This window comes from Orbicella franksi, chromosome 12 (genome assembly GCF_964199315.1).
Source record: "Orbicella franksi chromosome 12, jaOrbFran1.1, whole genome shotgun sequence".
In the NCBI taxonomy this organism is placed as follows: Eukaryota; Metazoa; Cnidaria; class Anthozoa; order Scleractinia; family Merulinidae; genus Orbicella; species Orbicella franksi.
The window spans coordinates 17851457-17995255 of NC_138156.1; the positions used below are offsets into that span (position 1 = coordinate 17851457).

Below are 143799 nucleotides of genomic sequence, written 5' to 3' on the forward strand. Positions count from 1 at the left end.
AAAAGATGTTTTTCAATACTTTTGAGGTAAACATGGTGTTACTAATCAATACTAAACCAGCTCCCTTTAGTTGTTTTAGGGAGCTAGCATAGCCCTTTATTTTTCAAAAAAATCATTAGAAATAATTTTAAACTACTAAATCGGGGTAAACATATAAAGTGTGCTGCTGTTGTTGAAATTACAATCATTATTGGGCTAGCAATGTAGAAGTAAGGCCGATGTGTATTAGTAAAGGACTTCAATATTATTTTTTTTGTTCATTTCCCTTACAGCATTATATAAAAGTAATTTTGCAACAAACGTTTCTTTGGTGAAAGCAAGTTTAATCTGAATGTCTACAAGGATTAGAGGGGTCTTATTTCAAACATTAGCGTGAATCATTTTAGATGTCAGAACGTAAAGTGCCAAACTGTCACACGTATGCTGAACCTGGAAGGCATCTGAAGTATCGGAAAACAACGTGCTGGGAGACACCTTGCCCGACCGCTTAAGACGTAAATGGTAAGTTGCATTGTTTTTAAGGGATAAGATAATCAAAGTGTAGATTTTGCTTATAGCGGCAAAAATAACCACATATTGCTAATTTATCTCTAATAATAGTCAACAGACAATAGGCTGTTCAATAAAGGTCCTAAACAGTGCGTTTGTTTTTAATCTAGGTCAAAACGCTGGCCAGAACATTTTTTTTCGCCTATAATTGCCTTGCTGGCATTTCAAATGTTACTCTTTACTGCTGGCTGGCTACTTGGCTAATTGCCATTTTTCTAGCTCGGTATTCAAAATTTTCGTTATGTCTGGCTGGGAGTTTTATGAAATAAAGTCGATCTTGCTAGCAGTGAAGAGCGGATATTTTTTTCCCAGGAAAGTTAATTATTAATGGTAATTGACGTGGGAGCACAGAATCAGTGCTTGGGAAGTCACATCTTAAATTTCCAGTTAAAGTGTCGTTGGGTACTCCTGGGTAGATAGGCTAGGGCATGACAAAAACTACTGGACAGTTTTTTGGCAAAATATCCTTTTATTTCAAAGAAATATGCAAATTACCAAATTCCGTTGAAATCGTCATTTGACGCACCATTTTATTACACAAGTTTGAGAGCCTCGCATGCAAAACCACATCATTCTTCCGTCTTTAAAACACTCAAATATTTTTGTGCAATGTTTAAATGTGTACTGGGTTGATTTTAGGGAATGTTGCGTTGTCTTTTTGGGTGCAAAATAATTAAATTTCGAAGACATGTATTTCATTCACTTAAAAGTACTTCGTGAATATAATTAATTTTCACCATGTGCGAAACCTTCAAATGGATCAAGCTTCTGATGTTTGAATCGCAGAAGGATGGTCTACAGACTCCTGTAAAAATTTCTTTGGGCAAATGATTGTGAACGACGCGAGAGCTTTTCAAAGTACGTCAAAAATGCAAATATGTGACCATCCGTCGTCAAATTTCAATTTACGGGTTAGACGTATATTTTAGCATGCGCCACACGACTTGACCTATAATAAGTTGAAATAGACACATGCACAGAGCTGATAATTTCGAAATGTTCTAACCTTATTTGTTGGTAAAGGCAGGTCCAAAGCCGATTTGACGTGTTTCTAGTCGATCTCTCACCATTCGTCGCACATAAAGCAGAAGTTTGCTATTGTTTACACAAGGTTAACGTCCGATGTACATCGCCTACTGTCAACCTACTATTGGTCGAATACTATGAATCTGTGACCATCTTTCTGCGCTTATGAACATCACTGCATCTAAGTCTAAAACGGCTAAGTCATTTGGAGAACGCACTAACTAATGGAATTGTTAGGCGTTGTATCACAGTAAACTAATGCATTGTAAATCACAGGCGGCCCAAGCTCACAATGCGAGGAGTTTTTTTTTTTTAATCTTTATGGGAACGTTCAGCGCGCGAAACGTGACACGGTTACCGGCGACATCTACTATTACATGGCCCTATTACATAACGACCGAGTTTGGTTACGCGAAACGTGACCTTCGCCTTGCAGTATGTGGTGGTGTTGTGTTACAACGGTTTGAATTTATAAAGGTTTGTATGGGGAAAAACGGTAATCGACATTATAGCTGAAATTTTGGTATTTTTGCAATAAAAATGACTCACCTCAATGCCTTGTTGTCTTTTCTATTGTCATCTCGCTTCTCAGCTCGATCCGAAGCCTTTTAAGCAAGTTGTCGCTTTTTGGTTTTCCTAAACACTCTTTCCTCTCAAGTGAATTGCTTAAAGGACAATTTTTTTTAGATTTTTATCTGAACATAATTAATAAACACCACTTGGCTTTGAATTGAATTTTCTACAGTCATCAGTATCACGATCCTTCAGAATATGTCATTTTTCTGTCAGTGGTATTATTTTCCTATAGATGTGATTTGTGGTTGTACCTGATCACTTTAATATATTTATTAATTAATGAAATGTTGTGCTTATTTAGTGTTGGAGTTAAAAGAAAATATTACTGGCATCATTTTCGGCATATGTCTAACTTACAGAAAAAAAGGACTTAAAACTAACAGCTTTGGGTTACATTGACATGCAATTGGCAGACACTATAGAAAATAGTACAAGTACACTAATTGCAAGACGATAATTATTACTAAAAAACAATAGAAAGCTTTGTTGAGGCACGCTGCCTGGAGTACAGTATAATTATAAATTTTAATATTCAGCATCTGTACTATAATTGTTATTAATAGTGACTAACCTGTAATTTAAGGGTTCTTATTAATCCAAAAGAGATCATGAGTCCAGACTGTCATTACGGTCAATTGCCAGTAGCCTAGCAGCGGCAAAGTAATGCACTCACTCATTCACATTGCATAAGTGAACTTTTGTTTCATTGAGTGGATCACTCCCTTAATGGGGTTCTTCAAGTCAACTGATTGTTGATTGGCCCGAGCAAAAGCTCTAATTTCTCTATTTAATGAATTGCTTTAAAACAGCCAACCTATTAGAATGGTCAGATTTTTGTCACCCATCGATTGCCAAATTAATGTGGTTCCTCTAGGAGGGGGTGAATAGGTTTGCGGATCGACAGATTTGGCCTTCAAAAGCGAATGGATTGCGGAATTTCGCAATAAATTGAGTGGATTCGCAAATTTCTAAAATACGGCGGATCGTGGATCAGCTGTGAGTTTCAGTGCAGATTCCGGACTATACATCTCTTGAAGTTCAGATCATGGATCCTCAACAAAGTTTTGGTCATAGATCTTTGGTCGGTAAGTTCAAGTTTCATCGACTTTATTTCTTTTTTCGGACGAAACTCAGTTATTTAAACTTGGGTTTGACCTTGTTATTGGAATTGTGTGATCCTTATCCAGTATGTTGAATCCTTTACAATTTTTGAAAACTTGACAATGGCATCCACATTAATTTTAGCAGTTTATGTAGCGATGAACTTTTACACTTCTGTTTCTTTCTCGCGCAAAACCAAGTGGCAAATCTGTTACTCAGATCAGTTATCCATTGTCTTAAGATTAGGAATTGAATTATCGTCCCATAATTTCCAAAATACTGCGATGTCCTCCGGTCTAGTTCAGACCAAAAGGCTCAAACACCATGGCCTTTGGTGTCGCATATACTTGTACGCACATACCCCAAAAGGGGGAGGGAAAAGTTGCAGTGAATCTACGCCACAGAAAGTTTTCAAAAAATGCGATTTCGTATTTGAACGAAAATGTTGGCGGATCAGCGGAAATGGCGAAAAAAAAAGCACGGATTGGCAGATTTATGTACCCCAATTTACCCCCCTCCTCCAGAATCCGTTTTAGCCTTCAGCTCTGAGTGCATGTATTGTTAATAATTTACTTTCTCAAACTCATTAATAATTCATCAAGTTTAAACAAAGGAAATCATGACCTTGATGGTGTCTGGATATCTGATCTTAATTGGCAACAATTTTTATGATTTTGTTTCTCCATTTTCTCCTTAGTTTTAGTTTTGATTGAGAAGATATATCAAACACTCAAGACGGTGTTTGACCACATTTCCAAACACCTGAAAGTTTGTGAAAAATACTCCGCTATACGTTGTATTTTCAACTTTTTCTCTGTGTTCCAAAATGTGGTCAAACATGGTCTTTTTCTTGTTTGATACATAACTACAAAATCCCTTCAATTAAACTATTGATTAGTTGTACCTGGTATGTTCTGTGTCTTAGTCCTGGTATGAGAAAAATCTTGACTCTTGTGACACATATTCTCTTCTCCGACGTTAACAAAGTCATCAAAAGCTTACTACCGTAAATTACTAATGGCATGATGGTGTCAGATTCACAGACTGTGATACGGTTATCATGGGAGATGTCACGTATGGTGCATGCTGTGTTGATGACTTCTCCGCTAGGGCACTAGCATGTGACCTCATGGTCCATTATGGTCATAGTTGCTTGGGTGAGGCCTATAGTTGTAGCTGTTCTAATTTATTTGCGTTATTCACCAGGAGTGGCCTAGAAAATCTTGGGTCCCTGAATGTTTTGATTTAATCTTGAGATCTTGGAAGGGGTGGAAAATAATACCTAGGAAATCTTGGGTCTCTAAAACTTTTGATTTGATCTCAAAATTTTGGAAGTATTTATTATTAGTCATGAAGATTTTTTTAATTCTGTGTTTAGTTCATATCACAGTCTAAAATCGCTTGAGCAGTCTCAGATTTTTAAACAAGGGTCTTGGTGTCTCAGTTAGTCTACTCAGATTTTTCCATTCATCACCCTACATGGCAATGACTGGTATGATGATGTAATATGAATTGTATCAACTAACAAGCAGCAAATTCAAGCAGACATCTACCATGGAAGGGATGACTCTGGTCTTTTGCTTCAATACATGTACAAATCGATGATGGAATTAGTAGTGAGTTACAAAGTTATTCTTACAAAGCCTTGGTATGGGTTTGTTGGATAGTATACACAAAATTTAACATTTCTTTTCTGTTAGTGATTAAAAGTTGACATAAATATATAGCAATTTTTCCTGGGCAATTCTGTGCAAGGGGGAAAGGTGCTATGAGATTGACCCTATATGAAGCACCAACCCGTGAGACAAGGCCAGACCACGACACTGAGAACTTCGTGCCCTACTCTTTGCGATAAGTGTGTGGGTTCTTTAACGTCCCCTGCTATTATAAACCATGTAACACTGAAGATGCAGGAAATGGAGCCTTTGATTTATAGTCGTTATCCGACAATACTAGTTAGAACACACAGGTACATGTATGTAGTACCCTTAGTGCTCCTACTAGGGATATAGGACAAGGCTAAAGCTAGCATTAGATAAAAATATAGTAACTAGTAGACATGATGATAGATGCGAATGCAGCTATAACACTACTGGAAAAACACCTGAAAAAATTTTCAGGCTTTGAACAGGATTCAAACCCACGACCTTCTCGATACTGGTGCAATGCTCTCCCAACTAAGCTATCAAAGCCACATGAGAGCGGTTGTGTGTTGGTTGGCCCTTTATGTTCATTGGACGTAATACTTGGCTCAAGTATGTAAATTCCATAGTAATAGATGTCCAACAATAGCAATTAAATGTAGACATGATGATAGATATGATTGCAGCCATAACACTACTGGAAAAAGATCTGAAAAAATTTGAAAAAATTGACCTGTTAAAAATACTGATTACTCTCTTCACAGTTCCAATTGACTCTACAAAAGGAATCAAGATGTTATATGTACTTGTGGACATCAAACTGGACGCCAGCCATTTTAATTTGTAGACACAGTCAGGTACAACTTTGAAGCTGGGACATCATTGGCGATAGTGAGCACGATACAATTTGTGGCAACTCTTCAGGTATGTCAACTGTTAGATTTGATTGTATGAATCGGTTGTTTAACATTTTAGAAAATTGGTGGCCATGAATTCCCTTCTGGCATTTTGGAATAAAAATCAATAAAAATATCTATACCCTACCCATGAAGGGTTATTGAGTTTGAAGCCCCCACCCTCCCCTCCCAGCCCCTTACTCAGAAGATCACTGTCCTCTTGGCCTCCCTCTTCCAATCTCCTGTTAATGGTACTTGTGTGGATATTTTCTAGAGCCACGCATTCAGCACCTTTTAAATTCCATTTTCCCATTTGAGTGCAAAACTACATGCTCCTTCATACAGAATTTAAGTTATGCTTAACTAGGTATAATCTTCCTTTTGTGTTCATCATGCAGGCCGTGTATGAAGATTTGTGTAAAGACTACAAGGTGGAGATTCCACAGTGTAAGCCCTTGTCCCCTGGAGAGATTCTTGACTGTACAGCTCCTAGAATAAAACACAAAGATGCTTCCATGTAAGATAGTGAGGCTCAGAATCTTCATATTTCTGGCTTGAAATTCAAAGGGCTGTGCAAGTTACACTGTAAGCCTTATTAGCATTTATTAACTGAAATACAAATTTTATAGTACAGTTTACAGCTGTACAGTCAAACTCATATCCACTCATTTGCCTAGAATAAGCAACATTCCAAGATTGTCTCAAGTGACTTGCAGGGGTTTCACTTAACGATTTCAGCAGGAAGGCTATTTTATCTGAACTCCTTTATAAAAAAACTTTCCTCTAGATGGTCAAACCAGTTAGAATAGGCAAAATCGTCCTCATAGCCAGTCGATTTTCCCGATCTCTGGCCCTTAATGAAACCCCTGCCCTGTACTCCTAAAGGTGTTTTGCATTCTTCAATGTAATTACACGTAGCAATGATTGTGAGACTCCCCAAATTTCCTTCAAATGCAGTTCTTTACATTTTGTAGTAGTTTTAACATTTATTGCAGATTAAGAATTTTAAGAAAACGACAAAACGTTTGAGTTTATAAAACATGTTTCGACAGAAACTTCTGTCATCCTCAGCTGACCCAAGTGCATGTTCCATTTCCTTGTACCACACTGATGAACGTTTTATGCATGACCCGAGAAACGTTGCCAATTGCTGTCAGTGCTACAAATAGACATACCAAGCAAGTCACGTTCAACCTGTTAAAAATGTGTTAAAAAAAGAAAAAAAGAACTGTACAATGTTCAAACCTTCACTCTAGAAGCAATAATTATTTATCTCCCATGATAGTGAGACAGCTCTCTGGTTTTCCAGTTAGGACAACGTACATTACACTGACAGTACTTGCCAAAAAGTTTAATTTGGAGCAAGGCAAGTGTCCGAAAACTTTCAAGCGTCTGAAATATTAACAGTACAATGTAAAACTTTGAAGTAGTTCCAAAGTGCCAAGTTTCCTTTATGCCGGGATTTATGGAGTGAACTCTAGTTGAGACACGACTTGACATACGCAACGGCTTGATAGAATTTGTTTTATTTTCTTGTTGGTTTATCTGTAAAACCTTGACAGTGCAGTAAAAGTAACATCTTTGATGTTGTTTCAGTCTAATTCGTGTTTTGTATGGCTATCCGTAAATTTACGGTAGCTATGTTTCAGCAAAGTGTCCTAAATTTTTGTCTGAAATTTGTCCGAAATGAGATAAAAAGTGTATGGAAATAAAACGTCCAACACGTTTTGCAAGTAATGTAGATAATACATTTTCCCAAGCTTTGTAAACTGCTAATTTCTATTTTCTGTGGCCTGCTGACCCAGATTTTAGATTATTGAAGTCATTGACCAGTATTCTTCATTGTTTTAGTGATCTTGGAGATGGAAGGTTTCATCTGGAAGCTGTAATGATTGCTAACCCGTCTATACCAGCGTACAGGTACGAAACTTAAAAAGAATCAAGGGGTAGTGTCATGCCACATCTGATTGCTCCAGATGGCAGTTCTTAAAAAAAAAAAAAAGAATTCAAGATAAATTATTCTAACTCATATCTTCAAGTTAAAAGTATAAGAGGCAGAATTTCTTCAATTTGCCATTTCCACATCCCCCATAATACGCCTTGTTTGCCCCCCAAAATTCTCCATAACCTTTGTTTCCCGTTTCTCCTGGGTATTACAGTCATCCCAAGAGAAACTGAAGACAATGCTTATGCAAAATTTTTGGGGGGCAAACTAGGTGTATTATGGGGGATGTGGAATTGGCGAATAAACAAATGAACAAAAATGACTCTTAAAATAGTCAGTAGCTTAGCAGTGTGTGGTTGTTAACAAAGTGATGGCCGCTCCTTTGCGTTTTCGAAGTGTCTGTGAAGAGGATTTAGATAAATTTTTGAACGACTAATATATATTTATACTAAAACAGATTATTCGCTCTCGATTTCTATGCAAGATGGAAATCCCGAGCTCATAATGTAATTGTTAAGTATAGACGTGTACTGTTCAATCGCTAGGGAAGTCTGGCCTGTAATTACTGTATATTGCAAAGAATTGGTTGGGAGGGAGGGGGGATGGGGAGGGGAAGGGGAAGGGTGAGGTGGGAGGGAGGGTTGCGGGACTAGCATCCTATCAAGTAACAATAACAATACTCCTGCAATGGTCTATCCATGCTACAGACTGAAAAAGGAATGACGAAGAGCCCAAGGCTTGTTTGGCTTGTCAACAGAACGTTTTGTTATTTACAGGGTTGCCAGAGGTTAGGAAATGGCCAGGGAAAAATAAAATTCTTCAAGGTCAGGGAAAAATCTGGGAATTTTATTCTGAGTCAGGAAAAAATTGACATTTTGAAGAAAAGTCAGGGGAAATTGAAATATCTTAACACGGCTGATTTAATACCATTAAAGGCTGGAAGGAACATTTGGTATCACTGTGATCTCAATGATATTTTTCCTAAAAGAAGGAAATTTTTTTTTTTCCTAAAAGAAAGAAATTTGTTGAAAACTCATCCGTCTTAATGAACGAGTAGAAATTAGGGCGGCTCTACGTTCATGCTAGAAGCCGCTACTATATCTGACATTTTGTGTTTTGTTGATCAGGGAAATTTTAATATTTTTATCAGGGAAAAGTCAGGGAATTTTGAAAAGTGACGTTTGTGGGAAGCATGCATTCATCATTGCATGATAATATTTATTCCCGTTTCACAGGTACTGTTGCAGCCGCATTTAATTGTTATTTTTTCCGTTTGTGCGTGCATTCTTTCGTGATCATCGCATTCTTTTCGTGTATCTCGCTTTCACGTTATCGATGTTCTGTTAGGTTTTTTCGCTTAATTTTGCTTTGTTTCAGTCCCCTTTTGTATGCGTCTTTCTAGTTTATTTGTGCATTTTCTTCGCGACGCTACCGTCATCTCGTCTCGTTTACCTCCCTGTCGTTGTCCTTTTTTTTTTACGTGTACCTTAGCTTCCTAGTCATACAACGTTTGTAAGTATCGTCTACCTTCGGCTCGTTATTTCTGTTTCTTTTATTGTATTCGTCTATAACTTGTAATTTATTTTGTTTGTAGCAACCGCTCCCTTTTCATCGCTTCTGTTCGCACTCGTTAAATTGTACATTTCGTCTTAACGGTTAAAGGCCAAGTAGCGTGTTGGACGTTGACTACAATATTCGTTTAAACGTTATGGATCCAATCGAAAGCACTGGAAGCCAACAGGAACAAATCGGATTGGAAAGCGACAGTTTAGAATCTGCGGGCGCGGCCCTCGCAACCGGTGTAACAAGGCGAAGGCAGCGCACCGAGAAAGGAAAGGCCTATATCGCTCATCTTCGATGGACAGACTGTCAAACTGTCGATAAAAGAATCCAACGGCAAATTAAGGAAATTGTTTCTTCTGCGAGTATCGAAGAAAACGTGCACGTCATGGAAAAGAATCTGACTGCATTTCGTGTTACCGTGGAAGAATTAACGAGATGCGTCGCTGTATTGTTGGACGACCTCGAGGGTGAAGGTGACCAGCTAACCGTAGCTAACGATTGGTATGCCGAAAAGAGTAAGCAAATAAGCGATTTTATTGAAAAAACCATTCGTTGGATTTCGTCTGCGAAAGAGGTCCTCGAGCAGAATTTGGAGGTTAGATCTCAAGCCAGTTCAAGACGTACGCGAGCATCGCATCGCTCTCACGCAACATCGAGATCCTTAATCATCTCCAGCAGAGCGAAAGAAAAGGCGAAAGCGGCCGAATTAATGGCAAAAGTGGCTATGTTGGAACAAAGGCAAGAGCTAGAGAAAAGGGCCGAGAGGTTACGTTTAGAAGAACAATTAGCAGTCGCCCAAGTTCGTGAACGTGTGTTCGCAGAAATCGAGAATGGCGTCAAGGAAGATTTAAGCCACCAGCCGGAAATGCCTTCAGAAGCCTCTCGTGTACCAGGAATTTCTCTCTCTGGGCCGTCTTTTCTGCCTGTGTCCAGTATTTACACCGTTCCAAGCGCAACGTCGAACACTGTAACGAACGTGAACTTTACTGCGGGTTTCCATGATGACGCTCCTATTACACAAACACCTCCTAAGCCGACGCGATATCCTACGAAGTTAAACCCTCTCGCACCTGAGTTTCTCGTCGCTGACACGCAGCCAAATACGCAGTTTCGTGACGTTCTTCAGAAACAAAACAGATTAACTGAACTGTTGGCGGAACAACAACAACAGAGTTTACTTCCGTCACTCACGCTGACTAAATTTACTGGCGATCCTTTGGAATATTCCACATTTACTAGAAGCTTTGAATCCCAAGTGGAAGCTAGAGTGAGCGCTAACGATGTTCGTTTGCAATACTTGGAGCAATACTTACAAGGAGAACCGAAGGAGCTCATCAAAGGATGTCTTCACTTGGATAGAAACAGCGGCTACATAGAAGCTAAGAAACTCCTAAAGGAGAAGTACGGGGATCCTTACAAGATATCGAACGCGTACATTAAGAAGATTAACGAGTGGCCTCACATACGGTCAGGAGATGAACTGGCATTAGACCGACTTTCCATCTTTCTTGGTCAGTGCCGGAGCGCGATGTCGACCCTAACCTTTCTATCCATCCTCAACCACCCACACAACTTACAAAGTACGGTGTCAAAGCTTCCTTTTCCGCTCCAAGACCGATGGAGGCGAGAAGCCAATAAAAGTAGACTTGCTAGAGGAACGATCCCCACGTTTGATGATTTCGTGACCTTCGTAAACACCGAAGCAGGGATTGCAACAGATCCAATCTTTTCGTGAGAAGCCCTCCGTCGCTTGGATGGCTCATCGGATCGCCCTGATCGCTCCAACAAAGGCAAAGGTTCCGGGGAGCCTAAAACTTTCGGGGACCGTGCTCGCGCCCCGCATCACGTCTCCAATCACGCAACAGATGTAACCGCTGACCAAACGATTGCTTCACGTAACCCTACCATCATTTGTAAGCTTTGCAACAAGGGGCACGACTTAGACGATTGCCAAGCCTACTTGAAGAGATCTTTACCAGATAGGAAGGAGTTCCTCAAAGAAAAGGAGCTCTGTTTCGCATGTTACGATCCTGGCCACAGACCTAACGGGTGCGCCCAGAGGAGAACTTGTAAGAAGTGTTCACGTCGTCATCCCACGGGACTTCATGATGACAACTTCCGCATCAATCAAGTAGCCTCCAAGCAGCAGATCCCCCCGCCTCCGCAGCGTAAGGATCATGTTGCGAATGCTCACACTGAAATGGCCCAAGCAACGTGTAATGCCACTGGCGCTGAGAAATCTGTCTGCGCTGTACCCATCGTTCCTGTCAGGTTGAGATCTGAGAAAGTGAAGTCCTCACTTACGCCATGCTTGATACTTGCAGCACCGGTTCCTTTGTTCTAGAAGATATCGCATCCAGTTTGGGTGTAAACGGCACCGATACACAGCTGATGGTGAAGACCGTCAACGGCACCAAATTACACGACGCCAAGGTTTTGAACGGATTGGTCGTTTCAGATTTAAAGGGTGACAATACCGTGCAATTACCGAAGATCTTCGCCAAAAAGGACCTTTCTACCTGCGATAACATCCCTACGCCTGAACTTGCTCATCGATGGAAACATCTTAAAGGCATAGAAGCAGATCTGCCACTACAGTTACCTAATGCCAAGATCGGTCTTCTGATTGGCTCTAATTGTCCGAAAGCTCTTGAGCCAATGGATGTATTAGCAAGCGAAGATGGTGGTCCATTTGCAATTAAAACGTTTGCTGGATGGGCAATAGTTGGGCCCTTATACATGTGCTATGCAGAGCATCCTACTGTAAATTGCCATAGAGTTGCTGCAATGGAAGTCTGTTCTGGTAGACACCTCGATCACCACTTCATGGTAGAGAACAAAGTCAGAGAAATCGTTACTCCACAAGTGCTGAACAAGATGTTTGAGCTAGACTTCAGCGAGCGAACTGATGATAAGGAACAAGGATACTCACAAGAGGACAAGAAGTTTCTCAAGATAGTTACCCAGGGTATTCGGCATACAGAAGATAGTCATTACGAGATTCCCCTTCCATTCCGCCGTGACGATGTACGCTTTCCTGAGAACAAGGAGCAGGTCCTTCAAAGAGCACACTGGTTAAGAAAGAAGTTTATCAATAATGAGACATTTTACAAGGACTATGTCAATTTCACGAACAGTATTATTGCCAAGGGATTTGCTAGGAAGGTGCCGTCAGATCGTCTATTTGCTAAGACAGGCCAACTTTGGTACATACCCCACCATGGCGTCTACCACGCTAAGAAGCCCAACAAGATCAGGGTCGTATTCGACTGTAGTGCCAGGTTCGGAGGAACATCGCTAAACGACCAATTGTTGCAGGGGCCTGACCTGACGAATCGACTCGTGGGTGTTCTGACAAGATTCCGCCAAGGACCGGTCGCCTTCATGAGTGATATTGATGCCATGTTCCATCAAGTCCGGGTACCAGAAGGCCAGCGAGACTTGTTGCGCTTCCTATGGTGGCCTGATGGAGATTTAACGCAGAATCTTGAGGAGTATCAGATGAACGTCCATTTATTTGGTGCGGTTTCCTCGCCGAGTTGTTCAAACTTCGCGCTACGAAAAGCAGCTGATGACGCCGAGGAGGCCGTTGGTCCAGAAACCGCTAACGTGTTGAGGAAGAATTTCTATGTTGACGACTGCCTTCGCCCAGAAGATACGGAGGAGTCCGCTATTCTAAGAATACGTGGTGTTCGCCATGCCTGTGCACATGGAGGTTTCAATCTGGCCAAGTTCGTTAGCAACCGTAGACCCGTACTAGAAAGTGTCCCAGACGAAGCTCGTGCCCAAGACGTGAGAGCATTAGAGCTGGGCAGTGGTGAACTTCCGTTTGAGAGGGCTCTCGGCGTACAGTGGGCAATCGAGTCGGATACGTTTGGTTTCAGAATCGTCCTTAAAGACCAGCCGCTAACCCGAAGAGGAATATTGTCTACGATATCTTCCGTTTACGACCCTCTGGGAATAGCAGCACCCTTTCTGTTGGTCGGAAAGTCAATACTGCAGGATCTGTGTCGCACCAAGTTAAGCTGGGATGAAGACATTGGCGAAGAGTACCGTGTACGTTGGGAGAATTGGAGAAGCCAGTTGCCTGCCCTGGAACGTTTCTCTATGGAGCGATGTTTCAAACCTGCAAACTTTGGTACAGTCGTCTCCAGACAAATCCACAACTTCTCTGATGCTAGCTCAACGGGTTACGGTCAAGTGACATACCTCAGAATCAAGAATGAGAAAGGAGACATCCATTGTGCGTTCCTTATGGGGAAAGCCCGCGTAGTTCCCGTCAAGACCATGACGATTCCACGCCTCGAGCTTACGGCGGCCACAGTTTCAGTTAGAGTGGGAGAAATGATTGCTAGAGAGTTAGACGAACCTGCCGAGAGTAAGACTTATTGGACAGACAGTACAACTGTTTTGAAGTACATCCGAAATGACAAGAAGCGTTTCCACGTGTTTGTGGCGAATCGCGTGCAAACAATAAGAAATGCAACAAATCCTAACCAGTGGAGGTACGTTGGGACCGACATTAATCCGGCTGATGACTCTCACGTGGTTTGAAAGGCCATGAGTTATCCAAACAGCATCGTTGGATTACAGGTCCAAATTTCCTATGGCTACCCGAGAGCGAATGGCCTCAACTTCCTGGTGACTTGGACGACGTTTCCTACAATGATCCTGAGGTTAAGAAGGTTCTTGTGAACAGCATGGATGTTGAAGAGAACGCAGACCTTTTGAAGAGGCTCACACGCTTTTCCGAGTGGCACCGTATGAAAAAATCCATTGCCTGGATACTCCGTCTAAAACCTAACTCCGATGAGAGGGCATTGCTTCCCAAGGATGGAGCTGACAAAGTGAGACGTACAGCAAACGTGAAACGCAAGCCCTTAAGAGTAGAAGAATTAGACAGAGCGGAGAAGACCATTCTGAAATTGGTACAAAGCGGTACATTTCCCAAAGAAATAGAAGCTCTGCAGAAAGTTCGACGAGTAGATTGTGAGAGTGACCGCCAATTTGCAAAGGCAATAAAGTCCGAAATCAAGAAATCTAGCACGTTGTATCGCCTTGATCCTTTCCTGGACCAGGACGGACTCATACGTGTTGGCGGAAGACTAAGCAAGTCAGAAGAGTTTTCAGAAGGCTTTAAGCATCCTGTGATCCTCCCGAAGAAGAGTTTCATCGTGGACCTCATAATTCGCGACGCCCATACGAAGGTCGCCCATGCTGGTAGGGGCATTACGCTGAGCGAACTAAGAAGTCAATATTGGATACTTAACGCCAATTCTGTTGTGAGACATTTCATCTCCAAGTGCGTGGTTTGTCGTCGTCTTCGTGGAACGACAGGTGAACAAAAGATGGCTGACCTTCCTAAGGAGCGAATAACACCCTCCCCTCCCTTCACATATAGTGGCGTTGATTACTTTGGTCCCTTCTACATCAAACAAGGACGGAGAGATGTTGAACGCTATGGAGTACTATTTACCTGCCTAGCTAGCCGAGTGGTGCACATTGAAACGGCCGACTCATTGGAAACGGATTCCTTCATTAACGCCCTTCGACGATTCATAGCAAGGAGAGGGTCAGTACGTGAGATCAGATCAGACCAAGGCACCAACATCGTAGGAGCAGAGAGAGAACTAAAGAAAGCTTTAGACGAGCTGGACCACAGCGCAATCCAAAGGAATCTTTGCAGAGACTTCAATGCTGACTGGATTATCCAATGGAAACAGAATCCTCCGGCAGCGTCCCACATGGGTGGCGTTTGGGAGCGCCAGATACGATCTGTCAGATCAGTTTTGTCTGCATTGATGCGAGAACACGGCCACACCCTCGACGATGAGTCCTTTAGAACCCTGTTAACCGAGGTAGAATGCATCATCAACAGTCGCCCGCTCACTGTCCCGTCAAGCGATCCCGAGGATCTGGATCCACTCACACCAAATCACATACTGACTATGAAGTCAAGGGTTGTCATGCCTCCGCCAGGAAACTTTCAGAAAGCTGACTTGTACCTCCGCAAAAGATGGAAACGTGTGCAGTATCTTTCCAATGTCTTTTGGTCGAGATGGAGAAAAGAGTACGTCCAAAATCTACAAAAGAGAGTAAAATGGAACCGCCCCCGAAGAAACTTCGAAAAGGGAGACCTGGTACTGATCGTAGATGATCGAGCCTCAAGATACGACTGGAGCATGGCCCGATGTTGTCGACGTACACCCGGATTCAAATGGACAGGTCAGATCGGTCAGAGTTACCACGGCAACAACAACCCTAGATCGCCCAATCGACAAACTCGTGCTGATACTGGAGAATGAAGAATAAAGACCAGGGTAAATCCCAGCCAGAGAAGCCATAAGGAGTAGAGAACTGTGTTATGAACTTTAACGTTAAAAACTGAGAACTTAAGAGTTTTAGTAAACTCTTAGAGGAGCCAGATGTTGCAGCCGCATTTAATTGTTATTTTTTCCGTTTGTGCGTGCATTCTTTCGTGATCATCGCATTCTTTTCGTTTATCTCGCTTTCACGTTATCGATGTTCTGTTAGGTTTTTTCGCTTAATTTTGCTTTGTTTCAGTCCCCTTTTGTATGCGTCTTTCTAGTTTATTTGTGCATTTTCTTCGCGACGCTACCGTCATCTCGTCTCGTTTACTTCCCTGCCGTTGTCCTTTTTTTTTTTACGTGTACCTTAGCTTCCTAGTCATACAACGTTTGTAAGTATCGTCTACCTTCGGCTCGTTATTTCTGTTTCTTTTATTGTATTCGTCTATAACTTGTAATTTATTTTGTTTGTAGCAACCGCTCCCTTTTAATCGCTTCTGTTCACACTCGTTAAATTGTACATTTCGTCTTAACGGTTAAAGGCCAAGTAGCGTGTTGGACGTTGACTACAATAGGTACGATCCATACAGTAAAGTATTTTCCAGGGAATATTACGATATTGAAGCCATGTTTAAAGCTAGAAAAGAAGCCATAAGTACCGCATCAAAGGCCAGGAAATTTGGACTTATTCTCAGCACATTAGGGAGACAAGGGAGTCCAAAGGTGTTAGAGGTACAATAGCGACCAGCAGTTCCTTTATTTCGGCGGCATATCAGGCGAGTATTTTCGAGCCCTGGTTCGTATTTTGGCGACACGCAGTCGAGCCAAAATACTCATGGCGAGACCAAACGAGCCTGAGCGTGCCGAAAAGGTACGATTAGTTATTACCGTACCCAAATTTTCGGTCAAGGGAGCATGATATCGTAGCCGTATCAGGTCAGTGACTTGATATTGCAGGATATCAGGACAGTAGACACGGCTTGTTATTGGGTAATTGCGAATTTGGGTACGGTAAAAAATTAAATTGCATCGTAGTCTAGTAGCTACAACCTCTGGGCGTATTGCTCTCCTACTTCAACTGAACTAAAGTATTTTTAACAGAAAATGTGCGGTTTTGTTTCTAGAAAAGTACGTATTTCAAATGAACGCGCGTATGTTTAATTCGTATTGGATGGGGAAATCTTCAGAAATAAAGCACATTAAGGGGAATGAAATGGCAATGTTTCTCCGTAAAGGAATTTAATGTGAAACTGAATGGCAAAAAGGAAGTGCTTTTTGTGATAAAAACAGAGACAGGGTCAGAGCGCTTGTTGTGGAGGTATTAAGGAGCCTACAAGAATGAAGATTAACTTCTTGACTTTTTAACGTTTGAAACCCTCAAAAAGAGGTTGCATTTTTAACTAAATTCTTTATTATACGATTGTCATTTTCAGAATTTGGAACGGAGGTTTATCAAGGCAGGACTTGAGTATGTGATTGTGTTGATGTCTGAAATTTTCCCGGATAAACTTCGTTTGTTCGAAGATGTTGATGCGTAAGTTTCTTTTAGTGTTGAATTGTCGAATTATTTCTCTACATAGAGGACAGTTGTTATTGATTCTTGCACTAGCCACAGTCGTAACAGAGATGAAGGTAATAGAGGACTATTTTTTTCAGTCAGGAACACAATTGTAGTTTTCGGCGAATCTTCGTCGAGGTAGCCGAAGATTTTCCGATTCTTGTTTTCCATTTGGACAATAGCGCGAGTACTCGAACGATTTTACGTCGACTTAACGTCATAAGGTGAAGTTCGTAACTAGGTAACACTTTGATGCAAACCCCGTCGGGAGTACTCAAGGGAACACAAGACAGAGAGGTGCTAATGTGTGTTTTGAGCCAGACAGCGAAACACTTCATTCGCCTATTCCTTCAGTTACAGTGCAGGTGCATTAGGCAAAGGTAGCTTTTCTGTTACTCTGTCCCACCCCTACTATTTCCTAAATTACACAGCTCCTTCCCTGTGAAGTTACTTCTTTGCCGCTTAAATGTTTGTCGGTAGAATAGCTTTTCACAGAGCTGTTGCGCAATCATTTCGTATCCATTTATCAAAATTTCCTCGTGTTTATCACATTTTTTGTTCAGTTCACACTCTTACGGTTTCCTGACTCTTTGTTGAAACCAACCCGACCAAACTGTAGAACCGAACAGTGCAACCTGTTCTACTCATGAAAATAGTTATGGCTACTTAGCAGCTCAGGCACGGTATCCAGGTTATTTTGGCTATGTACAAAATTACCTTTAAATTGAAGAAAAACTGAAAAAAGTAGTTTACTAAGATAGAAAAACACCAAAGAGATAATAATAAACCATAAAGGAACAAGGATGGTTAAGGATAGAGACGATTAACACGGATTCCAAACGACGAACTTTTCAGGATGTGCAAACCGTGACGTAGCTCCTTAAGATAATCAAGCCATCGTTACTTAATGGAACTAATCTTCCATCTTATCATTTTAACAGATGGGTACAGGTGGCATGTCCACGACTGTCCATCGATTAGGGTTACGCTTTTCCTAAACCTCTCCTGTCACCTTACGAGGTAAATCAACCGTTTGTTTTTTTAATTACTTTGCTCTCCGATTTTATAAGTTCAACTTACGATTAACGTCTCGTTACCAGCAATTACATTTTCGTAGCCCATTACTCACTGCCACTATGGGCACAGCTTGACAGTGAGACCCAAGTAGGTGACTGGACGAGCAGTCGCCATCTTGGATTGCAGTTCATGTCTTAAACTTGTTTCTGAGGCACGCGTGACAGAAGGTGACGTGATGTTAATAGATTTTATTATTGATTTTTCTTACTGACCAATCCAAATTTAAGTAGTAGGAAAAATTGTTATGTCGGCCGCTTGGGAAGATGACGACACTGGCGATCTTAGTGGTTGACTGACATTGGTTCTTGTTCGCAGTCTGTTTCCATCAACAACTAGACAATTTACCTAGATCAAAGCTCACCTTGTGGTACGCATTGTGCTGCTACGAACTAACGAAGGCTCAATGTTGACTTAACTAATCTGATTGGAATTTCACAAGTTGACGGTTTGAGTGTTTCGATGGAAAAAAATTGGGAAAATCAGGCAGAGAATTCCCGCTTTTCAGGCGGTGAAAGTGAAAATAAATTCTGCAGAGAATGAAAATACATTGTGGAAATGCATTGTACGTGTACTAGCAAATTCTCAGAAGGAAATCTCTAGCAATCTGTATTAAGGAGTACCCGCTCTGACTAAGAGTTTTATGTCGACCCAACAGGCGTCAGTTGTACTTGAAGAGATTGAATGGCAACGGGATTATCCAATGGATTTCTACGCAAATGTCAGCTTGGGTCCGTGGACCGTGAATAATGAAAATAACAGACAGGTGTCTATAAGTAGGAGGAGAAAGAACTTACACACTGAAAAACTATCCTCAGAAAATATACACTCAAACATGCATAACAAAGATGGCTGTGGCGGACAAAGCACCGAATGTTGTGGAAAATGCCATCAAGAGAACCTACATAAGTTGAACAAGGTTGGCGTGAGTTAACAAGAACGCACGCAGAATGATTCAAACGACAGAAGACAGCATTCCAAATAGCAGAGATCTAACTCGCGTCCAAGTTGCGACATAAAAGGGCTGTTGAAATATTTAAACGAAATAATATCTCGTCTGTAATTCTACAATTATACAAGCTGCTACCAGCGTATTGTAAAATATACCGTGAAAAAAGAGTCAAAATGGCAATGGCTAAACGAACGTTCACCCACAGCAATTTCCCAGGAACTGCAAATGAAAAATAAAATGTATGCAATCGTAACTGTAGCAGATTCATACTTATTATAATCATATGGTAGAGCGAGGTTGAAAACGAAACCACCTCTTGGGCTTTGATTAAGTGCAAACAAATATGCGACAGCTCAAATTCAGACTTCTTTTCTTCTTACGGGCGTACCCTTAAAAGATCAATTTCCCCTGATATATACATTGCCATTTTCCTCTTTATCCCCTGGTCCATGATTCTCTTCAGTATTCTCGTTATTTTTCTGTTTGACAGTGACTCGATATTGTAAGGAGAAATTAGAATTCGATCGCCCTTGAGACAAAAACAACATTAGGATTGGCTATCATCTTGATTGAGACATTAATTTTGACTGTTGCGCATTTTCTCCCATTATATTTAAGTATTACATAGCTTCAAAAACTTCGTGAGCCTCCAAGGTTTGAATTCTATTAGGTGGTAAAATACATTGGAAATTAAACAGAAAAAAGTCAAAAGGGGGGGGGGGGGGGAGGGTGAATAAACAAAAACGATAAAAAAGAACAAAAAATTGTTGAAAGGAATTTGTATCAGAACATAGTATGTCTTTGGCATGTGTTTGTCCAACTGATATTCCTTGGAAGGCAGATTGCGCATGAGATGGTTTTCGTCAGAGGACTGTAATTTTTAAAGAACTGAACTGGTCGTTACTACTGAGGTTGTCATAAAGCCAGACAGTGACGTTCACATTTGTTTGTTGATTGTCACCGTCATCATAACGATTGTCACTGCATTTCACTGCATTTCAAGTTCTCGTCTGCGAGCCACACAGTTTTAGTGTCGACCGGGTACAGGAGACATCAGAAATTTGAACATAGACCAGCCAACTGAGCCAATAGTTTCTGCGGAGCCCACCCAATCATCACTGTTTCCATGGGTTGGGGGTGATCGCTTGAAAAATTTGTCTTGGCGGACGACGTACAAGTCGTTATCCGGCATGAAGAAGAAAAACTGAAAATCCTCCCAGCCCCCTGTGCCAATTTGTGAAGGGGTTACTAACCAGCAGTTAGCTGGATCCGTGGGAGGAGAACGCCGATACAGGTTTCCTTTAATGACTCCGTACAAGGTGCCTATTGGATCGAAGAAGAGGAATTTGAAGATTGACCACCCGTCGGATCCCACAAGTGATGCTATACCAAGCCATTTAGGGTCAGTCCCTGGGAATCCAGGCGGGAGCCTCTTATAAAACTTACTTTTGTAAACACCATACAGTATACCGTCAGGATCAAAGAAAAGGAACTGGAAGCCCCTCCGTCCCACATTTCCGATAAGGGTGGCTTGGTTGATCCACTCTCTAGCCGAGGAGCCTTGAGGAGACGGCCCCTTGTAGAACTTGTCATTCATAACACATATCAGGTACCGTCTGGATGGAAGAATAGATGTTCGAAGTCGTTCCAGCCATCTGTTCCGATTTCTTTAGCTGTTCCAAGCCAGTCGGGGCTGGCACATTGTGGTGAAGTCCTCACGTAGAATTTGCCATCATGGTTCACGACACCAAAGAGTTCAAGACATGCCATGATACTACAAAAAAATAATAATAAAAATAAAAAAAACCAGACCAGTTCATCATTTTTATTGATTACCTTGTAGGTAATTTAACCTTGGTTTAACGTCTTGGGGCCTGTTTACAAGGAGGGTTACCCTAGCAAGCGGGTTAGCCCTAGCTGGAGGGCAAACGAAATTCGGGTTTACAAGCATAATTTCACAGGTAGGGTAACCCTACAACCCGGGACAACTTAATGCAAGGAGTCTGGAAACAATTAGAAAGTTAACTCGGGTTGGCAGGTTAACCCTACCTGGAGTATTTACAGGGGTAAAAGTTGACGCGCCTGCTAGGGTAACCCTAGCACGCAGATAGGGTAACCCGCCTACCCGGGTAACCCTAGCTGCCTTGTAAACACGATGAAGAAAAAAGAGGGAATGTGTGAGTGCTAGGGTAACCCGCTTGGCAGGGTAACCCTCTTGCTAGGGTAACCCTCTCCTCGTAAACAGTCCCTTACTATCCTTTGCACATTATGCTCGCCAAAAGTCCAGATTTTGTTGTTTTTTAATAGGGAGACTTAGACAGGTGTGACACATTTACCTGCAATCGTTTCAGTTCGTATTATTTTTTCTCTAAATTAATACAAGCCACTTAACTCCAGGTGGTGGGTTTGCATGTTTTACCTTGCTTTGTGTTACACTTGAGTGATGTAGAGCTCTTTTATCTTCTCTTGTGCTGCATGAATTATTAACGTAATTTTGAACATGACTTAGATTTATGAAGACCGAAGTTTGACTTGGCACCAATAACAACTCGAACAGAATTTGCAAGGTGTGACAACCTATACAGAAGTAAACACGACACGAAGGACCGAACCAATATAACTGTACTAGTCACAATTAAGCTCCAAATACAGTGTAACGGTTTTTCCTAATCACTAGGATAAAGATACAGTGGAACCCCGTTATTCCGGTCAACAACGGGCCACAAAAGTCTGGCCGTATTGACGGGGTGGCCATATTAAAGAGTTCTTTAAATAAGAAAATGACTGACTGAGCTTTTTTTCGGGCTTGAATAAAATGGCCGTAATAACGTGACCGTATTCACGGGGTGGTCGTAAGGCGGGGTTCCACTCAACCTCGTTCCCAGGGTCTTTTCCCAAGCCAAGGAAAAGACCCTGGGAACGAGCTGAGGTTGGGTTCCACTGTACAATCCTTTTGTAAGTCTAGGTAATACCGCTGAACCAGTGGTATATAGTCGGCAACTAAGCGTGATCAAGCGAGCGAACGGTTGAGTAATGTTGGTATGAACAGATGAAACACTTTAGAATCAGTGGGTCTTTCTCTCTCATTTCGAATTTCCACCGCCACAATAGTCTGTAGAATTCAGCTCTGTAATCCGACCACTCTGCCTTATAGTACAGTACAAATAGATACAAGGAAAAAGTGGCCTTCTTGCTCGAGATACGATTAAATCTGCTAAAATTGAAAAATGTGAGATATATTGCGTTGGTGAAAAGTGTTAATTCAAGCTTCCAAGGACGATATGTATTCTTGACAACTATGAGGTGTGCTTTTAAATTTCGGTCTAAGCCGAAACAATTCAAGGAGTTGTGGCAAGTCTCTAGTCGAATCTTAACAGTTAAAGGTGTTGTGACATTTGACAATTCTGTGAAGTAATTGTGACAAGCATTATTCGAGTCTTGGCTCTAATGCACAAACCTCTTAAGTCATCGTCTTAATTTTGCATATTCTGTTCTGCGATGAGCATGGCGCTTACACTGATAAACGCGAAATATGGTGACGCTATTTACTTACATCTGTCTAATTCGGCTGAAACCTTGTCATGAAATTTTAATAATGAATGGCTCCATCTTATAACGTAATAGCGAAGCGTTTAGTAAGAATACCTGTGGATAATTAAAAGGTATTTTCGAAGGGAAATAGCAAATTCTGCTGCATCCAAAAATATACCTCTTCAAAACTCATGAGCAAACGCCACTTGCCTCGGGTTATAGTACTTAGGCCGTTCCAAAGCTAGGTAACACGCTCTCCCAAGATAACAAGATGTATCCAATAGCTTCCACTGGAAAACAGCTGTGGGCAAGAGCCTAAGTGGCCGCGCTAAAGCCTACGGGATTATTTTGGGGACCCCAATAATCAATTCAAATAAGATTTTGATCAGACAATTGCTTTTATGAGTGTTGATATTGACAGAGCTGCTTGAAGTCATATAAACTGCAAGTGCTAATTCCTTTTAAACGATATTATTTCTGGCATAGTCTTAATTCTGCTCCCACTACAATTTCTTCAACTGACAAATCTTAATTTAAATTCAGATAATGGTCACATGCTTCATCTGGCATTTCGAGTGTTGGTATTCCTAACTTGCAGAATAGGCCGTGGCTATAGTGAGAGCTAGCGCGGAGTGCAAGAAATGAGGCAACCAAGACTTGGATGGTGCTTAGTAGGGAGGTCATCTACTGGGTACGTTCCAGATCTATGTGTTCATTACAACCTTACTCGAAAGACGAGTATAAAGGAAAGATCTCAAAAGTGTTCGTCATTCCCCTTTTATTTCTTGGTATTAACTCGTACAAAGAAAGAAACCCATAAACCATTTACTGATCTAGTGACCATTACAGTTACGTTTGACAGTCTATATTTTAATCCGATGTGTGTTCCCATCTACTGCCTGCACTGTTGCAGAGGCGACATCAGGTATTTGAACACAGACCAGCCACCTGTGCCAATCATCTTCGCGGAGCGCAACCAGTTATCACCTCTATGGGTTGGGACTGATCGTTTGTAGAACCTGCCACTGTGAACGCCGTACAAGTCACCATCAGCCATGAAGAAAAGGAACTGAAAACGATTCCAGCCGCCAGTGCCAATGAGTGTGGCTGATCGTAGCCAGTTGTCACTCGCAAATTTGGGAGGAGCCCTCTTGAGAAACTTGCCGTTTTCCACGCCGTATAAGATTCCCCGTGGGTCGAAGAAGAGAAACTGAAAGACCGACCATCGACCTGACCCCACCAGTGTGGCGGATCTAATCCAGTTGTCACGACGGGAAGTTGGTGGGAACCTTTTGTACAACTTATTTCCATAAACGCCATACAGCACTCCCTTAGGATCAAAGAAGAGGAACTTGAAGGCGTTCCAACCACTTCCAATCTGGGTGGCTTTTTTGATCCAGTCTGCGGCCCAGGAGCCCTGACGAGGTGGCCCCTTGTAGAACTTGCCATTCCAAACACCATATAAGGTACCATCTGGGTGGAAGAACAGGAATTGGAAGTCATTCCAACCCGCTGTCCCTATTACTCTGGCTGATCCAAGCCAATTGTCTTTGGCATATTGGGGAGGAGTTCTCGCGTAGAGTTTACCATTTGTCACTCCAAACAGCAGATTCTTGCAAGCTGGGGAGCTGGAACAAAGGAGACAAGACGAAATGATTTAATCATTTTAATGCTGCATGTAGATGTGAAAATCTGCTGCTTCATTAAGGAAACACCCACTAATTCCCTAATTTGCTTGCCAACCCTCTCGGCTTAGTGCAATGTATACAGATTTTGATGGTATCCGTTGAAACACTGGAAGTATCATTAACAATATAGGGTTTTTAAGATGCCAAACTTGTTTAAACACTGTAGAGCTTGGTTTGTTTCATGTAAATAGTGTTTTGATAGTTTAATCATGTGGTATTGTACGCATCCAAAACCTTTTGAAACATCGGTTCGAATATAACCCAAGTATTGTTTGAAACGCAAAAAGATGACATTAAATAAGCATGGCCGGGTACGTGTAAAAAAAACTCGATAGCAAAAAGATATGAACTCGGAGATTCAAAAGTTTACCAAAATTTTGACATCCTGTCTCGAAATTAAATTTGAAGAGTTCCTCCAAAATACTTGTTCTATTCTACCCCGTAGAATATTTTAATCCTATATCTTTGGATATTTGGTGGCATCTGGCGATATAATAGAGGAATCTGAAAGAAAACGTTCGATAATCATCCGGACCCTTTTAAGAAACGCGTTTCCTATAACTTTCTTCAGTCCTTTAATTCTGATACCTACCAGCTAATGGCTCCAAAAACACTCAGCAAAAGGCACAGATGCAACTTGACGTCCATGATTAACCTAGAAAATAAATTTATACTTATTTAGTCGAATAAATTACCGGTTGTTGATAATTAAAACATGCATATGCACTATCTTTGTACTTTGTGATCTCTACATCGGGAGTTAATTCCAGGAGATTTATCGGAAATATTTTCTGACGACTCTATAACATTTTAATAATACTTTTGGGTCATATTGTTGAAACTCCAGAATCTTTGAAGTTCCTCTTGCAAACTATGCCGGATATTGTCGGATTATTTTAAGTGACTTGCTAGCAAAAATGCACTTTCTTTAAACTATTTAGACTAGTCAGATTTCGTAGCCATAATGCTGTAAAGAAATCCTAAACAAGATAGAAGATAAATTTGTACCCAAGTCACCTAGTCAGCATTAGAACAACTTGATTTACACAACAAAAGCGGTGAGGTCTGTATGAAAACAAGGTCACCTCCCGCCTCGCTGCCATTCAAAGGCCAGGTCACCGAGCAGACAACTCTAAAATGGTCTATTGGCAGTCAATAACTCAATATTGATATTTTTCATTCCCATTTCGCTTTGTCCACCTCGTTTACCTTGAATACATCAAGTTCCACAGTCTTGGTAACGGCAATTGTTTTCAAAGGAATTCCAAAGGTAGAAAAGGTGTGAAATTTCCATATATGTTCGTTTAGACGCGGTAAAAGGGGACTGATTTTATTTTTACTTTCTGCGTGATTCTTTGAAAATTCCTCGAGAATTGGAAGCGCTTGGTGTTATAATAGTCTATACTGACAAATATTCGCCAAATAAGCGAATCACTTTGTAGGAAAAGACATTTCGTCGCAAGAATGTAACTCTGTAATGTTTAATAACCATTTAAGAGCGTTTCATCAGTTTTGCAAATCACAAGGTGAGGCTCAACGACTTTGAGACTTAAATACTTCCTGCGTTTCCCGAAAAAGCGTGTCCTCAACGGCATTCTATCTGACCAAAAATTTTGAGGACGAAACTCATTTTCGAAAATTGTGAATGGCCTGGAGGCTGTCTTCTTTTTAGGAAATATGAGAAACCGTTTCTAGTTCTGTACATTTAACCAGAAAATGCTGTTTCATTTTCTAATGAGAATGTTTTGAATTTCAAACTAAAATTGTAGGAAAGAGCCTCATGTTAGAGTTGATAACCACTGCACAATTGGACATTATAGCATGCGAGAAAAACATTCAGAAAGTGATACGTATAGGTCTCTTTGTAATTATTAGGAGTTGCCAAGAGATGACTCGATCTTCTCAGTTCCGAACGCTTCGGGAACCCAAGACTCCGAGGAAGAGAAGTTAAAGCGCCTGTAACATATCAAGGCAAAGAAAACCTGGCTAAACTCAGACAACCTATTTATCACCGAAACTGCACCACTCTACCGGTAATTGTTCATTTAAAAAAAAAAGCATTTCCTTGTGAAAACATGTGCCTTGTACTCAGAAAAAAATAGTAAAAAGCCTGCAACATGCCAAGTTCGCCATGAATAGAGAGTTTAAAACTTAGTTCGTGAACGGCGGTGTCAATAACGCAGTAACATTGCAATCCTTGATCTTTCTACCTACCTGTGATATTCGTGAAGAAAATGAGCACTGTACTGTTTGAAAATCTGCAGAAAAGGAATACATGCAAATAAGCAGTCAGTTTTTCGATTGTAGTTTCAATTTTAGTTGAAGGAGAAAATTTGAAACGGGAAAGTTCTTAGCGTATCCCACCTGTTTTACTCTGGAAAACAGACTGTCTAAATTACAGTGAAAACGGCGATTAAAACCAGTTGTGGGTGTGGATGGTCAAAATTGTCGCCTTTCCAGTGGTGCGTTGATGACATTTCTAATTATTATTTAGCTGCATTCAAATGGTGAAATGTGTTCTACTTATTAAACTGCGTGGGATATTGTTATTTCTCAGGTAGACATAGAGCCGGTTTCAAGCTGTTTTAATACTGAAATAAATAACCTGCCTTCAGGCTGTGATCATCGGGGAGGCAAGGTATGATCGCATCTTAGAAAATAGAGGACAAACTAGATTTCCTCAACCAAGTTTTTGCGAAATGACAACTTACGATAATGAGGGTAGTACATCATTGAACAACACAACATGAACCACGGTTACGAAGAAGCATTTGACACGCTAAAATAAAGCGGCGGCTGCACAAATACGGGTCACGTGCTGCAATCTCGCAGTTGTCCACCTGTTTTCGCCCGAAAACATGTACCTTCGTGTGTCGCTTGTATTTTAAAACCAGTTTCAAAACCGTTGGTTTATGCACTGCAAACGGACGACAACGCAAGCAAAGACATAATTCGGCAAAAAAAACTGTGACTCCCGCTGTAACTAATATGTCTAATATTTGGTCATACAGATCTTTTCCTCGCGATCCTTAGGAGGTTGTTTAACTTTACCTTCTTATGTTACGCGAACAATTACTAGTAGATATTTTTTGTGGGTTATTTTATGGACAAAAACCTTGACGCATGCCTATAAAAAAACAAAGCACAATATTTTTTCTGAGAGCAAAATATAGGAAAGGTACGCCGAGATCACACAATAGTAAGCTAGAATTTAACTTCGGAACTGCCTGCGCCTTTCGGAATGATTACGCCCAGCAAATTGTGTACCGTTTTTTAAACAAACTACTTGACGCTCTTTTGCAAACATGTAGGTTTAGTAAAATAGTAGCAGTGGTTAAAAAGTATCGAGTTTGGGAAATATGCTGAGAACTCGATCTTTGTTATAGCAAAAGAAATCGATCTTTGCGTTTTCTTTGTTTTCATGATTGACAGCATTCAAAGGATAGCACTTGTTCTTCAAGATGTTTAGTCTAGGTTTTATAAGCGAAAACTCTTTCACAGCCTTCACAATGGCAACTGGTTTACCGCAGAAATGTAAACCCGTCAAGATCTCTAAAATGTGTTTGTATTGATTTCGTTCTATCAGTGCGTTCTTTCGCAATATCCTACGTTAGTCAGTGTCGCTCTTAATAATTTGTTAACGTTTTGTTTAGTGAGATTGGGTTATTGTAATTTCTCAGCCAATCATGGTGACAATTAAATCCCCAATGTCATCTCAGTTTTTATTTTGTTTTATTTTTGACAAATTTCATTTAATGGCAAAATAATTTATTTCACTGAGATATAATAATAATATTATTATCGAAATAAAGAAAGAAAATAAAGAAATATCCTTTGTTTGCCCTCGTTTTGTGTACAAACGACAAAGACATGTAAAGTAGGGCCAAGCAATTAGATATTGGAAGTAAATAATTTAATGAATCGCAACACGATTAAAAGCCGCAACTGGCAAGAGGCAAACCACTGTACTCGTGTTTTGTTTTGTTTTTAATGTTTTGTTTTTAACAGAAATGCTCAGTAATTCATTTCAATTGTAATAAACTGTTGATAAAAAAAAATGTTGCCAGTCCCAGCCTGTAAACCTATCACAAAAGATAAATAAACCAAGAAATTATTCCTGCTAACGAAGTGCAAATCAGCCGCCCTTCGAGAAGTGACCATATTAGCTAGACGGAGAAGAGAAGGAGGAACAGACGTTTTTCGCGAGTGGAAGTCGTAGGGAATGAGCTAATTTCATGGGATAAAAGAAATGAGAGCTTTTCTTCTTGTACAAGCGCCATTTCCCTCCAACTACTAGGGTCATCTTAATTCATAGAAGGAAGAAACAACTCACCAAACCAGAGAGGATCTAAATGCGCCAATCAACACTGTTAAAAACCAACCAATCACAGCGAAGCATTGAGCTCCAGGTGAGGCGTAACCAGGCGACTTAGTCGAAACTCAAAAGCCTCGGCGCCGCTCTCAACCTAGATGAGACGTCATATTTTATTTCCGCGAGGACTGAAATAAAATTTATTTCCGCGAGGAAATTCTCGAGTGAAATTCAACTCGTTCTAACCAATCCCCGCTGCGCCGGTTGCAGCCGCGGTGGCTTAGTCAGAACCAGCGTATGTAAATTGTTTGTTTTTCTTGCAGCAGGTCAGTCAAATTTTTTTCATTTCCTGGTTGGGGCCAGAGTAGTTTAACAGATAGTACTGGTTCTTTTTTCGGTCTGTGGGTAACGAAAGCTGTTACTGAGTTCTACGGTCTTGAAATTAAACAGCCTTTCAATTAGAGCGGATGGATAAAGATTTCGACGAGCTTGTTTGTCTAGGTTATTGTATTCTTGCTCAGTAAAATAGCGTTCGTTTTGGACTTAGACGGGCTGATATGGAGCTGTGGCGACGTTTACTTTTACGTGCATAGGTTTGTCTCTGAATAACCCAGGGGTTATTTTTGAGTTCTAGAGTCTTGAAACTAAATTGCAAAAAGCTTGCCTTTGCGTTTGAACGGCTCAGTAAAGATTACGATAAGCGTTGGTCCAGGTCATTGTATTCCTACACAGTAAAATTGACGTTGCCGTTTCGTTTTTGTTTTTTCAGTCTAGTGCAAGATCATGGTGTTCGGTCGTTCTATTTTCCTGAACAGGACCGCGATCTTGCTGAAACAATTCCTAGCTGTCATAGCTCTTTAAAAGCGAGGAAACATGTTTCCAGAAACATATTTTTACTTTCTGCGTGATTCTTTGAAAATTCCTCGAGAATTGGAAGCGCTTGGTGTTATAATAGTCTATACTGACAAATATTCGCCAAATAAGCGAATCACTTTGTAGGAAAAGACATTTCGTCGCAAGAATGTAACTCTGTAATGTTTAATAACCATTTAAGAGCGTTTCATCAGTTTTGCAAATCACAAGGTGAGGCTCAACGACTTTGAGACTTAAATACTTCCTGCGTTTCCCGAAAAAGCGTGTCCTCAACGGCATTCTATCTGACCAAAAATTTTGAGGACGAAACTCATTTTCGAAAATTGTGAATGGCCTGGAGGCTGTCTTCTTTTTAGGAAATATGAGAAACCGTTTCTAGTTCTGTACATTTAACCAGAAAATGCTGTTTCATTTTCTAATGAGAATGTTTTGAATTTCAAAATTAAATTGTAGGAAAGAGCCTCATGTTAGAGTTGATAACCACTGCACAATTGGACATTATAGCATGCGAGAAAAACATTCAGAAAGTGATACGTATAGGTCTCTTTGTAATTATTAGGAGTTGCCAAGAGATGACTCGATCTTCTCAGTTCCGAACGCTTCGGGAACCCAAGACTCCGAGGAGGAGAAGTTAAAGCGCCGTGACATATCAAGGCAAAGAAAACCTGGCTAAACTCAGACAACCTATTTATCACCGAAACTGCATGCACTCTCCCGGTAATTGCTCATTTAAAAAAAAAAGCATTTCCTTGTGAAAACATGTGCCTTGTACTCAGAAAAAATTAGTAAAAAGCCTGCAACATGCCAAGTTCGCCATGGATAGAGAGTTTAAAACTTAGTTCGTGAACGGCGGTGTCAATAACGCAGTAACATTGCAATCCTTGATCTTTCTACCTACCCGTGATATTCGTGAAGAAAATGGGCACTGTACTGTTTGAAAATCTGCAGAAAAGGAATACATGCAAATAAGCAGTCAGTTTTTCGATTGTAGTTTCAATTTTAGTTGAAGGAGAAAATTTGAAACGGGAAAGTTCTTAGCGTATCCTACAAGTTTTACTCTGGAAAACAGACTGTCTAAATTACAGTGAAAACGGCGATTAAAACCAGTTGTGGGTGCGGATGGCCAAAATTGTCGTCTTTCCATTGGTTTTTTGATGACATTTCTCGTTATTGTTTGGCTGCATTCAAATGGTGAAATGTGCTCTACTTATTAAACTTTTTGGGGTTTCTATTAGTTGTTGACAGTTCGACCTTTGCTCCCGCAGTGGATAAGCCAAACACTCTTTCATAGCCTTGATAATGACCATTGCTTTGTAAGAATTCAAAAGCCGACACGATCTTCAAAAGGCGCTTACATCTATTTCCTGATAACAGTTCTTTCTTTCCTGATATTCTGCGTTTGTCATAATTAAATTAACATTCGAAGTAACAGTAACAGTGTCGTTCTTTAAAAATTCTTAATGCTGTGATTAAAGAGATTGTTACCCCGGCAACAAATGTTTAGGTATTGTTATTTCTCAGGTAGACATAGGGCCGGTTTCGAGCTGTTTTAATACTAAAATAAATAACCTGCCTTCAAGCTGTGATCATCGGGGAGGCAAGGTATGATCGCATCTTAGAAAATAGAGGACAAACTAGATTTCCTCAACCAAGTTTTTGCGAAATGACAACTTACGATAATGAGGATAGTACATCATTGAACAACGCAACATGAGCCACAGTTACGAAGAAGCATTTGACAATTTTCCCGCTAAAATTTAATTAAAGCGGCGGCTGCACAAATACGGGTCACGTACTGCAATCTCGCGGTTGTCCACTTGTTTGCGCCCGAAAACATGTACCTTCGTGTGTCGCTTGTATTTTAAAACCAGTTTCAAAACCGTTGGCTTATGCACTGCAAACGGACGGCAACGCAAGCAAAGACATAAATCGGCAAAAAAACTGTGACTCCCACTGTAACTAATATGTCTAATATTTGGTCATACAGATCTTTTCCTCGCGATCCTTAGGAGGTTGTTTAACTTTACCTTCGTATGTTACGCGAACAATTACTAGTAGATATTTTTTATGGGTTATTTTATGGACAAAAACCTTGACGCATGCCTATAAAAAAACAAAGCACAATATTTTTTCTGAGAGCAAAATATAGGAAAGGTACGCCGAGATCACACAATAGTAAGCTAGAATTTAACTTCGGAACTGCCTGCGCCTTTCGGAATGATTACGCCCAGCAAATTTTGTGTACCGTTTTTGAACAAACTACCTAACGCTCTTTGGTAAATATGTAGGTTTAGTAAAATAGTAGCAGTGGTTAAAAAGTATCGAGTTTGGTAAATATGCTGAGAACTCGATCTTTGTTATGGCCAAAGAAATCGATCCTTGCCTTTTCTTGTTTTGGGTGATTGATATTATTGATAGGGTAACTCTTGTTCTTTGAGATTTCTAGTCTAGGTTTTATATGCGAAAACATTGTGACGATTAAAATCCCAATGTCATCTCAGTTTTTTGTTGTTTGTTTTTTTGGACAAATTTCATTTAATGGCAAAACAATTTATTTCAGATACTATCTAAATAAAGAAAGAAAATAAAGAAATATCCTTTGTTTGCCCTCGGTTTGTGTACAAACGAAAAAGACATGTAAAGTGGGATCGAGCAATTAGATATCGAGAGCAAATAATTTAATGAATCGTAACACGATTGAAAACACAACTGGCAAGAGGCAAACCACTCGTGTTTTGTTTTGTTTTTAACAGAAATGTTCAGTAATTCATTTCAATTGTAATGAACCGCTGATAAAAAAAAATGTTGCCAGTCCCTGTAAACCTATCACAAAAGATAAACAAACCAAGAAATTATTCCTCCTAGCGAAGTGCAAATCAGTCGCCCTTCGAGAAGTGACCATATTAGTGGGGGGGGGGGGGGGGGGGGGGAGGGACAGGCGGGTGAGAACCTCCCGCCTCCCGTACCCTGCTCTCCCGCTTCCCGTACCTATATCTCCCGCCTCCCGCCCTTTTGCGTGCTGCTCCCGTTCCCTGTAAATTGGCAGTCAAAACACATCCTAGTCATTTAGCTTCGCAATTCTTAAGCATTTCCTTTGTTTTTAAATAATTTAACAAGATTACCACTGCCATATGTTTATATTCAATGAAGTTTTGACCTACTTGTTTATCTTCTTTGAGTTTCACCATTTCAGTCCATTTCCATCGGCTCTTCAGATCTGTTTCTGAAATCCGTTTTCAGTGACGACAGTCTCAAAAGTTAATTCTAAGTTGTCTCGTGTTCTGATAAAGTATACGCATTTCCAGTAACCAGTCCGGCGTTTATTGGGATCAGACAATTAAATCATGGAAGTAGGTAGTCTCACCTTTTTGCAATTTGACAGCTTACGCGACACGTGCACTCATGCCGCTTGATATTTCGTGACTTATGACGTAACCACTGTAAACGGCTTTACTATTTCACCGGACGTAAGCCTGTTTTTCAGCCCAAGCGCAAATTTTCGTTTGCTTTTTTGCTCAGAAGTCTCAGAAGTGACTGAGAAGACGTTTAATGCAAGTCAAATGTATTTTGGGTTCTTGTTTTTGAAAGTATTCTAAGGCATTGTTGAATTAAAAAAATTAGCGTTTCGCATTTCTCTCCCGCTTCCCGCCCTCTTAGAACTCCCGCTTCCCGCCCTTTCCTCTCCCGCCTCCCGTACCCCTCCCGCCCCCTATTCTCCCGGGCTCCCGCCCCCCTGTCCCCCCCCCCGCCCCATATTAGCTAGACGGAGAAAAGAAGGAGGAACAGGCGTTTTTCGCGAGTGGAAGTCGTAGCGAATGAGCTAATTTCATGGGATAAAAGAAATGAGAACTTTTGTTCTTGTACAAGCGCCATTTCCCTCCAACCATTAGGTTCTTCTTAATTCATAGAAGGAAGAAACAACTCACCGAAACAGAGAGGATCCAAATGCGCTAATTACAGCTGTTAAAAACCAACCAATTACAGCGGTGAGGTGAGGTGAGGTGAGGCGTAACCAGGCGACTTCCTCGCCTGGCTGCAGTATGTAGTCGAAACTCAGTAGCCTCGATTTCCGCCGCTCTCAGCCTAGATGAGACGTCATATTTTACTTCCGCGAGAACTGAAATAAAATTTATTTGCGCGAAGAAATTCTCGAGTAAAATTCAACTCGCCCTCACCAATCTGCGCTGCGCCGGTTGCAGCCGCGGTGGCTTGGTCAGAACCAGCGTATCAAAAACAAACAATTTAAAATTGTTTGTTTTTCTTGCCGCAGATCAATAAAATTTTGGTGATTTTCTGGTTGGGGCCCGAGTAGTTTAACAGGCAGTACTGGTCTTTCATTCGGTCTGTGGATAACGAAAGCTGTTACTGAGTACTACGGTCTTGAAATTAAACAACCTTTCAGTTAGAGCGGATCGGTAAAGATTTCGACGAGCTTGTTTGTCTAGGTTATTGTATTCTTGCCTGGTAAAAGAGCGGTCGTTTTGGACTTAGACAGGCTGCTATGGAGCTGTGGCGACGTTGATTTTTACGTACATAGGTTTGACTCTGAATAACGCAGGGGTTATTTTTGAGTTTTAGAGTCTTGAAACTAAAAGAGCTTGCCTTTCTTGCAAAGAGCTTGCCTTTCCGTTTGAACGGCTCAGTAAAGATTACGACAGGCGTGCTGGCCTAAAGGTCATTGTATTCTTACCCAGTAAAATTGAGGTGCCAATTGACGGTGCCGTTTCGTTTTTGTTTTTCCGGTCGATTGCAAGATCATGGTGTTCGGCCGTTCTATTTTCTGTTCCTAAACAGGACCGCGATCGCGCTGAAACAATTCCTGGCTGGCATGGCTCTTTAAAGTGGTATGGTACCCTAAAATGGACGAAAAAGTTTGTTTAAATATGGTGAAGAAAGATCAATTGCGTGCTGTTGCACTCAAGAAGAGAAATTACATTTTGAAAGTTTTACTCAAAATGGTTGCTATGGAAACCAGCCACAGCCTTCTGAGGTAGTGATTTACAGTATTGACGCCAACACTTCCTGCTCTTTTACAAAACAAGATTTGACTGTCAAATAAGCATGTCGTGTAAGTTTCTGTAAACATTGTTTCCAGCGTCAATTTTTGTTTTCAAAAACAAAATATGTTTCTGCTACTCTGCAGAAACATTCTTTGTTCCCGTCCGGCATTGAACGTTTCGCGGTTTTGCCACGACCGGCAACATTCGTTACTTGGCAACCATCGCTCGCTCGTTCCCAGGTAAAAGCTAATCCGCAGTTGGGAACAAATGACTGGAAATAAGGCGTTCAATTTTTTTTTTTTTTTTTTTTTTTTTTCATGCAGTGTACATTTTAATCAGATTTAATTACAGAATAGAGAAGTCGAGTGAAAATAAAACAATATATCTTTAAATTACTGTATAAATCGGAACGTAACGTAATGTGAAAAAGCAGCAGGGAGAAGTCCAAGAACTGTGAACTGTACAGGTTTTTTAAAGAGAACAATGTCGGGCTTCTGGGTTTTACATTTTCAAAGTTCATGCATCAAGTTTAAGTGGAACAATACATTTCTTAATTTCGTATAAACCACACAGCTGCTTCAAAATAAATTTAACGTTTTGGACTACGGTTCACTGTCTGTTTTGGCTTGTCACGTATTGACAGACATGGTTCGAGTTATCGAGGGTAAAATTATAAAGAAAGTCACCTGAAGGGAAACGAAAATTGCTTCGAGTTAGCGGGAGGTTCGAGTTATCGAGGGTTCGAGTTACCTGGGGTAAAATTACAGTAAATATATGACGGAAACCCAGGGAAAATCGATTTTGGTTTCGAGTTAGCGGGAGGTTCGAGTTATCGAGGGTTCGAGTTACCTAGGGTAAAATTACAGTAAATATATGACGGAAATCCAGGGAAAATCGATTTTGGTTTCGAGTTAGCGCGAGGTTCGAGTTAGCGAGGGCTCGAGTTATCGGGTAAAGTCTGCATGCGAGCCAAGTGGCCCATCAGGCCGGAGCTTATCCCGGTTTCCATAGCATGAAGCGACTAGGAGTATTTCTACTCCCCCCTGGATGGGATGCTAGTCCATCGCAGGGTTACCCCCAGCATTAAGTTCGCCAGTAATCATTTATATACCTGGGTGGAGAGGGGCACTGTGAGAGTAAAGTGTCTTGCCCAAGAACACAACACAATGTCCCCGGCCAGGGCTCGAACCCGGACCGCTCGATCCGGAGACGAGCGCACTAACCATGAGGCCACCGCACCACCCACAGGAGTTATCGGGAGTCGACTGTATTTCTACGAGTATTGTGAGTCTGCTGACAAATCTTAAAAAAATTGGGTGTTTGGAAAAAAAAAAGATTACGTTGTGTGATAAGGATCGCTGAAGGTCTGTTGGTAGTTGTTTTACGACAGTTATGAAGATTGGTAGAGTTTGCTTTATTAGTAATCTGTTGTACATATATTTGGGCTTTTATATGAGCACAGCTGTTTGGCTGTTTGTAAATAGTTGCTCAACCTGTGACTTTTCACGTGCTGTTGAAACAACAAATCAAGCCGTTGCAACTAATTCAAAATTGCGACTGAAAAGTTTGATACTATCTGTCCCGTTAGGTTGAGCCAACCACCACTCTACAACAAGAGAAATTCAGTGTGAGTTGTGACTCGGTCAGCCAAAAGATTTTCACAACAAAGGTAAGAATTTTCTTTAGAAATCCTCTTTCAGTGAGAGAGTTTCCAACCTAACCATCCGTTAGGCTATGACTTCTATGGGCTAACGGGCTTAGTTACAAGCTAGAAATCAGCGAATTGACTCTAGTAATTTCAATTGTATTGCAGTACAATCTTGCCCTTGCCACGAATTGCCACATTAATTAAGATTAGCGCTTGTCTGGCTTTGTAGCTCAGTCCCTTGTGCGTTTGAATCCCAACCCTGCCAAAAGAATCAGCTTTCTTTCTTCTTGTGGTCTATTTTTTCTTCGCTGGGGCTAACGCGCAGGAAGACATTTACTGAAGATAATTTCACCTTCTATAGTATTGTTTCTGAGTGTATCAACAACGCGCGACAACTGAAGCCTCAGTTGTGCTGCGCTCGAAGAAATGCCTTACAGAATAAATAACGTTTTCAGGAGTGCTCAACGGGAAAAATTTTAAAATTGACTTGTTGTTGCTCGAAAGTATTAATTGACATCCAATAAGAGATAAATAGTTAATAATTAACAACCGCGGGAAAATAATATCCGCTCCGCACTGCCAGCTAGTAGAAGATAACTAAATGAAGTTGCCAGCCAGGAACCGTTTGGGGGATGCTTTTTCCCAGCCAGCACAACTTAAGAAACGCTGGTTTTCCCAGCAATTTTTACATTACTTTTTGCGCCAGCCAGGAAGAGTATAAATAACTTTTTTAATTCAATTTTAATTTAATTAATTGAGTTAATTAAATTAAAATTCCGTTGAATCTAATTAATTAATCAATTAATTAATTTGACTCAGTTATAATTAATCAATTAATTAATTATAATTACTTAATCAATTATGACTAAATTAACTAGTGAACATGAAAAAACAAAAATTTTACTTACCTCAAAAAGGAAACACTACAATTATCATTGAATGGCAGTAAGATTAGGACAGTTCTCCATCCATGCAATAATTCATCTAGCGGTAATTTATAGCCTTCCGCAAAACAATTGTCGCTGAATGTATCATAATTGAACTGTGTCCAAGGCCACAAAGACTACAAGAACTCATTGCTCCATTCAGCTGTTAATGAAAAATACAAAGTAGATTGCATTTTTTCTTCCAAATGTATACAGGCTTCAATGGAGATGTAGCATGCATAAAAAAAGAGTAAAATCCAATAGAATTAAATGTTTGTTGTAAAAAAATCTATAGAAACCATTTATTTTGCCATAAAATGAGCAATACCTAGAAAATGAAAACTTACGATAAACTAATTGCTTAACTGCCACTGCTGTTTAGGGTTGTCAGCGTTTTTAGGAAACCAATACCGCAACGGACCCAGGTTCAGACTGCCTTAGTTACCTTCTGAAACTGGCAGATAATTTCAAATGTACTATAGTGGATTTCATGCTCGGATCTGTTCAATACCTAGAGTTAGCTCTACTAATTTACAAATTGTAATTGAATTTTTCCTCTCAGTCCATAATGGGAGGAACAAGGGCTGGAAATGAACCTCGAGCTCACACATTCCAGTTTTTAAACTGCTCTGGTGTACCTGCCCCCTTCAAACTTAACGACATAACTTTTTGACAGCCCCCAGTATATCTTTAAGTATTGGTGGCACTTATGAGAAATCGTACCTGTTCCTCAGAATCTATAATCCAGACTGTATTAATAACCCCTTGCTAGCTACAAATACAAAAACTCAACATTGAGAAAAACCAGCAGACATTTTGAACTAGTTTTCATTCTCGGGCCAGAGCAATATTAATAGTTCATTCGTTTGCAAATTTTGAAAGAATTGTGAGAAAACAAAACTGCTCTGGTGCACCTGCCCCTTCAACCATAGTCCCAACTACAAGTGAATATGTGAAAGACCATATATCTTCTTATAATCCCAACTGTAGCTCCGAGTCAAGTGTTGGCGGCAATTGTGAGAAATCGTACCCAGAATCTATAATCCAAAACATCCTAATCCTCGTTAGCAGATGCACTAAAGAAAGTGCATTCTTGCCCAAACAGCGTCCCTCTAGGAAGCTACAACATCATCTAACGATCTATTTTTCTAACTGACCATATGCAAAAATGGCTACCAATGCCTTCTGTTGTCTGGTCACGTTTCTTATAACGTGATCACACTAAAAAACCAAATGGAACAAAATACTAAAAACGCTTTGGCGTTTTTTGGTTTAAAGGTTACAAAGTAGAGACTTATTTAACGGATTATAAGGGAATAAAACGACTCTGGCCTACATAGCCTCGTTTTCACTTTTTTGATAACGTATATGTAATTGTGATCTCCAATTAGAGAAGAAGATAGCCTTAAAACTCGACACAGTGATTTATTTTGTCCTAATCTTCAAGGTAAATAGTTTTAATTCCTTTAGGGAAGTGTTTCTTCTGGGCGACATACATTTAGGCTGCTATTTTTGCATTGGATATTTTCTACTGGAGGCTTTCGAGTTTCTGACAGAAAACTGAATCTTGTTACTGATTAATTATATCTGATTTTAACGCTACTAATTATTTAATATGCTTTACTAAACAAAACGTTTGCCAGGAAGGCACTATCTTGACCTCGAAGCCTGTAAACTGCATAATTCCAGTTTCCATTTGCATAACACTTCTTCTAACTGCTTATGTCAGATGCTCAACAACCATCACCACGTCCGACGCTAGCATTTCTACCAGAAATTAGTAATATGCAGCTGACCATATGTCTACTTATTTTCGTGAAACTGAGCTGTTAAAAAGAGCTTTCCTTAGAATCTTTTTGCGGTCCTTAACGTTATTATATGAGGTGAATTACCTACCTGAATTACCTGAATTGTTGACGCAAAATGGTCTCACAGTCAACTCTCTCTTTCAACCTGTGTAAAAAGGAAAGGAACAACATTTAGCATGCGCGCGTTGATCTTTATCTTGAAAAATGGTATTGACTTTTTTGACCTTCAAAAGGAAAAATTGACAGTTTTGTACCTTTATCTTTGAAATTGCCTAATAAAACTAAAAAAAAAACACTCTTTCCTTCATAAAAAAACTCGTGTCTAACTGTTAAAAAAACACCTCTATATGGACGCGAGTCCCTTCTTTTCCCTTTTCAAATTGCAGGAAAGCCTATATCATACCTGAAATGCAATTTGTTCAGCAAAACACCAACAAAGTACTCCACGTTCCACTCTAGAACCTGCGGAGAAACTTACATCATGTGAACACAATAAAATACAATCACGAAGAACAGTCGTAAATAATAACACTTCACGTAAATGGGTATAATTGTTTAAAATAACCTATATGTAACTGCACTTCTTCTAAGTAAAATCTTTGTAAACCCTTCAATGATTAGGAAACTTTCATAAATTAAAAAACACTCATACAGTTGAATAACAAACTACGATGTTCAAGGAACCTTCAGGAGAACCAAAGAGAGTTTTGAAGTATTTCTCTTAGTATAGGTAGTGAATTTCTTTTTTTTTTTCTGCAGTTTTCGAAAACCTTGTTACAGCATTCATCTAGTTAAATAAACTGTAGGAGTTTTGGAATCCCTTGCGAGATCACAAACACTTCTCTAATATAAGTTAAGATGTTCAAAAGAAGTTTTGGAATCCCTTGCGAGATCACAAACACTTTTCTAAAGTAAGTTAAGATGTTACGAAGTTTTGGAATCCCTTGCGAGATCACAAACACTTCTCTAAAATAAGTTAAGATGTTTAGAAGAAGTTTTGGAATCCCTTGCGAGATCACAAACACTTTTCTAAAGTAAGTAAAGATGTTACGAAGGTTTGGAATCCCTTGCGAGATCACAAACACTTCTCTAAAATAAGTTAAGATGTTTAGAAGAAGTTTTGGAATCCCTTGCGAGATCACAAACACTTTTCTAAAGTAAGTTAAGATGTTACGAAGTTTTGGAATCCCTTGCGAGATCACAAACACTTCTCTAAAATAAGTTAAGATGTTTAGAAGAAGTTTTGGAATCCCTTGCGAGATCACAAACACTTTTCTAAAGTAAGTAAAGATGTTACGAAGGTTTGGAATCCCTTGCGAGATCACAAACACTTCTCTAAAATAAGTTAAGATGTTTAGAAGAAGTTTTGGAATCCCTTGCGAGATCACAAACACTTTTCTAAAGTAAGTTAAGATGTTACGAAGTTTTGGAATCCCTTGCGAGATCACAAACACTTCTCTAAAATAAGTTAAGATGTTTAGAAGAAGTTTTGGAATCCCTTGCGAGATCACAAACACTTCTCTAAAATAAGTTAAGATGTTTAGAAGAAGTTTTGGAATCCCTTGCGAGATCACAAACACTTTTCTAAAGTAAGTTAAGATGTTACGAAGTTTTGGAATCCCTTGCGAGATCACAAACACTTCTCTAAAATAAGTTAAGATGTTTAGAAGAAGTTTTGGAATCCCTTGCGAGATCACAAACACTTTTCTAAAGTAAGTAAAGATGTTACGAAGTTTTGGAATCCCTTGCGAGATCACAAACACTTCTCTAAAATAAGTTAAGATGTTTAGAAGAAGTTTTGGAATCCCTTGCGAGATCACAAACACTTTTCTAAAGTAAGTTAAGATGTTACGAAGTTTTGGAATCCCTTGCGAGATCACAAACACTTCTCTAAAATAAGTTAAGATGTTTAGAAGAAGTTTTGGAATCCCTTGCGAGATCACAAACACTTTTCTAAAGTAAGTAAAGATGTTACGAAGTTTTGGAATCCCTTGTGAGATCACAAACACTTCTCTAAAATAAGTTAAGATGTTTAGAAGAAGTTTTGGAATCCCTTGCGAGATCACAAACACTTTTCTAAAGTAAGTTAAGATGTTACGAAGGTTTGGAATCCCTTGCGAGATCACAAACACTTCTCTAAAATAAGTTAAGATGTTTAGAAGAAGTTTTGGAATCCCTTGCGAGATCACAAACACTTCTCTAAAATAAGTAAAGATGTTACGAAGTTTTGGAATCCCTTGTGAGATCACAAACACTTCTCTAAAATAAGTTAAGATGTTTAGAAGAAGTTTTGGAATCCCTTGCGAGATCACAAACACTTTTCTAAAATAAGTTAAGATGTTACGAAGTTTTGGAATCCCTTGCGAGGTCACAAACACTTCTCTAAAATAAGTTAAGATGTTTAGAAGAAGTTTTGGAATCCCTTGCGAGATCACAAACACTTCTCTAAAATAAGTAAAGATGTTACGAAGTTTTGGAATCCCTTGTGAGATCACAAACACTTCTCTAAAGTAAGTTAAGATGTTTAGAAGAAGTTTTGGAATCCCTTGCGAGATCACAAACACTTTTCTAAAGTAAGTTAAGATGTTACGAAGTTTTGGAATCCCTTGTGAGATCACAAACACTTCTCTAAAGTAAGTTAAGATGTTTAGAAGAAGTTTTGGAATCCCTTGCGAGATCACAAACACTTCTCTAAAATAAGTTAAGATGTTTAGAAGAAGTTTTGGAATCCCTTGCGAGATCACAAACACTTCTCTAAAATAAGTAAAGATGTTACGAAGTTTTGGAATCCCTTGTGAGATCACAAACACTTCTCTAAAATAAGTTAAGATGTTTAGAAGAAGTTTTGGAATCCCTTGCGAGATCACAAACACTTTTCTAAAGTAAGTAAAGATGTTACGAAGGTTTGGAATCCCTTGCGAGATCACAAACACTTCTCTAAAATAAGTTAAGATGTTTAGAAGAAGTTTTGGAATCCCTTGCGAGATCACAAACACTTTTCTAAAGTAAGTTAAGATGTTACGAAGTTTTGGAATCCCTTGTGAGATCACAAACACTTCTCTAAAGTAAGTTAAGATGTTTAGAAGAAGTTTTGGAATCCCTTGCGAGATCACAAACACTTCTCTAAAATAAGTTAAGATGTTTAGAAGAAGTTTTGGAATTCATTGCAAGATCACAAACACTTTTCTAGAGTAGGTTAAGATGTTACGAAGTTTTGGAATCCCTTGTGAGATCACAAACACTTCTCTAAAGTGAGTTAAGATGTTTAGAAGAGGTTTTGGAATCCCTTGCGAGATCACAAACACTTTTCTAAAATATGTAAAGATGTTACGAAGGTTTGGAATCCCTAGCGAGATCACAAACACTTCTCTAAATTAAGGTAAGGTGTTCAGAAGAAGTTTTGGAATCCCTTGCGAGATCACAAACACTTTTCTAAAGTAAGTTAAGATGTTACGAAGTTTTGGAATCCCTTGCGAGATCACAAACACTTCTCTAAAATAAGTTAAGATGTTTAGAAGAAGTTTTGGAATCCCTTGCGAGATCACAAACACTTCTCTAAAATAAGTAAAGATGTTACGAAGTTTTGGAATCCCTTGTGAGATCACAAACACTTCTCTAAAATACGTTAAGATGTTTAGAAGAAGTTTTGGAATCCCTTGCGAGATCACAAACACTTTTCTAAAGTAAGTAAAGATGTTACGAAGTTTTGGAATCCCTTGCGAGATCACAAACACTTCTCTAAAATAAGTTAAGATGTTTAGAAGAAGTTTTGGAATCCCTTGCGAGATCACAAACACTTTTCTAAAGTAAGTTAAGATGTTACGAAGTTTTGGAATCCCTTGTGAGATCACAAACACTTCTCTAAAGTAAGTTAAGATGTTTAGAAGAAGTTTTGGAATCCCTTGCGAGATCACAAACACTTCTCTAAAATAAGTTAAGATGTTTAGAAGAAGTTTTGGAATTCATTGCAAGATCACAAACACTTTTCTAGAGTAGGTTAAGATGTTACGAAGTTTTGGAATCCCTTGTGAGATCACAAACACTTCTCTAAAGTGAGTTAAGATGTTTAGAAGAGGTTTTGGAATCCCTTGCGAGATCACAAACACTTTTCTAAAATATGTAAAGATGTTACGAAGGTTTGGAATCCCTAGCGAGATCACAAACACTTCTCTAAATTAAGGTAAGGTGTTCAGAAGACGTTTTGGAATCCCTTGCGAGATCACAAACACTTTTCTAAATTAAGTTAAGATGTTACGAAGTTTTGGAATCCCTTGTGAGATCACCATCACTTCTCTAAATTAAGTTAAGTTGTTCAGAAGAAGTTTGGACTCCCTTGCGAAATCGCAAACACTTCTCTAAATATTAAGTTAGGTTTACATGTTTCAAGCAAAATTTATCTCCATTAAGCTTACTTTATTGTATTTTGGCAGACAACACTTTTCTCCTAATTAGCTGACGTGTTTTCGCCAGTTTAGGAAAGTCTTTTGAGATCAAACACTTGTTCAAATGCCTCCGAATTTCTCGAAAAGACATCAGGATTCTGGGATAATTTGGGAAAATTACCAGCAGTCGTCTACAAGTAAAATAATCTTTTGGTGTTTCCAAACCTCCCTTCAGAGATAACAAATACTTTCGCGGCACAACCTTCCATGTGTTGGAGCCTCCAACGAGATCACTTAAAATTAGCTTACGATGAGCCGTTAAAGAGGTAACTTCATTTTTGTTGGGAGGCTCTGTCACGGGACACTTTCGGTTAGTGAGAAAGCGGTTAACTCACTTCCTGTATACCATTCAGCATGTGGTCTTTAAGCATTAAACAACCACTAAATAGTTCACAAACGTTTTTTCTCTAACGTTTTTTTCTCTATTAGTTAACAAAGATATGGTTAGAAGTAACTAGCTCATTAATTTTTGCAAACCCTTTTCCTCTTGCTGTGAGCTGTGAGCTCGGTAGCCAATGGTGTGCCTCTCATGTTTCCTTCAACACCGCGATTGTTCGAGGCGGCATCATTTCATGATTCCCTACAGAAACAAAGAATGCTCCAAAGAGGCCAGTTCAAACGGAGTCGCAAAATATGGAAAGCTAGAGTCTCTTTTTCTGTAAAGCCTTTTTTATAGAACATCACATTGAAATTACGTAAACGCATTGAGACTGATATTACGATCAAAACGTCTTTATTTTAAGGGCAATTAATAGCAAGTTTGATACTGATTGTGCTGCCTAACAAGAACAAAATGCTCTGTTATGAGGAGGAATTTTAAGTAGAGTGGAGCCGTCTGACTGTGCTATAGTTATGGGTCGCACTTGGGAAATCTTTGCCAGAATTTGTTTACTTTGCGGTGGAAATCTGTCATCGCGGGCCTTTGCCTAGAGCGACCGCAGGTTTTTCGCTTTGGCAAAAACTTTGCGAATCGGCAAAACATCAAAGACGCCGTAGTGCTTGGGTGGGGCAGGCAGATTTTCGAAAAGTCGAGCCAAACAATGGGAATCACAGCGGTAACTGTGAACGCTTGTCAGCGTAACATGAAAAACGAGGTTTTCAAGCTTTTTACGGCGAGAGCATGGAATACCCGCAGTATGCTCCCGTCTACAATGATATGACTGGAAGGGGAACGTAACCGAGCACTTCACATGCGAGCATTGCGCAGGAAAGCGCTCTACCGACCAGGTCCATGCAAGCAAGCACTTCACAAACGTCGTCATCTTCGCCTTCCCAATCGTCTCCTGATCCTGAACCCGTAGATACTGGAAAACGATCTTATGTAAGATGGTTAGATGACGAAGAAAAAATGCTATTCAACCTGTGAGCCGAGAATTTCGATCGCATCAATAGCAGTCAAGCCCGCAAAGCTTGGGATGACATTGCCAAGCAAATAAATTTGAAATTTGGTACTGACAATTATCTCCCACTAGTGCGACCCTCCGTTTCTGTCTAAAAGTTTTCCTTTCCCGTTGCGGTTTCAAATTTTTGTGGTTTTTTAGCCGGCAAAGATGAAAACTTTTCCCAAGTGGTCAAGGGCGTGGTTTCCGAACTTTCCGCTGTTATCTACATGTCGCTTAGCAGAGTTCGACACCTCTATCATTTGCTAATAATTTCTTTAGGCTCACTTCGGTGTTGCAAAATATGTTTTAAGCTCTCTAAATATTGGCTCTGGAGGGACAAAATTTGAAATGTTCCGTGAACATGTTACTTACGCCGGGCCTGGCTGAATGATTAAGTCGATTAGATCTGTTTGCCAGTACAGAAAATGTAGCTTCTTGACAGGTCTAATTACCTCATTGATTGATTTGTTGCAGGCTTAACACAAACGGCGGATAGGCACATCAAATATATAAGTCTACAGGCTACCCTGTCCCGCCCCGATCGCTTCACTCTCCGAATTATTCTGTTTCGCGCTCGCCAAATTTTTTTCTGTCCTCGCCGGGAGCCTTTTCGAAGGCTAAAAGTATTTTTTTTTCTTCATCTTAACTTCATCTTCATCTCAAGTCGACCCATATGTTTCATAAACATTTGCAAGACCACAGCACCTACCCTAATTCAAAATTTGGGCATTTTTTAGCGCCCTTCGTTCGTACTAGTATGAAAGTTAACCCGGTATTATGTTAATCAAACATGCTTCAGTTATTTCGTATTTAGGAAGGAGTGGCCTGAGAGAGTGTTTTTTCGAGGCAAGGTCATCATATCTGGTCATCGGTGGGCAACCATATTTTCGCGCCAATGTTAAATAAATTAAATTTCAACTCGTGCGTGTTGGCGGAACGAGAAGACTTCTCGCAGTTACACTTGTTCCGCTTCAAGAAAGAGTCGACTTATGGCAAGCCTAAAAAAATGAACTGTTATTCTGGCGTCACGCGCCGCTGAAGAAACTATGGCACACGCGATAAAATTTCGCTGCTTTGCATCGCGATACCGTTCTTTCGGTATTTGCGTCAAAATTGCACGAAAATACAAACGCCAAAAAATTGCATCGTTTGTAACCCTGGAAATCCAAGTTACCTTTTTCTTAAAACAAGCTTTGTGAATGTAGAAACAACGGAATGTTAAGCTACGTATAAAACCTTGTTTGTCTCCTTGCTTGGGACGCGTTCAAGCCGAACTCATACAAATAAAATATACATACGTATATTCGCGCGCGCTATTAAACTAAGAATAACCTGATTGGAAATCATAGAAATGAAGCACGAAAGTCGCTCACAGAATTCCACCCTTGAGACTTCAAGACGTAAATTTCGTAGCAAAACATCAGGGACACCCAAGGGAACGGTGGAATATCTTTTCGGAAGAAGTGTAAAATCAAAGGAAACAACAGCTCATAAGTTCAGATAATAAGATTTCGTTCTCTTAAAGTTTCTGCCACATTACCATTATTCTAAAAATTCCGAGCAAAACGAACTGTTCCATTTTCCATAAATATAGCAGTATCATAAATATAACAGTATCAATAGCCCAAAAACGATATAGCGAAAAACAAAACAACTACAATCCGCGACTTTTGCTTAAATGTCCTGGTCTGTCTGTCTGTCGATGTATGGTAAGCACACACTCGATGAAATGTTCGCGATATGATGAGAATACTTGTGCCTAGAATTTGATTTAAATTTAAATACTAAGTGTATATAAGCTTATTAGCTATACAAGTAAACATGTTACATCTAAAGTAGACGGCGCGCATAAGCATTTGTCAAAGACGATACTATTTCCGGTACTATTGGACGAAAGACATACAACAGCTCACAAGACTGAGATACCTCAGTAAATGGTCTTTAGCTGCGTTACACGAAACGATTCTGACGATTGCTGAAACAAAATTGTCAACATCTGAATAAGTAAATCAAGAATTTTCGACATGTGTTAAACAACAAAGAAGATCTGGTTGTCTAAACGGAAAGCACACCAAGAAGATAATGCTCGGGGATAATGCACATAAAATTAATTGTTATCCAACCTGGTCAGAACAATAACGGCAAATACAGAATAGTAGAGTAGGTCTGAAACTACACAGCTAACAGACAAGAGAAGGTACAGGAAACTTACCTTGTTGAAATAAAATCAACTCTCTTATTAAGAAACCGTTCCCGACTCTGTAGAGCGCTGTAGCCAAAAGCTTTGGCTGGGACGTGACCGCGCCTGCAATAGCAACGTTTACGCTTTCAAAGTCGACAGCTCAGCTGTCACACAGGGGTCATATAATTGCTGTGTAATATGACGCAGCGCATGCCTGGATAGACGAATCCTAAGTGATCATATCACTAGGCGGCACCCTGAGTCCATTCTTCGCGCGAAATGCCTTCGGTTGATGAGTGCATGCTAATTTCCCGGGGCTAATTTTCCAGAGTGGCGGCTGTTAATGGAGCTAGTCTACCAGGGAAAACCTCACATTAAAATTTACCAGCTAGATTCATGCCAAAAATGCGCATTTTCCAGCTAGGATAAGCTTCCGAGTATAAACCAGTAAGCAAGCAATTGTTTTGAAGCGGGCTTCCCAGCAAGTTCCATGCCAAAGCTTAAGAATCCCAGCCAGCGTACTAAGCCCTGCGGAGCGGATATTTTGTATATCGGCTCCGGTGAGCACTCCTGATGGAGCCTTTGATTTATAGTCGTTATCCGACAATACTAGTTAGAACACACAGGTACATGTATGTAGTACCCTTAGTGCTCCTACTAGGGATATAGGACAAGGCTTAAGCTAGCATTAGATAAAAATATAGTAAATAGTAGACATGATGATAGATGCGAATGCAGCTATAACACTACTGGAAAAACACCTGAAAAAATTTTCAGGCTTTGAACAGGATTCAAACCCACGACCCTCTCGATACTGGTGCAATGCTCTCCCAACTAAGCTATCAAAGCCACATGAGAGCGGTTGTGTGTTGGTTGGCCCTTTATGTTCATTGGACGTAATACTTGGCTCAAGTATGTAAATTCCATAGTAATAGATGTCCAACAATAGCAATTAAATGTAGACATGATGATAGATATGATTGCAGCCATAACACTACTGGAAAAAGATCTGAAAAAATTTGAAAAAATTGACCTGTTAAAAATACTGATTACTCTCTTCACAGTTCCAATTGACTCTACAAAAGGAATCAAGATGTTATATGTATTTGTGGACATCAAATTGGACGCCAGCCATTTTAATTTGTAGACACAGTCAGGTACAACTTTGAAGCTGGGACATCATTGGCGATAGTGAGCACGATACAATTTGTGGCAACTCTTCAGGTATGTCAACTGTTAGATTTGATTGTATGAATCGGTTGTTTAACATTTTAGAAAATTGGTGGCCATGAATTCCCTTCTGGCATTTTGGAATAAAAATCAATAAAAATATCTATACCCTACCCATGAAGGGTTATTGAGTTTGAAGCCCCCACCCTCCCCTCCCAGCCCCTTACTCAGAAGATCACTGTCCTCTTGGCCTCCCTCTTCCAATCTCCTGTTAATGGTACTTGTGTGGATATTTTCTAGAGCCACGCATTCAGCACCTTTTAAATTCCATTTTCCCATTTGAGTGCAAAACTACATGCTCCTTCATACAGAATTTAAGTTATGCTTAACTAGGTATAATCTTCCTTTTGTGTTCATCATGCAGGCCGTGTATGAAGATTTGTGTAAAGACTACAAGGTGGAGATTCCACAGTGTAAGCCCTTGTCCCCTGGAGAGATTCTTGACTGTACAGCTCCTAGAATAAAACACAAAGATGCTTCCATGTAAGATAGTGAGGCTCAGAATCTTCATATTTCTGGCTTGAAATTCAAAGGGCTGTGCAAGTTACACTGTAAGCCTTATTAGCATTTATTAACTGAAATACAAATTTTATAGTACAGTTTACAGCTGTACAGTCAAACTCATATCCACTCATTTGCCTAGAATAAGCAACATTCCAAGATTGTCTCAAGTGACTTGCAGGGGTTTCACTTAACGATTTCAGCAGGAAGGCTATTTTATCTGAACTCCTTTATAAAAAAACTTTCCTCTAGATGGTCAAACCAGTTGGAATAGGCAAAATCGTCCTCATAGCCAGTCGATTTTCCCGATGTCCGGCCCTTAATGAAAACCCTGCCCTGTACTCCTAAAGGTGTTTTGCATTCTTCAATGTAATTACACGTAGCAATGATTGTGAGACTCCCCAAATTACCTTCAAATGCAGTTCTTTACATTTTGTAGTAGTTTTAACATTTATTGCAGATTAAGAATTTTAAGAAAACGACAAAACGTTTGAGTTTATATAACATGTTTCGACAGAAACTTCTGTCATCCTCAGCTGACCCAAGTGCATGTTCCATTTCCTTGTACCACACTGATGAACGTTTTATGCATGACCCGAGAAACGTTGCCAATTGCTGTCAGTGCTACAAATAGACATACCAAGCAAGTCACGTTCAACCTGTTAAAAATGTGTTAAAAAAAGAAAAAAAGAACTGTACAATGTTCAAACCTTCACTCTAGAAGCAATAATTATTTACCTCCCATGATAGTGAGACAGCTCTCTGGTTTTCCAGTTAGGACAACGTACATTACACTGACATTACTTGCCAAAAAGTTTAATTTCGAGCAAAGCAAGTGTCCGAAAACTTTCAAGCGTCTGAAATATTAACAGTACAATGTAAAACTTTGAAGTAGTTCCAAAGTGCCAAGTTTCCTTTATGCCGGGATTTATGGAGTGAACTCTAGTTGAGACACGACTTGACATACGCAACGGCTTGATAGAATTTGTTTTATTTTCTTGTTGGTTTATCTGTAAAACCTTGACAGTGCAGTAAAAGTAACATCTTTTGATGTTGTTTCAGTCTAATTCGTGTTTTGTATGGCTATCCGTAAATTTACGGTAGCTATGTTTCAGCAAAGTGTCCTAAATTTTTGTCTGAAATTTGTCCGAAATGAGATAAAAAGTGTATGGAAATAAAACGTCCAACATGTTTTGCAAGTAATGTAGATAATACATTTTCCCAAGCTTTGTAAACTGCTAATTTCTATTTTCTGTGGCCTGCTGACCCAGATTTTAGATTATTGAAGCCATTGACCAGTATTCTTCATTGTTTTAGTTATCTTGGAGATGGAAGGTTTCATCTGGAAGCTGTAATGATTGCTAACCCGTCTATACCAGCGTACAGGTACGAAACTTAAAAAGAATCAAGGGGTAGTGTCATGCCACATCTGATTGCTCCAGATGGCAGTTCTTTAAAAAAAAAAAAAGAATTCAAGATAAATTATTCTAACTCATATCTTCAAGTTAAAAGTACAAGAGGCAGAATTTCTTCAATTTGCCATTTCCACATCCCCCATAATACGCCTTGTTTGCCCCCCAAAATTCTCCATAACCTTTGTTTCCCGTTTCTCCTGGGTATTACAGTCATCCCAAGAGAAACTGAAGACAATGCTTATGCAAAATTTTTGGGGGGCAAACTAGGTGTATTATGGGGGATGTGGAATTGGCGAATAAACAAATGAACAAAAATGACTCTTAAAATAGTCAGTAGCTTAGCAGTGTGTGGTTGTTAACAAAGTGATGGCCGCTCCTTTGCGTTTTCGAAGTGTCTGTGAAGAGGATTTAGATAAATTTTTGAACGACTAATATATATTTATACTAAAACAGATTATTCGCTCTCGATTTCTATGCAAGATGGAAATCCCGAGCTCATAATGTAATTGTTAAGTATAGACGTGTACTGTTCAATCGCTAGGGAAGTCTGGCCTGTAATTACTGTATATTGCAAAGAATTGGTTGGGAGGGAGGGGGGATGGGGAGGGGAAGGGGAAGGGGAAGGGTGAGGTGGGAGGGGGGGTTGCGGGACTAGCATCCTATCAAGTAACAATAACAATACTCCTGCAATGGTCTATCCATGCTACAGACTGAAAAAGGAATGACGAAGAGCCCAAGGCTTGTTTGGCTTGTCAACAGAACGTTTTGTCATTTACAGGGTTGCCAGAGGTTAGGAAATGGCCAGGGAAAAATAAAATTCTTCAAGGTCAGGGAAAAATCTGGGAATTTTATTCTGAGTCAGGAAAAAATTGACATTTTGAAGAAAAGTCAGGGGAAATTGAAATATCTTAACACGGCTGACTTAATACCATTGAAGGCTGGAAGGAACATTTGGTATCACTGTGATCTCAATGATATTTTTCCTAAAAGAAGGAAGAAAATTTGTTGAAAACTCATCCGTCTTAATGAACGAGTAGAAATTAGGGCGGCTCTACGTTCATGCTAGAAGCCGCTACTATATCTGACATTTTGTGTTGATCAGGGAAATTTTAATATTTTTATCAGGGAAAAGTCAGGGAATTTTGAAAAGTGACGTTTGTGGGAAGCATGCATTCATCATTGCATGATAATATTTATTCCCGTTTCACAGGTACTGTTGCAGCCGCATTTAATTGTTATTTTTTCCGTTTGTGCGTGCATTCTTTCGTGATCATCGCATTCTTTTCGTTTATCTCGCTTTCACGTTATCGATGTTCTGTTAGGTTTTTTCGCATAATTTTGCTTTGTTTCAGTCCCCTTTTGTATGCGTCTTTCTAGTTTATTTGTGCATTTTCTTCGCGACGCTACCGTCATCTCGTCTCGTTTACCTCCCTGCCGTTTTCCTTTTTTTTTACGTGTACCTTAGCTTCCTAGTCATACAACGTTTGTAAGTATCGTCTACCTTCGGCTCGTTATTTCTGTTTCTTTTATTGTATTCGTCTATAACTTGTAATTTATTTTGTTTGTAGCAACCGCTCCCTTTTCATCGCTTCTGTTCGCACTCGTTAAATTGTACATTTCGACTTAGCGGTTAAAGGCCAAGTAGCGTGTTGGACGTTGACTACAATAGGTACGATCCATACAGTAAAGTATTTTCCAGAGAATATTACGATATTGAAACCATGTTTAAAGCTAGAAAAGAAGCCATAAGTACCGCATCAAAGGCCAGGAAATTTGGACTTATTCTCAGCACATTAGGGAGACAAGGGAGTCCAAAGGTGTTAGAGGTACAATAGCGACCAGCAGTTTCTTTATTTCGGCGGCATATCAGGCGAGTATTTTCGAGCCCTGGTTCGTATTTTGGCGACACGCAGTCGAGCCAAAATACTCATGGCGAGACCAAACGAGCCTGAGCGTGCCGAAAAGGTACGATTAGTTATTACCGTACCCAAATTTTCGGTCAAGGGAGCATGATATCGTAGCCGTATCAGGTCAGTGACTTGATATTGCAGGATATCAGGACAGTAGACACGGCTTGTTATTGGGTAATTGCGAATTTGGGTACGGTAAAAAATTAAATTGCATCGTAGTCTAGTAGCTACAACCTCTGGGCGTATTGCTCTCCTACTTCAACTGAACTAAAGTATTTTTAACAGAAAATGTGCGGTTTTGTTTCTAGAAAAGTACGTATTTCAAATGAACGCGCGTATGTTTAATTCGTATTGGATGGGGAAATCTTCAGAAATAAAGCACATTAAGGGGAATGAAATGGCAATGTTTCTCCGTAAAGGAATTTAATGTGAAACTGAATGGCAAAAAGGAAGTGCTTTTTGTGATAAAAACAGAGACAGGGTCAGAGCGCTTGTTGTGGAGGTATTAAGGAGCCTACAAGAATGAATATTAACTTCTTGACTTTTTAACGTTTGAAACCCTCAAAAAGAGATTGCATTTTTAACTAAATTCTTTATTATACGATTGTCATTTTCAGAATTTGGAACGGAGGTTTATCAAGGCAGGACTTGAGTATGTGATTGTGTTGATGTCTGAAATTTTCCCGGATAAACTTCGTTTGTTCGAAGATGTTGATGCGTAAGTTTCTTTTAGTGTTGAATTGTCGAATTATTTCTCTACATAGAGGACAGTTGTTATTGATTCTTGCACTAGCCACAGTCGTAACAGAGATGAAGGTAATAGAGGACTATTTTTTTCAGTCAGGAACACAATTGTAGTTTTCGGCGAATCTTCGTCGAGGTAGCCGAAGATTTTCCGATTCTTGTTTTCCATTTGGACAATAGCGCGAGTACTCGAACGATTTTACGTCGACTTAACGTCATAAGGTGAAGTTCGTAACTAGGCAACACTTTGATGCAAACCCCGTCGGGAGTACTCAAGGGAACACAAGATAGAGAGGTGCTAATGTGTGTTTTGAGCCAGACAGCGAAACACTTCATTCGCCTATTCCTTCAGTTACAGTGCAGGTGCATTAGGCAAAGGTAGCTTTTCTGTTACTCTGTCCCACCCCTGCCATTTCCTAAATTACACAGCTCCTTCCCTGTGAAGTTACTTCTTTGCCGCTTAAATGTTTGTCGGTAGAATAGCTTTTCACAGAGCTGTTGCGCAATCATTTCGTATCCATTTATCAAAATTTCCTCGTGTTTATCACATTTTTTGTTCAGTTCACACTCTAACGGTTTCCTGACTCTTTGTTGAAACCAACCCGAGCAAACTGTAGAACCGAACAGTGCAACCTGTTCTACTCATGAAAATAGTTATGGCTACTTAGCAGCTCAGGCACGGTATCCAGGTTATTTTGGCTATGTACAAAATTACCTTTAAATTGAAGAAAAACTGAAAAAAGTAGTTTACTAAGATAGAAAAACACCAAAGAGATAATAATAAACCATAAAGGAACAGGGATGGTTAAGGATGGAGACGATTAACACGGATTGCAAACGACGAACTTTTCAGGATGTGCAAACCGTGACGTAGCTCCTTAAGATAATCAAGCCATCGTTACTTAATGGAACTAATCTTCCATCTTATCATTTTAACAGATGGGTACAGGTGGCATGTCCACGACTGTCCATCGATTGGGGTTACGCTTTTCCTAAACCTCTCCTGTCACCTTACGAGGTAAATCAACCGTTTGTTTTTTTAATTACTTTGCTCTCCGATTTTATAAGTTCAACTTACGATTAACGTCTCGTTACCAGCAATTACATTTTCGTAGCCCATCACTCACTGCCACTATGGGCACACCTTGACAGTAAGACCCAAGTAGGTGACTGGACGAGCAGTCGCCATCTTGGATTGCAGTTCATGTCTTAAGCTTGTTTCTGAGAAGCGCGTGACAGAAGGTGACGTGACGTTAATATGTTTATTGATTTTTCTTACTGACCAATCCAAATGTAAGTAGTAGGAAAAACTGTTATGTCGGCCGCTTGGGAAGATGACGACACTGGCGATCTTAGTGGTTGACTGACAGAGGTTCTTGTTCGCAGTCTGCTTCCATCAACAACTAGACAATTTACCTAGATCAAAGCTCACCTTGTGGTACGCATTGTGCTGCTACGAACTAACGAAGGCTCAATGTTGACTTAACTAATCTGATTGGAATTTCACAAGTTGACGGTTTGAGTGTTTCGATGGAAAAAAATTGGGAAAATCAGGCAGAGAATTCCCGTTTTTCAGGCGATGAAAGTGAAAATAAATTCTGCAGAGAATGAAAATACATTGTGGAAATGCATTGTACGTGTACTCGCAAATTCTCAGAAGGAAATCTCTAGCAATCTGTATTAAGGAGTACCCGCTCTGACTAAGAGTTTTATGTCGACCCAACAGGCGTCAGTTGTACTTGAAGAGATTGAATGGCAACGGGATTATCCAATGGATTTCTACGCAAACGTCAGCTTGGGTCCGTGGACCGTGAATAATGAAAATAACAGACAGGTGTCTATAAGTAGGAGGAGAAAGAACTTACACACTGAAAAACTATCCTCAGAAAATATACACTCAAACATGGATAACAAAGATGGCTGTGGCGGACAAAGCACCGAATGTTGTGGAAAATGCCATCAAGAGAACCTACATAAGTTGAACAAGGTTGATGTGAGTTAACAAGAACGCACGCAGAATGATTCGAACGACAGAAGACAGCATTCCAAATAGCAGAGATCTAACTCGCGTCCAAGTTGCGACATAAAAGGGCTGTTGAAATATTTAAACGGAATAATATCTCGTCCGTAATTCTACAATTATACAAGCTGCTACCAGCGTATTGTAAAATATACCGTGAAAAAAGAGTCAAAATGGCAATGGCTAAACGAACGTTCACCCACAGCAATTTCCCAGGAACTGCAAATGAAAAATAAAATGTATGCAATCGTAACTGTACCAGATTCATACTTATTATAATCATATGGTAGAGCGAGGTTGAAAACGAAACCACCTCTTGGACTTTGATTAAGTGCAAACAAATACGCGACAGCTCGAAATTCAGACTTCTTTTCTTCTTACGGGCGTACCCTTAAAAGATCAATTTCCCCTGATATATACATTGCCATTTTCCTCTTTATCCCCTGGTCCATGAGTCTCTTCAGTATTCTCGTTATTTTTCTGTTTGACAGTGACTCGATATTGTAAGGAGAAATTAGAATTCGATCGCCCTTGAGACAAAAAAACAACATTAGGATTGGCTATCATCTTGATTGAGACACATTAATTTTGACTGTTGCGCATTTTCTCCCATTATATTTAAGTATTACATAGCTTCAAAAACATCGTGAGCCTCCAAGGTTTGAATTCTATTAAGTGGTAAAATACATTGGAAATTAAACAGAAAAAAGTCAAAAGGGGGGGGGGGGGGTGACTAAACAAAAACGATAAAAAAGAACAAAAAATTGTTGAAAGGAATTTGTATCAGAACATAGTATGTCTTTGGCATGTGTTTGTCCAACTGATATTCCTTGGAAGGCAGATTGCGCATGAGATGGTTTTCGTCAGAGGACTGTAATTTTTAAAGAACTGAACTGGTCGTTACTAATGAGGTTGTCATAAAGCCAGACAGTGACGTTCACATTTGTTTGTTGATTGTCACCGTCATCATAACGATTGTCACTGCATTTCACTGCATTTCAAGTTCTCGTCTGCGAGCCACACAGTTTTAGTGTCGACCGGGTACAGGAGACATCAGAAATTTGAACATAGACCAGCCAACTGAGCCAATAGTTTCTGCGGAGCCCACCCAATCATCACTGTTTCCATGGGTTGGGGGTGATCGCTTGAAAAATTTGTCTTGGCGGACGACGTACAAGTCGTTATCCGGCATGAAGAAGAAAAACTGAAAATCCTCCCAGCCCCCTGTGCCAATTTGTGAAGGGGTTACTAACCAGCAGTTAGCTGGATCCGTGGGAGGAGAACGCCGATACAGGTTTCCTTTAATGACTCCGTACAAGGTGCCTATTGGATCGAAGAAGAGGAATTTGAAGATTGACCACCCGTCGGATCCCACAAGTGATGCTATACCAAGCCATTTAGGGTCAGTCCCTGGGAATCCAGGCGGGAGCCTCTTATAAAACTTACTTTTGTAAACACCATACAGTATACCGTCAGGATCAAAGAAAAGGAACTGGAAGCCCCTCCGTCCCACATTTCCGATAAGGGTGGCTTGGTTGATCCACTCTCTAGCCGAGGAGCCTTGAGGAGACGGCCCCTTGTAGAACTTGTCATTCATAACACATATCAGGTACTGTCTGGATGGAAGAATAGATGTTCGAAGTCGTTCCAGCCATCTGTTCCGATTTCTTTAGCTGTTCCAAGCCAGTCGGGGCTGGCACATTGTGGTGAAGTCCTCACGTAGAATTTGCCATCATGGTTCACGACACCAAAGAGTTCAAGACATGCCATGATACTACAAAAAAATAATAATAAAAATAAAAAAAACCAGACCAGTTCATCATTTTTATTGATTACCTTGTAGGTAATTTAACCTTGGTTTAACGTCTTGGGGCCTGTTTACAAGGAGGGTTACCCTAGCAAGCGGGTTAGCCCTAGCTGGAGGGCAAACGAAATTCGGGTTTACAAGCATAATTTCACAGGTAGGGTAACCCTACAACCCGGGACAACTTAATGCAAGGAGTCTGGAAACAATTAGAAAGTTAACTCGGGTTGGCAGGTTAACCCTACCTGGAGTATTTACAGGGGTAAAAGTTGACGCGCCTGCTAGGGTAACCCTAGCATGCAGATAGGGTAACCCGCCTACCCGGGTAACCCTAGCTGCCTTGTAAACACGATGAAGAAAAAAGAGGGAATGTGTGAGTGCTAGGGTAACCCGCTTGGCAGGGTAACCCTCTTGCTAGGGTAACCCTCTCCTCGTAAACAGTCCTTTACTATCCTTTGCACATTATGCTCGCCAAAAGTCCAGATTTTGTTGTTTTTTAATAGGGAGACTTAGACAGGTGTGACACATTTACCTGCAATCGTTTCAGTTCGTATTATTTTTTCTCTAAATTAATACAAGCCACTTAACTCCAGGTGGTGGGTTTGCATGTTTTACCTTGCTTTGTGTTACACTTGAGTGATGTAGAGCTCTTTTATCTTCTCTTGTGCTGCATGAATTATTAACGTAATTTTGAACATGACTTAGATTTATGAAGACCGAAGTTTGACTTGGCACCAATAACAACTCGAACAGAATTTGCAAGGTGTGACAACCTATACAGAAGTAAACACGACACGAAGGACCGAACCAATATAACTGTACTAGTCACAATTAAGCTCCAAATACAGTGTAACGGTTTTTCCTAATCACTAGGATAAAGATACAGTGGAACCCCGTTATTCCGGTCAACAACGGGCCACAAAAGTCTGGCCGTATTGACGGGGTGGCCATATTAAAGAGTTCTTTAAATAAGAAAATGACTGACTGAGCTTTTTTTCGGGCTTGAATAAAATGGCCGTAATAACGTGACCGTATTCACGGGGTGGTCGTAAGGCGGGGTTCCACTCAACCTCGTTCCCAGGGTCTTTTCCCAAGCCAAGGAAAAGACCCTGGGAACGAGCTGAGGTTGGGTTCCACTGTACAATCCTTTTGTAAGTCTAGGTAATACCGCTGAACCAGTGGTATATAGTCGGCAACTAAGCGTGATCAAGCGAGCGAACGGTTGAGTAATGTTGGTATGAACAGATGAAACACTTTAGAATCAGTGGGTCTTTCTCTCTCATTTCGAATTTCCACCGCCACAATAGTCTGTAGAATTCAGCTCTGTAATCCGACCACTCTGCCTTATAGTACAGTACAAATAGATACAAGGAAAAAGTGGCCTTCTTGCTCGAGATACGATTAAATCTGCTAAAATTGAAAAATGTGAGATATATTGCGTTGGTGAAAAGTGTTAATTCAAGCTTCCAAGGACGATATGTATTCTTGACAACTATGAGGTGTGCTTTTAAATTTCGGTCTAAGCCGAAACAATTCAAGGAGTTGTGGCAAGTCTCTAGTCGAATCTTAACAGTTAAAGGTGTTGTGACATTTGACAATTCTGTGAAGTAATTGTGACAAGCATTATTCGAGTCTTGGCTCTAATGTACAAACCTCTTAAGTCATCGTCTTAATTTTGCATATTCTGTTCTGCGATGAGCATGGCGCTTACACTGATAAACGCGAAATATGGTGACGCTATTTACTTACATCTGTCTAATTCGGCTGAAACCTTGTCATGAAATTTTAATAATGAATGGCTCCATCTTATAACGTAATAGCGAAGCGTTTAGTAAGAATACCTGTGGATAATTAAAAGGTATTTTCGAAGGGAAATAGCAAATTCTGCTGCATCCAAAAATATACCTCTTCAAAACTCATGAGCAAACGCCACTTGCCTCGGGTTATAGTACTTAGGCCGTTCCAAAGCTAAGTAACACGCTCTCCCAAGATAACAAGATGTATCCAATAGCTTCCACTGGAAAACAGCTGTGGGCAAGAGCCTAAGTGGCCGGGCTAAAGCCTACGGGATTATTTTGGGGACCCCAATAATCAATTCAAATAGGATTTTGATCAGACAATTGCTTTTATGAGTGTTGATATTGACAGAGCTGCTTGAAGTCATATAAACTGCAAGTGCTAATTCCTTTTAAACGATATTATTTCTGGCATAGTCTTAATTCTGCTCCCACTACAATTTCTTCAACTGACAAATCTTAATTTAAATTCAGATAATGGTCACATGCTTCATCTGGCATTTCGAGTGTTGGTATTCCTAACTTGCAGAATAGGCCGTGGCTATAGTGAGGGCTAGCGCGGAGTGCAAGAAATGAGGCAACCAAGACTTGGATGGTGCTTAGTAGGGAGGTCATCTACTGGGTACGTTCCAGATCTATGTGTTCATTACAACCTTACTCGAAAGACGAGTATAAAGGAAAGAACTCAAAAGTGTTCGTCATTCCCCTTTTATTTCTTGGTATTAACTCGTACAAAGAAAGAAACCCATAAACCATTTACTGATTTAGTGACCATTACAGTTACGTTTGACAGTCTATATTTTAATCCGATGTGTGTTCCCATCTACTGACTGCACTGTTGCAGAGGCGACATCAGGTATTTGAACACAGACCAGCCACCTGTGCCAATCATCTTCGCGGAGCCCAACCACTTATCACCTCCATGGGTTGGGACTGATCGTTTGTAGAACTTGCCACTGTGAACGCCGTACAAGTCACCATCAGCCATGAAGAAAAGGAACTGAAAACGATTCCAGCCGCCAGTGCCAATGAGTGTGGCTGATCGTAGCCAGTTGTCACTCGCAAATTTGAAAGGAGCCCTCTTGTGAAACTTGCCGTTTTCGACGCCGTATAAGATTCCCCGTGGGTCGAAGAAGAGAAACTGAAAGAACGACCATCGACCTGACCCCACCAGTGTGGCGGATCTAATCCAGTTGTCACTACGGGAAGTTGGTGGGAACCTTTTGTACAACTTATCTCGATGAACGCCATACAGCACTCCCTTAGGATCAAAGAAGAGGAACTTGAAGGCGTTCCAACCATTTGTTCCAATCTGGGTGACTTTTTCGATCCAGTCTGCGGCCGAGGAGCCCTCAGGAGGTGGCCCCTTGTAGAACTTGTCATTCCAAACACCATATAAGGTACCATCTGGGTGGAAGAACAGGAATTGGAAGTCATTTCAACCCGCTGTCCCTATTTCTGTGGCTGATCCAAGCCAATTGTCTTTGGCATATTGGGGAGGAGTTCTCGCGTAGAGTTTACCATCAGTCACTCCAAACAGCAGATTCTCGCAAACTGGGGAGCTGGAACAAACGAGACAAGACGAAATGATTTAATCATTTTAATGCTGCATGTAGATGTGAAAATCTGCTGCTTCATTAAGGAAACACCCAGTAATTCCTTAATTTGCTTGCCAACCCTCTCGGCTTAGTGCAATGTATACAGATTTTGATAGTATCTGTTGAAACACTGGAAGTATCATTAACAATATAGGGTTTTTAAGATGCCAAACTTGTTTAAACACCGTAGAACTTGGTTTGTTTCATGTAAATAGTGTTTTGATAGTTTAGTCATGTGGTATTGTTCGCATCCAAAACCTTTTGAAACATCGGTTCGAATATAACCCAAGTATTGTTTGAAACGCAAAAGGATGACATTAAATAAGCATGGCCGGGTACGTGTAAAAAAAAACTTGATAGCAAAAAGATATGAACTCGGAGATTCAAAAGTTTACCAAAATTTTGACATCCTGTCTCGAAATTAAATTTGAAGAGTTCCTCCAAAATACTTGTTCTATTCTACCCTGTAGAATATTTTAATCCTATTTATTTGTATATTTGGTGGCATCTGGCGATATAATGGTGAAATCTGAAAGAAAACGTTCGATAATCATCCGGACCCTTTTAAGAAACGCATTTCCTATAACTTTCTTCAGTCCTTTAATTCTGATACCTACCAGCTAATGGCTCCAAAAACACTCAGCAAAAGGCACAGATGCAACTTGACGTCCATGATTGAACTAGAAAACAAATTTATACTTATATAGTTGAGTAAATTACCGGCTGTTGATAATTAAAACATGCATATGCACTATCTTTGTACTTTGTGATCTCTACATCGGGAGTCAATTCCAGGAGATTTATCGGAAATATTTTCTGACGACTCTATAACATTTTAATAATACTTTTGGGTCATATTGTTGAAACTCAAGAATCTTTGAAGTTCCTCTTGCAAACTATGCCGGATATTGTCGGATTATTTTAAGTGACTTGCTAGTAAAAACGCACTTTCTTTAAACTATTTAGACTAGTCAGATTTCGTAGCCATAATGCTGTAAAGAAATCCTAAACAAGACAGAAGATAAATTTGTACCCAAGTCACCTAGTCAGCATTAGAACAACTTGATTTACACAACAAAAGCGGTGCAGTCTGTATCAAAACAAGGTCACCTCCCGCCTCGCTGCCATTCAAAGGCCAGGTCACCGAGCAGACAACTCTAAAATGGTCTATTGGCAGCCAGTAAGGCAATATTGATATTTTTCATTCCCATTTCGCTTTGTCCACCTCGTTTGCCTTGAATACATCAAGTTCCACAGTCTTGGTAACGGCAATTGTTTTCAAAGGAATTCCAAAGGTAGAAAAGGTGTGAAATTTCCATATATGTTCGTTTAGACGCGGTAAAAGAGAAATGGGGGACTGATTTTATTTTTACTTTCTGCGTGATTCTTTGAAAATTCCTCGAGAATTGGAAGCGCTTGGTGTTATAATAGTCTATACTGAAAAATATTCGCCAAATAAGCGAATCACGTTGTAGGAAAAGACATTTCGTCGCAAGAAAGTAACTCTGTAATGTTTAATAACCATTTGAGAGCGTTTCATCAGTTTTGCAAATCACAAGGTGAGGCTCAACGACTTTGAGACTTAAATACTTCCTGCGTTTCCCGAAAAAGCGCGTCCTCAACGGCTTTCTATCTGACCAAAACTTTTGAGGACGAAACTCATTTTCGAAAATTGTGAATGGCCTGGAGACTGTCTTCTTTTTAGAAAATATGAGAAACCGTTTCTAGTTCTGTACATTTAACCAGAAAATGCTGCTCATTTGCTAATGGGAATGTTTTGAATTTCAATCTAAAATTGTAGGAAAGAGCCTCATGTTAGAGTTGATAACCACTGCACAGTTGGACATTATAGCATGCGAGAAAAACATTCAGAAAGTGTTACGTATAGGTCTCTTTGTAATTATTAGGAGTTGCCAAGAGATGACTCGATCTTCTCAGTTCCGAACACTTCGCGAACCCAAAACTCCGAGGAGGAGAAGTTAAAGCGCCTGTAACATATCAAGGCAAAGAAAACCTAGCTAAACTCAGACAACCTATTTATCACCGAAACTGCATGCACTCTCCCGGTAATTGTTCATTTAAAAAAAAAAAAGCATCTCCTTGTGAAAACATATGCCTTGTTCTCAGAAAAAAATAGTAAAAAGCCTGCAACATGCCAAGTTCGCCATCAATAGAGAGTCTAAAACTTAGTTCGTGAACGGCGGTGTCATTAACGCAGTAACATTGCAATCCTTGATCTTTCTACCTACCCGTGATATTCGTGAAGAAAATGGGCACTGTACTGTTTGAAAATCTGCAGAAAAGGAATACATGCAAATCAGCAGTCAGTTTTTCGATTGTAGTTTGAATTTTGGTTGAAGGAGAAAATTTGAAACGGGAAAGTTTTTAGCGTATCCTACCTGTTTTACTCTGGAAAACTGATTGTCTAAATTACAGTGAAAACGGCGATTAAAACCAGTTGTGGGTGTGGATGGTCAAAATTGTCGCCTTTCCAGTGGTGCGTTGATTTATTTTTTTATTTTTTTTATTTTTTATTTAAATGAAGCACTTTATTAATACACCTAAAACACACGCACATTACACTTACATGCACTGTTGAAGTTTTACAATGTTCATTAACTTTTCTCATACATAAAAGAAAAAGAAAACGTGACAGCTAAATAACTACACAGAACAAGAAAAGAAAATAAAATATACAAATACAAAAAAACAAAAACAAAAAAAAAACGGGGGTCTATGCATTAGCTTTTATGTATTACAATTTTTTAACACTACATTATTGATATTAATTGAGAGCATTTTTGGATTTACTACGTTAACCTTGTATTGTAATAACTCTGTTAATTGATCAACTTAATACCCCATAAGTGGTGTTTTTTAGATAAGCGATTTTACGTTTAAGCACATTTTTCTAGTTACCATTGAACGATCAGTTTATTTACAAGTTCATCTAGAGATAATTCTTTCTGAAGATATTTAGAAGCATAGATATATTGTTTGACCAGGATGATGAGCAGATCTAGCTTGCGTTTTAAAGGGTCTGACAGCACATCAGTCACGTGACATGTGTCATGAAAAGCAATTTGTTCTTTTGAAAGTATTATCTCAGTACTTTGAGAATGATTGAACCATGATATAATTTGTGAATAAAGTTTTACAGACTCCTTGAAATCAATGAACGTATGTTCTATTGAATCCGCGTTAAAGCAATATATACATTTATTGTCCTCGGCTAAATGATATAGTTTAAGTTCTTTCTTCGTTACAATTGTTCTATGTAAGAAACGAAAACAAAATTGGCGAAGTTTATTGTCCTTAGTGAGGCGATATATATCTTGAAAGCATCCAATCCAGTCACCAAGTTTTTCAGGAAATTTACTCTGCCACTTTTTTACACCACTCGGGACAATAGGGGTATGATTATTAAACAATTGGTAGTAATTTTTGCAGCGTGCTTCAGCCAGATTAATTAGAGTTTGATTTAAAAGAATGGATGGGGAGGTCGAAGAAAGATCAGCTGCAGGTATAAAAGTTTGAGTTGCTCTCCTTTTCAACTCAGATGGAATGGCTGAAATTAGCTGAAAGTAATGCATATAATTTGTGGTGATGTTAAACTTGTTGCTGAACTCTTCATATGACAGAAACTTTCCCTTAGAATTTAGCACATCCTTTATCGTCACAATTCCGCGTTCAAACCACGATTTCCAAAATAGAGTTGCATTATCTATAATTATTGAATTGTTACTCCAAAGAATGAGTTCGCCATTTGGAAAGATGTTAGCCGTATTTTTGAGATCTTGAAAATATTGAAGAAGTTCTCGATAAAAGAGTGGCAGACCTGTTTTCAAAAGTTTTACATTATAATTACACTTAAGGAGAAATAATAAACCACCATAATTTCGAAAATAGTAATTAGGGATTACCTTCCATTTATCGTCAGACTCTCCTAGTAATCTACCAATCCAAGCCAAGCGTAATGATTTAACGACCATGTAAAAATTAACAAAATTAATTCCTCCTTCTGCTACTGGTTGATACATAACCATTCTCTTTATTTTATCTTTCCTGTTCTTCCATAGAAAGGCGAACAGATTCTCTTGAACTGCCTTAATAACCGATTCTGGAACGGTCAACATAGATGCTGCATACACTAGCTGTGATATACCTAAAGCTTTCACCAGTAAAGACTTGCCATATATTGTGAGGTCTCTTGAAAGCCATAAATTTAATTTTGTTTTCATTTTGTTGATCTTATCATAAAAATTTTTCTCAGTACATTTACTATTGTTGTAGGATAAATGGACGCCAAGAACTTTAATGGGTTCTTTAGTTGTTTTAAAGTCAAGTACTTTCAAATTACTGTCTTTCATGGAGCCGATCCACATAACTTTAGTTTTCTTCTTATTTAATTTCAATCCAGAAATAATTCCAAAACAATCCAAGATCTGTATATAGGGTTTGAGAGATTCAACATTTTTCGTTATTATAGTGGTGTCATCAGTAAATTGTGAGATTTTGATCACCTGGTCATCTGGGAGGTCAACGCCTCTGCAGCTTGGTTCTTGGCGTATCTTTATTGCTAGCAGTTCCACCGCAAGGATAAATAAGAGAGGACTTAGCTGGCAACCTTGACGAACTCCTCTTGATATATTGAAATAGTTGGTCAAAAATCCACCATTTATAACTGCGCTTTGTACACCATTATAAAAGATTGATATCCATCTTTTGACATTTGGGCCAAAATTGATAACATTCAAGGCTTTAGCAATAAGATCCCATTCAAGGCTATCAAAAGCCTTCTCGAAGTCTATAAAAAGGAGAAGTCCCGAGGTCTTTTTAGCATTTAGATATTCCATTATATCGCTTAAAAGTCTTATGTTCTGGCCTATATACCTTCCCTTAACAAATCCGGTTTGATCTGGACCAATTAATTTTGGTAAGTATTTTTCTATTCTTTTTGCCAAAGCTTTAGTCAAAATTTTATAATCACTATTTAGCAGTGATATTGGACGCCAGTTGGAAAGTTCGGACAGATCCCCATCAGCTTTTGGTATTAACGTTATTACTCCCCTCCTTTGAGAAATAGATAAAGACCCACCTTGAAAAGCTGCATTATAAGAATTTAGCAGATCTCGCCAAATGAGATCATAAAAAGACTCATAAAATTCTTTAGTGAATCCATCCTCACCGGGAGTTTTGTTGTCCGAGAAAGAGCTCACCGCCTCTTTTAATTCTTCAAAGGTAAAATCACGTTCTAGCGAATCTTGCTCATCAACATTCAGTTGAGGGATTTCAATACCTTCAACAAAGGACTCGAAACTCTTGTTTTCACCTTGAGATTCACTTTTTAGATTTTTGGATGTGTACATATTACTATAAAATTTCTCCAATTCTTTCTCGATCTGTTTTGGTTCTGATACTCTATCGCCATTCTCTAATTTCACCTCGCGTATAAGCTTTTTTTCATAATTCGTCTTCTCCAAGTTAAAAAAATATTTTGTGGGTTTTTCGCCCTGTTCCAACCATTTTACTTTTGATCTAAAGATAGCCTCTTTTCCTTTCTGTTCATATATCTTTTTCAATTCTTCTTTGGCGGCTTCATACTCCACAAAGATGTTTCGATCTAAAATTTCAAAATCCGTATTACAAATTTTATAGTCGAGGTCTTGTAGTTCTTTTTGAATTGTTGATTCCCTTTTCCTAAGTTCTAATCTTTTTTCTTTAGAATATTTAATTATTTTCATTCGTAATTCCATTTTGATTAATTCCCACAATAATTGCTTATCTTTAACATAGACGTATTTCTCGTGTATTTGGGGATAAAAGAATGCAATACGTTCTTTAAAATCATCGTCTTCTAGAAGAGAATTGTTGAATTTCCAGGTGCCCGGACCTCTGTTGAACTCATTTCTAATGCTAATTTTTAAAAAGGTAGCTTTATGATCCGGTGCAATTGACATTCGAATCTCAGCAGTTTGGACTTCAATGGAGATCGAGCGGGAAACAAGAATGAAATCTATTCTCGATTTCAAGTTTATAGTTTTAGATTCGTAGGTAAAGGATTTTGTGTTTGGATACAATTTTCGATAGATATCTAGAAGGTTCAATTCGTTCATAAGATTGCTAACCGCGTCTCTATAGTTTGTGGATTTCCAAACTACACCCCCACTTTTATCTGCTTTAGAAAGTGTACAGTTCCAATCACCCGCGATAATTAACCTAGGGGTGTCTGTTTTTCTCACGAGAAATTCACTTAAATTCTTTATAAATTCGTTTTGTTCTCGATAATCAGTTGGTGCATAGATATTTACAATGAAAAATGTTTCCTCGAAGATTTTAAGTTTTGAAATCAAAATTCTGCCTTGATGATCCGATTGAACGACGTCGAAGTTAATAGATGAATTTGGATTCAATAGAATGCATACGCCCTTAGAATGCGCAGTTCCGTGGCAAAAAAGAATTTTTCCACCCCATTCTGTCGACCATATTTTCTCATCATCCGGTTGCGAATACGTCTCCTGTAAACAAAAGATAGAAGCTTTTTGCTGTTTTAAATAACAAAACATTGCTCTCCTTTTGTTTGGATTTCTTATACCTCGCACATTTAGCGAGAGAATTTTTAATTTGCATGCCATTGCTGTGTGAAAAGGTTGATTGCATAACCTATATTGTTAAAGAAATGCATGACCCAAAGACTGAAAATCTTTACGTAAAAAGAGACGAAAAAAGACATAAAGCTAACAAAACACTGCTTAATTAAGGTAAAAAAAGTACAAGACAAATTAAAGTTAAAGAATTAATTAGCAAAAAAAAACAGAATAATGTACCTAGTAGCTCAACAAAGAAAGTTGGCACAACTAAACAACAACGTCTTCTCACTTCTGGGAATTAACAAACTAACCGGCTATCTGAGCCTCGAAATCCTAGGTGCTTACTAGAGAGGTCGACAACTTGACGTATTTAAGTATGCAAAATTAACAAAGCTAAAAATTTGTTTATAGTTCATCATTTTAGATTTATAAAGCCTTTAGATCTTCGAAGGAGTCAATCCTTTGAGCTTTGGAAGTGAGTTCCGGTTTGAAGAAAATTTTCCCGTCTACAGTCCACGCTTTGCCGTTATGATATTTTTTTCTAACTTTTCTTACCTCTTTAAAGAGCTCAGTCCTCCATGATGTTAAATTCTCATTGATGTAAATCTTGCCCGGTCCTAAGCCATGTGAGGTCACATTTCTAAGATACGATCTAGCTTTATATAACTTGTTCTTGGCGTTGTAACTTGCAAAACGGACGATAATTGGACGAGGTTCGGTCTTAGATTTTGTGTTTAATCTATGAACAATGTCAATGTCGCCTCGTGTTAAATTCACATTCAAAAGTTTTCCCAATTCAATTACATTCTCCGCATTATCTTCTTCTTCGCGTTCAGCGACCCCATGTATCACTAGATTAAACTTTCGAGTGTACTGTTCTAAATCGTCATGTCTTCCTTCAACATCGTCCACTCTTTGTTCTATTTCTTTCGAATGTGCTTTGGACTTCGACAGGTCATCTTCAAGTGATTTTACTTTGGATTTTAAGCTCTTGTTTTCTTCCATCAAAATATCTACTTGGACCTTTGTGGAAGCTAAATTTTCTTGCAGCTCTTTGTAAGTTACCTTCAACAAGTCACGTCATTTACTAGCTTCTCTGTGTTTGATTTGATTTCCGTGAGAACTTTCCACACATCGGCCAGTGATGGCGCCTCGTCGATGCTGTCTTCGGACGCCATTTGCGGGCCTGAAACTTCGTCTTGCAGTGTTGAAGAGCCTTCTAAACTTGAGGAACTGCTTAACTTCTTGCGTTTTCTTCTTCTATTTCTTGTCATATTCAACTATCCCCTACATTTTCAAGCATTTTGCCTCTCGAGCGAGCGAACTTAAAAACGTGCGTCCATCCTTGGCGTCAGCTCGTCCCAGTCTCCATTGGTGCGTTGATGACATTTCTAATTATTATTCAGCTGCATTCAAATGGTAAAATGTGTTCTACTTATTAAACTGTGTGGGGTTTCTATTGGTTGTTGACGTTTCCATCTTTGCTCTCGCAGTGGATGAGCCAAACACTCTTTCATAGGCTTGGCAATGACCACTGCTTTGTAAGAATTCAAAAGCCGACACGATCTTCAAAAGGCGCTTACATCTATTTCCTCATAACAGTTCTTTCTTTCCTGATATTCTGCGTTTGTCACAATCAAATTAACATTCGAAGTAACAGTAACAGTGTCGTTCTTTAAAAATTCTTAATGCTGTGATTAAAGAGATTGTTACCCCGGCAACAAATGTTTAGTTATTGTTATTTCTCAGGTAGACATAGAGCCGGTTTCAAGCTGTTTTAATACTAAAATAAATAACCTGCCTTCAGGCTGTGATCACCGGGGAGGCAAGGTATGATCGCATGTTAGGAAAAAGAGGACAAACTAGATTTCCTCAACCAAGTTTTTGCGAAATGACAACTTACGATAATGAGAATAGTACATCATTGAACAACGCAACATGAGCCACGTTTACGAAGAAGGACGAAGAAGCATTTGACAATTTTCCCGCCAAAATTTAATTAAAGCGGCGGCTGCACAATACGGGTCACGTACTGCAATCTCGCGGTTGTCCACTTGTTTGCGCCCGAAAACATGTACCTTCGTGTGTCGCTTGTATTTTAAAACCAGTTTCAAAACCGTTGGCTTATGCACTGCAAACGGACAACAACGCAAGCAAAGACATAAATCGGCAAAAAAACTGTGACTCCCGCTGTACTAATATGTCTAATATTTGGTCATACAGATCTTTTCCTCGCGATGCTTAGAGGGTTGTTTAAGTTTACCTTCGTATGTTACGCGAACAATTAGATATTTTTTGTGGGTTATTTTATGGAGAAAACCCTTGACGCATGCCTCCAAAAAAAAAACAAAGCACAATGCTTTTTCTGAGAGCAAAATATAGGAAAGGTAGGCGAGATCACACAATAGTAAGCTAGAATTTAATTTCGGAACTGCCTGCGCCTTTCGGAATGATTACGCCGATCAAATATTTTGTACCGTTTTTAAACAAACTACCTGACGTTCTTTAGTAAATATGTAGGTTTAGTAAAATAGTAGCAGTGGTTAAAAAGTATCGAGTTTGGGAAATATGCTGAGAACTCGAACTTTGTTATAGCCAAAGTAGCCTGCGAACAGGCTCCCGGTGAGCTCCCTGTCCCCGCCCCGATCGCTTCACTCTCCGAATTCTTCTGTTTCGCGCTTGCTGAAATTTTTTTCCGTCCTCGCCGGGAGCCTGTTCGCGGGCTATAGCCAAAGAAATCGATCATTGCGTTTTCTTTGTTTTGTTAACTGGTATTATTGAAAGGGTAACTCTTGTTCTTCGAGATGCCAGTCTAGGTTTTATATGCGAAAACTCTTTCACAGCCTTGACAACGGCCATTCATCTACCGCAAAAATGTAAACCCGTCAAGATCTGTGAAATGTGTTTGTACAGGAGCCATAATCGGGGACGGAGACCGTAAGCGCGCGCCATTTCAAGTATTGGGGTTGTCCCCATGATATGGGACAATAATTCTATTTTTAGAACAAATTGCGCCATCACCTGCGGCACACGCGCGTACATGCTGCGAGGATTTTTGCGGATGTCGCGCGGGGGAAATGGCGTCCGAAATTCCCGAAATTTTTCATGTTTTTGGCCCACAACTGAACGTGTTTACGTCTGTTGGAATTTTGCTTAGGTATTTTCGTCGTAAGCTGCTCCAGTTTGAGTGAAGTAAGACAGTGTCGAATTTAGGTATGTTCCGCTGTAAGCTTATATATATCGCTGACCAAGTTGTGTTCCGATGGATGCTTCTTTTGCATGAACTGTACATTACTCCACTATACATTTCACATATGTTGAAGATTAACAGCTTTTCCATTACACAGCAAAAAACTAGCTGGATATATTACGATATAGCAGAGCTTCAGGACTTCATAGTTTCCTAGCTCCTCTTGCCACACGCTTGCGAGGAATTTGCCAGTCTACGCGACCGAAAACTAAACAAAATAATTGCTAGTTTGAGTTTCGCTTGAATTATAAGCAACGCTTGATGTTTCATCAAGGCCCAATAACTTTACGTCCGTAGATACTGCTCAGTTTTATTCGGGTAAAAGTCCAGTAAATTCTCTGTTGTCGATGAATGAGAGCGCCCGCCGATGCGTGTTTTGCACAGTCAGTAAACATGACAAATTGTAATTCCGCCGCACTTTCGTGTGAAAGCGAACATCGAACTCAAACAATAACTCTGTAGTTTTTAAATATGTTTAAGATTGATAAATGTTTGAGAACATAGTAAAAGCTAAGCTGAAAATATGCGAATAAAGCAGAAATAATCAGCAAAGTTACGACGACGCTTTCTTTAATCCGCTTCGAATAACGATTTCGATTTTGTTGATCGAGTTATCAAAACTCCTTGTCTATTTTCATTTTCGCAATGTAAAACTTCACTATGCTTATTTTGAAGAAACACACATAATGTTAGTAGCCTTTTTTGCGTTCGTGAAATTTGTTGCAGCATCTCAGCACAAAATATAACGAAAGAAATCTTTGTCAAGATTTGTTGACAATTGAAAACACCGACTCGGACTTGAAAGTGCACGAGCTGCACTATGCAAATGAGCAAATTGTACGCGTCAGACTTTCCTTTCCGGCAAAATCTTTTGCAAACTCACCAAACAAGCAGAAACAATAAGAAACCGTCAAAACAGGTTTTGGTTATGATTAACCATTGTCTGAGAAACTCACAAATTAACTCGATACCAGAGTAGAGAGTTTTCTTGCTATATTCTTAAGTCAGAACAAACGCAAAAACATACGCGTAAGCTTGCAACTAGCGTGAGCAGATCTTATTATTCATTCTCAGCGCGAGATTGAAGTCTTGTTTTCTACCCTGAAAAACCCACCTTTTCCGTTAGCTCAGAGCATAAAACTACATATAAGCGCCCCAGTTCGTATTCCCTGCCTTATTCCCTGCCATCGCCGTGAAAAATACGCAAGAGAATCTCTCAACTCTCACCATTAGATCACGCAACGTGACAACATCCACGCGAGAGCCCCCGACATGTGCGTGAATCCGCGCGGATATATGACGTCAGGATGGCGCAATTTGTCCTAAAAATAGAAAAATTGTCCCATATCATAGTTGCGCGCGAATCCCGAGACTTACGGTCTCCGTCCCCGATTATAGCTCCCGGTTTGTATCAATTTCCTTATATCGGTTCGTTCTTTCGCAATATCCTACCGTTAGTCAGTGTCACTCTTAATAATTTGTTAACGTTTTGTTTAATGAGATTGGGTTATTGTAATTTCTCAGCCACTAATGGTGACAATTAAAAACCCAATGTCATCTCAGTTTTTATTTTATTTTATTTTATTTTGTTTTATTTTATTTTATTTTTGACAAATTTCATTTAACGGCAAAACAATTTACACCTTTTGCTGTTCATTTACAGAAAATATCCATTCATTTGTGTTCAAGTTTGTTTCATTATGGCTAATATATTCTCATAATCACCAATATGACATTCATTTACGCGTAAGGAACGTTCAAGAATAACATTTGCATAGGTATTAACATTCAAAATCATCAAAAGATATAAACAATATCTTCCTTTGACATTCATTGGCTGTAAATGTATTTTCATTTTTGTCGGAATAAAATTCGTTGTCACGAAACGAGAATCATTTATACTTTTGGACAATCCTTTTTCAACAAAAGACTTCCAATAACACAATTTGCACGAGCACTCACAATCAATTGCATTATACAATCTTATCCGTGAAGGTGACAATCTTTAGTAAGTTGAGAGAGACATTGCCGTGTTTTCACCTAACGTTAAGAGAAAACAATAGCTCATTAGCGTAATTTTTTAGAACAGAGATATCGCGCCCAATTTTCCTCGAATATTTGATTATAGAACTAGGGACCGTATGTACCTTTTTTAAATCGTATTTTCACACTCCCCCCCTTGCAGATATAAATTCAGCCTCTTACGAACCTTTTGCGTACAACTCAGAGGGCGCACTACAGTATACATGTGATACATGTAATGTGACAGTTAGATTTCCCCACAAATGCCACGAAGAAATAGAATCCCATTTGAACACAGCGAAAGGATAACGAGGGCCTAAATGTGGACAATGGTATCGTTTCATGCAAACATATTTGCCACGATGCCTCAAAAGTGAGGCAATTGAGGGATAAATTGTTCAGCAAATTTGATATTCCCTCTTCCAAAAATAAATATTATTATGGCTGTAATGTTTCTCTCCCCGCGCTTACGATTGTCACCTTCATGGATATGGTTGTATAATAATGCAATTGATTGTGAGTGCTCGTGCAAATTGTGTTATTGAAAATCTTTTGTTGAAAAAGGATTGTCCAAAAGTGTAAATGATTCTCGTTTCGTGACAACGAATTTTATTTCGACAAAAATGAAAATACATTTACAGCCAATGAATGTCAAAGGAAGATATTGTTTATCTTTTGATGATTTTGAATGTTAAGAGTGCCTGCCTGTAAAAATCAAACAAATTCTTAATTTCGCGGCAAGGGTCGAAAATTTGATTTCGCTCATATTTTCATGGTAGACAGGAGTACCCGTCGGATCCGCTCCGCAAAATATCCGCTCTGCAGACTAAAGTTGAGCTGGCTGGGAATCTTAGCAATAAACAGAATCTTGCTGAGAATTTAGCTTATCGAGAGCTAGCTAGCTGGAAAATTTTTTTTGGTGTTCAAATAGCTTACATTGTGGTTTTACAAATCAGTTCTGGCTGGAAATTACATTCCGGATGCAATCACTGACTGAAGTGTATCACTTGACACTCTCTGACTGCTTGACCTTTTGTTTGAAAACATGCTTACAATATAATGTTAGTTGTTTATTAAAGTTTTATTTACCAGCAAACAATAGAAGTCTGTTCTGCTGTCATTTATAGCGTGAAATTAGATCGCTTTCTTTTCCCTTGACGCTCCTTTTTCCCACGTTCAGTTGTATGTTTTTAAACCACCGTTGATCCGGTCGCGGAAAATCATCGTCTGTTCTGCTTTCATGTTCTACCGTGATACAACTGGTTATCTAGTAATGGCGTTTCTTCGTTCGTGCAGTCTTTTCACATTTTTGACTGGGGCCCGGTGAGACTCCGGCAACCTCGTAATATTTTGGAACTAAAACACAGTTCCCGTATAATTTTGTGTCCAACGGTCGGTCTCAAGCGCGGTCAGATTTTGCCGACCAGTTGTTTGAGGGTTTGGCTGCCAGAGAACTCTGAGGACTCCACTGATAAATTCAAAGGTTCAGGTAAGAACTACTTTGGAGTTGAACTAGTTGAATCAGCCTATGTATTTAATATTGATAATATTAAGCAATGTGTGCGGGAAAAGCCGGCGCAGTTTTTCAAACTGTATTCGCCACTGTATTGTATTTCAAACCCAACGGAAAGTGCAGCTTCAGTGAAGACAGTGAAAGCAAGAAAAGGCCTAATATGTCTCAGAACTTGGAAGGGTTTTGGAAATTGTGAGTCCATTCATCCACAGTGATCCTACTTCCAAGTGTAATTTCAATTCTGTAATTTTAACGACCAGTAAAATCCGATCCCGGTGCTGCAGTCGACGATGACCGCTTTTTAACGCGTCGAACGTTAAACACGAGCTATTGAAACACATTTGCCGCGTCTTGGACAAACTGACGAGATATTGAAATGATCATTTTTTCCCGGTGTAAGAAAGTATTGTTTCCATCGCTTTCTTTACTGAAGTCCGATCATGTTCTTTGTATAACTGAAGGCTGGTTACCTATTGCTGCCTTTTGGTATCGCCGAAAATTTGCCCTGAAAGAGCTGTTGACCAGCACACCTGATTGATCTAGTTCCATGCTAATTGTACTGTACTTTGGCATTTAAAAGTAGGCAATCATATCATTCCAGATTTCGTTCTTTCGGTGCCGATAGCGCCAGGACAATAATGTGTAATTTAATTTCTTATGCTTTCCCATTTGTTAACGCGCGTGTTTTTCGCACATTCAGTTTCTGTCAGAGAACAAGTTATTTTGCATGCCTGCGTTGCTACCGGAATTGGAGACATTTCGCCTTATTGTCCCTCTTTTTATGACGGCACAGACAGTGATTTTGTGGTGGAACAATTATCGCGCGGTTCAGTTCATGTAGCTTAATGGCAAAGCGCGAAACATGGCACACGAAAAAAAGGGGAGGGATGTGGCACCAGTTCACACCATTCACTGAATTCACGCTTCTGGGTTATAGTTTGATGACGAAATGAGCGGTAAAAAATTATTCCACAATTATTGCTTTCTTAAACAGTTAAATCCTTGCTTCTTTGACTTGCCCCAGGGAATGTAATTTTCAGCAATTTAACATCAGTTAAAATCTAAGACATTTCATTGAATACTCTCATGAATGAGCTATTTTTGTGAACATAGTTCTTGATCTAGATCTTACATTGAGGGGCCCGATAGTATCACCAGCTTTGTATATTATTATGTGTCCGTGGCTGTATGCGTATTTGGATGCATTAATGTGTGTGTGTGGACGCGGGGAGGACGCCGGTATAAGAGGGATTGTGCAGTATGTTACATTTTCTAAAACATATCATTTTTCAGGTGTAAAATTAATTGCGTGAACTATAAGAAGCACAGCTGAAGATGCTACAAACGTTACCTGATGTCATGGACTGGTACCCAAGAAAAGATGAACAAATTTGTTGATGAAACCACGAGATTAAGTTTGTGATCTTTTATGCTGATCGTCCAGTGTATATTTATGACATTAGATTGATCTGATTGATACATTTTGTTAACGAGTCTCTAGACGTAATGATGCTGTTAATAGCAATACTTCAGTTACGGTGAACGGCCTATAACATCCCAACAATGCCGGGGTCTTTGCTGCGAAACTTTGCACTTAACTGTGTGAAACTTTTACGGTGAACGGCCTTTAACATCCCTTCAATGGGTATTTATGAAATTTTTACGGTAAACTACCTCTAGGAATATGAGTGTCTTTAGTTGTTTAGCTTTCAAGTTAATTAATTTTGTGAAAGTTGTGTTGACAGTGCTTTGCAGTCTTGGGCAAGGCATGAAGCAGTGACATGGACTGAGATGGATCACCAACATTCAAGGTATGTATTATCAAGATTTTTTTTTATTCATTTTATGATAAAGATTCTAATGTGGTTTATACACTTTTATCTCGCAATTTCAGAGTGGGAAGCTCAGAGAAGACAGTGGTCCAAAGAAGAAGAAAAAGATGTTTTTCAATACTTTTGAGGTAAACATGGTGTTACTAATCAATACTAAACCAGCTCCCTTTAGTTGTTTTAGGGAGCTAGCATAGCCCTTTATTTTTCAAAAAAATCATTAGAAATAATTTTAAACTACTAAATCGGGGTAAACATATAAAGTGTGCTGCTGTTGTTGAAATTACAATCATTATTGGGCTAGCAATGTAGAAGTAAGGCCGATGTGTATTAGTAAAGGACTTCAATATTATTTTTTTTGTTCATTTCCCTTACAGCATTATATAAAAGTAATTTTGCAACAAACGTTTCTTTGGTGAAAGCAAGTTTAATCTGAATGTCTACAAGGATTAGAGGGGTCTTATTTCAAACATTAGCGTGAATCATTTTAGATGTCAGAACGTAAAGTGCCAAACTGTCACACGTATGCTGAACCTGGAAGGCATCTGAAGTATCGGAAAACAACGTGCTGGGAGACACCTTGCCCGACCGCTTAAGACGTAAATGGTAAGTTGCATTGTTTTTAAGGGATAAGATAATCAAAGTGTAGATTTTGCTTATAGCGGCAAAAATAACCACATATTGCTAATTTATCTCTGATAATAGTCAACAGACAATAGGCTGTTCAATAAAGGTCCTAAACAGTGCGTTTGTTTTTAATCTAGGTCAAAACGCTGGCCAGAACATTTTTTTTCGCCTATAATTGCCTTGCTGGCATTTCAAATGTTACTCTTTACTGCTGGCTGGCTACTTGGCTAATTGCCATTTTTCTAGCTCGGTATTCAAAATTTTCGTTATGTCTGGCTGGGAGTTTTATGAAATAAAGTCGATCTTGCTAGCAGTGAAGAGCGGATATTTTTTTCCCAGGAAAGTTAATTATTAATGGTAATTGACGTGGGAGCACAGAATCAGTGCTTGGGAAGTCACATCTTAAATTTCCAGTTAAAGTGTCGTTGGGTACTCCTGGGTAGATAGGCTAGGGCATGACAAAAACTACTGGACAGTTTTTTGGCAAAATATCCTTTTATTTCAAAGAAATATGCAAATTACCAAATTCCGTTGAAATCGTCATTTGACGCACCATTTTATTACACAAGTTTGAGAGCCTCGCATGCAAAACCACATCATTCTTCCGTCTTTAAAACACTCAAATATTTTTGTGCAATGTTTAAATGTGTACTGGGTTGATTTTAGGGAATGTTGCGTTGTCTTTTTGGGTGCAAAATAATTAAATTTCGAAGACATGTATTTCATTCACTTAAAAGTACTTCGTGAATATAATTAATTTTCACCATGTGCGAAACCTTCAAATGGATCAAGCTTCTGATGTTTGAATCGCAGAAGGATGGTCTACAGACTCCTGTAAAAATTTCTTTGGGCAAATGATTGTGAACGACGCGAGAGCTTTTCAAAGTACGTCAAAAATGCAAATATGTGACCATCCGTCGTCAAATTTCAATTTACGGGTTAGACGTATATTTTAGCATGCGCCACACGACTTGACCTATAATAAGTTGAAATAGACACATGCACAGAGCTGATAATTTCGAAATGTTCTAACCTTATTTGTTGGTAAAGGCAGGTCCAAAGCCGATTTGACGTGTTTCTAGTCGATCTCTCACCATTCGTCGCACATAAAGCAGAAGTTTGCTATTGTTTACACAAGGTTAACGTCCGATGTACATCGCCTACTGTCAACCTACTATTGGTCGAATACTATGAATCTGTGACCATCTTTCTGCGCTTATGAACATCACTGCATCTAAGTCTAAAACGGCTAAGTCATTTGGAGAACGCACTAACTAATGGAATTGTTAGGCGTTGTATCACAGTAAACTAATGCATTGTAAATCACAGGCGGCCCAAGCTCACAATGCGAGGAGTTTTTTTTTTTTAATCTTTATGGGAACGTTCAGCGCGCGAAACGTGACACGGTTACCGGCGACATCTACTATTACATGGCCCTATTACATAACGACCGAGTTTGGTTACGCGAAACGTGACCTTCGCCTTGCAGTATGTGGTGGTGTTGTGTTACAACGGTTTGAATTTATAAAGGTTTGTATGGGGAAAAACGGTAATCGACATTATAGCTGAAATTTTGGTATTTTTGCAATAAAAATGACTCACCTCAATGCCTTGTTGTCTTTTCTATTGTCATCTCGCTTCTCAGCTCGATCCGAAGCCTTTTAAGCAAGTTGTCGCTTTTTGGTTTTCCTAAACACTCTTTCCTCTCAAGTGAATTGCTTAAAGGACAATTTTTTTTAGATTTTTATCTGAACATAATTAATAAACACCACTTGGCTTTGAATTGAATTTTCTACAGTCATCAGTATCACGATCCTTCAGAATATGTCATTTTTCTGTCAGTGGTATTATTTTCCTATAGATGTGATTTGTGGTTGTACCTGATCACTTTAATATATTTATTAATTAATGAAATGTTGTGCTTATTTAGTGTTGGAGTTAAAAGAAAATATTACTGGCATCATTTTCGGCATATGTCTAACTTACAGAAAAAAAGGACTTAAAACTAACAGCTTTGGGTTACATTGACATGCAATTGGCAGACACTATAGAAAATAGTACAAGTACACTAATTGCAAGACGATAATTATTACTAAAAAACAATAGAAAGCTTTGTTGAGGCACGCTGCCTGGAGTACAGTATAATTATAAATTTTAATATTCAGCATCTGTACTATAATTGTTATTAATAGTGACTAACCTGTAATTTAAGGGTTCTTATTAATCCAAAAGAGATCATGAGTCCAGACTGTCATTACGGTCAATTGCCAGTAGCCTAGCAGCGGCAAAGTAATGCACTCACTCATTCACATTGCATAAGTGAACTTTTGTCTCATTGAGTGGATCACTCCCTTAATGGGGTTCTTCAAGTCAACTGATTGTTGATTGGCCCGAGCAAAAGCTCTAATTTCTCTATTTAATGAATTGCTTTAAAACAGCCAACCTATTAGAATGGTCAGATTTTTGTCACCCATCGATTGCCAAATTAATGTGGTTCCTCTAGGAGGGGGTGAATAGGTTTGCGGATCGACAGATTTGGCCTTCAAAAGCGAATGGATTGCGGAATTTCGCAATAAATTGAGTGGATTCGCAAATTTCTAAAATACGGCGGATCGTGGATCAGCTGTGAGTTTCAGTGCAGATTCCGGACTATACATCTCTTGAAGTTCAGATCATGGATCCTCAACAAAGTTTTGGTCATAGATCTTTGGTCGGTAAGTTCAAGTTTCATCGACTTTATTTCTTTTTTCGGACGAAACTCAGTTATTTAAACTTGGGTTTGACCTTGTTATTGGAATTGTGTGATCCTTATCCAGTATGTTGAATCCTTTACAATTTTTGAAAACTTGACAATGGCATCCACATTAATTTTAGCAGTTTATGTAGCGATGAACTTTTACACTTCTGTTTCTTTCTCGCGCAAAACCAAGTGGCAAATCTGTTACTCAGATCAGTTATCCATTGTCTTAAGATTAGGAATTGAATTATCGTCCCATAATTTCCAAAATACTGCGATGTCCTCCGGTCTAGTTCAGACCAAAAGGCTCAAACACCATGGCCTTTGGTGTCGCATATACTTGTACGCACATACCCCAAAAGGGGGAGGGAAAAGTTGCAGTGAATCTACGCCACAGAAAGTTTTCAAAAAATGCGATTTCGTATTTGAACGAAAATGTTGGCGGATCAGCGGAAATGGCGAAAAAAAAAGCACGGATTGGCAGATTTATGTACCCCAATTTACCCCCCTCCTCCAGAATCCGTTTTAGCCTTCAGCTCTGAGTGCATGTATTGTTAATAATTTACTTTCTCAAACTCATTAATAATTCATCAAGTTTAAACAAAGGAAATCATGACCTTGATGGTGTCTGGATATCTGATCTTAATTGGCAACAATTTTTATGATTTTGTTTCTCCATTTTCTCCTTAGTTTTAGTTTTGATTGAGAAGATATATCAAACACTCAAGACGGTGTTTGACCACATTTCCAAACACCTGAAAGTTTGTGAAAAATACTCCGCTATACGTTGTATTTTCAACTTTTTCTCTGTGTTCCAAAATGTGGTCAAACATGGTCTTTTTCTTGTTTGATACATAACTACAAAATCCCTTCAATTAAACTATTGATTAGTTGTACCTGGTATGTTCTGTGTCTTAGTCCTGGTATGAGAAAAATCTTGACTCTTGTGACACATATTCTCTTCTCCGACGTTAACAAAGTCATCAAAAGCTTACTACCGTAAATTACTAATGGCATGATGGTGTCAGATTCACAGACTGTGATACGGTTATCATGGGAGATGTCACGTATGGTGCATGCTGTGTTGATGACTTCTCCGCTAGGGCACTAGCATGTGACCTCATGGTCCATTATGGTCATAGTTGCTTGGGTGAGGCCTATAGTTGTAGCTGTTCTAATTTATTTGCGTTATTCACCAGGAGTGGCCTAGAAAATCTTGGGTCCCTGAATGTTTTGATTTAATCTTGAGGTCTTGGAAGGGGTGGAAAATAATACCTAGGAAATCTTGGGTCTCTAAAACTTTTGATTTGATCTCAAAATTTTGGAAGTATTTATTATTAGTCATGAAGATTTTTTTAATTCTGTGTTTAGTTCATATCACAGTCTAAAATCGCTTGAGCAGTCTCAGATTTTTAAACAAGGGTCTTGGTGTCTCAGTTAGTCTACTCAGATTTTTCCATTCATCACCCTACATGGCAATGACTGGTATGATGATGTAATATGAATTGTATCAACTAACAAGCAGCAAATTCAAGCAGACATCTACCATGGAAGGGATGACTCTGGTCTTTTGCTTCAATACATGTACAAATCGATGATGGAATTAGTAGTGAGTTACAAAGTTATTCTTACAAAGTCTTGGTATGGGTTTGTTGGATAGTATACACAAAATTTAACATTTCTTTTCTGTTAGTGATTAAAAGTTGACATAAATATATAGCAATTTTTCCAGGGCAATTCTGTGCAAGGGGGAAAGGTGCTATGAGATTGACCCTATATGAAGCACCAACCCGTGAGACAAGGCCAGACCACAACACTGAGAACTTCGTGCCCTACTCTTTGCGATAAGTGTGTGGGTTCTTTAACGCCCCCTGCTATTATAAACCATGTAACACTGAAGATGCAGGAAATGGAGACTTTGATTTATAGTCGTTATCCGACAATACTAGTTAGAACACACAGGTACATGTATGTAGTACCCTTAGTGCTCCTACTAGGGATATAGGACAAGGCTAAAGCTAGCATTAGATAAAAATATAGTAACTAGTAGACATGATGATAGATGCGAATGCAGCTATAACACTACTGGAAAAACACCTGAAAAAATTTTCAGGCTTTGAACAGGATTCAAACCCACGACCTTCTCGATACTGGTGCAATGCTCTCCCAACTAAGCTATCAAAGCCACATGAGAGCGGTTGTGTGTTGGTTGGCCCTTTATGTTCATTGGACGTAATACTTGGCTCAAGTATGTAAATTCCATAGTAATAGATGTCCAACAATAGCAATTAAATGTAGACATGATGATAGATATGATTGCAGCCATAACACTACTGGAAAAAGATCTGAAAAAATTTGAAAAAATTGACCTGTTAAAAATACTGATTACTCTCTTCACAGTTCCAATTGACTCTACAAAAGGAATCAAGATGTTATATGTACTTGTGGACATCAAACTGGACGCCAGCCATTTTAATTTGTAGACACAGTCAGGTACAACTTTGAAGCTGGGACATCATTGGCGATAGTGAGCACGATACAATTTGTGGCAACTCTTCAGGTATGTCAACTGTTAGATTTGATTGTATGAATCGGTTGTTTAACATTTTAGAAAATTGGTGGCCATGAATTCCCTTCTGGCATTTTGGAATAAAAATCAATAAAAATATCTATACCCTACCCATGAAGGGTTATTGAGTTTGAAGCCCCCACCCTCCCCTCCCAGCCCCTTACTCAGGAGATCACTGTCCTTTTGGCCTCCCTCTTCCAATCTCCTGTTAATGGTACTTGTGTGGATATTTTCTAGAGCCACGCATTCAGCACCTTTTAAATTCCATTTTCCCATTTGAGTGCAAAACTACATGCTCCTTCATACAGAATTTAAGTTATGCTTAACTAGGTATAATCTTCCTTTTGTGTTCATCATGCAGGCCGTGTATGAAGATTTGTGTAAAGACTACAAGGTGGAGATTCCACAGTGTAAGCCCTTGTCCCCTGGAGAGATTCTTGACTGTACAGCTCCTAGAATAAAACACAAAGATGCTTCCATGTAAGATAGTGAGGCTCAGAATCTTCATATTTCTGGCTTGAAATTCAAAGGGCTGTGCAAGTTACACTGTAAGCCTTATTAGCATTTATTAACTGAAATACAAATTTTATAGTACAGTTTACAGCTGTACAGTCAAACTCATATCCACTCATTTGCCTAGAATAAGCAACATTCCAAGATTGTCTCAAGTGACTTGCAGGGGTTTCACTTAACGATTTCAGCAGGAAGGCTATTTTATCTGAACTCCTTTATAAAAAAACTTTCCTCTAGATGGTCAAAGCAGTTAGAATAGGCAAAATCGTCCTCATAGCCAGTCGATTTTCCCGATCTCTGGCCCTTAATGAAACCCCTGCCCTGTACTCCTAAAGGTGTTTTGCATTCTTCAATGTAATTACACGTAGCAATGATTGTGAGACTCCCCAAATTTCCTTCAAATGCAGTTCTTTACATTTTGTAGTAGTTTTAACATTTATTGCAGATTAAGAATTTTAAGAAAACGACAAAACGTTTGAGTTTATAAAACATGTTTCGACAGAAACTTCTGTCATCCTCAGCTGACCCAAGTGCATGTTCCATTTCCTTGTACCACACTGATGAACGTTTTATGCATGACCCGAGAAACGTTGCCAATTGCTGTCAGTGCTACAAATAGACATACCAAGCAAGTCACGTTCAACCTGTTAAAAATGTGTTAAAAAAAGAAAAAAAGAACTGTACAATGTTCAAACCTTCACTCTAGAAGCAATAATTATTTATCTCCCATGATAGTGAGACAGCTCTCTGGTTTTCCAGTTAGGACAACGTACATTACACTGACATTACTTGCCAATACCGTGCAATTACCGAAGATCTTCGCCAAAAAGGACCTTTCTACCTGCGATAACATCCCTACGCCTGAACTTGCTCATCGATGGAAACATCTTAAAGGCATAGAAGCAGATCTGCCACTACAGTTACCTAATGCCAAGATCGGTCTTCTGATTGGCTCTAATTGTCCGAAAGCTCTTGAGCCAATGGATGTATTAGCAAGCGAAGATGGTGGTCCATTTGCAATTAAAACGTTTGCTGGATGGGCAATAGTTGGGCCCTTATACATGTGCTATGCAGAGCATCCTACTGTAAATTGCCATAGAGTTGCTGCAATGGAAGTCTGTTCTGGTAGACACCTCGATCACCACTTCATGGTAGAGAACAAAGTCAGAGAAATCGTTACTCCACAAGTGCTGAACAAGATGTTTGAGCTAGACTTCAGCGAGCGAACTGATGATAAGGAACAAGGATACTCACAAGAGGACAAGAAGTTTCTCAAGATAGTTACCCAGGGTATTCGGCATACAGAAGATAGTCATTACGAGATTCCCCTTCCATTCCGCCGTGACGATGTACGCTTTCCTGAGAACAAGGAGCAGGTCCTTCAAAGAGCACACTGGTTAAGAAAGAAGTTTATCAATAATGAGACATTTTACAAGGACTATGTCAATTTCACGAACAGTATTATTGCCAAGGGATTTGCTAGGAAGGTGCCGTCAGATCGTCTATTTGCTAAGACAGGCCAACTTTGGTACATACCCCACCATGGCGTCTACCACGCTAAGAAGCCCAACAAGATCAGGGTCGTATTCGACTGTAGTGCCAGGTTCGGAGGAACATCGCTAAACGACCAATTGTTGCAGGGGCCTGACCTGACGAATCGACTCGTGGGTGTTCTGACAAGATTCCGCCAAGGACCGGTCGCCTTCATGAGTGATATTGATGCCATGTTCCATCAAGTCCGGGTACCAGAAGGCCAGCGAGACTTGTTGCGCTTCCTATGGTGGCCTGATGGAGATTTAACGCAGAATCTTGAGGAGTATCAGATGAACGTCCATTTATTTGGTGCGGTTTCCTCGCCGAGTTGTTCAAACTTCGCGCTACGAAAAGCAGCTGATGACGCCGAGGAGGCCGTTGGTCCAGAAACCGCTAACGTGTTGAGGAAGAATTTCTATGTTGACGACTGCCTTCGCCCAGAAGATACGGAGGAGTCCGCTATTCTAAGAATACGTGGTGTTCGCCATGCCTGTGCACATGGAGGTTTCAATCTGGCCAAGTTCGTTAGCAACCGTAGACCCGTACTAGAAAGTGTCCCAGACGAAGCTCGTGCCCAAGACGTGAGAGCATTAGAGCTGGGCAGTGGTGAACTTCCGTTTGAGAGGGCTCTCGACGTACAGTGGGCAATCGAGTCGGATACGTTTGGTTTCAGAATCGTCCTTAAAGACCAGCCGCTAACCCGAAGAGGAATATTGTCTACGATATCTTCCGTTTACGACCCTCTGGGAATAGCAGCACCCTTTCTGTTGGTCGGAAAGTCAATACTGCAGGATCTGTGTCGCACCAAGTTAAGCTGGGATGAAGACATTGGCGAAGAGTACCGTGTACGTTGGGAGAATTGGAGAAGCCAGTTGCCTGCCCTGGAACGTTTCTCTATGGAGCGATGTTTCAAACCTGCAAACTTTGGTACAGTCGTCTCCAGACAAATCCACAACTTCTCTGATGCTAGCTCAACGGGTTACGGTCAAGTGACATACCTCAGAATCAAGAATGAGAAAGGAGACATCCATTGTGCGTTCCTTATGGGGAAAGCCCGCGTAGTTCCCGTCAAGACCATGACGATTCCACGCCTCGAGCTTACGGCGGCCACAGTTTCAGTTAGAGTGGGAGAGATGATTGCTAGAGAGTTAGACGAACCTGCCGAGAGTAAGACTTATTGGACAGACAGTACAACTGTTTTGAAGTACATCCGAAATGACAAGAAGCGTTTCCACGTGTTTGTGGCGAATCGCGTGCAAACAATAAGAAATGCAACAAATCCTAACCAGTGGAGGTACGTTGGGACCGACATTAATCCGGCTGATGACTCTCACGTGGTTTGAAAGGCCATGAGTTATCCAAACAGCATCGTTGGATTACAGGTCCAAATTTCCTATGGCTACCCGAGAGCGAATGGCCTCAACTTCCTGGTGACTTGGACGACGTTTCCTACAATGATCCTGAGGTTAAGAAGGTTCTTGTGAACAGCATGGATGTTGAAGAGAACGCAGACCTTTTGAAGAGGCTCACACGCTTTTCCGAGTGGCACCGTATGAAAAAATCCATTGCCTGGATACTCCGTCTAAAACCTAACTCCGATGAGAGGGCATTGCTTCCCAAGGATGGAGCTGACAAAGTGAGACGTACAGCAAACGTGAAACGCAAGCCCTTAAGAGTAGAAGAATTAGACAGAGCGGAGAAGACCATTCTGAAATTGGTACAAAGCGGTACATTTCCCAAAGAAATAGAAGCTCTGCAGAAAGTTCGACGAGTAGATTGTGAGAGTGACCGCCAATTTGCAAAGGCAATAAAGTCCGAAATCAAGAAATCTAGCACGTTGTATCGCCTTGATCCTTTCCTGGACCAGGACGGACTCATACGTGTTGGCGGAAGACTAAGCAAGTCAGAAGAGTTTTCAGAAGGCTTTAAGCATCCTGTGATCCTCCCGAAGAAGAGTTTCATCGTGGACCTCATAATTCGCGACGCCCATACGAAGGTCGCCCATGCTGGTAGGGGCATTACGCTGAGCGAACTAAGAAGTCAATATTGGATACTTAACGCCAATTCTGTTGTGAGACATTTCATCTCCAAGTGCGTGGTTTGTCGTCGTCTTCGTGGAACGACAGGTGAACAAAAGATGGCTGACCTTCCTAAGGAGCGAATAACACCCTCCCCTCCCTTCACATATAGTGGCGTTGATTACTTTGGTCCCTTCTACATCAAACAAGGACGGAGAGATGTTGAACGCTATGGAGTACTATTTACCTGCCTAGCTAGCCGAGTGGTGCACATTGAAACGGCCGACTCATTGGAAACGGATTCCTTCATTAACGCCCTTCGACGATTCATAGCAAGGAGAGGGTCAGTACGTGAGATCAGATCAGACCAAGGCACCAACATCGTAGGAGCAGAGAGAGAACTAAAGAAAGCTTTAGACGAGCTGGACCACAGCGCAATCCAAAGGAATCTTTGCAGAGACTTCAATGCTGACTGGATTATCCAATGGAAACAGAATCCTCCGGCAGCGTCCCACATGGGTGGCGTTTGGGAGCGCCAGATACGATCTGTCAGATCAGTTTTGTCTGCATTGATGCGAGAACACGGCCACACCCTCGACGATGAGTCCTTTAGAACCCTGTTAACCGAGGTAGAATGCATCATCAACAGTCGCCCGCTCACTGTCCCGTCAAGCGATCCCGAGGATCTGGATCCACTCACACCAAATCACATACTGACTATGAAGTCAAGGGTTGTCATGCCTCCGCCAGGAAACTTTCAGAAAGCTGACTTGTACCTCCGCAAAAGATGGAAACGTGTGCAGTATCTTTCCAATGTCTTTTGGTCGAGATGGAGAAAAGAGTACGTCCAAAATCTACAAAAGAGAGTAAAATGGAACCGCCCCCGAAGAAACTTCGAAAAGGGAGACCTGGTACTGATCGTAGATGATCGAGCCTCAAGATACGACTGGAGCATGGCCCGATGTTGTCGACGTACACCCGGATTCAAATGGACAGGTCAGATCGGTCAGAGTTACCACGGCAACAACAACCCTAGATCGCCCAATCGACAAACTCGTGCTGATACTGGAGAATGAAGAATAAAGACCAGGGTAAATCCCAGCCAGAGAAGCCATAAGGAGTAGAGAACTGTGTTATGAACTTTAACGTTAAAAACTGAGAACTTAAGAGTTTTAGTAAACTCTTAGAGGAGCCAGATGTTGCAGCCGCATTTAATTGTTATTTTTTCCGTTTGTGCGTGCATTCTTTCGTGATCATCGCATTCTTTTCGTTTATCTCGCTTTCACGTTATCGATGTTCTGTTAGGTTTTTTCGCTTAATTTTGCTTTGTTTCAGTCCCCTTTTGTATGCGTCTTTCTAGTTTATTTGTGCATTTTCTTCGCGACGCTACCGTCATCTCGTCTCGTTTACTTCCCTGCCGTTGTCCTTTTTTTTTTACGTGTACCTTAGCTTCCTAGTCATACAACGTTTGTAAGTATCGTCTACCTTCGGCTCGTTATTTCTGTTTCTTTTATTGTATTCGTCTATAACTTGTAATTTATTTTGTTTGTAGCAACCGCTCCCTTTTCATCGCTTCTGTTCACACTCGTTAAATTGTACATTTCGTCTTAACGGTTAAAGGCCAAGTAGCGTGTTGGACGTTGACTACAATAGGTACGATCCATACAGTAAAGTATTTTCCAGGGAATATTACGATATTGAAGCCATGTTTAAAGCTAGAAAAGAAGCCATAAGTACCGCATCAAAAGCCAGGAAATTTGGACTTATTCTCAGCACATTAGGGAGACAAGGGAGTCCAAAGGTGTTAGAGGTACAATAGCGACCAGCAGTTCCTTTATTTCGGCGGCATATCAGGCGAGTATTTTCGAGCCCTGGTTCGTATTTTGGCGACACGCAGTCGAGCCAAAATACTCATGGCGAGACCAAACGAGCCTGAGCGTGCCGAAAAGGTACGATTAGTTATTACCGTACCCAAATTTTCGGTCAAGGGAGCATGATATCGTAGCCGTATCAGGTCAGTGACTTGATATTGCAGGATATCAGGACAGTAGACACGGCTTGTTATTGGGTAATTGCGAATTTGGGTACGGTAAAAAATTAAATTGCATCGTAGTCTAGTAGCTACAACCTCTGGGCGTATTGCTCTCCTACTTCAACTGAACTAAAGTATTTTTAACAGAAAATGTGCGGTTTTGTTTCTAGAAAAGTACGTATTTCAAATGAACGCGCGTATGTTTAATTCGTATTGGATGGGGAAATCTTCAGAAATAAAGCACATTAAGGGGAATGAAATGGCAATGTTTCTCCGTAAAGGAATTTAATGTGAAACTGAATGGCAAAAAGGAAGTGCTTTTTGTGATAAAAACAGAGACAGGGTCAGAGCGCTTGTTGTGGAGGTATTAAGGAGCCTACAAGAATGAAGATTAACTTCTTGACTTTTTAACGTTTGAAACCCTCAAAAAGAGGTTGCATTTTTAACTAAATTCTTTATTATACGATTGTCATTTTCAGAATTTGGAACGGAGGTTTATCAAGGCAGGACTTGAGTATGTGATTGTGTTGATGTCTGAAATTTTCCCGGATAAACTTCGTTTGTTCGAAGATGTTGATGCGTAAGTTTCTTTTAATGTTGAATTGTCGAATTATTTCTCTACATAGAGGACAGTTGTTATTGATTCTTGCACTAGCCACAGTCGTAACAGAGATGAAGGTAATAGAGGACTATTTTTTTCAGTCAGGAACACAATTGTAGTTTTCGGCGAATCTTCGTCGAGGTAGCCGAAGATTTTCCGATTCTTGTTTTCCATTTGGACAATAGCGCGAGTACTCGAACGATTTTACGTCGACTTAACGTCATAAGGTGAAGTTCGTAACTAGGTAACACTTTGATGCAAACCCCGTCGGGAGTACTCAAGGGAACACAAGACAGAGAGGTGCTAATGTGTGTTTTGAGCCAGACAGCGAAACACTTCATTCGCCTATTCCTTCAGTTACAGTGCAGGTGCATTAGGCAAAGGTAGCTTTTCTGTTACTCTGTCCCACCCCTACTATTTCCTAAATTACACAGCTCCTTCCCTGTGAAGTTACTTCTTTGCCGCTTAAATGTTTGTCGGTAGAATAGCTTTTCACAGAGCTGTTGCGCAATCATTTCGTATCCATTTATCAAAATTTCCTCGTGTTTATCACATTTTTTGTTCAGTTCACACTCTTACGGTTTCCTGACTCTTTGTTGAAACCAACCCGACCAAACTGTAGAACCGAACAGTGCAACCTGTTCTACTCATGAAAATAGTTATGGCTACTTAGCAGCTCAGGCACGGTATCCAGGTTATTTTGGCTATGTACAAAATTACCTTTAAATTGAAGAAAAACTGAAAAAAGTAATTTACTAAGATAGAAAAACACCAAAGAGATAATAATAAACCATAAAGGAACAAGGATGGTTAAGGATAGAGACGATTAACACGGATTCCAAACGACGAACTTTTCAGGATGTGCAAACCGTGACGTAGCTCCTTAAGATAATCAAGCCATCGTTACTTAATGGAACTAATCTTCCATCTTATCATTTTAACAGATGGGTACAGGTGGCATGTCCACGACTGTCCATCGATTAGGGTTACGCTTTTCCTAAACCTCTCCTGTCACCTTACGAGGTAAATCAATCGTTTGTTTTTTTAATTACTTTGCTCTCCGATTTTATAAGTTCAACTTACGATTAACGTCTCGTTACCAGCAATTACATTTTCGTAGCCCATTACTCACTGCCACTATGGGCACAGCTTGACAGTGAGACCCAAGTAGGTGACTGGACGAGCAGTCGCCATCTTGGATTGCAGTTCATGTCTTAAACTTGTTTCTGAGGCACGCGTGACAGAAGGTGACGTGATGTTAATAGATTTTATTATTGATTTTTCTTACTGACCAATCCAAATTTAAGTAGTAGGAAAAATTGTTATGTCGGCCGCTTGGGAAGATGACGACACTGGCGATCTTAGTGGTTGACTGACATTGGTTCTTGTTCGCAGTCTGTTTCCATCAACAACTAGACAATTTACCTAGATCAAAGCTCACCTTGTGGTACGCATTGTGCTGCTACGAACTAACGAAGGCTCAATGTTGACTTAACTAATCTGATTGGAATTTCACAAGTTGACGGTTTGAGTGTTTCGATGGAAAAAATTGGGAAAATCAGGCAGAGAATTCCCGTTTTTCAGGCGGTGAAAGTGAAAATAAATTCTGCAGAGAATGAAAATACATTGTGGAAATGCATTGTACGTGTACTCGCAAATTCTCAGAAGGAAATCTCTAGCAATCTGTATTAAGGAGTACCCGCTCTGACTAAGAGTTTTATGTCGACCCAACAGGCGTCAGTTGTACTTGAAGAGATTGAATGGCAACGGGATTATCCAATGGATTTCTACGCAAATGTCAGCTTGGGTCCGTGGACCGTGAATAATGAAAATAACAGACAGGTGTCTATAAGTAGGAGGAGAAAGAACTTACACACTGAAAAACTATCCTCAGAAAATATACACTCAAACATGCATAACAAAGATGGCTGTGGCGGACAAAGCACCGAATGTTGTGGAAAATGCCATCAAGAGAACCTACATAAGTTGAACAAGGTTGGCGTGAGTTAACAAGAACGCACGCAGAATGATTCAAACGACAGAAGACAGCATTCCAAATAGCAGAGATCTAACTCGCGTCCAAGTTGCGACATAAAAGGGCTGTTGAAATATTTAAACGAAATAATATCTCGTCCGTAATTCTACAATTATACAAGCTGCTACCAGCGTATTGTAAAATATACCGTGAAAAAAGAGTCAAAATGGCAATGGCTAAACGAACGTTCACCCACAGCAATTTCCCAGGAACTGCAAATGAAAAATAAAATGTATGCAATCGTAACTGTAGCAGATTCATACTTATTATAATCATATGGTAGAGCGAGGTTGAAAACGAAACCACCTCTTGGACTTTGATTAAGTGCAAACAAATATGCGACAGCTCAAATTCAGACTTCTTTTCTTCTTACGGGCGTACCCTTAAAAGATCAATTTCCCCTGATATATACATTGCCATTTTCCTCTTTATCCCCTGGTCCATGATTCTCTTCAGTATTCTCGTTATTTTTCTGTTTGACAGTGACTCGATATTGTAAGGAGAAATTAGAATTCGATCGCCCTTGAGACAAAAACAACATTAGGATTGGCTATCATCTTGATTGAGACATTAATTTTGACTGTTGCGCATTTTCTCCCATTATATTTAAGTATTACATAGCTTCAAAAACTTCGTGAGCCTCCAAGGTTTGAATTCTATTAGGTGGTAAAATACATTGGAAATTAAACAGAAAAAAGTCAAAAGGGGGGGGGGGGGAGGGTGAATAAACAAAAACGATAAAAAAGAACAAAAAATTGTTGAAAGGAATTTGTATCAGAACATAGTATGTCTTTGGCATGTGTTTGTCCAACTGATATTCCTTGGAAGGCAGATTGCGCATGAGATGGTTTTCGTCAGAGGACTGTAATTTTTAAAGAACTGAACTGGTCGTTACTAATGAGGTTGTCATAAAGCCAGACAGTGACGTTCACATTTGTTTGTTGATTGTCACCGTCATCATAACGATTGTCACTGCATTTCACTGCATTTCAAGTTCTCGTCTGCGAGCCACACAGTTTTAGTGTCGACCGGGTACAGGAGACATCAGAAATTTGAACATAGACCAGCCAACTGAGCCAATAGTTTCTGCGGAGCCCACCCAATCATCACTGTTTCCATGGGTTGGGGGTGATCGCTTGAAAAATTTGTCTTGGCGGACGACGTACAAGTCGTTATCCGGCATGAAGAAGAGGAACTGAAAATCCTCCCAGCCCCCTGTGCCAATTTGTGAAGGGGTTACTAACCAGCAGTTAGCTGGATCCGTGGGAGGAGAACGCCGATACAGGTTTCCTTTAATGACTCCGTACAAGGTGCCTATTGGATCGAAGAAGAGGAATTTGAAGATTGACCACCCGTCGGATCCCACAAGTGATGCTATACCAAGCCATTTAGGGTCAGTCCCTGGGAATCCAGGCGGGAGCCTCTTATAAAACTTACTTTTGTAAACACCATACAGTATACCGTCAGGATCAAAGAAAAGGAACTGGAAGCACCTCCGTCCCACATTTCCGATAAGGGTGGCTTGGTTGATCCACTCTCTAGCCGAGGAGCCTTGAGGAGACGGCCCCTTGTAGAACTTGTCATTCATAACACATATCAGGTACCGTCTGGATGGAAGAATAGATGTTCGAAGTCGTTCCAGCCATCTGTTCCGATTTCTTTAGCTGTTCCAAGCCAGTCGGGGCTGGCACATTGTGGTGAAGTCCTCACGTAGAATTTGCCATCATGGTTCACGACACCAAAGAGTTCAAGACATGCCATGATACTACAAAAAAATAATAATAAAAATAAAAAAAACCAGACCAGTTCATCATTTTTATTGATTACCTTGTAGGTAATTTAACCTTGGTTTAACGTCTTGGGGCCTGTTTACAAGGAGGGTTACCCTAGCAAGCGGGTTAGCCCTAGCTGGAGGGCAAACGAAATTCGGGTTTACAAGCAAAATTTCACAGGTAGGGTAACCCTACAACCCGGGACAACTTAATGCAAGGAGTCTGGAAACAATTAGAAAGTTAACTCGGGTTGGCAGGTTAACCCTACCTGGAGTATTTACAGGGGTAAAAGTTGACGCGCCTGCTAGGGTAACCCTAGCACGCAGATAGGGTAACCCGCCTACCCGGGTAACCCTAGCTGCCTTGTAAACACGATGAAGAAAAAAGAGGGAATGTGTGAGTGCTAGGGTAACCCGCTTGGCAGGGTAACCCTCTTGCTAGGGTAACCCTCTCCTCGTAAACAGTCCTTTACTATCCTTTGCACATTATGCTCGCCAAAAGTCCAGATTTTGTTGTTTTTTAATAGGGAGACTTAGACAGGTGTGACACATTTACCTGCAATCGTTTCAGTTCGTATTATTTTTTCTCTAAATTAATACAAGCCACTTAACTCCAGGTGGTGGGTTTGCATGTTTTACCTTGCTTTGTGTTACACTTGAGTGATGTAGAGCTCTTTTATCTTCTCTTGTGCTGCATGAATTATTAACGTAATTTTGAACATGACTTAGATTTATGAAGACCGAAGTTTGACTTGGCACCAATAACAACTCGAACAGAATTTGCAAGGTGTGACAACCTATACAGAAGTAAACACGACACGAAGGACCGAACCAATATAACTGTACTAGTCACAATTAAGCTCCAAATACAGTGTAACGGTTTTTCCTAATCACTAGGATAAAGATACAGTGGAACCCCGTTATTCCGGTCAACAACGGGCCACAAAAGTCTGGCCGTATTGACGGGGTGGCCATATTAAAGAGTTCTTTAAATAAGAAAATGACTGACTGAGCTTTTTTTCGGGCTTGAATAAAATGGCCGTAATAACGTGACCGTATTCACGGGGTGGTCGTAAGGCGGGGTTCCACTCAACCTCGTTCCCAGGGTCTTTTCCCAAGCCAAGGAAAAGACCCTGGGAACGAGCTGAGGTTGGGTTCCACTGTACAATCCTTTTGTAAGTCTAGGTAATACCGCTGAACCAGTGGTATATAGTCGGCAACTAAGCGTCATCAAGCGAGCGAACGGTTGAGTAATGTTGGTATGAACAGATGAAACACTTTAGAATCAGTGGGTCTTTCTCTCTCATTTCGAATTTCCACCGCCACAATAGTCTGTAGAATTCAGCTCTGTAATCCGACCACTCTGCCTTATAGTACAGTACAAATAGATACAAGGAAAAAGTGGCCTTCTTGCTCGAGATACGATTAAATCTGCTAAAATTGAAAAATGTGAGATATATTGCGTTGGTGAAAAGTGTTAATTCAAGCTTCCAAGGACGATATGTATTCTTGACAACTATGAGGTGTGCTTTTAAATTTCGGTCTAAGCCGAAACAATTCAAGGAGTTGTGGCAAGTCTCTAGTCGAATCTTAACAGTTAAAGGTGTTGTGACATTTGACAATTCTGTGAAGTAATTGTGACAAGCATTATTCGAGTCTTGGCTCTAATGCACAAACCTCTTAAGTCATCGTCTTAATTTTGCATATTCTGTTCTGCGATGAGCATGGCGCTTACACTGATAAACGCGAAATATGGTGACGCTATTTACTTACATCTGTCTAATTCGGCTGAAACCTTGTCATGAAATTTTAATAATGAATGGCTCCATCTTATAACGTAATAGCGAAGCGTTTAGTAAGAATACCTGTGGATAATTAAAAGGTATTTTCGAAGGGAAATAGCAAATTCTGCTGCATCCAAAAATATACCTCTTCAAAACTCATGAGCAAACGCCACTTGCCTCGGGTTATAGTACTTAGGCCGTTCCAAAGCTAGGTAACACGCTCTCCCAAGATAACAAGATGTATCCAATAGCTTCCACTGGAAAACAGCTGTGGGCAAGAGCCTAAGTGGCCGCGCTAAAGCCTACGGGATTATTTTGGGGACCCCAATAATCAATTCAAATAAGATTTTGATCAGACAATTGCTTTTATGAGTGTTGATATTGACAGAGCTGCTTGAAGTCATATAAACTGCAAGTGCTAATTCCTTTTAAACGATATTATTTCTGGCATAGTCTTAATTCTGCTCCCACTACAATTTCTTCAACTGACAAATCTTAATTTAAATTCAGATAATGGTCACATGCTTCATCTGGCATTTCGAGTGTTGGTATTCCTAACTTGCAGAATAGGCCGTGGCTATAGTGAGAGCTAGCGCGGAGTGCAAGAAATGAGGCAACCAAGACTTGGATGGTGCTTAGTAGGGAGGTCATCTACTGGGTACGTTCCAGATCTATGTGTTCATTACAACCTTACTCGAAAGACGAGTATAAAGGAAAGATCTCAAAAGTGTTCGTCATTCCCCTTTTATTTCTTGGTATTAACTCGTACAAAGAAAGAAACCCATAAACCATTTACTGATCTAGTGACCATTACAGTTACGTTTGACAGTCTATATTTTAATCCGATGTGTGTTCCCATCTACTGCCTGCACTGTTGCAGAGGCGACATCAGGTATTTGAACACAGACCAGCCACCTGTGCCAATCATCTTCGCGGAGCGCAACCAGTTATCACCTCTATGGGTTGGGACTGATCGTTTGTAGAACCTGCCACTGTGAACGCCGTACAAGTCACCATCAGCCATGAAGAAAAGGAACTGAAAACGATTCCAGCCGCCAGTGCCAATGAGTGTGGCTGATCGTAGCCAGTTGTCACTCGCAAATTTGGGAGGAGCCCTCTTGAGAAACTTGCCGTTTTCCACGCCGTATAAGATTCCCCGTGGGTCGAAGAAGAGAAACTGAAAGACCGACCATCGACCTGACCCCACCAGTGTGGCGGATCTAATCCAGTTGTCACGACGGGAAGTTGGTGGGAACCTTTTGTACAACTTATTTCCATAAACGCCATACAGCACTCCCTTAGGATCAAAGAAGAGGAACTTGAAGGCGTTCCAACCACTTCCAATCTGGGTGGCTTTTTTGATCCAGTCTGCGGCCCAGGAGCCCTGACGAGGTGGCCCCTTGTAGAACTTGCCATTCCAAACACCATATAAGGTACCATCTGGGTGGAAGAACAGGAATTGGAAGTCATTCCAACCCGCTGTCCCTATTACTCTGGCTGATCCAAGCCAATTGTCTTTGGCATATTGGGGAGGAGTTCTCGCGTAGAGTTTACCATTTGTCACTCCAAACAGCAGATTCTTGCAAGCTGGGGAGCTGGAACAAAGGAGACAAGACGAAATGATTTAATCATTTTAATGCTGCATGTAGATGTGAAAATCTGCTGCTTCATTAAGGAAACACCCACTAATTCCCTAATTTGCTTGCCAACCCTCTCGGCTTAGTGCAATGTATACAGATTTTGATGGTATCCGTTGAAACACTGGAAGTATCATTAACAATATAGGGTTTTTAAGATGCCAAACTTGTTTAAACACTGTAGAGCTTGGTTTGTTTCATGTAAATAGTGTTTTGATAGTTTAATCATGTGGTATTGTACGCATCCAAAACCTTTTGAAACATCGGTTCGAATATAACCCAAGTATTGTTTGAAACGCAAAAAGATGACATTAAATAAGCATGGCCGGGTACGTGTAAAAAAAACTCGATAGCAAAAAGATATGAACTCGGAGATTCAAAAGTTTACCAAAATTTTGACATCCTGTCTCGAAATTAAATTTGAAGAGTTCCTCCAAAATACTTGTTCTATTCTACCCCGTAGAATATTTTAATCCTATATCTTTGGATATTTGGTGGCATCTGGCGATATAATAGAGGAATCTGAAAGAAAACGTTCGATAATCATCCGGACCCTTTTAAGAAACGCGTTTCCTATAACTTTCTTCAGTCCTTTAATTCTGATACCTACCAGCTAATGGCTCCAAAAACACTCAGCAAAAGGCACAGATGCAACTTGACGTCCATGATTAACCTAGAAAATAAATTTATACTTATTTAGTCGAATAAATTACCGGTTGTTGATAATTAAAACATGCATATGCACTATCTTTGTACTTTGTGATCTCTACATCGGGAGTTAATTCCAGGAGATTTATCGGAAATATTTTCTGACGACTCTATAACATTTTAATAATACTTTTGGGTCATATTGTTGAAACTCCAGAATCTTTGAAGTTCCTCTTGCAAACTATGCCGGATATTGTCGGATTATTTTAAGTGACTTGCTAGCAAAAATGCACTTTCTTTAAACTATTTAGACTAGTCAGATTTCGTAGCCATAATGCTGTAAAGAAATCCTAAACAAGATAGAAGATAAATTTGTACCCAAGTCACCTAGTCAGCATTAGAACAACTTGATTTACACAACAAAAGCGGTGAGGTCTGTATGAAAACAAGGTCACCTCCCGCCTCGCTGCCATTCAAAGGCCAGGTCACCGAGCAGACAACTCTAAAATGGTCTATTGGCAGTCAATAACTCAATATTGATATTTTTCATTCCCATTTCGCTTTGTCCACCTCGTTTACCTTGAATACATCAAGTTCCACAGTCTTGGTAACGGCAATTGTTTTCAAAGGAATTCCAAAGGTAGAAAAGGTGTGAAATTTCCATATATGTTCGTTTAGACGCGGTAAAAGGGGACTGATTTTATTTTTACTTTCTGCGTGATTCTTTGAAAATTCCTCGAGAATTGGAAGCGCTTGGTGTTATAATAGTCTATACTGACAAATATTCGCCAAATAAGCGAATCACTTTGTAGGAAAAGACATTTCGTCGCAAGAATGTAACTCTGTAATGTTTAATAACCATTTAAGAGCGTTTCATCAGTTTTGCAAATCACAAGGTGAGGCTCAACGACTTTGAGACTTAAATACTTCCTGCGTTTCCCGAAAAAGCGTGTCCTCAACGGCTTTCTATCTGACCAAAAATTTTGAGGACGAAACTCATTTTCGAAAATTGTGAATGGCCTGGAGGCTGTCTTCTTTTTAGGAAATATGAGAAACCGTTTCTAGTTCTGTACATTTAACCAGAAAATGCTGTTTCATTTTCTAATGAGAATGTTTTGAATTTCAAACTAAAATTGTAGGAAAGAGCCTCATGTTAGAGTTGATAACCACTGCACAATTGGACATTATAGCATGCGAGAAAAACATTCAGAAAGTGATACGTATAGGTCTCTTTGTAATTATTAGGAGTTGCCAAGAGATGACTCGATCTTCTCAGTTCCGAACGCTTCGGGAACCCAAGACTCCGAGGAGGAGAAGTTAAAGCGCCTGTAACATATCAAGGCAAAGAAAACCTGGCTAAACTCAGACAACCTATTTATCACCGAAACTGCACCACTCTACCGGTAATTGTTCATTTAAAAAAAAAAGCATTTCCTTGTGAAAACATGTGCCTTGTACTCAGAAAAAATAGTAAAAAGCCTGCAACATGCCAAGTTCGCCATGTATACAGAGTTTAAAACTTAGTTCGTGAACGGCGGTGTCAATAACGCAGTAACATTGCAATCCTTGATCTTTCTACCTACCTGTGATATTCGTGAAGAAAATGGGCACTGTACTGTTTGAAAATCTGCAGAAAAGAAATACATGCAAATAAGCAGTCAGTTTGTCGATTGTAGTTTCAATTTTAGTTGAAGGAGAAAATTTGAAACGTGAAAGTTCTTAGCGTATCCCACCTGTTTTACTCTGGAAAACAGACTGTCTAAATTACAGTGAAAACGGCGATTAAAACCAGTTGTGGGTGTGGATGGTCAAAATTGTCGCCTTTCCATTGGTGCGTTGATGACATTTCTAATTATTATTTAGCTGCATTCAAATGGTGAAATGTGTTCTACTTATTAAACTGCGTGGGATATTGTTATTTCTCAGGTAGACATAGAGCCGGTTTCAAGCTGTTTTAATACTGAAATAAATAACCTGCCTTCAGCCTGTGATCATCGGGGAGGCAAGGTATGATCGCATCTTAGAAAATAGAGGACAAACTAGATTTCCTCAACCAAGTTTTTGCGAAATGACAACTTACGATAATGAGGGTAGTGCATCATTGAACAACGCAACATGAACCACGGTTACGAAGAAGCATTTGACACGCTAAAATAAAGCGGCGGCTGCACAAATACGGGTCCCGTACAGCAATCTCGCAGTTGTCCACTTGTTTTCGCCCGAAAACATGTACCTTCGTGTGTCGCTTGTATTTTAAAACCAGTTTCAAAACCGTTGGTTTATGCACTGCAAACGGACGACAACGCAAGCAAAGACATAATTCGGCCAAAAAAAACTGTGACTCCCGCTGTAACTAATATGTCTAATATTTGGTCATACAGATCTTTTCCTCGCGATCCTTAGGAGGTTGTTTAACTTTACCTTCTTATGTTACGCGAACAATTACTAGTAGATATTTTTTGTGGGTTATTTTATGGACAAAACCCTTGACGCATGCCTATAAAAAAACAAAGCACAATATTTTTTCTGAGAGCAAAATATAGGAAAGGTACGCCGAGATCACACAATAGTAAGCTAGAATTTAACTTCGGAACTGCCTGCGCCTTTCGGAATGATTACGCCCATCAAATTGTGTACCGTTTTTTAAACAAACTACTTGACGCTCTTTTGCAAACATGTAGGTTTAGTAAAATAGTAGCAGTGGTTAAAAAGTATCGAGTTTGGGAAATATGCTGAGAACTCGATCTTTGTTATAGCAAAAGAAATCGATCTTTACGTTTTCTTTGTTTTCATGATTGACAGCATTCAAAGGATAGCACTTGTTCTTCAAGATGTTTAGTCTAGGTTTTATAAGCGAAAACTCTTTCACAGCCTTCACAATGGCAACTGGTTTACCGCAGAAATGTAAACCCGTCAAGATCTTTAAAATGTGTTTGTATTGATTTCGTTCTATCAGTGCGTTCTTTCGCAATATCCTACGTTAGTCAGTGTCGCTCTTAATAATTTGTTAACGTTTTGTTTAGTGAGATTGGGTTATTGTAATTTCTCAGCCAGTCATGGTGACAATTAAATCCCCAATGTCATCTCAGTTTTTATTTTGTTTTATTTTTGACAAATTTCATTTAATGGCAAAATAATTTATTTCACTGAGATATAATAATAATATTATTATCGAAATAAAGAAAGAAAATAAAGAAATATCCTTTGTTTGCCCTCGTTTTGTGTACAAACGACAAAGACATGTAAAGTAGGGCCAAGCAATTAGATATTGGAAGTAAATAATTTAATGAATCGCAACACGATTAAAAGCCGCAACTGGCAAGAGGCAAACCACTGTACTCGTGTTTTGTTTTGTTTTTAATGTTTTGTTTTTAACAGAAATGCTCAGTAATTCATTTCAATTATAATGAACCGTTGATAAAAAAAATGTTGCCAGTCCCAGCCTGTAAACCTATCACTAAAGATAAATAAACCAAGAAATTATTCCTGCTAACGAAGTGCAAATCACCCGCCCTTCGAGAAGTGACCATATTAGCTAGACGGAGAAGAGAAGGAGGAACAGACGTTTTTCGCGAGTGGAAGTCGTAGCGAATGAGCTAATTTCATGGGATAAAAGAAATGAGAGCTTTTCTTCTTGTACAAGCGCCATTTCCCTCCAACTACTAAGGTCATCTTAATTCATAGACGAAAGAAACAACTCACCAAAACAGAGAGGATCTAAATGCGCCAATCAACACTGTTAAAAACCAACCAATCACAGCGAAGCATTGAGCTCCAGGTGAGGCGTAACCAGGCGACTTAGTCGAAACTCAAAAGCCTCGGCGCCGCTCTCAACCTAGATGAGACGTCATATTTTATTTCCGCGAGGACTGAAATAAAATTTATTTCCGCGAGGAAATTCTCGAGTGAAATTCAACTCGTCCTAACCAATCCCCGCTGCGCCGGTTGCAGCCGCGGTGGCTTAGTCAGAACCAGCGTATGTAAATTGTTTGTTTTTCTTGCAGCAGGTCAGTCAAATTTTTTTCATTTCCTGGTTGGAGCCAGAGTCGTTTAACAGGTAGTACTGGTTCTTTTTTCGGTCTGTGGGAAACGAAAGCTGTTACTGAGTTCTACGGTCTTGAAATAAAATAAAATAGCGTTCGTTTTGGACTTAGACGGGCTGATATGGAGCTGTGGCGACGTTGACTTTTACGTGCATAGGTTTGTCTCTGAATAACGCAGGGGTTATTTTTGAGTTCTAGAGTCTTGAAACTAAATTGCAAAAAGCTTGCCTTTGCGTTTGAACGGCTCAGTAAAGATTACGATAAGCGTTGGTCCAGGTCATTGTATTCCTACACAGTAAAATTGACGTTGCCGTTTCGTTTTTGTTTTTTCAGTCTAGTGCAAGATCATGGTGTTCGGTCGTTCTATTTTCCTGAACAGGACCGCGATCTTGCTGAAACAATTCCTAGCTGTCATAGCTCTTTAAAAGCGAGGAAACATGTTTCCAGAAACATATTTTTACTTTCTGCGTGATTCTTTGAAAATTCCTCGAGAATTGGAAGCGCTTGGTGTTATAATAGTCTATACTGACAAATATTCGCCAAATAAGCGAATCACTTTGTAGGAAAAGACATTTCGTCGCAAGAATGTAACTCTGTAATGTTTAATAACCATTTAAGAGCGTTTCTTCAGTTTCGCAAATCACAAGGTGAGGCTCAACGACTTTGAGACTTAAATACTTCCTGCGTTTCCCGAAAAAGCGTGTCCTCAACGGCTTTCTATCTGACCAAAAATTTTGAGGACGAAACTCATTTTCGAAAATTGTGAATGGCCTGGAGGCTGTCTTCTTTTTAGGAAATATGAGAAACCGTTTCTAGTTCTGTACATTTAACCAGAAAATGCTGTTTCATTTTCTAATGAGAATGTTTTGAATTTCAAACTAAAATTGTAGGAAAGAGCCTCATGTTAGAGTTGATAACCACTGCACAATTGGACATTATAGCATGCGAGAAAAACATTCAGAAAGTGATACGTATAGGTCTCTTTGTAATTATTAGGAGTTGCCAAGAGATGACTCGATCTTCTCAGTTCCGAACGCTTCGGGAACCCAAGACTCCGAGGAGGAGAAGTTAAAGCGCCTGTAACATATCAAGGCAAAGAAAACCTGGCTAAACTCAGACAACCTATTTATCACCGAAACTGCACCACTCTACCGGTAATTGTTCATTTAAAAAAAAAAGCATTTCCTTGTGAAAACATGTGCCTTGTACTCAGAAAAAAATAGTAAAAAGCCTGCAACATGCCAAGTTCGCCATGTATACAGAGTTTAAAACTTAGTTCGTGAACGGCGGTGTCAATAACGCAGTAACATTGCAATCCTTGATCTTTCTACCTACCTGTGATATTCGTGAAGAAAATGAGCACTGTACTGTTTGAAAATCTGCAGAAAAGGAATACATGCAAATAAGCAGTCAGTTTTTCGATTGTAGTTTCAATTTTAGTTGAAGGAGAAAATTTGAAACGGGAAAGTTCTTAGCGTATCCCACCTGTTTTACTCTGGAAAACAGACTGTCTAAATTACAGTGAAAACGGCGATTAAAACCAGTTGTGGGTGTGGATGGTCAAAATTGTCGCCTTTCCATTGGTGCGTTGATGACATTTCTAATTATTATTTAGCTGCATTCAAATGGTGAAATGTGTTCTACTTATTAAACTGCGTGGGATATTGTTATTTCTCAGGTAGACATAGAGCCGGTTTCAAGCTGTTTTAATACTGAAATAAATAACCTGCCTTCAGCCTGTGATCATCGGGGAGGCAAGGTATGATCGCATCTTAGAAAATAGAGGACAAACTAGATTTCCTCAACCAAGTTTTTGCGAAATGACAACTTACGATAATGAGGGTAGTGCATCATTGAACAACGCAACATGAACCACGGTTACGAAGAAGCATTTGACACGCTAAAATAAAGCGGCGGCTGCACAAATACGGGTCACGTGCTGCAATCTCGCAGTTGTCCACCTGTTTTCGCCCGAAAACATGTACCTTCGTGTGTCGCTTGTATTTTAAAACCAGTTTCAAAACCGTTGGTTTATGCACTGCAAACGGACGACAACGCAAGCAAAGACATAATTCGGCAAAAAAAACTGTGACTCCCGCTGTAACTAATATGTCTAATATTTGGTCATACAGATCTTTTCCTCGCGATCCTTAGGAGGTTGTTTAACTTTACCTTCTTATGTTACGCGAACAATTACTAGTAGATATTTTTTGTGGGTTATTTTATGGACAAAACCCTTGACGCATGCCTATAAAAAAACAAAGCACAATATTTTTTCTGAGAGCAAAATATAGGAAAGGTACGCCGAGATCACACAATAGTAAGCTAGAATTTAACTTCGGAACTGCCTGCGCCTTTCGGAATGATTACGCCCATCAAATTGTGTACCGTTTTTTAAACAAACTACTTGACGCTCTTTTGCAAACATGTAGGTTTAGTAAAATAGTAGCAGTGGTTAAAAAGTATCGAGTTTGGGAAATATGCTGAGAACTCGATCTTTGTTATAGCAAAAGAAATCGATCTTTACGTTTTCTTTGTTTTCATGATTGACAGCATTCAAAGGATAGCACTTGTTCTTCAAGATGTTTAGTCTAGGTTTTATAAGCGAAAACTCTTTCACAGCCTTCACAATGGCAACTGGTTTACCGCAGAAATGTAAACCCGTCAAGATCTCTAAAATGTGTTTGTATTGATTTCGTTCTATCAGTGCGTTCTTTCGCAATATCCTACGTTAGTCAGTGTCGCTCTTAATAATTTGTTAACGTTTTGTTTAGTGAGATTGGGTTATTGTAATTTCTCAGCCAGTCATGGTGACAATTAAATCTCCAATGTCATCTCAGTTTTTATTTTGTTTTATTTTTGACAAATTTCATTTAATGGCAAAATAATTTATTTCACTGAGATATAATAATAATATTATTATCGAAATAAAGAAAGAAAATAAAGAAATATCCTTTGTTTGCCCTCGTTTTGTGTACAAACGACAAAGACATGTAAAGTAGGGCCAAGCAATTAGATATTGGAAGTAAATAATTTAATGAATCGCAACACGATTAAAAGCCGCAACTGGCAAGAGGCAAACCACTGTACTCGTGTTTTGTTTTGTTTTTAATGTTTTGTTTTTAACAGAAATGCTCAGTAATTCATTTCAATTATAATGAACCGTTGATAAAAAAAATGTTGCCAGTCCCAGCCTGTAAACCTATCACTAAAGATAAATAAACCAAGAAATTATTCCTGCTAACGAAGTGCAAATCACCCGCCCTTCGAGAAGTGACCATATTAGCTAGACGGAGAAGAGAAGGAGGAACAGACGTTTTTCGCGAGTGGAAGTCGTAGCGAATGAGCTAATTTCATGGGATAAAAGAAATGAGAGCTTTTCTTCTTGTACAAGCGCCATTTCCCTCCAACTACTAAGGTCATCTTAATTCATAGACGAAAGAAACAACTCACCAAAACAGAGAGGATCTAAATGCGCCAATCAACACTGTTAAAAACCAACCAATCACAGCGAAGCATTGAGCTCCAGGTGAGGCGTAACCAGGCGACTTAGTCGAAACTCAAAAGCCTCGGCGCCGCTCTCAACCTAGAGAAGACGTCATATTTTATTTCCGCGAGGACTGAAATAAAATTTATTTCCGCGAGGAAATTCTCGAGTGAAATTCAACTCGTTCTAACCAATCCCCGCTGCGCCGGTTGCAGCCGCGGTGGCTTAGTCAGAACCAGCGTATGTAAATTGTTTGTTTTTCTTGCAGCAGGTCAGTCAAATTTTTTTCATTTCCTGGTTGGGGCCAGAGTAGTTTAACAGATAGTACTGGTTCTTTTTTCGGTCTGTGGGTAACGAAAGCTGTTACTGAGTTCTACGGTCTTGAAATTAAACAGCCTTTCAATTAGAGCGGATGGATAAAGATTTCGACGAGCTTGTTTGTCTAGGTTATTGTATTCTTGCTCAGTAAAATAGCGTTCGTTTTGGACTTAGACGGGCTGATATGGAGCTGTGGCGACGTTGACTTTTACGTGCATAGGTTTGTCTCTGAATAACGCAGGGGTTATTTTTGAGTTCTAGAGTCTTGAAACTAAATTGCAAAAAGCTTGCCTTTGCGTTTGAACGGCTCAGTAAAGATTACGATAAGCGTTGGTCCAGGTCATTGTATTCCTACACAGTAAAATTGACGTTGCCGTTTCGTTTTTGTTTTTTCAGTCTAGTGCAAGATCATGGTGTTCGGTCGTTCTCTTTTCCTGAACAGGACCGCGATCTTGCTGAAACAATTCCTAGCTGTCATAGCTCTTTAAAAGCGAGGAAACATGTTTCCAGAAACATATTTTTACTTTCTGCGTGATTCTTTGAAAATTCCTCGAGAATTGGAAGCGCTTGGTGTTATAATAGTCTATACTGACAAATATTCGCCAAATAAGCGAATCACTTTGTAGGAAAAGACATTTCGTCGCAAGAATGTAACTCTGTAATGTTTAATAACCATTTAAGAGCGTTTCATCAGTTTTGCAAATCACAAGGTGAGGCTCAACGACTTTGAGACTTAAATACTTCCTGCGTTTCCCGAAAAAGCGTGTCCTCAACGGCTTTCTATCTGACCAAAAATTTTGAGGACGAAACTCATTTTCGAAAATTGTGAATGGCCTGGAGGCTGTCTTCTTTTTAGGAAATATGAGAAACCGTTTCTAGTTCTGTACATTTAACCAGAAAATGCTGTTTCATTTTCTAATGAGAATGTTTTGAATTTCAAACTAAAATTGTAGGAAAGAGCCTCATGTTAGAGTTGATAACCACTGCACAATTGGACATTATAGCATGCGAGAAAAACATTCAGAAAGTGATACGTATAGGTCTCTTTGTAATTATTAGGAGTTGCCAAGAGATGACTCGATCTTCTCAGTTCCGAACGCTTCGGGAACCCAAGACTCCGAGGAGGAGAAGTTAAAGCGCCGTGACATATCAAGGCAAAGAAAACCTGGCTAAACTCAGACAACCTATTTATCACCGAAACTGCATGCACTCTCCCGGTAATTGCTCATTTAAAAAAAAAAGTATTTCCTTGTGAAAACATGTGCCTTGTACTCAGAAAAAATTAGTAAAAAGCCTGCAACATGCCAAGTTCGCCATGAATAGAGAGTTTAAAACTTAGTTCGTGAACGGCGGTGTCAATAACGCAGTAACATTGCAATCCTTTATCTTTCTACCTACCCGTGATATTCGTGAAGAAAATGGGCACTGTACTGTTTGAAAATCTGCAGAAAAGGAATACATGCAAATAAGCAGTCAGTTTTTCGATTGTAGTTTCAATTTTAGTTGAAGGAGAAAATTTGAAACGGGAAAGTTCTTAGCGTATCCTACAAGTTTTACTCTGGAAAACAGACTGTCTAAATTACAGTGAAAACGGCGATTAAAACCAGTTGTGGGTGCGGATGGCCAAAATTGTCGTCTTTCCATTGGTTTTTTGATGACATTTCTCGTTATTGTTTGGCTGCATTCAAATGGTGAAATGTGCTCTACTTATTAAACTTTTTGGGGTTTCTATTAGTTGTTGACAGTTCGACCTTTGCTCCCGCAGTGGATAAGCCAAACACTCTTTCATAGCCTTGGTAATGACCATTGCTTTGTAAGAATTCAAAAGCCGACACGATCTTCAAAAGGCGCTTACATCTATTTCCTGATAACAGTTCTTTCTTTCCTGATATTCTGCGTTTGTCATAATTAAATTAACATTCGAAGTAACAGTAACAGTGTCGTTCTTTAAAAATTCTTAATGCTGTGATTAAAGAGATTGTTACCCCGGCAACAAATGTTTAGGTATTGTTATTTCTCAGGTAGACATAGGGCCGGTTTCGAGCTGTTTTAATACTAAAATAAATAACCTGCCTTCAAGCTGTGATCATCGGGGAGGCAAGGTATGATCGCATCTTAGAAAATAGAGAACAAACTAGATTTCCTCAACCAAGTTTTTGCGAAATGACAACTTACGATAATGAGGATAGTACATCATTGAACAACGCAACATGAGCCACAGTTACGAAGAAGCATTTGACAATTTTCCCGCTAAAATTTAATTAAAGCGGCGGCTGCACAAATACGGGTCACGTACTGCAATCTCGCGGTTGTCCACTTGTTTGCGCCCGAAAACATGTACCTTCGTGTGTCGCTTGTATTTTAAAACCAGTTTCAAAACCGTTGGCTTATGCACTACAAACGGACGACAACGCAAGCAAAGACATAAATCGGCAAAAAAACTGTGACTCCCACTGTAACTAATATGTCTAATATTTGGTCATACAGATCTTTTCCTCGCGATCCTTAGGAGGTTGTTTAACTTTACCTTCGTATGTTACGCGAACAATTACTAGTAGATATTTTTTATGGGTTATTTTATGGACAAAACCCTTGACGCATGCCTATAAAAAAACAAAGCACAATATTTTTTCTGAGAGCAAAATATAGGAAAGGTACGCCGAGATCACACAATAGTAAGCTAGAATTTAACTTCGGAACTGCCTGCGCCTTTCGGAATGATTACGCCCAGCAAATTTTGTGTACCGTTTTTGAACAAACTACCTAACGCTCTTTGGTAAATATGTAGGTTTAGTAAAATAGTAGCAGTGGTTAAAAAGTATCGAGTTTGGTAAATATGCTGAGAACTCGATCTTTGTTATGGCCAAAGAAATCGATCCTTGCCTTTTCTTGTTTTGGGTGATTGATATTATTGATAGGGTAACTCTTGTTCTTTGAGATTTCTAGTCTAGGTTTTATATGCGAAAACATTGTGACGATTAAAAGCCCAATGTCATCTCAGTTTTTTGTTGTTTGTTTTTTTGGACAAATTTCATTTAATGGCAAAACAATTTATTTCAGATACTATCTAAATAAAGAAAGAAAATAAAGAAATATCCTTTGTTTGCCCTCGGTTTGTGTACAAACGAAAAAGACATGTAAAGTGGGATCGAGCAATTAGATATCGAGAGCAAATAATTTAATGAATCGTAACACGATTGAAAACACAACTGGCAAGAGGCAAACCACTCGTGTTTTGTTTTGTTTTTAACAGAAATGTTCAGTAATTCATTTCAATTGTAATGAACCGCTGATAAAAAAAAATGTTGCCAGTCCCTGTAAACCTATCACAAAAGATAAACAAACAGGCGGGTGAGAACCTCCCGCCTCCCGTACCCTGCTCTCCCGCTTCCCGTACCTATATCTCCCGCCTCCCGCCCTTTTGCGTGCTGCTCCCGTTCCCTGTAAATTGGCAGTCAAAACACATCCTAGTCATTTAGCTTCGCAATTCTTAAGCATTTCCTTTGTTTTTAAATAATTTAACAAGATTACCACTGCCATATGTTTATATTCAATGAAGTTTTGACCTACTTGTTTATCTTCTTTGAGTTTCACCATTTCAGTCCATTTCCATCGGCTCTTCAGATCTGTTTCTGAAATCCGTTTTCAGTGACGACAGTCTCAAAAGTTAATTCTAAGTTGTCTCGTGTTCTGATAAAGTATACGCATTTCCAGTAACCAGTCCGGCGTTTATTGGGATCAGACAATTAAATCATGGAAGTAGGTAGTCTCACCTTTTTGCAATTTGACAGCTTACGCGACACGTGCACTCATGCCGCTTGATATTTCGTGACTTATGACGTAACCACTGTAAACGGCTTTACTATTTCACCGGACGTAAGCCTGTTTTTCAGCCCAAGCGCAAATTTTCGTTTGCTTTTTTGCTCAGAAGTCTCAGAAGTGACTGAGAAGACGTTTAATGCAAGTCAAATGTATTTTGGGTTCTTGTTTTTGAAAGTATTCTAAGGCATTGTTGAATTAAAAAAATTAGCGTTTCGCATTTCTCTCCCGCTTCCCGCCCTCTTAGAACTCCCGCTTCCCGCCCTTTCCTCTCCCGCCTCCCGTACCCCTCCCGCCCCCTATTCTCCCGGGCTCCCGCCCCCCTGTCCCCCCCCCCCGCCCCATATTAGCTAGACGGAGAAAAGAAGGAGGAACAGGCGTTTTTCGCGAGTGGAAGTCGTAGCGAATGAGCTAATTTCATGGGATAAAAGAAATGAGAACTTTTGTTCTTGTACAAGCGCCATTTCCCTCCAACCATTAGGTTCTTCTTAATTCATAGAAGGAAGAAACAACTCACCGAAACAGAGAGGATCCAAATGCGCTAATTACAGCTGTTAAAAACCAACCAATTACAGCGGTGAGGTGAGGTGAGGTGAGGCGTAACCAGGCGACTTCCTCGCCTGGCTGCAGTATGTAGTCGAAACTCAGTAGCCTCGATTTCCGCCGCTCTCAGCCTAGATGAGACGTCATATTTTACTTCCGCGAGAACTGAAATAAAATTTATTTGCGCGAAGAAATTCTCGAGTAAAATTCAACTCGCCCTCACCAATCTGCGCTGCGCCGGTTGCAGCCGCGGTGGCTTGGTCAGAACCAGCGTATCAAAAACAAACAATTTAAAATTGTTTGTTTTTCTTGCCGCAGATCAATAAAATTTTGGTGATTTTCTGGTTGGGGCCCGAGTAGTTTAACAGGCAGTACTGGTCTTTCATTCGGTCTGTGGATAACGAAAGCTGTTACTGAGTACTACGGTCTTGAAATTAAACAACCTTTCAGTTAGAGCGGATCGGTAAAGATTTCGACGAGCTTGTTTGTCTAGGTTATTGTATTCTTGCCTGGTAAAAGAGCGGTCGTTTTGGACTTAGACAGGCTGCTATGGAGCTGTGGCGACGTTGATTTTTACGTACATAGGTTTGACTCTGAATAACGCAGGGGTTATTTTTGAGTTTTAGAGTCTTGAAACTAAAAGAGCTTGCCTTTCTTGCAAAGAGCTTGCCTTTCCGTTTGAACGGCTCAGTAAAGATTACGACAGGCGTGCTGGCCTAAAGGTCATTGTATTCTTACCCAGTAAAATTGAGGTGCCAATTGACGGTGCCGTTTCGTTTTTGTTTTTCCGGTCGATTGCAAGATCATGGTGTTCGGCCGTTCTATTTTCTGTTCCTAAACAGGACCGCGATCGCGCTGAAACAATTCCTGGCTGGCATGGCTCTTTAAAGTGGTATGGTACCCTAAAATGGACGAAAAAGTTTGTTTAAATATGGTGAAGAAAGATCAATTGCGTGCTGTTGCACTCAAGAAGAGAAATTACATTTTGAAAGTTTTACTCAAAATGGTTGCTATGGAAACCAGCCACAGCCTTCTGAGGTAGTGATTTACAGTATTGACGCCAACACTTCCTGCTCTTTTACAAAACAAGATTTGACTGTCAAATAAGCATGTCGTGTAAGTTTCTGTAAACATTGTTTCCAGCGTCAATTTTTGTTTTCAAAAACAAAATATGTTTCTGCTACTCTGCAGAAACATTCTTTGTTCCCGTCCGGCATTGAACGTTTCGCGGTTTTGCCACGACCGGCAACATTCGTTACTTGGCAACCATCGCTCGCTCGTTCCCAGGTAAAAGCTAATCCGCAGTTGGGAACAAATGACTGGAAATAAGGCGTTCAATTTTTTTTTTTTTTTTTTTTTTTTTTTCATGCAGTGTACATTTTAATCAGATTTAATTACAGAATAGAGAAGTCGAGTGAAAATAAAACAATATATCTTTAAATTACTGTATAAATCGGAACGTAACGTAATGTGAAAAAGCAGCAGGGAGAAGTCCAAGAACTGTGAACTGTACAGGTTTTTTAAAGAGAACAATGTCGGGCTTCTGGGTTTTACATTTTCAAAGTTCATGCATCAAGTTTAAGTGGAACAATACATTTCTTAATTTCGTATAAACCACACAGCTGCTTCAAAATAAATTTAACGTTTTGGACTACGGTTCACTGTCTGTTTTGGCTTGTCACGTATTGACAGACATGGTTCGAGTTATCGAGGGTAAAATTATAAAGAAAGTCACCTGAAGGGAAACGAAAATTGCTTCGAGTTAGCGGGAGGTTCGAGTTATCGAGGGTTCGAGTTACCTGGGGTAAAATTACAGTAAATATATGACGGAAATCCAGGGAAAATCGATTTTGGTTTCGAGTTAGCGGGAGGTTCAAGTTATCGAGGGTTCGAGTTACCTAGGGTAAAATTACAGTAAATATATGACGGAAATCCAGGGAAAATCGATTTTGGTTTCGAGTTAGCGCGAGGTTCGAGTTAGCGAGGGCTCGAGTTATCGGGTAAAGTCTGCATGCGAGCCAAGTGGCCCATCAGGCCGGAGCTTATCCCGGTTTCCATAGCATGAAGCGACTAGGAGTATTTCTACTCCCCCCTGGATGGGATGCTAGTCCATCGCAGGGTTACCCCCACCATTAAGTTCGCCAGTAACCATTTATATACCTGGGTGGAGAGGGGCACTGTGAGAGTAAAGTGTCTTGCCCAAGAACACAACACAATGTCCCCGGCCAGGGCTCGAACCCGGACCGCTCGATCCGGAGACGAGCGCACTAACCATGAGGCCACCGCACCACCCACAGGAGTTATCGGGAGTCGACTGTATTTCTACGAGTATTGTGAGTCTGCTGACAAATCTTAAAAAAATTGGGTGTTTGGAAAAAAAAGATTACGTTGTGTGATAAGGATCGCTGAAGGTCTGTTGGTAGTTGTTTTACGACAGTTATGAAGATTGGTAGAGTTTGCTTTATTAGTAATCTGTTGTACATATATTTGGGCTTTTATATGAGCACAGCTGTTTGGCTGTTTGTAAATAGTTGCTCAACCTGTGACTTTTCACGTGCTGTTGAAACAACAAATCAAGCCGTTGCAACTAATTCAAAATTGCGACTGAAAAGTTTGATACTATCTGTCCCGTTAGGTTGAGCCAACCACCACTCTACAACAAGAGAAATTCAGTGTGAGTTGTGACTCGGTCAGCCAAAAGATTTTCACAACAAAGGTAAGAATTTTCTTTAGAAATCCTCTTTCAGTGAGAGAGTTCCCAACCTAACCATCCGTTAGGCTATGACTTCTATGGGCTAACGGGCTTAGTTACAAGCTAGAAATCAGCGAATTGACTCTAGTAATTTCAATTGTATTGCAGTACAATCTTGCCCTTGCCACGAATTGCCACATTAATTAAGATTAGCGCTTGTCTGGCTTTGTAGCTCAGTCCCTTGTGCGTTTGAATCCCAACCCTGCCAAAAGAATCAGCTTTCTTTCTTCTTGTGGTCTATTTTTTCTTCGCTGGGGCTAACGCGCAGGAAGACATTTACTGAAGATAATTTCACCTTCTATAGTATTGTTTCTGAGTGTATCAACAACGCGCGACAACTGAAGCCTCAGTTGTGCTGCGCTCGAAGAAATGCCTTACAGAATAAATAACGTTTTCAGGAGTGCTCAACGGGAAAAATTTTAAAATTGACTTGTTGTTGCTCGAAAGTATTAATTGACATCCAATAAGAGATAAATAGTTAATAATTAACAACCGCGGGAAAATAATATCCGCTCCGCACTGCCAGCTAGTAGAAGATAACTAAATGAAGTTGCCAGCCAGGAACCGTTTGGGGGATGCTTTTTCCCAGCCAGCACAACTTAAGAAACGCTGGTTTTCCCAGCAATTTTTACATTACTTTTTGCGCCAGCCAGGAAGAGTATAAATAACTTTTTTAATTCAATTTTAATTTAATTAATTGAGTTAATTAAATTAAAATTCCGTTGAATCTAATTAATTAATCAATTAATTAATTTGACTCAGTTATAATTAATCAATTAATTAATTATAATTACTTAATCAATTATGACTAAATTAACTAGTGAACATGAAAAAACAAAAATTTTACTTACCTCAAAAAGGAAACACTACAATTATCATTGAATGGCAGTAAGATTAGGACAGTTCTCCATCCATGCAATAATTCATCTAGCGGTAATTTATAGCCTTCCGCAAAACAATTGTCGCTGAATGTATCATAATTGAACTGTGTCCAAGGCCACAAAGACTACAAGAACTCATTGCTCCATTCAGCTGTTAATGAAAAATACAAAGTAGATTGCATTTTTTCTTCCAAATGTATACAGGCTTCAATGGAGTTGTAGCATGCATAAAAAAAGAGTAAAATCCAATAGAATTAAATGTTTGTTGTAAAAAAATCTATAGAAACCATTTATTTTGCCATAAAATGAGCAATACCTAGAAAATGAAAACTTACGATAAACTAATTGCTTAACTGCCACTGCTGTTTAGGGTTGTCAGCGTTTTTAGGAAACCAATACCGCAACGGACCCAGGTTCAGACTGCCTTAGTTACCTTCTGAAACTGGCAGATAATTTCAAATGTACTATAGTGGATTTCATGCTCGGATCTGTTCAATACCTAGAGTTAGCTCTACTAATTTACAAATTGTAATTGAATTTTTCCTCTCAGTCCATAATGGGAGGAACAAGGGCTGGAAATGAACCTCGAGCTCACACATTCCAGTTTTTAAACTGCTCTGGTGTACCTGCCCCCTTCAAACTTAACGACATAACTTTTTGACAGCCCCGAGTATATCTTTAAGTATTGGTGGCACTTATGAGAAATCGTACCTGTTCCTCAGAATCTATAATCCAGACTGTATTAATAACCCCTTGCTAGCTACAAATACAAAAACTCAACATTGAGAAAAACCAGCAGACATTTTGAACTAGTTTTCATTCTCGGGCCAGAGCAATATTAATGGTTCATTCGTTTGCAAATTTTGAAAGAATTGTGAGAAAACAAAACTGCTCTGGTGCACCTGCCCCTTCAACCATAGTCCCAACTACAAGTGAATATGTGAAAGACCATATATCTTCTTATAATCCCAACTGTAGCTCCGAGTCAAGTGTTGGCGGCAATTGTGAGAAATCGTACCCAGAATCTATAATCCAAAACATCCTAATCCTCGTTAGCAGATGCACTAAAGAAAGTGCATTCTTGCCCAAACAGCGTCCCTCTAGGAAGCTACAACATCATCTAACGATCTATTTTTCTAACTGACCATATGCAAAAATGGCTACCAATGCCTTCTGTTGTCTGGTCACGTTTCTTATAACGTGATCACACTAAAAAACCAAATGGAACAAAATACTAAAAACGCTTTGGCGTTTTTTGGTTTAAAGGTTACAAAGTAGAGACTTATTTAACGGATTATAAGGGAATAAAACGACTCTGGCCTACATAGCCTCGTTTTCACTTTTTTGATAACGTATATGTAATTGTGATCTCCAATTAGAGAAGAAGATAGCCTTAAAACTCGACACAGTGATTTATTTTGTCCTAATCTTCAAGGTAAATAGTTTTAATTCCTTTAGGGAAGTGTTTCTTCTGGGCGACATACATTTAGGCTGCTATTTTTGCATTGGATATTTTCTACTGGAGGCTTTCGAGTTTCTGACAGAAAACTGAATCTTGTTACTGATTAATTATATCTGATTTTAACGCTACTAATTATTTAATATGCTTTACTAAACAAAACGTTTGCCAGGAAGGCACTATCTTGACCTCGAAGCCTGTAAACTGCATAATTCCAGTTTCCATTTGCATAACACTTCTTCTAACCGCTTATGTCAGATGCTCAACAACCATCACCACGTCCGACGCTAGCATTTCTACCAGAAATTAGTAATATGCAGCTGACCATATGTCTACTTATTTTCGTGAAACTGAGCTGTTAAAAAGAGCTTTCCTTAGAATCTTTTTGCGGTCCTTAACGTTATTATATGAGGTGAATTACCTACCTGAATTACCTGAATTGTTGACGCAAAATGGTCTCACAGTCAACTCTCTCTTTCAACCTGTGTAAAAAGGAAAGGAACAACATTTAGCATGCGCGCGTTGATCTTTATCTTGAAAAATGGTATTGACTTTTTTGACCTTCAAAAGGAAAAATTGACAGTTTTGTACCTTTATCTTTGAAATTGCCTAATAAAACTAAAAAAAAAAACACTCTTTCCTTCATAAAAAAACTCGTGTCTAACTGTTAAAAAAACACCTCTATATGGACGCGAGTCCCTTCTTTTCCCTTTTCAAATTGCAGGAAAGCCTATATCATACCTGAAATGCAATTTGTTCAGCAAAACACCAACAAAGTACTCCACGTTCCACTCTAGAACCTGCGGAGAAACTTACATCATGTGAACACAATAAAATACAATCACGAAGAACAGTCGTAAATAATAACACTTCACGTAAATGGGTATAATTGTTTAAAATAACCTATATGTAACTGCACTTCTTCTAAGTAAAATCTTTGTAAACCCTTCAATGATTAGGAAACTTTCATAAATTAAAAAACACTCATACAGTTGAATAACAAACTACGATGTTCAAGGAACCTTCAGGAGAACCAAAGAGAGTTTTGAAGTATTTCTCTTAGTATAGGTAGTGAATTTCTTTTTTTTTTTCTGCAGTTTTCGAAAACCTTGTTACAGCATTCATCTAGTTAAATAAACTGTAGGAGTTTTGGAATCCCTTGCGAGATCACAAACACTTCTCTAATATAAGTTAAGATGTTCAAAAGAAGTTTTGGAATCCCTTGCGAGATCACAAACACTTTTCTAAAGTAAGTTAAGATGTTACGAAGTTTTGGAATCCCTTGCGAGATCACAAACACTTCTCTAAAATAAGTTAAGATGTTTAGAAGAAGTTTTGGAATCCCTTGCGAGATCACAAACACTTTTCTAAAGTAAGTAAAGATGTTACGAAGGTTTGGAATCCCTTGCGAGATCACAAACACTTCTCTAAAATAAGTTAAGATGTTTAGAAGAAGTTTTGGAATCCCTTGCGAGATCACAAACACTTTTCTAAAGTAAGTTAAGATGTTACGAAGTTTTGGAATCCCTTGCGAGATCACAAACACTTCTCTAAAATAAGTTAAGATGTTTAGAAGAAGTTTTGGAATCCCTTGCGAGATCACAAACACTTTTCTAAAGTAAGTAAAGATGTTACGAAGGTTTGGAATCCCTTGCGAGATCACAAACACTTCTCTAAAATAAGTTAAGATGTTTAGAAGAAGTTTTGGAATCCCTTGCGAGATCACAAACACTTTTCTAAAGTAAGTTAAGATGTTACGAAGTTTTGGAATCCCTTGCGAGATCACAAACACTTTTCTAAAGTAAGTTAAGATGTTACGAAGTTTTGGAATCCCTTGCGAGATCACAAACACTTCTCTAAAATAAGTTAAGATGTTTAGAAGAAGTTTTGGAATCCCTTGCGAGATCACAAACACTTTTCTAAAATAAGTTAAGATGTTTAGAAGAAGTTTTGGAATCCCTTGCGAGATCACAAACACTTTTCTAAAGTAAGTTAAGATGTTACGAAGTTTTGGAATCCCTTGCGAGATCACAAACACTTCTCTAAAATAAGTTAAGATGTTTAGAAGAAGTTTTGGAATCCCTTGCGAGATCACAAACACTTTTCTAAAGTAAGTAAAGATGTTACGAAGTTTTGGAATCCCTTGTGAGATCACAAACACTTCTCTAAAATAAGTTAAGATGTTTAGAAGAAGTTTTGGAATCCCTTGCGAGATCACAAACACTTTTCTAAAGTAAGTAAAGATGTTACGAAGGTTTGGAATCCCTTGCGAGATCACAAACACTTCTCTAAAATAAGTTAAGATGTTTAGAAGAAGTTTTGGAATCCCTTGCGAGATCACAAACACTTTTCTAAAGTAAGTTAAGATGTTACGAAGTTTTGGAATCCCTTGCGAGATCACAAACACTTCTCTAAAATAAGTTAAGATGTTTAGAAGAAGTTTTGGAATCCCTTGCGAGATCACAAACACTTTTCTAAAGTAAGTTAAGATGTTACGAAGTTTTGGAATCCCTTGCGAGATCACAAACACTTCTCTAAAATAAGTTAAGATGTTTAGAAGAAGTTTTGGAATCCCTTGCGAGATCACAAACACTTTTCTAAAGTAAGTAAAGATGTTACGAAGTTTTGGAATCCCTTGTGAGATCACAAACACTTCTCTAAAATAAGTTAAGATGTTTAGAAGAAGTTTTGGAATCCCTTGCGAGATCACAAACACTTTTCTAAAGTAAGTAAAGATGTTACGAAGGTTTGGAATCCCTTGCGAGATCACAAACACTTCTCTAAAATAAGTTAAGATGTTTAGAAGAAGTTTTGGAATCCCTTGCGAGATCACAAACACTTTTCTAAAGTAAGTTAAGATGTTACGAAGTTTTGGAATCCCTTGCGAGATCACAAACACTTCTCTAAAATAAGTTAAGATGTTTAGAAGAAGTTTTGGAATCCCTTGCGAGATCACAAACACTTTTCTAAAGTAAGTTAAGATGTTACGAAGTTTTGGAATCCCTTGTGAGATCACAAACACTTCTCTAAAGTAAGTTAAGATGTTTGGAAGAAGTTTTGGAATCCCTTGCGAGATCACAAACACTTCTCTAAAATAAGTTAAGATGTTTAGAAGAAGTTTTGGAATTCATTGCAAGATCACAAACACTTTTCTTGAGTAGGTTAAGATGTTACGAAGTTTTGGAATCCCTTGTGAGATCACAAACACTTCTCTAAAGTGAGTTAAGATGTTTAGAAGAGGTTTTGGAATCCCTTGCGAGATCACAAACACTTTTCTAAAATATGTAAAGATGTTACGAAGGTTTGGAATCCCTAGCGAGATCACAAACACTTCTCTAAATTAAGGTAAGGTGTTCAGAAGAAGTTTTGGAATCCCTTGCGAGATCACAAACACTTTTCTAAAGTAAGTTAAGATGTTACGAAGTTTTGGAATCCCTTGCGAGATCACCATCACTTCTCTAAAATAAGTTAAGTTGTTCAGAAGAAGTTTGGACTCCCTTGCGAAATCGCAAACACTTCTCTAAATATTAAGTTAGGTTTACATGTTTCAAGCAAAATTTATCTCCATTAAGCTTACTTTATTGTATTTTGGCAGACAACACTTTTCTCCTAATTAGCTGACGTGTTTTCGCCAGTTTAGGAAAGTCTTTTGAGATCAAACACTTGTTCAAATGCCTCCGAATTTCTCGAAAAGACATCAGGATTCTGGGATAATTTGGGAAAATTACCAGCAGTCGTCTACAAGTAAAATAATCTTTTGGTGTTTCCAAACCTCCCTTCAGAGATAACAAATACTTTCGCGGCACAACCTTCCATGTGTTGGAGCCTCCAACGAGATCACTTAAAATTAGCTTACGATGAGCCGTTAAAGAGGTAACTTCATTTTTGTTGGGAGGCTCTGTCACGGGACACTTTCGGTTAGTGAGAAAGCGGTTAACTCACTTCCTGTATACCATTCAGCATGTGGTCTTTAAGCATTAAACAACCACTAAATAGTTCACAAACGTTTTTTCTCTAACGTTTTTTTCTCTATTAGTTAACAAAGATATGGTTAGAAGTAACTAGCTCATTAATTTTTGCAAACCCTTTTCCTCTTGCTGTGAGCTGTGAGCTCGGTAGCCAATGGTGTGCCTCTCATGTTTCCTTCAACACCGCGATTGTTCGAGGCGGCATCATTTCATGATTCCCTACAGAAACAAAGAATGCTCCAAAGAGGCCAGTTCAAACGGAGTCGCAAAATATGGAAAGCTAGAGTCTCTTTTTCTGTAAAGCCTTTTTTATAGAACATCACATTGAAATTACGTAAACGCATTGAGACTGATATTACGATCAAAACGTCTTTATTTTAAGGGCAATTAATAGCAAGTTTGATACTGATTGTGCTGCCTAACAAGAACAAAATGCTCTGTTATGAGGAGGAATTTTAAGTAGAGTGGAGCCGTCTGACTGTGCTATAGGTATGGGTCGCACTTGGGAAATCTTTGCCAGAATTTGTTTACTTTGCGGTGGAAATCTGTCATCGCGGGCCTTTGCCTAGAGCGACCGCAGGTTTTTCGCTTTGGCAAAAACTTTGCGAATCGGCAAAACATCAAAGACGCCGTAGTGTTTGGGTGGGGCAGGCAGATTTTCGAAAAGTCGAGCCAAACAATGGGAATCACAGCGGTAACTGTGAACGCTTGTCAGCGTAACATGAAAAACGAGGTTTTCAAGCTTTTTACGGCGAGAGCATGGAATACCCGCAGTATGCTCCCGTCTACAATGATATGACTGGAAGGGGAACGTAACCGAGCACTTCACATGCGAGCATTGCGCAGGAAAGCGCTCTACCGACCAGGTCCATGCAAGCAAGCACTTCACAAACGTCGTCATCTTCGCCTTCCCAATCGTCTCCTGATCCTGAACCCGTAGATACTGGAAAACGATCTTATGTAAGATGGTTAGATGACGAAGAAAAAATGCTATTCAACCTGTGAGCCGAGAATTTCGATCGCATCAATAGCAGTCAAGCCCGCAAAGCTTGGGATGACATTGCCAAGCAAATAAATTTGAAATTTGGTACTGACAATTATCTCCCACTAGTGCGACCCTCCGTTTCTGTCTAAAAGTTTTCCTTTCCCGTTGCGGTTTCAAATTTTTGTGGTTTTTTAGCCGGCAAAGATGAAAACTTTTCCCAAGTGGTCAAGGGCGTGATTTCCGAACTTTCCGCTGTTATCTACATGTCGCTTAGCAGAGTTCGACACCTCTATCATTTGCTAATAATTTCTTTAGGCTCACTTCGGTGTTGCAAAATATGTTTTAAGCTCTCTAAATATTGGCTCTGGAGGGACAAAATTTGAAATGTTCCGTGAACATGTTACTTACGCCGGGCCTGGCTGAATGATTAAGTCGATTAGATCTGTTTGCCAGTACAGAAAATGTAGCTTCTTGACAGGTCTAATTACCTCATTGATTGATTTGTTGCAGGCTTAACACAAACGGCGGATAGGCACATCAAATATATAAGTCTACAGGCTACCCTGTCCCGCCCCGATCGCTTCACTCTCCGAATTATTCTGTTTCGCGCTCGCCAAATTTTTTTCTGTCCTCGCCGGGAGCCTTTTCGAAGGCTAAAAGTATTTTTTTTTCTTCATCTTAACTTCATCTTCATCTCAAGTCGACCCATATGTTTCATAAACATTTGCAAGACCACAGCACCTACCCTAATTCAAAATTTGGGCATTTTTTAGCGCCCTTCATTCGTACTAGTATGAAAGTTAACCCGGTATTATGTTAATCAAACATGCTTCAGTTATTTCGTATTTAGGAAGGAGTGGCCTGAGAGAGTGTTTTTTCGAGGCAAGGTCATCATATCTGGTCATCGGTGGGCAACCATATTTTCGCGCCAATGTTAAATAAATTAAATTTCAACTCGTGCGTGTTGGCGGAACGAGAAGACTTCTCGCAGTTACACTTGTTCCGCTTCAAGAAAGAGTCGACTTATGGCAAGCCTAAAAAAATGAACTGTTATTCTGGCGTCACGCGCCGCTGAAGAAACTATGGCACACGCGATAAAATTTCGCTGCTTTGCATCGCGATACCGTTCTTTCGGTATTTGCGTCAAAATTGCACGAAAATACAAACGCCAAAAAATTGCATCGTTTGTAACCCTGGAAATCCAAGTTACCTTTTTCTTAAAACAAGCTTTGTGAATGTAGAAACAACGGAATGTTAAGCTACGTATAAAACCTTGTTTGTCTCCTTGCTTGGGACGCGTTCAAGCCGAACTCATACAAATAAAATATACATACGTATATTCGCGCGCGCTATTAAACTAAGAATAACCTGATTGGAAATCATAGAAATGAAGCACGAAAGTCGCTCACAGAATTCCACCCTTAGACTTCAAGACGTAAATTTCGTAGCAAAACATCAGGGGCACCCAAGGGAACGGTGGAATATCTTTTCGGAAGAAGTGTAAAATCAAAGGAAACAACAGCTCATAAGTTCAGATAATAAGATTTCGTTCTCTTAAAGTTTCTGCCACATTACCATTATTCTAAAAATTCCGAGCAAAACGAACTGTTCCATTTTCCATAAATATAGCAGTATCATAAATATAACAGTATCAATAGCCCAAAAACGATATAGCGAAAAACAAAACAACTACAATCCGCGACTTTTGCTTAAATGTCCTGGTCTGTCTGTCTGTCGATGTATGGTAAGCACACACTCGATGAAATGTTCGCGATATGATGAGAATACTTGTGCCTAGAATTTGATTTAAATTTAAATACTAAGTGTATATAAGCTTATTAGCTATACAAGTAAACATGTTACATCTAAAGTAGACGGCGCGCATAAGCATTTGTCAAAGACGATACTATTTCCGGTACTATTGCACGAAAGACATACAACAGCTCACAAGACTGAGATACCTCAGTAAATGGTCTTTAGCTGCGTTACACGAAACGATTCTGACGATTGCTGAAACAAAATTGTCAACATCTGAATAAGTAAATCAAGAATTTTCGACATGTGTTAAACAACAAAGAAGATCTGGTTGTCTAAACGGAAAGCACACCAAGAAGATAATGCTCGGGGATAATGCACATAAAATTAATTGTTATCCAACCTGGTCAGAACAATAACGGCAAATACAGAATAGTAGAGTAGGTCTGAAACTACACAGCTAACAGACAAGAGAAGGTACAGGAAACTTACCTTGTTGAAATAAAATCAACTCTCTTATTAAGAAACCGTTCCCGACTCTGTAGAGCGCTGTAGCCAAAAGCTTTGGCTGGGACGTGACCGCGCCTGCAATAGCAACGTTTACGCTTTCAAAGTCGACAGCTCAGCTGTCACACAGGGGTCATATAATTGCTGTGTAATATGACGCAGCGCATGCCTGGATAGACGAATCCTAAGTGATCATATCACTAGGCGGCACCCTGAGTCCATTCTTCGCGCGAAATGCCTTCGGTTGATGAGTGCATGCTAATTTCCCGGGGCTAATTTTCCAGAGTGGCGGCTGTTAATGGAGCTAGTCTACCAGGGAAAACCTCACATTAAAATTTACCAGCTAGATTCATGCCAAAAATGCGCATTTTCCAGCTAGGATAAGCTTCCGAGTATAAACCAGTAAGCAAGCAATTGTTTTGAAGCGGGCTTCCCAGCAAGTTCCATGCCAAAGCTTAAGAATCCCAGCCAGCGTACTAAGCCCTGCGGAGCGGATATTTTGTATATCGGCTCCGGTGAGCACTCCTGATGGAGCCTTTGATTTATAGTCGTTATCCGACAATACTAGTTAGAACACACAGGTACATGTATGTAGTACCCTTAGTGCTCCTACTAGGGATATAGGACAAGGCTTAAGCTAGCATTAGATAAAAATATAGTAAATAGTAGACATGATGATAGATGCGAATGCAGCTATAACACTACTGGAAAAACACCTGAAAAAATTTTCAGGCTTTGAACAGGATTCAAACCCACGACCCTCTCGATACTGGTGCAATGCTCTCCCAACTAAGCTATCAAAGCCACATGAGAGCGGTTGTGTGTTGGTTGGCCCTTTATGTTCATTGGACGTAATACTTGGCTCAAGTATGTAAATTCCATAGTAATAGATGTCCAACAATAGCAATTAAATGTAGACATGATGATAGATATGATTGCAGCCATAACACTACTGGAAAAAGATCTGAAAAAATTTGAAAAAATTGACCTGTTAAAAATACTGATTACTCTCTTCACAGTTCCAATTGACTCTACAAAAGGAATCAAGATGTTATATGTATTTGTGGACATCAAATTGGACGCCAGCCATTTTAATTTGTAGACACAGTCAGGTACAACTTTGAAGCTGGGACATCATTGGCGATAGTGAGCACGATACAATTTGTGGCAACTCTTCAGGTATGTCAACTGTTAGATTTGATTGTATGAATCGGTTGTTTAACATTTTAGAAAATTGGTGGCCATGAATTCCCTTCTGGCATTTTGGAATAAAAATCAATAAAAATATCTATACCCTACCCATGAAGGGTTATTGAGTTTGAAGCCCCCACCCTCCCCTCCCAGCCCCTTACTCAGAAGATCACTGTCCTCTTGGCCTCCCTCTTCCAATCTCCTGTTAATGGTACTTGTGTGGATATTTTCTAGAGCCACGCATTCAGCACCTTTTAAATTCCATTTTCCCATTTGAGTGCAAAACTACATGCTCCTTCATACAGAATTTAAGTTATGCTTAACTAGGTATAATCTTCCTTTTGTGTTCATCATGCAGGCCGTGTATGAAGATTTGTGTAAAGACTACAAGGTGGAGATTCCACAGTGTAAGCCCTTGTCCCCTGGAGAGATTCTTGACTGTACAGCTCCTAGAATAAAACACAAAGATGCTTTCATGTAAGATAGTGAGGCTCAGAATCTTCATATTTCTGGCTTGAAATCAAAGGGCTGTGCAAGTTACACTGTAAGCCTTATTAGCATTTATTAACTGAAATACAAATTTTATAGTACAGTTTACAGCTGTACAGTCAAACTCATATCCACTCATTTGCCTAGAATAAGCAATATTCCAAGATTGTCTCAAGTGACTTGCAGGGGTTTCACTTAACGATTTCAACAGGAAGGCTATTTTATCTGAACTCCTTTATAAAAAAAACTTTCCTCTAGATGGTCAAACCAGTTGGAATAGGCAAAATCGTCCTCATAGCCAGTCGATTTTCCCGATGTCCGGCCCTTAATGAAACCCCTGCCCTGTACTCCTAAAGGTGTTTTGCATTCTTTAATGTAATTACACGTAGCAATGATTGTGAGACTCCCCAAATTACCTTTAAATGCAGTTCTGTACATTTTGTAGCAGTTTTAACATTTATTGCAGGTTAAGAATTTTAAGAAAACGACAAAACGTTTGAGTTTATAAAACATGTTTCGACAGAAACTTCTGTCATCCTCAGCTGACCCAAGTGCATGTTCCATTTCCTTGTACCACACTGATGAACGTTTTATGCATGACCCGAGAAACGTTGCCAATTGCTGTCAGTGCTACAAATAGACATACCAAGCAAGTCACGTTCAACCTGTTAAAAATGTGTTAAAAAAAGAAAAAAAAACTGTACAATGTTCAAACCTTCACTCTAGAAGCAATAATTATTTATCTCCCATGATAGTGAGACAGCTCTCTGGGTTTCCAGTTAGGACAACGTACTTTACACTGACATTACTTGCCAAAAAGTTTAATTTCGAGCAAAGCAAGTGTCCGAAAACTTTCAAGCGTCTGAAATATTAACAGTACAATGTAAAACTTTGAAGTAGTTCCAAAGTGCCAAGTTTCCTTTATGCCGGGATTTATGGAGTGAACTTTAGTTGAGACACTACTTGACATACGTAACGGCTTGATAGAATTTGTTTTATTTTCTTGTTGGTTTATCTGTAAAACCTTGACAGTGCAGTAAAACTAACATCCTTTGATGTTGTTTCAGTCTAATTCGTGTTTTGTATGGCTATCCGTAAATTTACGGTAGCTATGTTTCAGCAAAGTGTCCTAAATTTTTTTCTGAAATTTGTCCGAAATGAGATAAAAAGTGTATGGAAATAAAACGTCCAACATGTTTTGCAAGTAATGTAGATAATACATTTTCCCAAGCTTTGTAAACTGCTAATTTCTATTTTCTGTGGCCTGCTGATCCAGATTTTAGATTATTGAAGCCATTGACCAGTATTCTTCATTGTTTTAGTTATCTTGGAGATGGAAGGTTTCATCTGGAAGCTGTAATGATTGCTAACCCGTCTATACCAGCGTACAGGTACGAACTTAAGAAGAATCAAGGGGTAGTGTCATGCCACATCTGATTGCTCCAGATGGCAGTTCTTTAAAAAAAAAAAAAGAATTCAAGATAAATTATTCTAACTCATATCTTCAAGTTAAAAGTACAAGAGGCAGAATTTTCTCAATTTGCCATTTCCACATCCCCCATAATACGCCTTGTTTGCCCCCCAAAATTCTCCATAACCTTTGTTTCCCGTTTCTCCTGGGTATTACAGTCATCCCAAGAGAAACTGAAGACAATGCTTATGCAAAATTTTTGGGGGGCAAACTAGGTGTATTATGGGGGATGTGGAAATGGCGAATAAACAAATGAACAAAAATGACTCTTAAAATAGTCAGTAGCTTAGCAGTGTGTGGTTGTTAACAAAGTGATGGCCGCTCCTTTGCGTTTTCGAAGTGTCTGTGAAGAGGATTTAGATAAATTTTTGAACGACTAATATATATTTATACTAAAACAGATTATTCGCTCTCGATTTCTATACAAGATGGAAATCCCGAGCTCATAATGTAATTGTTAAGTATAGACGTGTACTGTTCAATCGCTAGGGAAGTCTGGCCTGTAATTACTGTATATTGCAAAGAATTGGTTGGGAGGGAGGGGGGATGGGGAGGGGAAGGGGAAGGGTGAGGTGGGAGGGAGGGTTGCGGGACTAGCATCCTATCAAGTAACAATAACAATACTCCTGCAATGGTCTATCCATGCTACAGACTGAAAAAGGAATGATGAAGAGCCCAAGGCTTGTTTGGCTTGTCAACAGAACGTTTTGTCATTTACAGTGTTGCCAGAGGTTAGGAAATGGCCAGGGAAAAATAAAATTCTTCAAGGTCAGGGAAAAATCTGGGAATTTTATTCTGAGTCAGGAAAAAATTGACATTTTGAAGAAAAGTCAGGGGAAATTGAAATATCTTAACACGGCTGATTTAATACCATTGAAGGCTGGAAGGAACATTTGATATCACTGTGATCTCAATGATATTTTTCCTAAAAGAAGGAAGAAAATTTGTTGAAAACTCATCCGTCTTAATGAACGAGTAGAAATTAGGGCGGCTCTACGTTCATGCTAGAAGCCGCTACTATATCTGACATTTTGTGTTTTGTTGATCAGGGAAATTTTAATATTTTTATCAGGGAAAAGTCAGGGAATTTTGAAAAGTGACGTTTGTGGGAAGCATGCATTCATCATTGCATGATAATATTTATTCCCGTTTCACAGGTACTGTTGCAGCCGCATTTAATTGTTTTTTTTTCCGTTTGTGCGTGCATTCTTTCGTGATCATCGCATTCTTTTCGTTTATCTCGCTTTCACGTTATCGATGTTCTGTTAGGTTTTTTCGCATAATTTTGCTTTGTTTGAGTCCCCTTCTGTATGCGTCTTTCTAGTTTATTTGTGTATTTTCTTCGCGACGCTACCGTCATCTCGTCTCGTTTACCTCCCTGCCGGTTTCCTTTTTTTTTACGTGTACCTTAGCTTCCTAGTCATACAACGTTTGTAAGTATCTTCTACCTTCGGCTCGTTATTTCTGTTTCTTTTATTGTATTCGTCTATAACTTGTAATTTATTTTGTTTGTAGCAACCGCTCCCTTTTCATCGCTTCTGTTCACACTCGTTAAATTGTACATTTCGACTTAACGGTTAAAGGCCAAGTAGCGTGTTGGACGTTGACTACAATAGGTACGATCCATACAGTAAAGTATTTTCCAGAGAATATTACGATATTGAAGCCATGTTTAAAGCTAGAAAAGAAGCCATAAGTACCGCATCAAAGGCCAGGAAATTTGGACTTATTCTCAGCACATTAGGGAGACAAGGGAGTCCAAAGGTGTTAGAGGTACAATAGCGACCAGCAGTTCCTTTATTTCGGCGGCATATCAGGCGAGTATTTTCGAGCCCTGGTTCGTATTTTGGCGACACGCAGTCGAGCCAAAATACTCATGGCGAGACCAAACGAGCCTGAGCGTGCCGAAAAGGTACGATTAGTTATTACCGTACCCAAATTTTCGGTCAAGGGAGCATGATATCGTAGCCGTATCAGGTCAGTGACTTGATATTGCAGGATATCAGGACAGTAGACACGGCTTGTTATTGGGTAATTGCGAATTTGGGTACGGTAAAAAATTAAATTGCATCGTAGTCTAGTAGCTACAACCTCTGGGCGTATTGCTCTCCTACTTCAACTGAACTAAAGTATTTTTAACAGAAAATGTGCGGTTTTGTTTCTAGAAAAGTACGTATTTCAAATGAACGCGCGTATGTTTAATTCGTATTGGATGGGGAAATCTTCAGAAATAAAGCACATTAAGGGGAATGAAATGGCAATGTTTCTCCGTAAAGGAATTTAATGTGAAACTGAATGGCAAAAAGGAAGTGCTTTTTGTGATAAAAACAGAGACAGGGTCAGAGCGCTTGTTGTGGAGGTATTAAGGAACCTACAAGAATGAAGATTAACTTCTTGACTTTTTAACGTTTGAAACCCTCAAAAAGAGATTGCATTTTTAACTAAATTCTTTATTATACGATTGTCATTTTCAGAATTTGGAACGGAGGTTTATCAAGGCAGGACTTGAGTATGTGATTGTGTTGATGTCTGAAATTTTCCCGGATAAACTTCGTTTGTTCGAAGATGTTGATGCGTAAGTTTCTTTTAGTGTTGAATTGTCGAATTATTTCTCTACATAGAGGACAGTTGTTATTGATTCTTGCACTAGCCACAGTCGTAACAGAGATGAAGGTAATAGAGGACTATTTTTTTCAGTCAGGAACACAATTGTAGTTTTCGGCGAATCTTCGTCGAGGTAGCCGAAGATTTTCCGATTCTTGTTTTCCATTTGGACAATAGCGCGAGTACTCGAACGATTTTACGTCGACTTAACGTCATAAGGTGAAGTTCGTAACTAGGCAACACTTTGATGCAAACCCCGTCGGGAGTACTCAAGGGAACACAAGACAGAGAGGTGCTAATGTGTGTTTTGAGCCAGACAGCGAAACACTTCATTCGCCTATTCCTTCAGTTACAGTGCAGGTGCATTAGGCAAAGGTAGCTTTTCTGTTACTCTGTCCCACCCCTGCTATTTCCTAAATTACACAGCTCCTTCCCTGTGAAGTTACTTCTTTGCCGCTTAAATGTTTGTCGGTAGAATAGCTTTTCACAGAGCTGTTGCGCAATCATTTCGTATCCATTTATCAAAATTTCCTCGTGTTTATCACATTTTTTGTTCAGTTCACACTCTTACGGTTTCCTGACTCTTTGTTGAAACCAACCCGAGCAAACTGTAGAACCGAACAGTGCAACCTGTTCTACTCATGAAAATAGTTATGGCTACTTAGCAGCTCAGGCACGGTATCCAGGTTATTTTGGCTATGTACAAAATTACCTTTAAATTGAAGAAAAACTGAAAAAAGTAGTTTACTAAGATAGAAAAACACCAAAGAGATAATAATAAACCATAAAGGAACAGGGATGGTTAAGGATGGAGACGATTAACACGGATTGCAAACGACGAACTTTTCAGGATGTGCAAACCGTGACGTAGCTCCTTAAGATAATCAAGCCATCGTTACTTAATGGAACTAATCTTCCATCTTATCATTTTAACAGATGGGTACAGGTGGCATGTCCACGACTGTCCATCGATTGGGGTTACGCTTTTCCTAAACCTCTCCTGTCACCTTACGAGGTAAATCAACCGTTTGTTTTTTTAATTACTTTGCTCTCCGATTTTATAAGTTCAACTTACGATTAACGTCTCGTTACCAGCAATTACATTTTCGTAGCCCATCACTCACTGCCACTATGGGCACACCTTGACAGTAAGACCCAAGTAGGTGACTGGACGAGCAGTCGCCATCTTGGATTGCAGTTCATGTCTTAAGCTTGTTTCTGAGAAGCGCGTGACAGAAGGTGACGTGACGTTAATATGTTTATTGATTTTTCTTACTGACCAATCCAAATGTAAGTAGTAGGAAAAATTGTTATGTCGGCCGCTTGGGAAGATGACGACACTGGCGATCTTAGTGGTTGACTGACAGAGGTTCTTGTTCGCAGTCTGCTTCCATCAACAACTAGACAATTTACCTAGATCAAAGCTCACCTTGTGGTACGCATTGTGCTGCTACGAACTAACGAAGGCTCAATGTTGACTTAACTAATCTGATTGGAATTTCACAAGTTGACGGTTTGAGTGTTTCGATGGAAAAAAATTGGGAAAATCAGGCAGAGAATTCCCGTTTTTCAGGCGATGAAAGTGAAAATAAATTCTGCAGAGAATGAAAATACATTGTGGAAATGCATTGTACGTGTACTCGCAAATTCTCAGAAGGAAATCTCTAGCAATCTGTATTAAGGAGTACCCGCTCTGACTAAGAGTTTTATGTCGACCCAACAGGCGTCAGTTGTACTTGAAGAGATTGAATGGCAACGGGATTATCCAATGGATTTCTACGCAAACGTCAGCTTGGGTCCGTGGACCGTGAATAATGAAAATAACAGACAGGTGTCTATAAGTAGGAGGAGAAAGAACTTACACACTGAAAAACTATCCTCAGAAAATATACACTCAAACATGGATAACAAAGATGGCTGTGGCGGACAAAGCACCGAATGTTGTGGAAAATGCCATCAAGAGAACCTACATAAGTTGAACAAGGTTGATGTGAGTTAACAAGAACGCACGCAGAATGATTCGAACGACAGAAGACAGCATTCCAAATAGCAGAGATCTAACTCGCGTCCAAGTTGCGACATAAAAGGGCTGTTGAAATATTTAAACGAAATAATATCTCGTCCGTAATTCTACAATTATACAAGCTGCTACCAGCGTATTGTAAAATATACCGTGAAAAAAGAGTCAAAATGGCAATGGCTAAACGAACGTTCACCCACAGCAATTTCCCAGGAACTGCAAATGAAAAATAAAATGTATGCAATCGTAACTGTAGCAGATTCATACTTATTATAATCATATGGTAGAGCGAGGTTGAAAACGAAACCACCTCTTGGGCTTTGATTAAGTGCAAACAAATACGCGACAGCTCGAAATTCAGACTTCTTTTCTTCTTACGGGCGTACCCTTAAAAGATCAATTTCCCCTGATATATACATTGCCATTTTCCTCTTTATCCCCTGGTCCATGAGTCTCTTCAGTATTCTCGTTATTTTTCTGTTTGACAGTGACTCGATATTGTAAGGAGAAATTAGAATTCGATCGCCCTTGAGACAAAAAAACAACATTAGGATTGGCTATCATCTTGATTGAGACACATTAATTTTGACTGTTGCGCATTTTCTCCCATTATATTTAAGTATTACATAGCTTCAAAAACATCGTGAGCCTCCAAGGTTTGAATTCTATTAAGTGGTAAAATACATTGGAAATTAAACAGAAAAAAGTCAAAAGGGGGGGGGGGGGGTGAATAAACAAAAACGATAAAAAAGAACAAAAAATTGTTGAAAGGAATTTGTATCAGAACATAGTATGTCTTTGGCATGTGTTTGTCCAACTGATATTCCTTGGAAGGCAGATTGCGCATGAGATGGTTTTCGTCAGAGGACTGTAATTTTTAAAGAACTGAACTGGTCGTTACTAATGAGGTTGTCATAAAGCCAGACAGTGACGTTCACATTTGTTTGTTGATTGTCACCGTCATCATAACGATTGTCACTGCATTTCACTGCATTTCAAGTTCTCGTCTGCGAGCCACACAGTTTTAGTGTCGACCGGGTACAGGAGACACCAGAAATTTGAACATAGACCAGCCAACTGAGCCAATAGTTTCTGCGGAGCCCATCCAATCATCACTGCTTCCATGGGTTGGGGGTGATCGCTTCAAAAATTTGTCTTGGCGGACGACGTACAAGTCGTTATCCGGCATGAAGAAGAGGAACTGAAAATCCTCCCAGCCCCCTGTGCCACTTTGTGAAGGGGTTACTAACCAGCAGTTAGCTGGATCCGTGGGAGGAGAACGCCGATACAGGTTTCCTTTAATGACTCCATACAAGGTGCCTATTGGATCGAAGAAGAGGAATTTGAAGATTGACCACCCGTCGGATCCCACAAGTGATGCTATACCAAGCCATTTAGGGTCAGTCCCTGGGAATCCAGGCGGGAGCCCCTTATAAAACTTACTTTTGTAAACACCATACAGTATACCGTCAGGATCAAAGAAAAGGAACTGGAAGCCCCTCCGTCCCACATTTCCGATAACGGTGGCTTGGTTGATCCACTCTGTAGCCGAGGAGCCTTGAGGAGGCGGCCCCTTGTAGAACTTGTCATTCATAACACATATCAGGTACCGTCTGGATGGAAGAATAGATGTTCGAAGTCGTTCCAGCCATCTGTGCCGATTTCTTTCGCTGTTCCAAGCCAGTCGGGGCTGGCACATTGTGGTGAAGTCCTCACGTAGAATTTGCCATCATGGTTCACGACACCAAAGAGTTCAAGACATGCCATGATACTACAAAAAAATAATAATAAAAATAAAAAAACCAGACCAGTTCATCATTTTTATTGATTACCTTGTAGGTAGTTTAACCTTGGTTTAACGTCTTGGGGCCGGTTTACAAGGAGGGAGGGTTACCCTAGCAAGCGGGTTAGCCCTAGCTGGAGGGCAAAAGATATTCAGGTTTACAAGCAAAATTTCACATGTAGGGTAACCCTACAACCCGGGACAACTTAATGCAAGGAGTCTGGAAACAATTAGAAAGTTAACCCGGGTTGGCAGGTTAACCCTACCTGGAGTATTTACAGGGGTAAAAGTTGACGCGCCTGCTAGGGTAACCCTAGCACGCAGATAGGGTAATCCGCCTACCCGGATAACCCTAGCTGCCTTGTAAACACGACGAACGAAAAAAGAGGGAATGTGTGAGTGCTAGGGTAACCCGCTTGGCAGGGTAACCCGCTTGGCAGGGTAACCCGCTTGGCAGGGTAACCCGCTTGGCAGGGTAACCCTCTTGCTAGGGTAACCCTCTCCTCGTAAACAGTCCCTTACTATCCTTTGCACATTATGCTCGCCAAAAGTGCAGATTTTGTTGTTTTTTAATAGGGAGACTTAGACAGGTGTGGCACATTTACCTGCAATCGTTTCAGTTCGTATTATTTTTTCTCTAAACTAATACAAGCCACTTAACTTAGGCCCTTCGCTCCAGGTGGTGGGTTTGCATGTTTTACCTTGCTTTGTGTTACACTTGAGTGATGTAGAGCTCTTTTATCTTCTCTTGTGCTGCATGAATTATTAACGTAATTTTGAACATGACTTAGATTTATGAAGACCGAAGTTTGACTTGGCACCAATAACAACTCGAACAGAATTTGCAAGGTGTGACAACCTATACAGAAGTAAACACGACACGAAGGACCGAACCAATATAACTGTACTAGTCACAATTAAGCTCCAAATACAGTGTAACGGTTTTTCCTAATCACTAGAATAAAGATACAGTGGAACCCCGTTATTCCGGTCAACAACGGGCCACAAAAGTCTGGCCGTATTGACGGGGTGGCCATATTAAAGAGTTCTTTAAATAAGAAAATGACTGACTGAGCTTTTTTTCGGGCTTGAATAAAATGGCCGTAATAACGTGACCGTATTCACGGGGTGGTCGTAAGGCGGGGTTCCACTCAACCTCGTTCCCAGGGTCTTTTCCCAAGCCAAGGAAAAGACCCTGGGAACGAGCTGAGGTTGGGTTCCACTGTACAATCCTTTTGTAAGTCTAGGTAATACCGCTGAACCAGTGGTATACCGTCGGCAACTAAGCGTCATCAAGCGAGCGAACGGTTGAGTAATGTTGGTATGAACAGATGAAACACTTTAGAATCAGTGGGTCTTTCTCTCTCATTTCGAATTTCCACCGCCACAATAGTCTGTAGAATTCAGCTCTGTAATCCGACCACTCTGCCTTATAGTACAGTACAAATAGATACAAGGAAAAAGTGGCCTTCTTGCTCGAGATACGATTAAATCTGCGAAAATTGAAAAATGTGAGATATATTGCGTTGGTGAAAAGTGTTAATTCAAGCTTCCAAGGACGATATGTATTCTTGACAACTATGAGGTGTGCTTTTAAATTTCGGTCTAAGCCGAAACAATTCAAGGAGTTGTGGCAAGTCTCTAGTCGAATCTTAACAGTTAAAGGCGTTGTGACATTTGACAATTCTGTGAAGTAATTGTGACAAGCATTATTCGAGTCTTTGCTCTAATGCACAAACCTCTTAAGTCATCGTCTTAATTTTGCATATTCTGTTCTGCGATGAGCATGGCGCTTACACTGATAAACGCGAAATATGGTGACGCTATTTACTTACATCTGTCTAATTCGGCTGAAACCTTGTCATGAAATTTTAATAATGAATGGGTCCATCTTATAACGTAATAGCGAAGCGTTTAGTAAGAATACCTGTGGATAATTAAAAGGTATTTTCGAAGGGAAATAGCAAATTCTGTTGCATCCAAAAATATACCTCTTCAAAACTCATGAGCAAACGCCACTTGCCTCGAGTTATAGTACTTAGGCCGTTCCAAAGCTAAGTAACACGCTCTCCCAAGATAACAAGATGTATCCAATAGCTTCCACTGGAAAACAGCTGTGGGCAAGAGCCTAAGTGGCCGGGCTAAAGCCTACGGGATTATTTTGGGGACCCCAATAATCAATTCAAATAGGATTTTGATCAGACAATTGCTTTTATGAGTGTTGATATTGACAGAGCTGCTTGAAGTCATATAAACTGCAAGTGCTAATTCCTTTTAAACGATATTATTTCTGGCATAGTCTTAATTCTGCTCCCACTACAATTTCTTCAACTGACAAATCTTAATTTAAATTCAGATAATGGTCACATGCTTCATCTGGCATTTCGAGTGTTGGTATTCCTAACTTGCAGAATAGGCCGTGGCTATAGTGAGGGCTAGCGCGGAGTGCAAGAAATGAGGCAACCAAGACTTGGATGGTGCTTAGTAGGGAGGTCATCTACTGGGTACGTTCCAGATCTATGTGTTCATTACAACCTTACTCGAAAGACGAGTATAAAGGAAAGAACTCAAAAGTGTTCGTCATTCCCCTTTTATTTCTTGGTATTAACTCGTACAAAGAAAGAAACCCATAAACCATTTACTGATTTAGTGACCATTACAGTTACGTTTGACAGTCTATATTTTAATCCGATGTGTGTTCCCATCTACTGCCTGCACTGTTGCAGAGGCGACATCAGGTATTTGAACACAGACCAGCCACCTGTGCCAATCATCTTCGCGGAGCCCAACCACTTATCACCTCCATGGGTTGGGACTGATCGTTTGTAGAACTTGCCACTGTGAACGCCGTACAAGTCACCATCAGCCATGAAGAAAAGGAACTGAAAACGATTCCAGCCGCCAGTGCCAATGAGTGTGGCTGATCGTAGCCAGTTGTCACTCGCAAATTTGGGAGGAGCCCTCTTGTGAAACTTGCCGTTTTCGACGCCGTATAAGATTCCCCGTGGGTCGAAGAAGAGAAACTGAAAGACCGACCATCGACCTGACCCCACCAGTGTGGCGGATCTAATCCAGTTGTCACGACGGGAAGTTGGTGGGAACCTTTTGTACAACTTATCTCGATGAACGCCATACAGCACTCCCTTAGGATCAAAGAAGAGGAACTTGAAGGCGTTCCAACCACTTCCAATCTGGGCGGCTTTTTTGATCCAGTCTGCGGCCCAGGAGCCCTCACGAGGTGGCCCCTTGTAGAACTTGCCATTCCAAACACCATATAAGGTACCATCTGGGTGGAAGAACAGGAATTGGAAGTCATTCCAACCCGCTGTCCCTATTTCTCTGGCTGATCCAAGCCAATCGTCTTTGGCATATTGGGGAGGAGTTCTCGCGTAGAGTTTACCATTAGTCACTCCAAACAGCAGATTCTTGCAAACTGGAGAGCTGGAACAAACGAGACAAGACGAAATGATTTAATCATTTTAATGCTGCATGTAGATGTGAAAATCTGCTGCTTCATTAAGGAAACACCCACTAATTCCCTAATTTGCTTGCCAACCCTCTCGGCTTAGTGCAATGTATACAGATTTTGATGGTATCCGTTGAAACACTGGAAGTATCATTAACAATATAGGGTTTTTAAGATGCCAAACTTGTTTAAACACTGTAGAACTTGGTTTGTTTCATGTAAATAGTGTTTTGATAGTTTAATCATGTGGTATTGTACGCATCCAAAACCTTTTGAAACATCGGTTCGAATATAACCCAAGTATTGTTTGAAACGCAAAAAGATGACATTAAATAAGCATGGCCGGGTACGTGTAAAAAAAACTTGATAGCAAAAAGATATCAACTCGGAGATTCAAAAGTTTTCCAAAATTTTGACATCCTGTCTCGAAATTAAATTTGAAGAGTTGCTCCAAAATACTTGTTCTATTCTACCCTGTAGAATATTTTAATCCTATATCTTTGGATATTTGGTGGCATCTGGCGATATAATAGAGGAATCTGAAAGAAAACGTTCGATAATCATCCGGACCCTTTTAAGAAACGCGTTTCCTATAACTTTCTTCAGTCCTTTAATTCTGATACCTACCAGCTAATGGCTCCAAAAACACTCAGCAAAAGGCACAGATGCAACTTGACGTCCATGATTAACCTAGAAAATAAATTTATACTTATTTAGTCGAATAAATTACCGGCTGTTGATAATTAAAACATGCATATGCACTATCTTTGTACTTTGTGATCTCTACATCGGGAGTCAATTCCAGGAGATTTATCGGAAATATTTTCTGACGACTCTATAACATTTTAATAATACTTTTGGGTCATATTGTTGAAACTCCAGAATCTTTGAAGTTCCTCTTGCAAACTATGCCGGATATTGTCGGATTATTTTAAGTGACTTGCTAGCAAAAATGCACTTTCTTTAAACTATTTAGACTAGTCAGATTTCGTAGCCATAATGCTGTAAAGAAATCCTAAACAAGATAGAAGATAAATTTGTACCCAAGTCACCTAGTCAGCATTAGAACAACTTGATTTACACAACAAAAGCGGTGAGGTCTGTATCAAAACAAGGTCACCTCCCGCCTCGCTGCCATTTAAAGGCCAGGTCACCGAGCAGACAACTCTAAGATGGTCTATTGGCAGTCAATAACTCAATATTGATATTTTTCATTCCCATTTCGCTTTGTCCACCTCGTTTACCTTGAATACATCAAGTTCCACAGTCTTGGTAACGGCAATTGTTTTCAAAGGAATTCCAAAGGTAGAAAAGGTGTGAAATTTCCATATATGTTCGTTTAGACGCGGTAAAAGGGGACTGATTTTATTTTTACTTTCTGCGTGATTCTTTGAAAATTCCTCGAGAATTGGAAGCGCTTGGTGTTATAATAGTCTATACTGACAAATATTCGCCAAATAAGCGAATCACTTTGTAGGAAAAGACATTTTGTCGCAAGAATGTAACTCTGTAATGTTTAATAACCATTTAAGAGCGTTTCATCAGTTTTGCAAATCACAAGGTGAGGCTCAACGACTTTGAGACTTAAATACTTCCTGCGTCTCCCGAAAAAGCGTGTCCTCAACGGCTTTCTATCTGACCAAAAATTTTGAGGACGAAACTCATTTTCGAAAATTGTGAATGGCCTGGAGGCTGTCTTCTTTTTAGGAAATATGAGAAACCGTTTCTAGTTCTGTACATTTAACCAGAAAATGCTGTTTCATTTTCTAATGAGAATGTTTTGAATTTCAAAATTAAATTGTAGGAAAGAGCCTCATGTTAGAGTTGATAACCACTGCACAATTGGACATTATAGCATGCGACAAAAACATTCAGAAAGTGATACGTATAGGTCTCTTTGTAATTATTAGGAGTTGCCAAGAGATGACTCGATCTTCTCAGTTCCGAACGCTTCGGGAACCCAAGACTCCGAGGAGGAGAAGTTAAAGCGCCTGTAACATATCAAGGCAAAGAAAACCTGGCTAAACTCAGACAACCTATTTATCACCGAAACTGCACCACTCTACCGGTAATTGTTCATTTAAAAAAAAAGCATTTCCTTGTGAAAACATGTGCCTTGTACTCAGAAAAAAATAGTAAAAAGCCTGCAACATGCCAAGTTCGCCATGTATAGAGAGTTTAAAACTTAGTTCGTGAACGGCGGTGTCAATAACGCAGTAACATTGCAATCCTTGATCTTTCTACCTACCTGTGATATTCGTGAAGAAAATGAGCACTGTACTGTTTGAAAATCTGCAGAAAAGGAATACATGCAAATAAGCAGTCAGTTTTTCGATTGTAGTTTCAATTTTAGTTGAAGGAGAAAATTTGAAACGGGAAAGTTCTTAGCGTATCCCACCTGTTTTACTCTGGAAAACAGACTGTCTAAATTACAGTGAAAACGGCGATTAAAACCAGTTGTGGGTGTGGATGGTCAAAATTGTCGCCTTTCCATTGGTGCGTTGATGACATTTCTAATTATTATTTAGCTGCATTCAAATGGTGAAATGTGTTCTACTTATTAAACTGCGTGGGATATTGTTATTTCTCAGGTAGACATAGAGCCGGTTTCAAGCTGTTTTAATACTGAAATAAATAACCTGCCTTCAGGCTGTGATCATCGGGGAGGCAAGGTATGATCGCATCTTAGAAAATAGAGGACAAACTAGATTTCCTCAACCAAGTTTTTGCGAAATGACAACTTACGATAATGAGGGTAGTACATCATTGAACAACACAACATGAACCACGGTTACGAAGAAGCATTTGACACGCTAAAATAAAGCGGCGGCTGCACAAATACGGGTCACGTGCTGCAATCTCGCAGTTGTCCACCTGTTTTCGCCCGAAAACATGTACCTTCGTGTGTCGCTTGTATTTTAAAACCAGTTTCAAAACCGTTGGTTTATGCACTGCAAACGGACGACAACGCAAGCAAAGACATAATTCGGCAAAAAAAACTGTGACTCCCGCTGTAACTAATATGTCTAATATTTGGTCATACAGATCTTTTCCTCGCGATCCTTAGGAGGTTGTTTAACTTTACCTTCTTATGTTACGCGAACAATTACTAGTAGATATTTTTTGTGGGTTATTTTATGGACAAAACCCTTGACGCATGCCTATAAAAAAACAAAGCACAATATTTTTTCTGAGAGCAAAATATAGGAAAGGTACGCCGAGATCACACAATAGTAAGCTAGAATTTAACTTCGGAACTGCCTGCGCCTTTCGGAATGATTACGCCCATCAAATTGTGTACCGTTTTTTAAACAAACTACTTGACGCTCTTTTGCAAACATGTAGGTTTAGTAAAATAGTAGCAGTGGTTAAAAAGTATCGAGTTTGGGAAATATGCTGAGAACTCGATCTTTGTTATAGCAAAAGAAATCGATCTTTGCGTTTTCTTTGTTTTCATGATTGACAGCATTCAAAGGATAGCACTTGTTCTTCAAGATGTTTAGTCTAGGTTTTATAAGCGAAAACTCTTTCACAGCCTTCACAACGGCAACTGGTTTACCGCAGAAATGTAAACCCGTCAAGATCTTTAAAATGTGTTTGTATTGATTTCGTTCTATCAGTGCGTTCTTTCGCAATATCCTACGTTAGTCAGTGTCGCTCTTAATAATTTGTTAACGTTTTGTTTAGTGAGATTGGGTTATTGTAATTTCTCAGCCAATCATGGTGACAATTAAATCCCCAATGTCATCTCAGTTTTTATTTTGTTTTATTTTTGACAAATTTCATTTAATGGCAAAATAATTTATTTCACTGAGATATAATAATAATATTATTATCGAAATAAAGAAAGAAAATAAAGAAATATCCTTTGTTTGCCCTCGTTTTGTGTACAAACGACAAAGACATGTAAAGTAGGGCCAAGCAATTAGATATTGGAAGTAAATAATTTAATGAATCGCAACACGATTAAAAGCCGCAACTGGCAAGAGGCAAACCACTGTACTCGTGTTTTGTTTTGTTTTTAATGTTTTGTTTTTAACAGAAATGCTCAGTAATTCATTTCAATTGTAATGAACTGTTGATAAAAAAAATGTTGCCAGTCCCAGCCTGTAAACCTATCACAAAAGATAAATAAACCAAGAAATTATTCCTGCTAACGAAGTGCAAATCAGCCGCCCTTCGAGAAGTGACCATATTAGCTAGACGGAGAAGAGAAGGAGGAACAGACGTTTTTCGCGAGTGGAAGTCGTAGCGAATGAGCTAATTTCATGGGATAAAAGAAATGAGAGCTTTTCTTCTTGTACAAGCGCCATTTCCCTCCAACTACTAGGGTCATCTTAATTCATAGAAGGAAGAAACAACTCACCAAAACAGAGAGGATCTAAATGCGCCAATCAACACTGTTAAAAACCAACCAATCACAGCGAAGCATTGAGCTCTAGGTGAGGCGTAACCAGGCGACTTAGTCGAAACTCAAAAGCCTCGGCGCCGCTCTCAACCTAGATGAGACGTCATATTTTATTTCCGCGAGGAAATTCTCGAGTGAAATTCAACTCGTTCTAACCAATCCCCGCTGCGCCGGTTGCAGCCGCGGTGGCTTAGTCAGAACCAGCGTATGTAAATTGTTTGTTTTTCTTGCAGCAGGTCAGTCAAATTTTTTTCATTTCCTGGTTGGGGCCAGAGTAGTTTAACAGATAGTACTGGTTCTTTTTTCGGTCTGTGGGTAACGAAAGCTGTTACTGAGTTCTACGGTCTTGAAATTAAACAGCCTTTCAATTAGAGCGGATGGATAAAGATTGCGACGAGCTTGTTTGTCTAGGTTATTGTATTCTTGCTCAGTAAAATAGCGTTCGTTTTGGACTTAGACGGGCTGATATGGAGCTGTTGCGACGTTTACTTTTACGTGCATAGGTTTGTCTCTGAATAACCCAGGGGTTATTTTTGAGTTCTAGAGTCTTGAAACTAAATTGCAAAAAGCTTGCCTTTGCGTTTGAACGGCTCAGTAAAGATTACGATAAGCGTTGGTCCAGGTCATTGTATTCCTACACAGTAAAATTGACGTTGCCGTTTCGTTTTTGTTTTTTCAGTCTAGTGCAAGATCATGGTGTTCGGTCGTTCTATTTTCCTGAACAGGACCGCGATCTTGCTGAAACAATTCCTAGCTGTCATAGCTCTTTAAAAGTGAGGAAACATGTTTCCAGAAACATATTTTTACTTTCTGCGTGATTCTTTGAAAATTCCTCGAGAATTGGAAGCGCTTGGTGTTATAATAGTCTATACTGACAAATATTCGCCAAATAAGCGAATCACTTTGTAGGAAAAGACATTTCGTCGCAAGAATGTAACTCTGTAATGTTTAATAACCATTTAAGAGCGTTTCATCAGTTTTGCAAATCACAAGGTGAGGCTCAACGACTTTGAGACTTAAATACTTCCTGTGTTTCCCGAAAAAGCGTGTCCTCAACGGCTTTCTATCTGACCAAACATTTTGAGAACGAAACTCATTTTCGAAAATTGTGAATGGCCTGGAGGCTGTCTTCTTTTTAGGAAATATGAGAAACCGTTTCTAGTTCTGTACATTTAACCAGAAAATGCTGTTTCATTTGCTAATGGGAATATTTCGAATTTCAAACTAAAATTGTAGGAAAGAGCCTCATGTTAGAGTTGATAACCACTGCACAATTGGACATGATAGCATACGAGAAAAACATTCAGAAAGTGATACGTATAGGTCTCTTTGTAATTATTAGGAGTTGCCAAGAGATGACCCGATCTTCTCAGTTCCGAACACTTCGGGAACCCAAAACTCCGAGGAGGAGAAGTTAAAGCGCCGTGACATATCAAGGCAAAGAAAACCTAGCTAAACTCAGACAACCTAATCGAAACTGCATGCACTCTCGCGGTAATTGCTCATTTAAAAAAAAAAAAGCATTTCCTTTTCGTGAACGGCGGTGTCAATAACGCAGTAACATTGCAATCCTTGATCTTTCTACCTACCCGTGATATTCGTTAAGAAAATGGGCACTGTACTGTTTGAAAATCTGCGGAAAAGGAATACATGCAAATAAGCAGTCAGTTTTTCGATTGTAGTTTCAATTTTAGTTGAAGGAGAAAATTTGAAACGGGAAAGTTCTTAGCGTATCCTACAAGTTTTACTCTGGAAAACAACCTGTCTAAATTACAGTGAAAACGGCAATTAAAACCAGTTGTGGGTGCGGATGGCCTAAATTGTCGTCTTTCCATTGGTGCGTTGATGACATTTCTCATTATTGTTTGGCTGCATTCAAATGGTGAAATGTGCTCTACTTATTAAACTTTTTGGGTTTTCTATTAGTTGTTGACAGTTCGACCTTTGCTCCCGAAGTAGATAAGCCAAACACTCTTTCATAGCCTTGGCAATGACCATTGCTTTGTAAGAATTCAAAAGCCGACACGATCTTCAAAAGGCGCTTACATCTATTTCCTGATAACAGTTCTTTCTTTCCTGATATTCTGCGTTTGTCATAATCAAATTAACATTCGAAGTACAGTAACAGTGTCGTTCTTTAAAAATTCTTAATGCTGTGATTAAAGAGATTGTTACCCCGGCAACAAATGTTTAGTTATTGTTATTTCTCAGATAGACATAGAGCCGGTTTCAAGCTGTTTTAATACTAAAATAAATAACCTGCCTTCAGGCTGTGATCATCGGGGAGGCAACGTATGATCGCATGTTAGATAATGGAGGACAAACTAGATTTCCTCAACCAAGTTTTTGCGAAATGACAACTTACGATAATGAGGATAGTACATCATTGAACAACGCAACATGAGCCACGGTTACGAAGAAGCATTTGACAATTTTCCCGCTAAAATTTAATTAAAGCGGCGGCTGCACAAATACGGGTCACGCACTGTAATCTCGCGGTTGTCCACTTGTTTGCGCCCGAAAACATGTACCTTCGTGTGTCGCTTGTATTTTAAAACCAGTTTCAAAACCGTTGGCTTATGTACTGCAAACGGACGACAACGCAAGCAAAGACATAATTCGGCAAAAAAACTGTGACTCCCGCTGTAACTAATATGTCTAATATTTGGTCATACAGATCTTTTCCTCGCGATCCTTAGGAGGTTTTTTAACTTTACCTTCGTATGTTACGCGAACAATTACTAGTAGATATTTTTTGTGGGTTATTTTATGGACGAAACCCTTGACGCATGCCTATAAAAAACAAAGCACAATATTTTTTCTGAGAGCAAAATATAGGAAAGGTACGTCGAGATCACACAATAGTAAGCTAGAATTTAACTTCGGAACTGCCTGCCTCTTTCGGAATGATTACGCCCAGCAAATATTGTGTACCGTTTTTGAACAAACTACCTAACGCTCTTTGGTAAATATGTAGGTTTAGTAAAATAGTAGCAGTGGTTAAAAGGTATCGAGTTTGGTAAATATGCTGAGAACGCGATCTTTGTTATGGCCAAAGAAATCGATCCTTGCCTTTTCTTTGTTTTGGTGATTGATATTATTGATAGGGTAACTCTTCTTCTTTGAGATGTCTAGTCTAGGTTTTATATGCGAAAACATTGTGACGATTATAAGCCCAATGTCATCTCAGTTTTTTATTGTTTGTTTTTTTTTTTGGACAAATTTCATTTAATGGCAAAACAATTTATTTCAGATACTATCTAAATAAAGAAAGAAAATAAAGAAATATCCTTTGTTTGCCCTCGGTTTGTGTACAAACGAAAAAGACATGTAAAGTGGAATCGAGCAATTAGATATCGAGAGCAAATAATTTAATGAATCGTAACACGATTGAAAACACAACTGGCAAGAGGCAAACCACTCGTGTTTTGTTTTGTTTTTAACAGAAATGTTTTCAGTAATTCATTTCAATTCTAATGAACCGCTGATAAAAAAAAATGTTGCCAGTCCCTGTAAACCTATCACAAAAGATAAACAAACCAAGAAATTATTCCTTCTAGCGAAGTGCAAATCAGTCGCCCTTCGAGAAGTGACCATATTAGTGGTGGGGGGACAGGCGGGTCAGAACCTCCCGCCTCCCGTACCCTGCTCTCCCGCTTCCCGTACCTATATCTCCCGCCTCCCGCCCTTTTGCGTGCTGCTTCCCTGTAAATTGGCAGTCAAAACACATCCTAGTCATTTAGCTTCGCAATTCTTAAGCACTTCCTTTGTTTTTAAATAATTTAACAAGATTACCACTGCCATATTTTTATATTCAATGAAGTTTTGACCTACTTGTTTATCTTCTTTGAGTTTCACCATTTCAGTCCATTTCCATCGGCTCTTCAGATCTGTTTCTGAAATCCGTTTTCAGTGACGACAGTCTCAAAAGTTAATTCTAAGTTGTCTCGTGTTCTGATAAAGTATACACATTTCCAGTAACCAGTCCGGCGTTTATTGGGATCAGACAGTAGTAATGGTGGCTCATATGAGCGGTAACCAATCAGGAGCCGAGAAAGACAATAGGCTATTGTTTGGAGAACAATGGACGCTATTGTTTTCCAAATCCAAGATGGCGCTATTTATTTTCAGCCAATCAGGAGCCGAATTAAGAACAATGGATGCTATTGTAATAGTAGTAGTAATAGTAATAGTAATAGTAATAGCTAGTAGTAATAGACGCTTATATGAACGGTAACCAATCAGGAGTCGAATTAAGAACAATGGATGCTATTGTTTTCCAAATCCAAGATGACCGCCACAAATTTCAGCCAGTCCGGAGCCGAATTAAGAATTCAAGATGGCGGCGCCCACGAAAGTCGGCCATATTGGAAAACAGCCCACCAGCCTCGACGGAGGACTGGGATCGGTCTCACGGATTTCCATGGCGACACAAATCACGCCAGGGTCACGCAAAAAATGTCATGCAACTTCAAACTCGATACTTACAGTGTCCTGTGGTCTTAAACGACAGAGGTCTGTCCGGCAAGCGGCCATGACGAAGACCGAGAGACTTGGGTCCGAGTCTAGCCTATATAGGGGTGGTGCAAAGCATCATGGGACGATTACCTCATCGGGAACCAATCAGAATACTTACAGTGGTTGGCTTCCCCAGTCCCCCTCTCTTAAGGAGAGCACTAAACCAAATATCACACAATGTCAAATGTCACGAACTTTAATAACAAATCTTTTGCGCTAACATTAAAAGATATGACGTCATTGCCATGTTGATCGAGTAAGAAGACCGGTTTCTATCGTCATCGCACAATGTTTCAAACGAACTTCAATGTCCAAAACGTTTGCGCTAAAATTACAGAAAGCTGGTCATTGTGTCTCAAATAAGATAACACTATCAAAAATGGAACAGAAATAATTTGATCTAGCGTAAATGCAATCTTTGACGAGTAACGAATAATAAGCGAAGACAAAAATTTATAGGCTAAAAGGTGAGAAGAAAAAATACCATTGAAATGCTTCAAGTGAAAATGAATTGCTAATGGCAGTTTGCAATAAAATCTAAACTCCTTGATCTCGACTGTTCCCTTGAGAAAAGCATCATTCAAAGGAATCTTGAACAAACAAAAGGCATTTTGGGCGACCATTGAAGAATTAACATAATTAGTCAGAGATGAAACATGGAATAAATTAAAACCGAAAAGCACATGTTTAGAAGCTGAAATCATGATAGACTGTATCTTAACCCTTGAGAACAAAATCAAAGGAATTTCAAACAAACGTTTCGCGCTTGAAGTAAAGATTTAACTTCATTTACAAACACTGCAAATCGCTCCTAATTCAGCAATTATACTTGTCTAAGCGGGTTTCCAATAGCGCCAAAATAAATCACTTACATCAAATATCGTCCTTTTACTTCAAAGCGTCACACAACTAGCAATCGCTCAACTCCATAGCCACGAAGACAGGGAAGAATGTTACGCTTTAGAAAAGAAGACGTGTGCTGAACGTTGTCACAAGTAAAATGAATTCTCTCAAGACCGATTGACTTATAAACGGGTATTCACAAAACAATAAACAATGTCGCGTGGTTAACAACCAATGAGAGGATGGGGGATGGGGGGTACGCGATATCACGTGGTCAAGAATCAATGAGAAGACGGGGATAGGGGTTATACCGCACAGTAATGTCATTAAATTGTTTTATTATATGGCTTTGGCTTGTGGTCGATATAACGCGCGCTCTGATTGGTTAATTGTCAATGAATTGTAGGGCATTATTCTCCCGTAATGCCCACGGGCCGATTACGGATTATGCAAATTAGGAAGAGCCCGGTTCTGAAAATTCAAGCGCATTGAAGCGATGAAAGCCGATTAAAATCAGTACGAGAATATCAGTAGCTAAAAGTTTAGAGATATTTCTTTAACAAAATTTATATAGATGACTTACCAGTCGGTAACCTTGGCGGGCACTAGTGAAAAACAATCAAAGTTTGCCTAGTCTTAAGTAAAGCTAAAATCGCTAAGTGAAAAACACCATCGGCAGATCTGCCATGCATCCTGAGCAGAACACCACAAAGAAACTTATAAGTTATCATCTTAGTCACAGCAATTACCGAAGTATTGAACTCCGTCAAAGTTCTCGT

The 143799-nt window shown here is 39.6% G+C and overlaps 8 protein-coding genes, 1 long non-coding RNA gene and 8 pseudogenes across 16 annotated transcripts; 9 read left to right on the forward strand and 8 right to left on the reverse strand.

The window, feature by feature from the left end:
• Positions 1 to 4878: 4878 nt before the first annotated feature.
• Positions 4879 to 19908, forward strand: LOC145463098 (2-(3-amino-3-carboxypropyl)histidine synthase subunit 1-like; annotated as a pseudogene). Its single transcript, XR_014041288.1, has 7 exons — positions 4879 to 5819; positions 6190 to 6308; positions 7643 to 7711; positions 16183 to 16339; positions 17041 to 17141; positions 18107 to 18185; positions 18898 to 19908. The product of XR_014041288.1 is annotated as a 2-(3-amino-3-carboxypropyl)histidine synthase subunit 1-like (transcript).
• On the forward strand, positions 7720 to 11643 carry LOC145463086 (uncharacterized; annotated as a pseudogene). Its single transcript, XR_014041282.1, has 2 exons — positions 7720 to 8091; positions 8133 to 11643. The product of XR_014041282.1 is annotated as an uncharacterized LOC145463086 (transcript).
• A 197-nt stretch (positions 19909 to 20105) lies between the features above and the next one.
• On the reverse strand, positions 20106 to 21433 carry LOC145463091 (uncharacterized; annotated as a pseudogene).
• A 125-nt stretch (positions 21434 to 21558) lies between these two features.
• On the reverse strand, positions 21559 to 26839 carry LOC145463089 (uncharacterized). Of its 2 annotated transcripts, XM_081446805.1 has the most exons (3): positions 26625 to 26839; positions 25003 to 25065; positions 21559 to 24350 (listed from the first exon to the last, which is right to left on the reverse strand). In XM_081446805.1, exons 2-3 carry the CDS (start codon positions 25056 to 25058, stop codon positions 23615 to 23617), a joined length of 792 nt encoding a protein of 263 aa, XP_081302931.1. In that variant the 5' UTR covers positions 25059 to 25065; positions 26625 to 26839; the 3' UTR covers positions 21559 to 23614. The 2 variants fall into 2 exon arrangements, with proteins under 2 accessions (XP_081302931.1, XP_081302930.1); XM_081446804.1 differs by having other exon boundaries at positions 25003 to 26839.
• Positions 26840 to 33343: 6504 nt separating this feature from the next.
• On the reverse strand, positions 33344 to 47103 carry LOC145463097 (uncharacterized). Of its 5 annotated transcripts, XR_014041284.1 has the most exons (5): positions 47014 to 47103; positions 46728 to 46776; positions 43897 to 43999; positions 39381 to 39439; positions 33344 to 39122 (listed from the first exon to the last, which is right to left on the reverse strand). It is a non-coding gene; the product is annotated as an uncharacterized LOC145463097 (long non-coding RNA). The 5 variants fall into 5 exon arrangements; XR_014041286.1 differs by lacking the exon at positions 43897 to 43999; XR_014041285.1 differs by lacking the exons at positions 46728 to 46776; positions 47014 to 47103 and having other exon boundaries at positions 33344 to 37332; positions 39075 to 39122; positions 43897 to 46677.
• Positions 47104 to 47947: 844 nt separating this feature from the next.
• LOC145463095 (2-(3-amino-3-carboxypropyl)histidine synthase subunit 1-like) lies at positions 47948 to 50113 on the forward strand. Its single transcript, XM_081446807.1, is given in 4 exon segments — positions 47948 to 48118; positions 48121 to 48207; positions 48578 to 48696; positions 50032 to 50113. Coding segments are annotated over 4 exon segments (459 nt in total).
• A 1737-nt stretch (positions 50114 to 51850) lies between these two features.
• LOC145462261 (2-(3-amino-3-carboxypropyl)histidine synthase subunit 1-like) lies at positions 51851 to 54785 on the forward strand. Its single transcript, XM_081445764.1, has 4 exons — positions 51851 to 51955; positions 52657 to 52757; positions 53723 to 53801; positions 54510 to 54785. The coding sequence occupies exons 1-4, from the start codon at positions 51851 to 51853 to the stop codon at positions 54783 to 54785; spliced, it is 561 nt and encodes a 186-aa protein (XP_081301890.1).
• A 762-nt stretch (positions 54786 to 55547) lies between these two features.
• LOC145463092 (uncharacterized) lies at positions 55548 to 56892 on the reverse strand (annotated as a pseudogene).
• Positions 56893 to 58942: 2050 nt separating this feature from the next.
• On the reverse strand, positions 58943 to 67596 carry LOC145462262 (uncharacterized; annotated as a pseudogene).
• Positions 67597 to 80541: 12945 nt separating this feature from the next.
• Positions 80542 to 81853, forward strand: LOC145463096 (2-(3-amino-3-carboxypropyl)histidine synthase subunit 1-like). The gene is given in 3 exon segments (XM_081446808.1): positions 80542 to 81040; positions 81043 to 81129; positions 81500 to 81853. Coding segments are annotated over 3 exon segments (381 nt in total). The 5' UTR covers positions 80542 to 80869; the 3' UTR covers positions 81623 to 81853.
• Positions 81854 to 82379: 526 nt separating this feature from the next.
• Positions 82380 to 84527, forward strand: LOC145462263 (uncharacterized). The gene has a single exon (XM_081445765.1). The coding sequence runs from the start codon at positions 82380 to 82382 to the stop codon at positions 84525 to 84527; it is 2148 nt and encodes a 715-aa protein (XP_081301891.1).
• Positions 84528 to 84673: 146 nt separating this feature from the next.
• On the forward strand, positions 84674 to 86278 carry LOC145462264 (uncharacterized). Its single transcript, XM_081445766.1, has one exon. It carries the CDS (start codon positions 84674 to 84676, stop codon positions 86276 to 86278), a length of 1605 nt encoding a protein of 534 aa, XP_081301892.1.
• A 629-nt stretch (positions 86279 to 86907) lies between these two features.
• Positions 86908 to 90168, forward strand: LOC145462265 (2-(3-amino-3-carboxypropyl)histidine synthase subunit 1-like; annotated as a pseudogene).
• A 415-nt stretch (positions 90169 to 90583) lies between these two features.
• Positions 90584 to 92231, reverse strand: LOC145463090 (uncharacterized; annotated as a pseudogene).
• Positions 92232 to 93545: 1314 nt separating this feature from the next.
• Positions 93546 to 102217, reverse strand: LOC145463088 (uncharacterized). The gene is made up of 4 exons (XM_081446803.1): positions 101089 to 102217; positions 97294 to 97337; positions 95673 to 95735; positions 93546 to 95020 (listed from the first exon to the last, which is right to left on the reverse strand). The coding sequence occupies exons 1-4, from the start codon at positions 101149 to 101151 to the stop codon at positions 94285 to 94287; spliced, it is 906 nt and encodes a 301-aa protein (XP_081302929.1). The 5' UTR covers positions 101152 to 102217; the 3' UTR covers positions 93546 to 94284.
• An 18929-nt stretch (positions 102218 to 121146) lies between these two features.
• Positions 121147 to 126578, forward strand: LOC145463094 (2-(3-amino-3-carboxypropyl)histidine synthase subunit 1-like). Its single transcript, XM_081446806.1, is given in 6 exon segments — positions 121147 to 121317; positions 121320 to 121406; positions 121777 to 121895; positions 123230 to 123298; positions 124995 to 125151; positions 125853 to 126578. Coding segments are annotated over 6 exon segments (708 nt in total). The 3' UTR covers positions 125958 to 126578.
• Positions 126579 to 128722: 2144 nt separating this feature from the next.
• LOC145462266 (uncharacterized) lies at positions 128723 to 133255 on the reverse strand (annotated as a pseudogene).
• Positions 133256 to 143799: the final 10544 nt, after the last annotated feature.

Bases quoted from the DNA above. Each gene is read 5' to 3' on its own strand.
- LOC145463089 (XM_081446805.1), bottom strand. From the start codon at position 25,058: ATGGACGTCAAGTTGCATCTGTGCCTTTTGCTGAGTGTTTTTGGAGCC. The intron at 24,351-25,002 runs GTAGGTATCAGA...CCTTTGTTCCAG, and splicing joins GTTTTTGGAGCCATTAGCTG to CTCCCCAGCTTGCAAGAATC.
- LOC145462261 (XM_081445764.1), top strand. From the start codon at position 51,851: ATGTTTAAAGCTAGAAAAGAAGCCATAAGTACCGCATCAAAGGCCAGG. The intron at 51,956-52,656 runs GTACAATAGCGA...TGTCATTTTCAG, and splicing joins GGAGTCCAAAGGTGTTAGAG to AATTTGGAACGGAGGTTTAT. The intron at 52,758-53,722 runs GTAAGTTTCTTT...TCATTTTAACAG, and splicing joins TTGTTCGAAGATGTTGATGC to ATGGGTACAGGTGGCATGTC.
- LOC145462263 (XM_081445765.1), top strand. From the start codon at position 82,380: ATGATAGTGAGACAGCTCTCTGGTTTTCCAGTTAGGACAACGTACATT.
- LOC145462264 (XM_081445766.1), top strand. From the start codon at position 84,674: ATGGATGTTGAAGAGAACGCAGACCTTTTGAAGAGGCTCACACGCTTT.
- LOC145463088 (XM_081446803.1), bottom strand. From the start codon at position 101,151: ATGTATTCCTTTTCTGCAGATTTTCAAACAGTACAGTGCTCATTTTCT. The intron at 97,338-101,088 runs GTAGGTAGAAAG...TCTTTTCTGCAG, and splicing joins TTTCTTCACGAATATCACAG to ATTTTCAAACAGTACAGTGC. The intron at 95,736-97,293 runs GTAGGTAGAAAG...TTTATTTTCTAG, and splicing joins TTTCTTCACGAATATCACAG to GTTAATCATGGACGTCAAGT.